At 38.1% G+C, this 138,722-nt stretch overlaps 2 protein-coding genes, 2 long non-coding RNA genes and 2 pseudogenes across 4 annotated transcripts; 5 read left to right on the top strand and 1 right to left on the bottom strand.

Annotated features, from left to right (window-relative positions):
• The first annotated feature begins 32,478 nt into the window (after positions 1–32,478).
• MOXD1 (monooxygenase DBH like 1) lies at positions 32,479–128,044 on the top strand. Its single transcript, XM_077893321.1, has 12 exons — positions 32,479–32,793; positions 51,105–51,251; positions 52,693–52,860; positions 52,997–53,080; positions 99,249–99,428; positions 99,705–99,807; positions 101,488–101,654; positions 102,288–102,479; positions 103,632–103,691; positions 108,434–108,576; positions 125,986–126,154; positions 126,564–128,044. The coding sequence occupies exons 1-12, from the start codon at positions 32,530–32,532 to the stop codon at positions 126,732–126,734; spliced, it is 1,848 nt and encodes a 615-aa protein (XP_077749447.1). The 5' UTR covers positions 32,479–32,529; the 3' UTR covers positions 126,735–128,044.
• On the top strand, positions 67,112–72,462 carry LOC144311198 (uncharacterized). Its single transcript, XR_013376773.1, has 2 exons — positions 67,112–67,171; positions 71,596–72,462. It is a non-coding gene; the product is annotated as an uncharacterized LOC144311198 (long non-coding RNA).
• Positions 89,548–89,638, top strand: LOC144289403 (U6 spliceosomal RNA; annotated as a pseudogene).
• LOC144311195 (uncharacterized) lies at positions 101,146–110,327 on the bottom strand. Its single transcript, XR_013376772.1, has 2 exons — positions 110,187–110,327; positions 101,146–102,452 (listed from the first exon to the last, which is right to left on the bottom strand). It is a non-coding gene; the product is annotated as an uncharacterized LOC144311195 (long non-coding RNA).
• Positions 128,045–131,975: 3,931 nt separating the features above from the next.
• Positions 131,976–133,416, top strand: LOC144286217 (selenide, water dikinase 1 pseudogene; annotated as a pseudogene).
• Positions 133,417–133,421: 5 nt separating this feature from the next.
• LOC144311188 (tubulin beta chain-like) lies at positions 133,422–134,352 on the top strand. The gene is given in 2 exon segments (XM_077893331.1): positions 133,422–133,950; positions 133,953–134,352. Coding segments are annotated over 2 exon segments (591 nt in total). The 5' UTR covers positions 133,422–133,592; the 3' UTR covers positions 134,186–134,352.
• Positions 134,353–138,722: the final 4,370 nt, after the last annotated feature.

Raw genomic sequence — 138,722 nt, 5'->3', positions numbered from 1 at the left:
CACTGCCTTATGCCATCATCTCCCATCACTGTTCCTTCACCTCCTCTATGATTCCTGCATTACTGGCACTCTGGAAACCTCTGCCCCCTGGCCCTGGTTTGCCTGGTTCTGCACCTCAGCTTTGCTATCTGAAGCCCATGATCCTTAGGAGACCTTGGCCTTCCTTTTTTTATACTTCTCTGCTGTGTGCTTTCTATCACCACTTGAGCTTTTGGGGGAGGAGGCATTTCTGGAGGAAGCATCCTGCCATAGCTCTACAGCTATGTGGTGCAGCTACTAGACCCCATGCCCCTTCTCCCTCTAATACTCTCACTCTTGTTCTCAGCTCACCTGCCACTGAAAGAGGCAGAAGGAAATGGAGAGGATCATTAGCATTTACCAATTCTTTCCTTGCCAAAAATCACCATTATCTATGTCATATTCCTCTCATGAAATATGTCATCTCTCTCTTTCAGGTATAGAAGATTTTATTTATTTCTTTGGGAGAGAGGGAAAGTATGAGCAGGGTGAGGGAGAAGCATATTCCCCACTAAGCAGGGAGCCCCACATGGGGGCTCTATCCCAGGATCACCTATCTGAGCTGAAGGCAGATGCTTAGCCAGCTGAGCCACCCAGGTGCCTCCCACCCTTCCAGGTATAGAAAAGCAAAAACAAACACACAAATAAGACAATAATGTTAATGTTATCTTTTTAAAATTTTAGTTTACCAAAAATGTTAGGAAGAATCATATAACCCTCAAAAAGAAAGTCTTTCCTGATTCTCTATTGAATCACCCATCCAACAATAGTATTTATTTAAAAGAGAATGCCAGTAATGTTTTACAAATTCCAAATTGGCCTTGCTTTTAAAGTCTCCCTAAAATAGAACAAAAGACAAACAAAAACCCGTCAATTATCTTTTCTATATAAAAAAGAGAGAAAACCTTCATTTTGATTTTTCTATATTTTATCTTCCACATTTTCAGAAAATAAAAATAATAGCATGAAAACCAAGATAACACTATATACTTGGGCAAGGAAATACATATTAGTTAACAGGCATCTTCTAATGCACACTACTTCCAAATCCAAGTGTAGCCTTTTATTCACTTCACCAAAAGGTAGTCCTGACCCCAAGAAATAAGTGACTAATTAAAGATTAGGTTCTCTTATCTCTATTCATACATTTAGAAAATTGACTTGATAACAAGCCTGGATGAATTGAGATTGTTCCCCCTGCATGTATTCCTGGGGTTTCTTTGTGGTCCCAGTGCCTCAGAATATGCAGCTGCTAGTCTTCTCTTGCCCCAGAAAGGGAGGTGATTCTCTCTGAGCATTCCTCCCACTACACATTTTTTTAAGTACACTCAATGCCCAACATGGGGCTCGAATTCATGATCCCAAGATCAAGCGTTGCATACCCTACCAACTAAGCCAGCCAGGGACCCCTCTCTGCTACACATTTTGTGAATGTTGAAGTCCAGATGTGTGCTGTTTTACGATGCCCTCCTTGTTGGTGCTTGATTGTGTTTGAATCTTCACGGGGTTCATGAATCCATCACCTCTCAAATAAAAATAATAATAGTGATAATAACTTAAAGAATAATAGCTTAAAGAAAATCAAACACTTTGACTTGAATGAACTGGGCTCCAAGACCTTAAAACAGGACTTTCCTTTATGGAATATGAATTGAGCAGAGTTTGCGATATATCCAGCAGAGAAAGGATCACTTTCTCTTCTCAGCTTCAACAGAGTTCTCCCAGGGATTAAACAGAATCTTGGTTCAATGAAAAGCTTCAGTGAGCAAAGTAACTCTCCTTTCCATCCAAAGACCTGCCTGATGATCTCAGTTCAATCAAGCTTGTATTTCATGTTGGCACCCTTATATATGAATCCCTTCAAGGTATGCTTTTTGGCTTCTGTAGAGGTACATGACTGTGGATACATTTGGCCATACTTACAGAGATTCATTTATAATCTTAGCATTGAAAGATCAGAAAATTTGTTTTAACTGGTTTATAGTTTTGATATTTTTGTGGTATTATAGTCCTTCAGTCTATCTATGTTTAAAGAATCAAGCTTATGCAAGATGAATGGAATAAGCCTGACACATAATTAATACATTTTTTGGGTTTCAAATAAAGAAGAGATTTCACAGAAAAAAAAAAATCAATTCAATGAACTATTCCAGGCAATAGCCTAAGTATTGAAAAGCATATTATAAACCATAAATAACAGAAATATCAAATATCTAGAATAACAGCACAAAGGATAAAATATTAGAAAATATCAAATTTGTTTTCTAAACTTTTAGTGGTTAATTTTTAAAGGGAATAAAAATAATAAGACGTTGTTTGTAGTCTCAGATTTTGTTGAAAATAATATTTCACAGTTGATTACTACATCAGTTGGCTCCATTGGAAGAAAGAACATGATTGAATGAGAAGCTTTGACATTTGAAAATCAACATTGTTTACATTTGAGAAAATTCACCCATAGGTTGTGTTTAGCGAACTTAAAGTGATTTATAAACAAGTAAAATTTATTCTCTGTTCACATTACCTCCTATCAATTATATTTTTCTTACAGTTTATTTATTTATTTTTTTTTCGGTGCTTATTTATTTATTTATTTATTTATTTTTATTTATTTATTTATTTATTTATTTATTGAATTTATTTTTTATTGGTGTTCAGTTTACCAACATACAGAATAACCCCCAGTGCCCGTCACTCATTCACTCCCACCCCATGCCCTCCTCCCCTTCTACCACCCCTAGTTCATTTCCCAGAGTTAGCAGTCTTTACGTTCTGTCTTTTCTTACAGTTTAATAACTATAAACACTCTAAATGAAGCCATATTTCCAGAGTGAGCAGCGATCACAATTCTTTTACATTATACTTGAATTCAAAACATTTCCCCATTTACAAATGATTTGAAAGGCTAACAAGAGAAGCAGTTGGGAGGTTCATAATTAGGAAACAAGTTAACAGTGGAGAAAAAGATGGTAGTGAATTTATATCCAGAAGATACAGAGAAAAGAAACACATAGAAATATTTTATTCAGTTAACCTATTGACTTTCTAATACAGAGCATGGTATTAAATCTTATGCACAACAGAATACATTGTGGATATACATGTTTTACTAGTCTGACCTTGGATCTTTAAAACTTTAAAACAGAATGAAGTTGTTCAGTTACAGAGGGAGTTTCATGTTTATATTTATACCCTTCACCCTTTATTCCTCCCCCTCATCTTAAAAAAATTATTGAGTGACTAGTATGTAGTCAGTTGATACATATTGATACATATTTTATCATTTTCAGTTTAGAGAAAGCAGCTGAGTGAGCTGGTCAATGAAGGGTCTCAAACTCTCATGTTCCCAGACTTTCAATTTAGAAGGGGAGACAGAGCCAAGAGTTAACTGACTCCTGTTGGATGCAAATATGAGTGGAGGTGAAGTATTACTATCCCATGGATGAGAAAATAAACTTCTTTCTCTTGTATTTCAGAATCTACCCTAAGAGCAAACATCTTGATCTTCTCTCAGACTTAACTTAGTGTAAGCAGGGGTCCAAAAATTTAAAAGCTAGGATGTCTTGAGGTTAAGCACTTGCCATCCTACTATACCTGTGGTGTTGTCTTACAATCTTTCTCCTCTTCAATTGCAATACTCCATCCCTTTAACAACTTTGCTATATTTACTTATATATTATGTGTATTTTTAATATATTTTATAGTTCATTTTATTACATATATATTACATATATATATTATCTGTATACAAATTCTTGCATTAGCTCATATAAAATTAATTTAGCTCAGATTTCCTGGAATACGATAGCCTGAGTACCTGCTAGAAAGCCATGTGCAGCACAGGTGCACAGGGGAACTTTTTTTCCAGGAAAATTACATACATTTCAGTTCTATATGAACTCAGTGAAAGATGTTCCATGTCCTGAAAAGACACAAGCCTGACAGCATTGTCTCAGGGTTGCAAGTAGAATGACAAATGAAAGGTGTGTTAGTCTACTCTCCCTCTTTCCATGCATGTTCACATACTTGCTTCCATTTGCCCCTGTGCGTACCTTGAGACATTTCTCTCTAGTGATTTGTTCTAAACTGATTTGATTTGATTTGATCTAAACTGTTCAGAAGGGGAAAGTTGGTCTCAGTAAAACAATACATGACTATCTCAAAGAAAGGAGAATTCAAGATGTTTTGTATGAAATTATGAATTGCAAATATGTATTAACTGTTCCATCTAAATTGACAGTAACAGTAATAGTATCCTCATCATGGAACATATGATGGGAAATTGATCCATATTTTCTTTTTAAAGTTTTTATCTTATCATGAAAAAACCTTTGAAAACTAAAAATTTATTTCATTTTGGTAGACAGATTACCAAAGTATTCCAAGTGATTTTTGATTCTCTCTTGTATCACTCCACTGCCCTGATAGCTGAATTAATATAAAGCTAACACCATTTTCTAGTATAATTAGTTTGGTTCATCTGCCATGTGGAGATCTGAGTCTAGTTAGCTAAATGACAGTTTTATGGCATATTTAAACATCCATATGTTCTAAGGACAGAAATAACCTTCTTCTTTATACTCAAGTAAATATTTCCCAGTAATATTTCTTAGGACAATATTGTTTAAGTTAAACAACCAAGTGTTCCTTTTGTATTCTTTTTATACAATAACTGGGCATGCTTTCATCAGTGTGCTGGCATAACAAATATCTGTAAGAGAGAAGCAAGGAATAAATCTAATTGGGTCACATTCTTCTTACTTAGAAACTCTAGCATTCTTTTCCACTTTAATACTTACAATAACAAACACAACTTTTCCTTTTTAGTGAAGAATAACCAAATAAACATAATCTTTTTGTGGAATTTAAACTAACATAAAAAGACCATTTTGGCTAAGTATGCAAGGAAGAATAAAATTCTTAAAAGACTTTGCATTCAGTGTTCTTTCTAGAGTTTTCCAATGCTACTTTGTATAGGAATCCGGTATTTAAAGTTTAATATTATGAGGAATGGGGTTCACAATGTCTATGTTAAAAAGTGAGGTTGGAGGAAATGCTGAAGGTGGATAAATAGATATAGTGAAATTAACACCCCTTTTCCCATTTTAGAGATCTGAAAAGGGTTAGCTTCAGTATGGAGGTTTTTGCTATTTAAATAAGATTTAAGAAGTAGATAAGAGATTACAAACTTGGGTTAAAGCAAACTCTAAGTAGAAAACTCAGGGATTTCACTAGCCAAAAATTTTCAGTGATTTCAATGAGAAAGAGCCAGGTGAGTGCTATAGACATTAAGAAGAATAGAAATTAGTGAAAGGGAGACCATGGCACACTCCACCTCCTGATCTGGAGAACTGAGATGTCATGGCTGATACTATTGGGGATTATGAATGGTTTGGGGAGGTAGCAGACTATAATAGATGAGGGTTTTATCAAGATAATGTGACTGAAGTTCAAGCTAAAATTTCATCTACTCCTTTAATAATTCTATAAATATTTATTGAACACTTACTATTTATTTGCCAAGCACTATTCTTGAATCATGGGACACAGTAAATGAATCAGAACAAAATCCTTGTTCTTAATAGAGTATATGTTCCCATTGGAATATAGGCAATTAAAAAAAAATAAAGTCATTAGTATGTTCAATGATGCTAAGTGTTAAGGAGGGGAAAAAAAGAAACAGAGAAGGAGGACAGGAAGTATAAGAGAGGGTCTGAAGTTTTAGATAAGGTGACTAGGGAAGAGACTAGCAAGTGAAAAAATCTTAAAGCAGGAGGCTACCTGTGTGCATTTATAAGTAATACTTCTGTTCCTAGAAATATAATGGACTAAAAAATTATGAACACTCCCTTTAGAAACATCTTAAAATTCTGGATATGATACAATAATGCAACTTGTATTAGATTTCTATATCTCTGTAACAAATTACCTAATGGCTAAAAATAACAGTAAGCATTCATTGTTTCTTACAGCTTTTGTAATTCAAGATTCAGGAACAGTAGCTGGCATCTACTTTCAAGTGGCTCCCTCACATAGTTGGCAAATTCATGCTCATTGTTGGTGGGAAGCCTTAGTTCATCCCCATGTGGGCCTCTCCATTGGCTGCTTGAATGTCCTTACGACATGATGCAGGTTTACCCTAGAGCAAGCCATCCCTGAGAGACGCAAAGATAGCAGCTGCAACATTTTTAGGACCTATCCTTGGAAGACATACATTGTCATTTCCACATTACCCCAATGGACACATGGTGTTAACAACCACAATTCCATGTGGGAAGGAATGACACAAGAACGTGAATATCAGAAAGATCATTGAAGGCCATCCTGGAAACATCACCCGATATATAGGTGTGCACTCAAGAAATAAGAAAAAATAGTAGAAGAAGCTAAAAACCTTAGTGCTAAACAACACTAAATTAATAGTTACTCCCAAAGGATTTGACAATCAGTCTCCATCCTCCTGGATCTGAAGCATAATCTAACCACAGTAGTTCTTAATAATTAAGGCTTACATTCAGAAAGATAAGGATTTGGAATAAGAATCTTAGAATACAACTGGAATCCTGAAAGTGTTACACACTTACTAAAAGGGGAACTAGAAAAATCTGACCACAGAGAAAGGAAAACAATAAGTACCATTTTTACTGGGCTGAGTGCAGTGGAAAAAAATTGTTCTCTAAGAATTTATAGCCACAGTCAGACCCTCACGTGGCTTCAGGTTTGGATTTACACTTTCCGCAGGCAGCAAGAATCCCAGATTAAAGAAAATTGACAAAAAGTAGTCCTAGGTTGGTAGCCATGAGGTATTGGGCAAAATCAATTATTAAATCCTCTCTAGAGATACACATTTTCAAACCATAACTTCTCTGATTCTCATGTAGTACTTAGTTAATAGATATGATTATACATTACAAAATTATAAAGCACACAAAGAGATAAGGCTTTATGGATGAGACTCAAAAGAAACAGTAAACTACATAACTGAACACTCGGGATTTCAGATTTAAAAATTATGAAGATAAAAATATAATGTAACTATTTTTAAAATGGTAAAGGAAATTTTAAAATGAAACAAACATAAAAATGATCAGTAAGCCCAGACCCGGAGAAGCGGGGACTTTAAAACTCCGCACCGGATTCTTCCCAGAGGGAAAAGCGCTCAGCACGGAAATCGGGCAGAACCGCAGGACGGGCAGGGAAGCCTCCAGATCCCTGGGGTCACTTAGAGGAGGGGCGCCCAGGTGAAAGCGCACCGCAGACCCCGCGGATCCGGGTGATGGGCTGGAGCCCACAGCCCCCGGAGCATCGGGGAGATGCCAGGGGTTGGGCGGGGGCTCCGAATGGAGATGGCTGAGCCCCAGATCCCCTCGGGAGGGCGGCCCCGGCAGCGCAGGTCCAGCAGCACAGGCCCCGATCCCAGGGCGTCAAGTGGACACAGCTGGGGATCCTGCGTTCCTCCCCCCACCCACAGGCGGAGGCGGGGAGGGCACTGGACAGTGAGGACTCTCCTGCCGCGGGCGCCCCCAAGCTGTGCAGATCAGCACCCCCAGGAAGCATCCAGGCCCCTGCGGACTGGGAGACTGTGGTAGTTACTGCCGGGAGCTGACTCCAGAGCTGACTCCAGAGTTGGAGAGCTGGCCCCCACCAGTGTTATTGTTCCTCCTGGTGTCACCCCATGCCTGGGAGGGGTGGGGCCCCAGGGGACAGAGGCCTCATGGGGTAAACAGCTCCCACTGCCCCATGGGAGCAGCTCCCCCAGGTGCACACACCTGAGAATCAGCACAACAGCCCCTCCCCCAGACCAGCTGGAAGGACAGGGGAAGAGCAAGTTCTTGACAGAGCAGCACTGGAAAGCTCCAGGACCGAGGGAAAATTGAGGGGAAATAGTATACAGAATTAGAGGGTCCTTTTTTCTTTTTTTCCTTTTTCCATTATGACTCATTTTTTATCAGACTAAAAATGCCCAATATTTTTTCTCTTTTCCCACCTTAACTACAATATTTTACCTGCTCTTCATTTTTAAGTTTTTCCCTTTTTGACTTTCATATTTGTAGAATTACATCTTAGATATTTTCTTCACTTCTGCATTCCCTTCAACGTATTCAATTTAATTTTGGGAGATATACAAGATATGGGTTTTTGTTTTGTGCTCTTTGTTTTTTCTGCCTCGTTTTGTTTTACAATGGTGGAAGTTAATACCTTCTTCTTCTTCTTCTTCTTTTTTTTTTTTTTTAAGTTAATATCTTCTGGGATCCCTGGGTGGTGCAGCGGTTTGGCGCCTGCCTTTGGCCCAGGGCGTGATCCTGGAGACCCAGGATCGAGTCCCACATCGGGCTCCCGGTGCATGGAGCCTGCTTCTCCCTCTGCCTGTGTCTCTGCCTCCCTCTCTCTCTCTCTCTGTAACTATCATAAAAAAAAAAAAAAAAAAAAAAAAAAAAAGTTAATACCTTCTAAATCATGACCAGCATGCACCCAGAACCAAGTGGAACACAGTACTGGTTCATTCTGTGAGATTATATTCTCTCTTCCTTCCCATTCTGCCCCCCTTTTTTTTTTATCTTGTTTATGTGTTGGTGGTCAATGGTGGGGCTCTCTACAAGTATTGCTGATTTATATAAATTTGGGATTGAGCATCTTCTAACATACAGAGCATAATACACTCAGGACCAGGAGGATCACCCTCTAGGACCCCTCAGGTAGAATACATTCTCCTTTCACTAAAATTTCATCAACACCACCATCCCCCAGCCACCCCTTTTCCCCATCTTTTTCCTCTTTTCTTTACTTTTTTTTTCTTTTTCCTTTTAATTTTTTTTTCTTCTTTGTGGTTTTTGGCCTTTTATTTTTACTACTTTGATTTAAAATTTGTTTTTCACTTTAGTGGTTCTTTTATTTTGTTCTGAACTTTTTCATTTTCTGGTCTCTGACCTCTTTGGAATCATCTAGGGTGTATTTTACTTAGGTTGTGCATGATATTTTTGACTCAGCACACTTATGCAGCCACTCTCTGCACTAGACAAAATGACTAGAAGGAAGAATTCACCACAAAAGAAAGAACTGGAAACAGTACTATCTGCCACAGAGTTACAGAATATGGATTACAATTCGATGTCAGAAAGTCAAATCAGAAGTACAATTATAAAGCTACTAGTGGCTCTGGGAAAAAAAAAAGCATAAAGGACTTTGTTACTGCAGAATTGAGATCTAATCAGTTGAAATTAAAAATAGATGAACTGAGATGAAATCCAAACTGGATGTCCAAACTGCTTGAGGTGGAAGAGAGAGTGAGTGACGTAGAAGACAAGTTGATGGTAAAGAAAGAAGCTGAGGAAAAAAAGTGAAAAACAAGTAAGACCCTATGAGGAAAGGCTTAGGGAAATAAATGATTGCCTGAGAAGGAAGAATTAACATATAATTGGGTTTCCAGAATAGGAAAGTGTATTTGAACAGATCATAGCTGAGAACTTCCCTAATTTGGGGAGGGAAACAGGCATTCAGATCCAAGAGATAGACAGGATGCCCCCCTAAAATCAATAAAAACTGTCCAACACCTCGACATTTAATAGTGAAACTTGCGAATTCCAAAGATAAAGAGAAAATCCTTAAAGTAACTCGAGACAAGATATTCTTAACTTATATGGGGAGAAATATCAGATTAACAGTAGACCTCTCTACAGAGACCTGGCAGGCCAGAAAGAGCTGGCAGGATATATCCATGGCACTAAATGAGAAGAACATGCAGCCAAGAATACTTTATACAGCAAGGCTCTCATTCAGAATAGAAGGAGAGATAAAGAGATTCCAAGATAGACAGAAACTGAAAGAATATGTGACCACCAAACCTGTTCTGCAAGAAATATTAAGGGGACCCTGTAAAAGAAGGAGCACAGAGAAACAATTCACAAAAACAGGTACTGTATAGGTAATACAATGACACTAAATTCATATCTTTCAATAGTTACTCTGAACATGAATGGGCTAAAGGATCCCTTCAAAAGACAGGGTACCCGACTGGATAAAAAGCAAGACCCATCTATTGCTGCCTACAAGAGACTCATTTGAGACCTAATTACACCTCTAGCCTGAAAATGATGGGGTGGAGAACCATTTACCATTCAAATGGTCCTCAAAAGAAAGCTGGGGTAGCAATCCTCATATTAAAGTTTATCCCAAAGACTGTAGTAAGAGATGAAGTAGGATACTATATCATACTTAAAGGGTTTATCCAACAAGAAGACCTAACAATCATGAATATTTATGTCCCTAATGTGGGAGCTGCTAAGTATATCAATCAATTAATAACCAAAGTAAAGATATACTTAGATAATAATACAGTAATAGTAGGAGACTTCAATACGACACTTTTTGCAAATGACAGCTCATCTAAGCACAACATCACCAAAGAAACAAGAGCCTTAAATGATACACTGGACCAGATGGATTTCACAGGTATATACAGAACTTTCCATCTGAACACAACTGAATACACATTCTTCTGAGGTGCACATAGAACTTTCTCCAGAATAGACCACGTACTGGGTCACAAATCAGGTCTCAATAACTACCAAAAGACTGGAATTGTCCCCTGCATATTTTCAGACCACAATGCTTTGAAACTAGAACTCAAGGACAGGAAGAAATTGGAAGGAACTCAAACACGTGGAGGTTAAAGAGCATCCTGCTAAAAGATGAATGGGTCAACCAGGAAATTAGAGAGGATTTAAAAAGATTCATGGAAACTAATGAAAATGAAGACACAACCATTCAAAATATTTGGGATAGAGCAAAAAGTGGTCCTAAGAGGGAAATACATCACAATACAAGCCTCCCTCAAAAAAAAAAAGGAAAAAACTTAAACACACAAGCTTACCATTCACCTAAAGGAATTGGAGAAAGAACAAGTAAAGCCTACACCAAACAGAAGAAGATATATAATAAAGATTCAAGTAGAATACAATGAAATAGAGACCACAAGAACTGTAGAACAGATAAATAAAACCAGGAGTTGTTTCTTTGAAAGAATTAATAAGATAGATAAACCCTTAGTCAACCATATTAAAAAGAAAAAAGTCTCAAATTAATAAAATCACAAATGAAAGAGGAGAGGTCACAGCCAATAACCAGGAAATACAAACAACTTTAAAAACGTATTATGAGCAGCTATATTGCCAACAAACTAGGCAATCTAGTAGAAATGGATGCATTTCTGGAAACCCACAAATACCAAAACTGGAGCAGAAAGATATAGAAAATCTGAACAAGCCAATAACCAGTGAGGAAATTGAAGCAGTCATCAAATACCTCCCAAGACACAAAAGTCCAGGGCCAGATGGCTTCCCAGGGGAATTCTATCAAACGTTTAAAGAAGAAATAATATCTATTCTACTAAAGCTGTTCCAAAGGATAGAAAGGGATGGAATACTTCCAAACTCGGTTTATGAAGTCAACGTCACCTTGATCCCAAAACCAGACAAAGACCCCACCAAAAAGGAGGATTATAAACCAATATCCCTGATAAACACAGATGAAAAACTTCTCACCAAGTACTAGCCAATAGGATACAACAGTATATTAAGAAGATTATTCACCTTGCCCAGGTAAGATTTATCCCCAGGATGCAAGGTTGGTTCAACACTCATAAAACAATCAGTGTGATAGATCACATCAACAAGAGAAAAAATAAGAACCATATGATCCTCTCAATAGATGGAGAGAAAGCATTTGACAAAATACAGCATCCATTCCTGATCAAAACTCTTCAGAGTGTAGGGATAGAGGAAACATTCTTCAGCATCTTAAAAACCATCTATGAAAAGCCCATAGCAAATATCATTCTCAATGGGGAAACACTGGGAGCCTTTCCCCTAAGATCAGGAACATGACAGGGATGTCCGCTCTCACCACTGCTATTCAACATAGTACTAGAAGTCCTAGCCTCAGCAATCAGATGACAAAAAGAAATAAAAGGCATTCAAATTGTCAAAGAAGAAGTCAAACTCTGCCTCTTCACAGATGACGTGGTAAAAAACCCAAAAGACTCCACCCCAAGATTGCTAGAACTCATACAGTAATTCGACAGTGGGCAGGATCAGTGCCCAGAAATCAGTGGCATTTCTATACACTGACAATGAGACTGAAGAAAGAGAAATTAAGAATCAGTCCCGTTTACAATTGCACCCAAAAGCATAAGATACCTAGGAATACACCTAACCAAAGAGGCAAAGGATCTGTACCCTAAAAACTACAGAATGCTTCTGAAAGAAATTGAGGAAGACACAAAAAGATGGAAAAATATTCCATGCTCATGGATTGAAGGAGTCAATACTGTGAAATGTCAATGCTACCCAGGACAATGTACACGTTCAATGCAATCCCTATTAAAATACCATGGACTTTCTTCAGAGAGTTGGAACAATAATCTTAAGATTTGTGTGGAATCAGAAAAGACCCCAAATAGCCAGGGGAATATTGAAAACGAAAACCAGAGCTGGGGGCATCACAATGCTGGATTTCAACTTGTACTACAGAGCTGTGATCATCAAGACAGTGTGGTACTGGCACAAGAACAGACCCATAGATCAATGGAACAGAAGAGAGAACCCAGAAATGGGCCCTCAACTCTATGGTCAACTAATATTCAACAAAGCAGGAAAGACTATCCACTGGAATAAGGACAATCTCTTCAATAAATGGTGCTGGGAATATTGGCCAGCCACATGCAGAAGAATGAAACTAGAGTATTCTCTTACACCAGACACAAAGATGAACTCAGAGTAGATGAAGATCTAAATGTGAGAATCCATCAAAATCCTAGAGGAGAATACAGGCAACAACCTTTTTCAACTTGGCCACAGCAACTTCTTACAAGATACCTCTATGAAGGCAAGGGAAACAAAAGCAAAAATGAACTATTGGGACTTCATCAAGATCAAATCTTCTGCACAGCAAAAGAAATAGTCAACAAAACTAAAAGATAACCTACAGAATGGGAGAAGATATTTAAAAATGACATATCAGATAAAGGGCTAGTATCCAAGATCTATAAAGAGTTTATCAGACTCAACAGCAAAGTAATAAACAATCCAATCTTGGAATGGTCAGAAGACATGAACAGAAATTTCACCAAAGAAGACATACACATGGCCAACAAGCGCATGAAAAATGCTCCGCATCACTGGCTACCAGGGAAATACAAATCAAAACCACAATGAGATACCACCTCACACCAGTGGAAATGGTGAAAATTAACAAGAGGGGAAATAACAATTGTTGGAAAGGATGTGGAGAAAGGAGAACCATCTTGCATTGTTGGTGGGAATGCGAACTGGTGCAGCTACTCTGAAAATCTGTGTGGAGGTTCCTCAAAGAGTTATAAAATACAGCTACCCTATGACCCAGCAATTGCGCTGCTGGGGATTACCCCAAAGATACAGATACAGTGAAATGCCGGACACCTGCACCCCGATATTCATAGCAGCAATGTCCACAATAGCCAAACTGTGGAAGGAGCCTTGGTGTCCATCAAAAGATGAATGGATAAAGAAGATGTGGTCTATGTATACAATGGAATATTACTCAGCCATCAGAAACGACAAATACTCACCATTTGCTTCCATGTGGATGGAACTGGAGGGTATGCTGAGTGAAGTAAGTCAATCGGAGAAGGACAATTATTATGTTTCACTCATAAGGGAATATTAGAAATAGTGAAAGGGATTATAGGGGAAAGGAGGGGAAATGAATGGCAAAATTTATAGAGGGAGACACACTATAAGAGACTCCTGACTCTGGGAAACAAACAAAGGGTTGAGGAAGGGGAGGTGGCACAGGGTTGGGGTAACTGGGTGATAGGCACTGAGGAGGACACTTGATGGGATGAGCAGTGGGTGTTATACTATAATTTGAATAATCGAACTTCAATAAAAAAATAGATCACAGACCTAAGTGTAAAAGCCAAAATTTTTAATTTTTGACTTATGGATGTTGTTTGCTTAGGGTTTTTATATTTTTAAATTTAAATTCAATTTCCCTACATATAGTAAAACTCCCAATGCTCATCATACCATGTGCCCTCCTTAACACCCATCACCCAGTTACTCCATTCCCCCCACCCACTTCACCTTCAGCGACCCTCAGTTTGTTTCCCAGATTGAAGAGTCTCTCATGGTTTGTCTTTCTCTTTGATTTCTTCCCCTTTCAGTTTTCCCTCCTTCCCCTATGATCTCTTTCACTATTTCTTACATTCCCCATATGAGGGAAACCATCTGATGATTTGTTCTTATCTGACTGACTTACTTCACTCAGCATAATACCCTACAGTTCCCTCCATGTCAAAGCAGATGGTGGGTATTCGTCATATCTGATGGCTAAGTCATATTCCATTGTCTATATAGACCACATCTTCTTTATCCATTCCTCTGTCGAGGGACATTGAGAAGCTCCTTCCACAGCTTGGTTATCGTTGACATTGCTGCTGTGAACATTGCGGGTGCAGGTGTCCGGGGTTTCATTGCATCTGTATCTTTGGGGTAAATACCTAGTGGTGCAATTGCTGAGTCGTGGGGTAGCCCTCTCTGTTTGGCATATATCTACCATTATATTCTCCCAGAAGTATAAATTCCCTCAATACCTCGAACACATCAGATACTCTGTCAATTATGGAGTTTTGGAAGTTATTCAGGAACCTTCTATTCTGTGCCAATGAGGCTTGATTTCTTTCTATGACAGAGTTGTCATCTCTGTCATCTCTCTCCATCAGATTCTTGGGGGGGCTCTCCCTCTGATTCATGGCTCCATAACCATCCCATCTCTTGCTTTCATCCATAAAAAATATTTCTGTGAAAGGATATAAAGGAGACAAATTTCTGAGATTTTGCAAGTCTGGAGATTCTTTATTGGTACCCTTGTCCTTGACTATTCATTTGCTGGGTCTCAATGTTTAGGTGGGAAATAATCTTCTGTAAGAAATTTGATGGCTTTGCATTAGAGCTCTAATGACATCAGGCTTCCAGTCAGCTAGTGGGAAGTTTAAGCTAATCTGATTCTCACTGTTTTATGTGATATTTCCCCTTTCTCTGGCAATCTTCATATTGTTTTCACCCCATGTTTAGTGGTTTCATGATGATGTTCTTTGCTGTAGTTTTATTTTCATCCTTAGCCCAGTGGATCCATGTCTATAGTCCTGGGAGAATTTTTTTCTTTTATTCTTTTCTTTTCTTTTTTTTTCTTTTCTTTTTTTTTCTTTTCCTTTCCTTTCTTTTCTTTTCTTTTTTTCTTTTCTTTTCCTTTCTTCTTTTCTTTTCTTCTTTTCCTTTCCTTTCCTTTTCATTCTTTCTTTCTCTCTTTCTTTCTCTTTCCTTTCTTTCTTTCTTTCTTTCTTTCTTTCTTTCTTTCTTTCTTTCTTTCTTTCTTTCTTTCAAATTTTATTTTTAAGTTATCTCTACACCCAATGTGAGGCTGAACTCACAACCCTGAGATAAAGAGTCCTATATTACACTGACTGAGGCAGCCCAGTGCCCCTAGGAGATTTTCTTGACTGACTTGACAACTCCTCTGCTCTCCAAATTGCTTTCTAAATCTGGAACTTCTATTCTTTGGATGAGAACTTCTTTGCTGATTTAGTGTTATTAAAAATTGTTATTTAGCATCTTATTTTCATTTCTGTTTCCCTCTCTCTCTTTTAAAATTTTTTTCTAGGTTTTTATTTTCAAGATTATCTTTCAAGTCTTTTTTTGAGATTTTATTTTGTGGTATTTTATTTTGAATCTTCCAGACTCCCTTTAGTATCTGATTGTTTCTTCTTAATGGCATCCTACTATTATTTCATAGATGCTATATTATTTCTTAGCTCTCTGAGAATATTAATGATAGATTTTTGTTGTATTTTGTTTTCTTTGGAAGAGTTTCAAATTCCTCAAGTTGCATTGTTTTGATGATTTGGGTCTTTGTTTTTCTTCCCTTAGTCTCTCTCTTTCATTTTAGAATAGTAGAGAATTTTCTCAAATACTCTGTGATCCTTTGCAGCTCATTCACACTGAAAGCTGGGGAGTTCAAGGAAAAGTTCTAGAATCTAGCAGGACTTGTATACCATGGTCTTCATGGTGGGGTGAGCTGACTGGACAGTTTTATTAGGCAGTGAATAACCTTCTGTCTAGAGGGATTAAATCCTCTCTCAGGGTTCTAGAAGCTAGCAGAGAAAGAAGGACTATAATTTGACACTCCATACTTCACTTATTCTCCTTCTTTCCTTCCAGAACTCTTTCCCTCAGCACTGCCTAATCCCCTCACCCTCTGCCCCATTTAGAGTTGCTCTGTTACACTTTCTGGAGAGTAAACCTTCATTGTGGGGCTGGAGCAGAAGAGGGGTCATGAGGCATAGCTGAGTGGAAGAGAGAGGATATGGTTGCTTCCAGCTTCCTAAATTTCCAAACATCCTTCATATTTTTTCTGTCTTCCCCATCCATCAGCTCCACTTGCAGGGGTATCTGGAGTCCTCAGGGCTGGGTCATCTGGAGATTCTAGGATTTAAGAGTAACTTTTTTTCCTGGACTTTCTCTATTGCCAGGTTAGGCTTTAGTTTTCTCAGGTTTGCTAAGTCATTTACCATTGATCTAGGTGTTTTATGGCTTTCAAATTTTGCTGCTCTTTTCTCCCTTTACATTCTCTTTTTCTTTGTGGATTTAGGGCTTTGAAAAATTGTGTTATTGGGTTTCAGGAAGGAGGGAGTCCAGGTAAATCAAGTGTTCAGTTGATCATCTTTATTTGGAAATGTGCTCTATTATTCTTTATGTCATTTTGTATACCAGAAAGTTTCCATAATTTAAATTAATTAATTGAATGGGACACCTAGGTGACTAAATTTTTGAGCATCTGCCTTTGCCTCAGATCATTATCCTGGGGTCCTGGGATCGAGTCCCACAATGGGCTCCCTGCATGGAACCTGCTTCTCCCTCTGCCTGTGTCTCTGCCTCTCTCTGTGTGTCTCTCATGAATAAATAAATAAAATCTTAAAAAAATAATTGGAAAGATTTCATGCTCAGAAATAGGGACATTTAGGGCAAGACTGGTGGTGGGTCATAGGTAAGAGGATTGATGTATCTCAAGAGCGACACAGTATTGTCAGAGCCACCATTCTCTGCCACACAGAGAAATTACATTTCTTCTGATCTCAAAGAAAATCCCTATCGTTTTCTTTCTCTCTCTTTTAAAAAAGATTTATTTATTTATTCATGAGAGACACACACAGAGAGAGGCAGAGACACAAGCAGAGGGAGAAGCAGGCTCCATGCAGGGAGCCCGATGTGGGACTCAATCCCTGGACCTGGGGATCATGCTCTGAGCCGAAGGCAGATGCTCAGCTGCTGAGCCACCCAGGCGTCCTTCCCTATCCTTTTCTTGATGAATGTATAGATAATAAATTAAAATATTTAGGGCCCTTTTTTCTTGCTATATACACTTTACTCCATTTCTTTTGAGAGTTGATATTAAATAGCCATTTAGTAAATTAGAAATCAAGAAGCATTAAAAAATTACCCATTCACATTTTAAATTTCCAGAATTAGGTGCGCCTTGATGGTTTAGTGGTTGAGCGCCTGCCTTTGGCTCAGGGCGTGATCCTGGAGTCCTCGGATTGAGTCCCACATCAGGCTCCCTGTGGGGAACCTGCTTCTCCCTCTGCCTGTGTCTCTTCCTCTCTCTGTGTGTCTCATGAATAAATAAATAAAACCTTAAAAAAATAAATTTCCAGAATTAATGATTACTTCAAAATGATTTCCTAGGTCCACAGATGTGTGTTTTAACTTTCTTGTAAATGAATGGCTATTTCAGAACTCTCTCAGGAACTAGATCTTTCCATTAGGTCAGAGGGCAACAGGAGGCAGCTCATAGGAAAGTGAGTATTTTGCAAGTGATGTCAAAAGCCTCCAGGGGAGTTTGCAAGTCTGAGAGGGGCTTTATTCATACAAGTCCAACTCAAGGATCTCAGGCAGGCACCACTCAAGAGACAAGGGAATGAAAGGTCCATCTCTAATTTCAACATGCACCTGGATCCCAGATACCACCCTAACTCCTCTCACAGGCTTCTCTGCCAGCCTTGGGGAAAATTCACACTCCGGGTCAAAGTGGCTGGTCTGGTCAGTCTGTGGGAAAAAGATGTTAAGCCCAGCTCATCCAGTGAGGTTGGGTGGGACCCCTTGCCTTTTCATTCTTTCCCTTTGATGTCCTTTTTTTCTGAAAGTCTTCACCTCTGTATTCACGGTTAAGAACATGCTGGAGTAGACCACTTCTCTTCTAACTGTGTTATTGGAGTCAGCCGAGGTCAATGGTACTCTGTGTGCTTTTAATCACAGGGTTTGTAAATGTTTTTGTCAGCTTTCCTGGATTTTATTTTCAGTCACTTCTGCTGTCCTTTTCTCCCTCTCCACACTACTTCTTCACTGACAACTAATTCCGAAGAAATCCTCCCTTTCATTTATGACTAATGGAATGGAAACAATGGATAACCTCTGGAAGTCTTATTTACACGTGTGAATTAACTGGACAAATGGAATCTATTTCGATTTCTTGAAATAGAATATATTTGCCCTGTGAGAACAGGTGCAGTGGATGGGTGCAAACGAAAAAACCTGAGTAGCTTGACTAACATTCCGTGGTTTTGTTCTAGAGTAAGCATTTCTAGGAGCAAAGAACAGTTTTGTCTTTAGGCCTATTTATTTATTTTATTTAGCGTGTACTTATATAGTACGTCCTAGTGTCAGTCTTTAAGGATTTTCTAAGTACAAACTCAACCTACGAAATAGCTAGTGATTGTACCCACATTTTATACGTGATAAAAAAATGAATCACAGAGAAGTTAACTAACTTCCCTAAGGTTGCACAGCTGGTAAGTGGCAGGGCTGGGATTCAATTCCAGGTGGTCTCCTACTCCAAAGTCCACGCTCTTCATTTTCTAAAAAATTGAACCCATAGCTTATTACCTATAGGTATATCGCTAATAGAAAGAGAAGGAAGAAAGACAGGGAAAGACAGAGAAAAAAACACATGGAAGGAGGGAAGGGGGAGGAAGAGGTGAACTGAGTGAGAAAAAGAATCATAAATGACAATGATTAGTCACTGCTATCACTGTCATCACAGCTGGGTTTATTTAATTTGATATCATACATTTAGAGAATGTACCATCTGAAGATGTGTCCAATATAATCCTATTTATGCTGGAAAGCAAACTGTACCTGTACTTGGAGTGAAATAATGGAGTGAAAGCAGTGAAATAATGCTTTAGCATCTGAATCTGATTTAAATCAAATGTTTTCATTTGCTGAGTAGTCTAAGATTGTGTGTGTGTGTGTGTGGGGGGGGATATTTTCCCGGATATGCAGAAGTTTCTCAACAACTGGCTGCATGTGTATCAAAAGAAAGGATTCAGTTTCTACTGTGTTCCTAAAACTGTAATCTGTTTTCAAGTGTAGACTGGATAACTGAGTTTTAACTTTTGCAAAAATGTGTGAAATAGATGTTAGAAAGATGCTGTATGTACGGGTGTGTTTTTTAGGCACAGGGAGCTATCCATCCCATAACACATATGTGTTCTTAAACTTGTGGTTATGAAATGCATTATGAAGTTAGAGATGCATTCTAACTGTGTGTGTGTATGTGTGCCAGAGGCAGGGGGTCTGGAGGTTGAAGTCTGGATGCAGAAGAAATCAGACTACAAAAGTGAGGCTGGAACCCAGGGACCCAAAGAATAATTGTATGTGAAGCAATTTGAGTAAATAGAAGACAGGAAGAGATGACAATATTTAGGTAACAAAGCTAATAATTCAAAATGTCGTACCCAAACATCCATTTGGTTGAGTGAATTTACTTCCTAATAAGTTTATTTGATACTTTAGACAGCTATGCTTTGGGATATCACATAACAAAATGCATTAGCATTTCAAACCTTTGTGAAAATTTTATGCTAGTCTTGCTCAGAACGGCACATCTCCATTTGTTTCTTTAGAGCTTAGATGCATTATTTCTTTATGGTGATTTAAACTTTGTGTCTTGGCTCCACTAATAGTATCTTGATGCAGTTCTGTCTTATATAAATACTCTTCCACCAATTTTTCCTTTGTTTTAGTTATAGTCTCCATGTTCCGATAATTCTTACCACATGGAGCAAAACATTTCAACACTTTATTTATTTAGGAAAAAGGAGGCCCTTAATTTGTTCTTTCTTTTCATAGAGCTCACAATAAGAAAGTGATAGTATTTCAAAAATGATTTTATATTAGGAAAAATGTGTTCCATATTCACTTCAAAAGGGGTAAAAAACATGTCAGGAATTGACATCTTCTGGACATCTATCTGGAATTTGATTCATCTTCTCATGCTTCCTGAGTTACTTAAATCACTAGAATACAAGCTCCATGAGGGGACAGATTTTTTTTAAATCAGTTTTGTTCAGTGAGGTATGCCAGTGTCTACACTTACAGGCACACGGGTTCTCAAAAGTTTATTTATTTGTAAATAAATAAACCAAGTGACAGCCTGGGATGCAATCTAAATTAAAACTCATATATTTATAGCCAAACTGTGGAAGGAGCCTCGGCGTCCATCGAAAGATGAATGGATAAAGAAGACGTGGTCTGTGTATACAATGGAATATTACTCAGCCATTAGATATGACAAATACCCACCATTTGCTTCAACGTGGGTGGAACTGGAGGGTATTATGCTGAGTGAAGTAAGTCAATCGGAGAAGGACAAACATTATATGGTCTCATTCATCTGGGGAATATAAATAATAGTGAAAGGGAATAGAAGGGAAAGGAGAAGAAATGGGTAGGAAATATCAGAGAGGGAGACAGAACATGAAGACTCCTAACTCTGGGAAATGAACTAGGGGTGGTGGAAGGGGAGGAGGGCAGGGGGGTGGGGGTGAATGGGTGACGGGCACTGAGGTGGGCACTTGACGGGATGAGCACTGGGTGTTATTCTGTATGTTGGCAAATTGAACACCAATAAAAAATAAATTTATTATTAAAAAAACTCATACATTTCAAACAAAAAAACGTTTCAAGGGATTAATCCCAATGAGTTAAGGAAGTATTCTTTTTTGGGGCTTTGATGGTTTCTTAGGCTTGGCTTCAGCAGTACACATGGGTTTTCTTTCTGTTTGCTTATTTAGAAGTTCTCACAAAAATTGGCTCATCTAATAATTTTTAAACATTGATAAAAATACAAAAGTTTCTAAATCCTGGTAGCTACTTACCAAAAGCTGAATAAACTAACTCCTTCATTATAGAATGTATACTGTGACCATTTTTTTCTATCAATTTGAGTTGTATTTCTTATCTTTTAAACTGCTTTTTCTATAAAAATCACTTTTTTTCCTTAACTTTCTGATTGTAAACATCTGGTGCTCCCCTCCCCCACCCACCAAGACTTGTCCTATACATGGAGCCCATCCTACTAAACAAACTACATCAAAGACTGCTCATAAGTCTGATCTCAGATCTAACATATACTTTCAAATTTTATTTTAATCTTTAACTTTCCTTTAGATAAGCTCTACTCCTGCTATCTTCCCTTTGCACCAACTTATTACCACACTACACCCCCCATCAATATCATAGTTAGCTAGGCAGAGCTGTCTTGGAAAATCTAGTTATGTTTTGGCTTTCTGTTAGAACATCACAAACATCTACTCTCTGGGTTTAGAAAGAGAGCTATTTCTATTGTGAAAGATCACAAACCAGCCAAATCACCGCAATGGCCATAACTGATGGGAGTTACCTTGAAATGGGCTATCAAGGGAGATGGACACAATGCCGGCTAAGGCCATGTGACTGACGTTGACAGGACTTGTACTCCTCTGTCACCCTGTCCCTTATTTCTCCCTCTCCTGACTCATTCAGTGGGATTCAACCTGCTGCTTTTTCTAGTTTTCTCTTTCCCCCTCTTGGTCACCAAAAAAACATATAGAATTCATACCACCTTAGACAAACACCTTTCGGGTAATTTCTTCATATTAAAGGGGTCATTTGCTTCATTAGGTAATTCAGAATTGACAATAAATATGCCTTAAGAAATTACTGTCATAGGATGTATCAGTTTGCTTAACTTGACTCTTAAATAATGTGCTTTTTATGATATGGTATTTGCTTTGGTTCACAGTGAATTAGAGAATTAAAATTAATGTTCTTTACGTGGTATTACTTATTATTTCCTTAGGAAATGAATTGATCCAGGAACTTCTACAAGACCAAATTAAAGCATCACTTTTAAAGGAGGAAGAGTGGAGACAGGGAGGGTCTGTTGTGGCCGATCATGTGGCTTCCTCTTTGTGGAGGCAGGTCAAAGTGATCCCATAGGTCAGCTCAATTCCCTTTCCTGGAAGACTTACACGTCTTACATATTTTTACATGGATAAACCTACCTTCAAGGATAGATATTTTGGAAATATTTTCAAATCAAAACATTGGTTATGATAGGTAAAAAAGCTTTTCAGCAGTATTAGAGATACAGAGATAATATTTTGGTTTCTCTGGTCTGTATCCCAAATCATGATGCTTTTTGACTCCCTTGGATTTTTTTTTTTCTGACTTTACAGACTTGCAATATAAGTAGCAATAATAAAACCTTGTCAGGTTTGTTTTTAAGACAAATTTTCAAAATATTTCATACCCATTAACTGGTTAAGGCTTTTAGTTACGGTCAGAATTATCTAAATGCCTTCACTCTCTAATGTCACTGGGAGTCACAAAATAAACCTACAATTTGAGAAAAATATGATCAGGGCGATTTTCTCCATGACTTTTTGCTGCTGTGATTCTAAGTGCTGATTACACACTTGAAAAAGAGAGCTATATTATTTTTTTTTCTAAGTTGTTCTTTATAAGACATCAACTCTCATTTTATTTTGCATGAAGCCTGAGTTTTTAAGACCTCTAGTTGTCTTCTTCTAACATCTGAAAAAAGGAGAAAATGGATTGATAATTACCATTCCCCCTAACAAAAATAATTGAATTATCTTAAAGTGTATGTGTGTGTGTGAACGAGTGTGTGTGTGGGGGGGAACAGAGAAATAAAATATAAACACATGACTCACTTCCTTCAATTTCACTCCAACTTACCTCACCTCTTCACATCATGTCCCTCACCGTTAAATTTTCATATGTTCCATTGCCATATGACCAAGGTCAGCATATAGCCATTCTTCTGGGAACTCAGTAACCACATAAAGTTTTAGAGATTTGTGTCAAGAAAAGCCCCAAACATCTGTAGCAAATTGGTTTTCTGTGGTATTGTTGTTTATTTTGCTTTGATTCAATAAAAATTCTACTGATAGAGTGGTTTGATAAGAGATATAAAAAATTTCCTAGGATCTGTAACAGTTTGTGGTAATAATAAGTATTTCATACTATTATAAGGGATTTCTTCCTTTCACAATTGAGAGAAGATCTTGTTGTCTTTCTCTTATATAAATCGAAAAGCAATTTTCTTCCTCAATTTCCTCTAAATAGACACTACTGACCTCATAAAGTTACTCTGAAGTTTAAATGAGACAATTCATGTAACATACTTGCAGCCCTCAGTAAATGTATTATTATCATTGTGATGATCATTATCATTATCATGGTCAACATATTATCATGTATCCCAAGAGTTACAACACCTGGCTCTGTCCATAACCTCCCCTTAATAATTATTCTTTATTCTTTAAGTGTCTCAAGTGCACTGTTGACATTGGTTTTTACCAAATAATAATTTCCATAAGCATGATGGGAAGAGAAAAAGTAGAGAAAAAGGCATTGTGAATACAGTGGTATTCTCCCCAAGTTTAGAGCTTTCTAGAAATTGCCCTTCTGGTCATGTTCCAATTTCTCATTATTATTGGTAGTTTTACTCCTAAGGCTAACTTTGTAATGGCCTGGGGTTTTGACAAACTCTGTTTTGGTAAACCCTGCTCTAAATGAAGTGACAGTAATTATCTGGCCAATTACAGCAGTGACTATCAATCTGATTATTTAGTTTAAAATGTATAGCTTTTTAAAAAATTAAGTGAGGAAAAAAGATGACTTATGAAGGTCAAATTGCATTTATGTGAGGTTAACTTAATTAATCTTTAATCTCATAGTTAATTCATCTTTAATTTCTTTAACTTCTAATATGGATCTTTAAATGTAGAAATTTCCAAAGGATTAAGACTAGAGCTTCAATTTATAAGTGAGAGGAAATAAAATCTTGCAGCATAGGAAATAAACACATTTCCTTTTTTTTACATACATATGTGTATATGTATTTTTTCCATGAAAATGATATGGTTCATAATAAATATTTTGTATTGGTTACATTTCTGTAATGATATTTATTAATCCCTTTGGGTTGTAGGCTCTTGGAGGCCAGGCACGCAGTCCCTTGCTGTTATATGGCTGTTATAGGAGCAGTAATCCATAGAGTCTCTTCCTTTGCCCCTCACCCCCAGTATGATCTCTTCAATGAGTTTAGTTTTTCAAATACTGAGGAGAGAAAAAAAAAAAAAGCTGGGAAGAGCTATGGACTTTAAGCTTTTCGTTCTTGGTCTTTGAGGACTGGGCTAAAATTTCAGTAAAAAGAAATTACAACATTTAAAGGGGGTGGGGTGGGGATCCCTGGGTGGCTCAGTGGTATAGTGCCTGCCTTCGGCCCAGGGCGTGATCCTGGAGTCACAGGATTGAGGCCCACATCAGGCTCCCTGCATGGAGCCTGCTTTTCCCTCTGCCTGTGTCTTTGCTTCTCTCTCTCTTTGTATCTCTCATGAATAAATAAATAAAAATCTTAAAAAAAAATAAAGGGTGTGGGGTGGTTGGAGGCAGAACATGTAAAGCACAAACTGGGCTATCAATTAACTTTGTCCTGCCATAAGCACCATGAAGAAAAGGTACAGGGCACTGTGAGAAGCTAGAACATAGTATCCTCAGGATAACTCCATGAAGCAGATGTTGATGCCTTACCAAAGGTGATGGAGGCAAGCAAACCTAAACTGGGCTTTGGGGGGTTAACAAATTAACAACTGCAAAGTGCAATTTTGAACATGACAAAAACAACCCCACCAACCAAACACACAAGTATATTCACCTTTACATTCTCTCAGTCCCTACGCATATTTTGACACGATTGTAATCATGGCCTATAGACCACTTTGCATGGGGCTTTTTCTTACTTAATGTATTACCACGGGCATTTCCCTGTGTTTCCATCTTTATAATTAGCATTTTCAACTGCTGCAAGAGATTCCTTGTGAAGTGGGCCATGATTTGCTTAGCTATTCTTCTGCAATTGGGCTTTGGTGCTTTCCAGCCTTTCACTATCGAATAATACTGCACAGCAGCCTTCTCCAAAGAGCTCTCGACTCACGCTAAATCCAAAAGATAAAATCTCAGGGGCCAGAAGTTTTGTGTCGAGAGGCAATATAGTAGGAAGACCATGGGGCCGTGGGTCACACAGAACTGGGCTGGAATTTGGACTCCATTTCCCTGTGGGGCAACCTCTGGTTGCAGTCCACCCTTCAAGGCAGGGTCTTTGCACTGCTGTTCCTTCTGGGAAACCTTTCCTGTGGATCTTCCTGGGCATATCCCAGTCAACATCCAGGTCTCAGCTCAGAAGTTGTCTTCTTGAAGGTGCCCTCTGGCGCTGCCCACCTCTTCCGTTCTCAACACTTTGGCCCATTACCCTTTTTTAATTTTCCTTCTCAGCCCCTATTGCTCTCTCAAATGGTGTTGGCCTATTTCTTGTGGCCTGTTCGCTGTCTCTGACAGAGCTGTGGGCCTAGAGGGGCTGGGAAGCATCCTGTCCGCTCCGCCACACCTGGGGACACTGGCACCACAATACCTTCCTACCGGGTCTCCTACCTGCCTGGCCCGCTGCTGCATCTTGCTTCTTATCCCAGCCTATGTCTTACATTTGCCAGTTTCCACATGGAAAAATAATTGCTAATTACTCCAGTTTTTTATTTAAGGAAACTTCTTTTTATTATTTATTATGCGTAGTAATGAACGTAATGACTTCAATGAGCTTTTTAAATAATTATGTTTTTATCTTTATATATCTGTTCTTTTTTTTTATTATTATAGTACAGATTTCTTTAAATTTTTCCAAAGCCACATGCAGAATTTTGGAATCAAGTGGTACTGAATCATCTCATCCTCCGTGTGGAGCCAACTTTGTATTCAGTTTGGAATTGATACTGGTTGCTCATTTCATATAAGCACACAGGCTTTCCTTTAAACTGATGGCCATAGAAGTCTAAGCACACAGTCTAAGCACAAGTACTTACATGCTAGATCTACTGCACAGCCAGGAGGATAATATCTGGGGGCCCCTAGGCTTGGAGAGACCAGCACCACATTCATGTTGTCTTCTTCCTCTCTATTTTTTCCCCAAACATGTTCACAAGAGGTTAGAACTTTGTCAAACCAAGGTTGAGCATGAGACATCTAAAAGAATTAACTGTAAAGAGAAGGATGTGGAAGGAGCCAGATACTGTTATTAATTATGCCAGGCACCCAACCATCCTGTTTGTATCTCGTAAACAAATAAATAAACAAACAAAAAAACATTGTAACTGTGAGCAATTCGCTTCTCTCTAGGACTTCTTTCTCCAGCTGCAGGATGAGAGTACTAACCAGGTTCTTTCCAAAACTGACATTCGTAGGATTAACTCAGCACATTTTATCACCCCTCATTTCTCCTCCCACAATCACTGACAGCTAATGTGGCTGCGTCCCCATAGAAGGGCAGTTTGCCAAAGTGTGAGGATATGGTTATTTTCAATAAGCTATAGATTATTCTGGCGAAGAATAATCCAGGGCCTATTGCTCTCGTCAATACCCAAACAACCCAAAGCATGGCTTTGCAGTAATATAAGCCAAATCTAATATAAATCAACTTCTTCCCTACCACATTATTGATAGACATCAAAGGGAAATGCTAACAGATGGTCATTAGTGATAAAAAGGACTATTACTTTCTTCTTTCACAGACTTTTTAAAGTTGAAACAATTTTATTTCAGAGCATAGTTTATAGATAATGCCAAAATGTAGGCTTTGCAACAAAGAAAATGGTTTGCTTGCTGTTATTTTTATTTTCATATGTAGGAGCCTAAGAGTGATTTCCAATGCCATTTGGCCCTCCATTGCAAAGTAACCTCAAGAAGTCAGTTAAGCCCATCTCAGGCTCCTGATAATAAAAGTAAATGAACTATTGCCTCGCCTTTTTCATTCACCCACACTCACCATTACTTTCTCCCATTATTACAATGAAGAGTCTATCATTGGGCTAATAATGTGTCATAGCATCTTGCTTATATGAAAAATATTAGCTCTGCTGGAAGAGAGTGTCATAATGATGACCTGATTGCTTTAAATTATTATTTTAGTGGGGCACCTGGGTGGCTCAGTTAAGTATCCAACTCTTGATTTCAGCTCAGGTCATGATCAGGGTCATGAGATGGAACGCCGCATCCAGCTCTGCTTGGGTGTGAAGTCTGCTTGAGAGTCTCTCCCTATTTGTATTTCTACAAATATTTATTAAGCACCTACTACATGCTGGTCTAGACAATGCATTTACAACCAGGGACCAGAAGGGGTTCCTGATCTAAAGAGGCTAAAGGAGGAAGGCAAAATATGGAAGTAAAAGAAAATGAGGAGGGAAGGAAGGAAGGAAGGAAGGAAGGAAGGAAGGAAGGAAGGAAGGAGAAAAAGAAAGAAGAAAGAAAGAAAAGAAAGAAGAAAGAAAGAAAGAAAGAAAGAAAGAAAGAGAAGAAGAAGAAGAAGAAGAAGAAGAAGAAGAAGAAAAGAAAGAAAAAGAAAGAAGAAAGAAAGAAAGAAAGAAAGAAAGAAAGAAAGAAAGAAAGAGAAGGAAGAAAGGGAAAGGAGGAAGGAGGGAAGGAAGAAAAGGAAGGAAGAAAGAAAGAAAAGGAAGGGGAGAAGGAAGAAAAGGAAGGAAGAAAGAAAGAAAAGGAAGGGGAGAAGGAAGAAAGGAAGGGAGGAAGGAAGGAAGAAGGAAGGAAGCAAAGTTATATTTTTGGCTTTTCTGCCCCTGACTCTTAGTATGAACTTGCACCAGTGACCAACTTTTAGTCTGTTAACTAAACCTATTCACACAAGAGAGAAAATGCTTCAGCTTCCCTGCTTGAATGCCGGACGACCACTGAGATCACTTACATAAATATTTTTCTTTGAGCTCCCTAGCAGACAGGAACTTTATAAATATTTAGTATTATTGTTGCACCTTAGGTACAAGTAGATAGGAAAATTATGATCCTTCTATATTTATGTAAGAAACAACCTATTTCAGACAATTCCTGTTCATGGCAAGCAACTTTGCATTGGTTTGTTAGTGTCTCTTGGGCTTTCCTTTTTCCTTTCTCCTGTCCCCCCTTGCAGTTGATGACCGTGGAAATATAAATAAACTTTGCAGCAGAGGGGAGGAAGGTGAGGAAGCTCAGTATGTGGTAGTCACATGGGCTGAGCTCAAGCTGTGTATCAGAATGTGTGAGGATTCAAAATAAACATGACATTGAAAATTCCTGATTGAAAAGTGTGAGAAAATGATTCATTTTAAGAATGAGTAATTTGGTTGAATGTTCTCTACTTGAGTAACCTTGCTGACTCTCTAGTTTTGTCTGTCTGTTGCTTTTTGGATACATGTGGTGAGAAGAAACCTTAAAAAAATGGGATTGTAACTGGTATGTTTAGCGCTTGTTTATTTCAAATGGAGTCTTCCAAAATTAATTCACCTGCTTCTTTGCAAATTCTTGTCCAACAGGCTGTCCTCCAAGATTTTAATGGGACAAAATTCCAGAATGATGTTCTCGGAATGCATACATGGGTTATTTTTGGATGGTGGAATTTCAGGTGATCTTTTTAGTTTACTTTCTTATTAATACTTCCCTGCATTTCCTGACTTTTTTCCTTTAAGGAGGAACTATCATTTTTACAAAAACATTAGTTTGAAAAGTAATGAGATTGAGGGGTGCCCGGGTGGCTCAGTGGCTAAATGTCTGCTTTTGGCTCAGGTCATGATCCCACGGTCCTGCATCGAATTCCCTTTTGGCAGGGAGTTTGCTTCTCCTTCTCCCCTGCTTGTTCTCTCTCTCTCTCACAAATAAATAAATAAATAAATAAATAAATAAAATCATTTAAAAATAATAATAAAATTAAAACCCCTTACCACTGGTGATTTCATTCTCCTCTCTGCCATATATGGCCCAAGTTTTTAATGGACTTATGCTTTCTTCTTGCTTTCCTTACAAATTTAAGACAAGCAGTTATACAGTAATTAATTTCCAAATTTAGAAAGTGAATCCTCTGTGCAATTGAGTAGGCAGTTGGTGTCAATTTAGGGAACTCAGGCAGCTTATCCACCACATTTATATAAAATTTTTCTTTTGTGTTCATTTACAGGAGTAATTCAGACCAAAGCACAGTGGTCTCTTGCACATGAATTATGCTAATAATGTTCTGTTTATTGACCTCATCTCAAGACAATTTTATGATTTTTAATATTTCTTGAGCATTCAGGGTGTTTTTATGTCAGTTACAAACAAAAGACAGTAACTTCACATTCAATTATTTTACTTGCTGAAATAATAAAAGCCATTTAAGACTTTCTCTTTTGTGTATCCATGTGTGGTCTTCTTTTCTAATTTTGCTTCAATACTAATGCAGAGCAGAACATTCAACATATCTGGAGACCAAGCTTTCTCCCCACTGTCCAACTTCGTAAAGAGGATGCTTCTAGGAGGATCTGCAAGGGCATCTATTCACTTTTTCTATAAATGTTTATTAAGCACTTATTGGTGCTAGTCCATACTCTAGGCAATGCATTTACAGCCAGGAATCAGAAGCGGTTCCTCATCTAGAGAGGCTAATAGAGCATATCCACAGACACATAACACAGAAGTGTTAGAGCTGCAATCATGAGGTCTGGATGGAACCCATTTCATGAACACCACCATGGAGAGGCCAATATTATCTGGCAGAAGTATACGAAGAAAGATCAGAAAATACTTCAAAGAACAGAGGGGAGAAAAGGCAAATGTGGCAGAGTGAGCAATCTGAAAAGCCACCATGATGTGAAACGCTAGGGCTCTCTTTTGAAAATTCTAGAGGTATTTTCATGTGTCTAGAGGGCATGGAGTGAGTGAAGTGAGAATGACAGGTGAAGCTAGATCATTAAATGTTTGGGGTGGGGGGGACGCCTGGGTAGCTCAGTGGTTGAGTGTCTGCCTTTGGCTCAGGTCGTGATCCTGGAGTCCTGGGATCCAGTCCCGCATTGGGCTCCTTGCGGGGAGCCTGCTTCTCCCTCTGCCTATTGTCTCTGCTTCTCTGTGTGTCTCATGAATAAATAAATAAAATCTTAAAAAAATAGAAATAAAAATAAATAGGGAGGTGGCAGGTAGGGGCAGGTTCTAGATGTGAATTTAGGACTCATAGAATCAACCTCAGGAAGCAGATGTAGCTATGTGTTCCAAACTCCTCCCTGCTAGGAATAAAAGTAGGGTCACAAAGCAAGAAGTTTGCCTTTGACTGCTCTGGAAAAATTGAGCTCCCCTAAAATCCTGCCCACTGTGGTAAATATGCCTCACATGGTGCCAAGACCCATTCCTCTTGGCCTCCATGTACATCATTTTGTTCCTCTCTCCACATTCCTGTTCTCCTCATGGTTGGAGCCAGCAGCAACAGCCAAGACCCGGTGCTTGTAGAAACTCAGCTCCACGGTTGCAGCTCTTGCATTTCTGCGTGTCAGTACAGTGCACTCTATTGCTCCTGAAAGTTCAGATTCTTGCCTCAGTTCTTTTAAGGCATTATAGCCCTCTTCTCTGATGCTGGCCTGTGGTCATTGGCTAAACCTGTAGATTTCCATCCCCTCTCTCCTCTTCTCAGTGACCTGAGAAGGTCACTCCTGGAACTCCTGTGGGAAACCCATCCACCTGAAGCTTGCCTTCCAGACATGGTGACAAATGCCCGAACCCTTGGGAGAACAGTTTTGATGCAGGCTGGTAACTCTGGAAAAGCTCTGGGGAAAGAAACAGAGAAAACAGGAGGAAGAAAAAGCAGGCTGACCCTATGACTTGAAGAGAGAACAGGATGTACAGGTGCCTTGTATGGGGCTTCCAAATCCAGAGTAAATAGTACGTATTAGTCATATTCTTCTTACCTCTAATTTTTCATCTGACATCCTCTATTATTTTTCTGTTTTGTATTGTTTGTATGTTTGTAAGTCACCTTAGAACTTTTTTTTTTGAAATAGGGCAGAATGTAAATACATGACTAAAGAAAGTAATTTAGAGTTGCCACATTGAGTAATTTGCGTTCTGAAGATAAAAGTGGTGCAGTCAAAAACACCTTTTGCTAGAACGCTTTTTTTTTAATATATATATATATTTTTTTATTTACTTATGATAGGCACACAGTGAGAGAGAGAGAGAGGCAGAGACACAGGCAGAGGGAGAAGCAGGCTCCATGCACCGGGAGCCCGACGTGGGATTCGATCTTGGATCTCCAGGATTGCGCCCTGGGCCAAAGGCAGGCACTAAACCACTGAGCCACCCAGGGATTCCATGAACGCTTTTTGCTAACCATGACTGTGGTCGGAACTTGACACAGCAGGGAAAGAGGATTTCAGACTGTAATCTAACTTCCCCATGATGCTTTCCCCCTGACCTATCCCCCGATGGCAACGTAGTTTGGCGGTACTTTTCGTCCCCTCAAAACCAAACCGAACCAAACCTAAGGAGGACGGCAAGCACCAGGGTGCGGACTCCTGGCGTCACGAACCAGGCTCTTCCAGCTGCGGGGCTCCCACTGGGTGAAAGGGTGGGAGCAACGTCCCAGGGGAGATGAACGGAGTCCCTCCGCGGGCTGGGAGGGTCGCCGGCTGCAACGGCGCAGAAGGGCCCCTGCGGGGTATAGGAGGTGTTGAACCGGAGCGCGGGCTGGGACTTAAGTCACTTTCCCTCCACCGAACCCAGGATTACCCCTTTGGATCATCCAACTCCTCCCCCTCTCGGCCTGGCTACACTTGCCGTCTCCCATCAATTCCTCCTTTGGCCGGGGTAGGGGTTCGCTACCCCCGCCCCGCCCCGCCCCGCCCGCGCCCTCCCGGAACCCGCGCGCTCGCTCCTTTCCCCGCCGCCCCAGCCCCCTCTTCCCGGCTTCGGCCTCATCCACCCCGCACCGCACTCTTCTCCCGCCCCGGAGCCCAGACCTCGGGGACCAGGGCCGGAGTGCGGAGCCGCAGGTGGACGGGCTGGAAACCCGACGGGGCGAGCGTGCCGCGGAGCGGGCAGCGGAGCGGGTGGGGCCCTCCTCCTCCTCCCCCTATCCCTCCCCCTCCCCGCGGGCCGAGGGGCGGGCCGAGGGGCGGGCCGAGGGGGCGGGGCCAGGCCTCCTGCGCGTCGCCGCCCCCCCCCGCCCCCCGCCCAGCTGCCTCCTCCTCTCCCAGTCCGCGCGACCCAGGTGCCTGCGGGCAGGAGGCGCCCGAGGATGTGCGGGTGGCCGCTGCTCCTGCTCTGGGGGCTGCTACCCGGCGCGGCGGCGGGGGGCTCGGGCCGAGCCCTCCCGCACCAGACCGTCCTCGACTCCCAGGGCAAGTACTGGCTGAGCTGGGGCCCCCGGGGCGGCCGGCTGGCCTTCCGCCTCGAGGTGCGCACCGCCGGCTACGTGGGCTTCGGCTTCTCGCCCACCGGGGCCATGGCCGCGGCCGACATCGTCGTGGGCGGGGTGGCCCAGGGGCGGCCCTACCTGCAGGTAAGCGCGTCCGCTCCGGGAGCCCGGCCCGGCCCGGCCCGCCCTCGGGCAGGCGCGTGTGCAGGCGCCCCGGGGCCGCCGGTGTCCTCTGCGGCGGAGGCTGGAAGCCGTCGTCCCCGCCGCCCCGCGGTCCAGACCCCGCGCGCTCCCCTGGGAGGTCTCCCGCACCCCTGGAGCCCAAGGCTCCCCGCTCCTCCGCCGGCCCCGGGGGTTGCTCCGGGAAGCCGAGCCCCGGGGACGTCGGGCAGCTGTCCGTCTGTCCCCAGCGCCCCACTTCACAGGTCCCCCACTTACACACTGTCGCGCATCCCCATTCATCCCTCATGGGAAAGGAGGACGACCCTTCGGGGACCTAACGGGACGGCCCTCGGGGTTGGAGGGACCTGTGACCTTTGGCACTTGGCCGCCTCGCGGTCTAGGACCGGGATCCCGGAACCTAACCAAATCCTTGCTGCCCTGGAGTCCCCGGCGGAGCTGAGGTCAGCTGCCTCATCTGAGAGATGAATGAAAGGTCCCCAAGAACCGTTTGGGAACTCTGCTGTTCTGGGAGCCCGCTAGGGTGCCCATTCCAGATCTGCAAAACTTAGAGTTCCCCAGGCAAAATCCTCTATTAAGTGGAGAAACGCTTCACGCATTTTAATAGCTTACGGTCAATTTGACAGCTGCCGATTCGCTTTAAAGAGTGGAGTAGATACCGTTGCCTGTTCATAGACATCTTTATGAATGGGGGGGGGGGAGGGGGGCGAGAATCGTGAGAAAACCAGAACGATTAGGTGGTTAGACATCTTTGTTTATTTGATCTTGACAACCTTTGGACACTTTTCCACAGTTACATAACATTGTGGTGACTATACTTTGTTATTTAAAGAATTCATCCCAAAATACTGCCCTTTGCTAAAAGTTTCTTCTTCCAAATGAAAACTCCTTGGTGTTATGGCATTGTGTTAAGGTTTTAATGATATTAATATCAATGCACCGGATGGATTTCAAAGTGCCTTTCTCAGTAATTTTATTCCTGACTTGTGAGTTTGATTTCCACAACTTTCTGGCTGAGATGCCATCAATTTTAACCCTAATTCTGGCACTAAGAAAATGACAGTAATAAAAACTTCAAAACCATCCTGTTGTCTGTTTTTTTTTTTTTTCATAAACTAATTCTTTCTTCCCAAAATAAGTATTCTACAACTCCAATAAAATTAAGTTTTATGAGGATTTTTGCTTTGTTGAAGTCATTAATGTATAAATTTCCTCCTGCGGCAGCATTTCGGACATCAAATTTGTAAATCAAGAATTTGATTCCAAATACGGGCCTCACTAGCTGAATAACTGAACTCTCTTCTGATAAGGAAGAAGAAAATGCCTTATTTAAGTACATAATGGAGCCAAGTCTTTTTGTTTGTTTTATGTTTGTTCAGGATGGGGAAGGGAATATCCCCAGTTAATTGTCCTTGCATGTTTCATTGAAAGGGACGTAGAAAATCTTACTATGATAATATCACAAAACAGGATATACTTTAAAAGATAACTTGATACCGTTTTTCCCAAAGAGTAGCATTTCTAGAAAGCCCATCCAATTTGATATCAAATGAAAGACCAGCAGTAGAGTCCTGTTTCAACATGCTATAATTGACCCACTACAAAAACAGACTGTTAAACTACAGAGTGTTTTCATATTGCTGGTGGTTCTTCATAAAAATTGCATAAAAATTAACTAAGTGCCCCTTGGATAGACTTTGAGCCATAGAACTTTTCTTAAAGTAATCAAGGAGTATCTACCAACCGTGAGATAAACCTTAGGAATGGTCATTTTCTCAATATAGTTAATGAGCAAGAAATAGGATTTTTCCTTCCATTTTTATTCCTAAGGAAATAAAATCCTTATTTTTATCCATAAATGATAATTATTTTCTTAGTGGACTGACATCCTTTACTGTTCCCTTTCCTTAATCCTACTCATTCTAGGACATATAAAATACACTAAAAATTAGGCTAGCCAGTCACATAGAAAGAAAATTGATTAAAAAACCTCTTTAACAAAATGAAAGTCACCAAAAATAAAATGTATCAGTTTAGCTGGGTCATCCAGGCTAGGTGATTTTCCAAAACTTGAAATCGAATCTTCTCTCTAGAAACTATTAATTTGAGAGTTTTCCTACAGTGGTGTGATAAGGATATCCTGAGCAACTATACCAAAAGGTGAATAGGGTTCTTAAACAGTGTATGTGATTTAATTAGTAGACTTTGGGTTTCATGTAATTTTACTCCCAGTGAGAAGAAACTTTGCAAGACAAAGCATTGGCTTCTAGGGTATCCAGGCATGGGCAGCCACTGCCTGTGGTTGGAGATGGCATCAGCCTGCATGATAATAACCTATGTTGACATCTGGGTCACCTCTCCTCCCCTCGAAGCTTTTTCTTCATATATTTTACGTCTTCCTTTCTTATTTCACTTATAAAAACTTGGCCTGCAGATATTTTTTCTATTATCCTGACTTCTATTTTTCTGATTATCTTAAACTTTTCTTTTCAATAGATATTAACTCCTGGATAACTGTGTGAGAATAAATTCAAACCAACCAGTAGAGAATTGTTGGTTAGAATAGGTGCCACAAACCCAAGTGCCTGTAGAGGTCAGATAGCAAGTATAAAAGATTGAAGGGCTTGATGCAACACAACAGATCGTAGAGAGGATTAAGGAAAAAAGAGTTTTTGTGACTGAGTTACTGTTATGTGGGAATGCAAATCAGCTATTGGCAGATCTTTTGTTTTTGCTCTTTTTTTGAGAGAAGATGGAAATTTAGATATGTGTAAGTAAAATCTGATTACGAAATACTGGCCACAATTCAAGTTTGTAGAAAGTGCCATGTAGAGCACATGTATACACAAAGTTTTAGTGTGGTAATAGCCCATGGACAGCTTAATCTGGAGCCAAGAGGGAAAAAGCTAAGGTTAGTAAAGAATCAACCCAAATTATGAAAAACAATGAAAGGCAGAGAGGCAGGTCCCATTTCTCTTCAGGCCCAGCTTATTCTGTACCAAGAAACGTCCAGTGTCCAAGGAGACCTTGCCCATTTTTTGGGTAATCTATTGTATACAGAACACCCTAAAACATGGTCACTTTATATAGTGACGCTGAGTTTGCTCACAGATGTGCAACTTGAGAAGGGGCTAGTTGAGGACAGATATCTATTTCACTTGATGTCTACTCCAATTTGAATAGTTGGAATCATCAGAAGGCTCCCTCAATCACTTGCCTGACTGGCAGCTCCTGTTGGTTCTTGGCTGGGGATCTCAGCTGGTACTGTGGTGGGAATGTGGCCACTCCATGTTGCCCCTCAGCTTCCCACAGCTGAGTGGCTGGGGCCCAATGGTGAGTCCCAGGTAGGAACTGGAGAGCAGGCTTTTATAACTTAGCCTTTGAGTCATCTTCGTGGTAGTTGCATCTCACTGGATTCAAAAGGGAACGTAGACTCCACCTCAGTGTCACATCATAAGGAGGTCACAGGGGAATGAAATATGTGAGTGTGGCCATCTTTGCAAAATACTTGCTTCCACAGCCATCCCCACTAATTTATCACAGTCTCCTTCCTAGCACCACCTTTGAGTACATACCCACATGCATCTACTCGCTCTTGACACTACTGAGGTCAGGAGGCAATATTTACTTATTCACCTTCTTTCCTTTTACACACACTCTCTCACACCACTCACAAGGAGTTAGTGAACAGTTAGTTCTCCTATTCCATACTCCTCTGTCAATAAAGACTACTGAAGCTCCTACAACCCCATATTTTTCGGTGGTGCCAGTCACTAATTCAGGGTTGGACCCAATGAGAATATCTCCAAAGGGCTGTGTGACATTTGCTTCTAGGCTTGTGGAGTGAAAAATCAAATTCTGATTTCCTTGCCCCAAGGCAATAGGCTTGGCCACCCTTAAAAGTATGAGGGTTTATGGAAATTTGCCCTGCACAATTTGTAACCCACTGACCCAGTCTGAAGGTAGTTCCTCAAATGATATATAACCAGGTCCAATCAAATGGGGAAAGAAAAAGAAAAGTGGTTGCAAAGTGAAGCCTGTCTCAGTATAATCTATCAGATATACTATTGTGGAGAGGCTCTTACTTGGGGTGATGTGACTCCTGGGATGCTGCTGAGGTCATTTCTGCACTGTCTTTCATAGGATTGCCAGGGGTGGGGGTGGGAAGCAGTCTTTCCTCTTGCATTGGCTTTTGAAAACCTCAGTATTTTGTCTCAATGAATTAACTCTCACTTCCCTGATGGATTCATGTCCTCTCCTTGTACTTTGCCCCTTTTTGACACAGTGCAAACCCACCCCCCACCCCAGCCACTTAGCAACTGTGAGTACCCATTTGAAGCAAATAATCCGGGTTGATGAATGCCTAGTTTGTGTGAATTAGAGAAGAGGGCAGCATTGTTGGATGTGCCTGTTGAATTTGCACAAAAATTGAATCACTCATCCTTTGGGGGTAGAAATTGCTAGTGAATGGAGGCTGAAACATATGTCATCATTTGTTACAGCCTTGCTCCTTGGCTGTCTCTAAAACTGAAACATTTCTGTGATGAGAAATAAGTCTTTAGCAGCAGGGCAATTGCCCATAGGCTGTTCACTGAGGAAGTACTTGGAAATTCTGTGATTTGAAATCACAGAAAACAGTGAGCATTCTTTGTGGTAAGGATGTGCTGCTTTTAAGTACACCCCAGCCAACGGCAACAAAAAAATGTTTGGAAAGCAAATTGAAAAGCTGTAAGGGAAAGATGAAGAGAGTGTACAACCCTGACACAGCTCAGCTGGGGCTTTGTTAAGAGATATTTATAAATCTTCAGATTATGCCCCCCCAACCCAATTTCCAGATGACAGAGGGACCTCTCCAAGCTTCGTGCTTTGTGCATTAGTAATAGGGACACATGAGTCAGTGTAATGCTCGGCACACGATGATACTCTTCAGCTGTGTGGTTCTTCCTGGCATGGCAGATGGATTCACAATGCCAGCCTGAGGAAGCAGGGCCGACCTAAGAGCCAAGGGAACACTGCACCTGGATTGACCAACAAAGTTCAAGACTTCATACAACCAATGACAAATTTCTGGATTCTTGGAAGGGAAGGGAGAGTCTGCTTCAAAGATCGTGAATGGTGGCTTGTTGATTCATTTTTTTGTAATAGAGCCCTATTACAGTAAAGTTGCTGGCAGAAGGAATGAATTAATTATATGAATGTTTTTGAAAATGTTTGATCCGTACAAAAAAAAAAAAAAAAGAGAGAGAGACAAAATTGTGCATGTGGATGCCTCACAACATTTAAATAGAAAGTTGTTTCTCTAGGAAACCTCTTCCTAAGCTATGTCTTTAAAACTTGTTACATTCTAGAGTAGATAAAAAAAAAAAAAGTGCTGCTCATAAGGGTAACATATAGCACATAGCAGAGAATTCTGCAAAAATGACTTAAAATGTATTTTAAGTATTTTGTTAACTGTAAAGTTGGAATTATATATCTAGTGTCATATAAATAGTGTATAAATCAGACTTAATTTGCTATTGAGGTCTTTCCTATTCACCTCATGTAGCCAAAAATTATGAGAAAAACTTTGAACAATTATTGCCTTTACAAGTTAAATATTGCTATTTTGTGTATTTACTTACTGCTCTTAAGAGCTCAGAAGTTCAGGGGTGTCCGCCTGGTTCTTCTGAAGAACATGTGACTCTAGATCTTAGGGTTATGAGTTCGAAACCCATGTTGGGTATAGGGATTGCTAAAAAATGAAAAAACTTAAAAAAAAAAGAAAAAACTCAAGAGTTCAGTTGATTCCTCTCAAGTTTCCTAAGTTTCCCCACACCCCCAATTTTACTGAGTCTTATGTACCTATTAAACAGCTGCTTGAAGCCGTACGGATCAGCAGCCTGGATTCATTTCCTCTGAGTCCCAATTTGCAGTTCTTTCTTCTCCTGCAAGGAAGCAGTAGCTAACATAAAAACATATTCCAATTTTTTCCTTCATAGTGAAAGAACATGTATAATAAAATATATCTTAAAAGAGATTGGTAAAATAAAGTCATAGTGTTTATCTTCCTACTTTTGTCCCACTATAAATGTCATTGATATACATTTCTATGATATGATTTTTCATTCCTCGAGTTCTCCGTACATGCCATACACTGTGATAAGTACTTAAAGTGTGGACTCTCACATAATTCTCACAATAGCCCTGTGAAGTCAACGTCTTATTTCTCCCATTTTATGTATATAAACTTAAGCTCCAGGTCACACAGAAAGGGGATCATTTGTGACTCATATGACAGAGTAAAACACTTACCTATGGGCCATGATTGTTGGAATGTCATTTATTCATTAAACCAATATTGATTGAACTTTTATTGAACAGTTCCAAATCTTAGGGACGTAGCATTGAGTCAGATGAAGTCAGTGGTGTCATGGAACTCACATTTTGGTGGGGGATAAACAAATAAATACATAAAGAAAAATACAAGAAAGTGCTGAGAAATAAAATAGAGTGATGTAATAAGGAGAAATCATGTGGCTATTCCAGACAGTATACTTATAATCAAGACCTGAAGGAAAACAAATGTCTCAAGTCTTAAAGGTTGTCTTTGGAGATTAATCATAGTGTTTACAACTCAAAATATTATATACTCTGAAGAAGATTATCTGGCATGTGCATCAAAGAAGTTAGTGACCTTGAACATAGGACTCTACCTACCTGGAAGAAATATAATTAATGTTTTAACAAATGTGTCTGAACCACATGAGCTCTCTTTTCTGTTTCTGTGGCATTGCTACACAGATGTTTAGTAAGCTCAACTAGAGTCTTTCAAGCTTTGATCTAGAGACTTGGTGATTTTATAGAAGTTTCTTTCTTAATTCTAGGTGTGCATGTTTTTCTCTTATACACTGTATTCTTTCTCATCAGCAGCAATATTAGGGAGCTAAAGACCTTGGAGAAGCTAGATCAGCAAAACATCTGTGCCTGCAGAAGATTTCCATCTTTTGGGCAGTTTTTAAACTAAAACTCAGAAATCTCAGTGTGTTAGATAAAACTAGATTGCTGCCCTTTTCCCCCTGCAAAGTTCATGCAATGAAACTCACTCATACAAGGAAACTCATGGTAGATGAAACCATGTAGAAGCTAGACCTCCTAATACTTTGAACATTCAAGTCCCTTTGGACGGGGCCAAGATGGTTTCATGCTATGGCAGATTGCAGTCAAGTGATGAACAGCAAGGCTAATAGAGAACTGAGAACTTGGAAAAGATACTTCCTATGCCAGAAGTTCCCAAACTTCTCCGCTCATTAGCATCAGTTGGGTGTCTTTAAAAAACTTCAGTGTCCAGGTAACCACCCTCTTGACCCCATGCCAATTAAATCTCACACAATCTCAGGGGGTGGACATAGGCACTAATACATTTTAGTTTCCCAGGTGATTCTGATCGGCAGACATGCTTGGGAACTACTGACCTTATGTGTTCAGGCTCTTTGATGGGAGTCAGGTCAACTGAAACTTGGAAGATTTCAGGCATTCGGCATGGCGATGCAAAGGACAATTCTATACAAAGCCATTCAGAGTGGTTTTGAAGTTTGGTATTTGAAGCAAGGGCTATCATATGTTTGGATACTGACAATTGTCTTATCAAATAGAAGAATAAAGTGGATTTTCCTAAAATGGAAATACTTCTGAGATGAGCTTGACAAAGTTATTGATAATTCTAAGTATTTTTTCATATTTACATGTTGAAACAAGAGTAGCAATGGAAGGACTGTGGGTAGTGGTGTATTTCAACATATGCTGAGCCAGAAATCTCTCTCCTCCTCATAGCTATCATTTCTATACATCTTTTGTCAGTTGGTTCTAGCTGCTGTATTTCTAGGCAACAGGAATATCTGCCCACACAGAGTCTAAAATTTGTAAGTTATATATGGCTACAGGGCATCAAAGGAACATTAATAAATGAAAGTTCCAGATAATTCTCAGCATGTATTTAAGCCAAGAGAAATGAGAAATGTTCTACTTTAAAATCTTTTATTAGAATTAACAGTAATACAATGGACTTCCTTTGTATTTGGAAAAATTCTCAAGTGTCTTTCTAATTATGTAAATAGATATCTTCTCCTTTCCTCCCTCCATTCCCCAAATTACTAATAAGCACTGAAATGCCCTAAAGCTATCACTGCAGAAGGGAGAAAGAGGAAAAGTAGCGGGAGTGGTAGATAATTAGTATTTTACTAGGGCATGGATGGAACATTTACAAGTTGGTGACTGTCAGCATTGCCACATCTTCCTGAGGTACCAGGAACAACAGTTTCATGTGCTTGGCAGGTCATCAAAAAATGCCTGCAATATAACTTACAAGCAAGAATTTTTGGTGTTTATCCTCGCACTTCTTGCTACCTATTGGATGTGTGGTCCCTGGAAAACTCCTTAGCCTCTCTAAGTGACCGTTAACTTTATGGAGAAGAGACTCTTGATATCTAAAGAATATCTTAATACCTTAAGCAAGGTATATGGCACATTGAAAGTGCTTGAATACAAGAGATTATTATAATCAAGCAATCAGTGAAATGTCAGAATTATCAGGAGATGACATGGAGACAAATATGGTAGCTTTTCAACTTGGAGAAAAGGTGTCAGCTAAATGTAACAATGGGGGGTATTGAAAATTTGAGGAAAAACTGTAAGCAATTGGTTTATGAATCCTTTGACATCATTAATGACTAGAGACCAACATGGTTTCAATAAACACAGTGATACTGACAAGACTGCATTTTCTTTTGCATTTGATTTGCTGGACTTGTAGTGGGAGTATTAAATAAATGGTATATCTGAATGACAGTAAAATAACTGGCAAGGCTTCTCATTTCTTGTATGAGGTGGACTACTAAAGTTGAATTAGGCATAATCATAGATATTTAAACATTCAGACCCAAAATATGTTGATAACAGACTGGCTACATTAGACTATGGGATGAGGACTCAAAGACAGTGATATATTCACATAATGAAAGGAAATTAAAAGTTAAAAGTTCACTGAGAATACAAATAGAGTAAACACTTGGTTAAAAAATTGGTTGTGTATATATGAAGTGTGGAAAGTTGAACTTAATGGGAATTCATATGGAAACGTTCTAAATATTAGGTCATTTTAAACTCAGAATATGTGCTGGCTAAACACAGATGCAACATTAGCCTATAAACTCTACTGTTTACATCAAGGGAGGTAATAACAACAGAGTACTCTGTACTAGGCTAATCATATCAGAAGATAAGTTCTAGAATAACATTTTTAAAAGATCTTAAGAGAGGATTACAAACATGACTGAAATCTCTGGAAGTTGGGGTTCCCTGGGTAATGGGAAACAGCTGTCAATGTTTTGCCTAGAGAAAGAATGATTAGAAAGATGTGATCAGGGATCCCTGGGTGGCGCAGCGGTTTGGCGCCTGCCTTTGGCCCAGGGCGCGATCCTGGAGACCCGGGATCGAATCCCATGTCGGGCTCCCGGTGCATGGAGCCTGCTTCTCCCTCTGCCTATGTCTCTGCCTCTCTCTCTCTCTCACTGTGTGCCTATCATAAATAAATAAAAATTAAAAAAAAAAAAGAAAGATGTGATCATCGTTTTTGAAATAGTGGACAGTACTCCTCAAGAGTACAGGCTCCAGAAGGAAGAAAAAAGACTCAATTAATATGTTAAAGGGTAGAAGATTTTATTTAGCTCAGTATAACAAATGCATTTCTGATAATGAGAGGTCTTAAAATCAAATGCATTGCCTTGTGAAGTTGTAAATTCATGAGCTTTTCACTAAAGTTATTAAATACTGTGTAATCATTTCTTTAAAAATATTTTTGGGAGGGGCACCTGGTTGGCACAGTTGGTTGAGTATCGGACTCTTGGTTTCTGCTCGACTTGTGATCTCAGGGTTGTGAGATCGAGCCCTGCATTGGGCTCTGTGCTCAGTGGGGAATCTGTGTGAGATTCACTCTCACCCTTTCCTTCTGCCACTCCCGAGTTCTTGCTGTCTTTCCCTCAAATAAATAAGTCAATCTTTAAAAAAAAATACTTTTGAAAGAATTCCTCCTTTGGTGGGAGCTAGGATCAGGTGTCCTTCAGGTTGTTTCAGCTTTAGTGTGATGCTGAAAATAACTTTATTCCACATTCATACTTCAGGTTATTCAAGAACTCAGTAGAAGAGAAGATATTGCAACTATACTGGAAACTGTCAATGCTGTTATGCTGTTAACCTGTAAATAAAAGTTGTCCTGTCTCTGTGGACAGGTGCACACTGTACCATTACAGGGGGTGTGAGAATATTTCATCTCCCTACCGTGTGTTTCAGTATATTCAAATTATGTATAGTGAATGTGTATTAGTGAATGTGTATCTGAAATCTGAAAAAGGAAATAAGAAAAAGAATGCTTTGTGACTCGTATATACTCAGAAGGAGAATTTGGAGGGCTTCACGAGAGAAGTGGAGTGTGAAGTTGGTGAGTTTCTGAAACTTGGTCGTGGCACAATTTTGATTTATCTCTTCCCAGTCCACATAGTCCCTGTCCCCCAACCTTCCCACTCCAGGGAAGACTGTCTAGGTATTCACCTCAACTTTAACCTCATTCACCTTCAACCTGTTTCTTTCCCAGCCTTCCCAGTCTCAGTAAATGGCACCTCCTGGTAGCTCCAGTCAAAGCTTAGGAGTCACTCTTTTTTCTGCTCCTTCCTTCACCCCCACATTTGAAACACATCTTTAGGTTCTGTTGGCTCTTCCTCCAAGCTAAATCTAAAACCTGCCCACTTCCCTTTGTTTTACTATTACTCAAGTGCAGACCACCCAGACCACTGCATGACCCCTGTCTCCTTTTTTTTTTTTTAAGATTTATTTATTTATGTGAGAGAGAGTGAGTGCTCACACATGCTTGTGCAGTTGTGATCTCGCACAGATCCATGATCTGAGCTGAAACCAAGAGTTAGACACTTAACTGACTGAACCACCTAGGTACCCCGTGACTCCTGTCTTCTGACCACCACTCTTATGCCTCTTGTCATCTTCTACATGGTAGCCACAGTAACACACACACACACACACACACACACACACACACTCTTTATTCATGTCAATCAGAATATGTCATTTGCTGCTTAAAGCTCAGATGACTTTTATATAGGCTTAGTATTAAATTTGAACTTGTACACTACCCTATAAGGTATCACAAGATCTGGGGCCTCCTTTGATCCCTGGGCACTATATAGTTCAGCCACCCTAGCTTTTATTTGCATCATTGAACTGGATACCTACCTCCGTTCAGGTCTTTTTCAATAGCTTCTCTCTTTTCCTGGAATCAGCTTCCTCTGTACCTCCTCTGGATGGCTCCTCATTGTAGTTTATTTCTCAGAATAAATATCATTGCCTTAGTGCTGGCTTTTCTGATCACTTAACTTGAAGGCTTTGTAGTCACTCTCTATAATCAGTTTTATTCTCTTATAACTATTTATTATCTAAACATTTTGGTTATATTATTATTAAAATAATTTTTAAATTGTCTGCTCTCCCCTCACTTCAGCTAAACTATAAGTTTGATCATAGTAGGGACTTTGTCTGCTATCCTGTATTGTCATGTGCCCTCAGCCCTACAAGAGTGGCTAGGGAATAATAGTCACTCAATGAAATATGTGTTGGAAGAAAGGTGAGAAGAGGAAAGGAGGGGAGGACACGGGAGGGGAGGGGAGGGGAAGGGAGGAGAGGAGAGGAGAGTAAAGGGAGAGAAAAGAGGAAGAGAAGAGAAGAGAAGAGAAGAGAAGAGAAGAGAAGAGAAGAGAAGAGAAGAGAAGAGAAGAGAAGAGAAAAGAGAAGGAAGGAAGGAAGGAAGGAAGGAAGGAAGGAAGGAAGGAAGGAAGGAAGGAAGAAAGGAAGGAAGGAAGGAGTTTTCTCAAAATTTACTTCTTGCATTCAGTGGTAGGTAGTTATCAAATTTTAAAAAATGAAGATGGTGGAATAGGATGAAGGTAATAACATCTTATTTGTATGATAAAATCTGAAATTGATTGTCTTTTTTCCATTGAAGTTTATCATTGACTTTAAGAGTCAAAAATGTTAATTTTACATTTTATCTCTGATAATTCTATAATTACAGCAAAGTATTATATTACTCTACATAAAAACTGAACTGAGATGATTGGCTGTAGGGGAAAATCCAGGATGTGTATTTTCAGAAGGTGGCACTTAAAGAACAGATTGCTTAGGTGGGTCCTGCATTGGAACGCAGACTAACAGCGTTCCTATTTTGGCATTCCAGTAGCTATTTAACAGATCCATCATTACACCTACAGAGTTTCAGTTTTATCTGAAGTGGTTTCTAGAAGGCAAGCCGCTTCTGTTTTGACATTCCACTCCGATTTCTAGGATTAGTGAAGAAATGACTTATTAAAAACAGCTTATGCTGAAATCTGAAGATCCTGTTAATATAGTTTGTTTATACATTATGATTTTGTAGGATCAAAGATTTTCTTTAACGCAAAAATATTGATTATTACACTATCAATGATACTAAACCACCATAACATTTATTATAGAAATTGATACAACAAACAGAAATGTTTGAAGTAACAAGGCTCTTGAGATTCAGAAAAAAGAAAAAAAAACTATAAGCACCTGTTGAATAAAGTGATGGCAGATGGTAACATTTTTCTCAAGGTTCCCCTGCAGCTGTGCTTACATTTTGGTTCTCCAGTCTGAACCGGGTTTATTGAGATCTTTTATTACACCCAGAAGAGTTTTCACTTCTTCCTGCTTAACACAGCACCAAAGTTCTTTTCTGTTGCAGAGATTTTATTCGAGAGAGAGAGGAAAAAAAAAGCCTGACAATGAGTAAGAACCAATTTAACTTCTGTGTAATCATGTTTTTTTAAGATGAGGTTGTAGCAATCGTACAGGTTATCAAAGCCAGCTTTTTGGATATTAGTTTGAAAGTCACAGGACTCCTGCTTATCTGCCAAGTGATAGATGCCAAATTAGGCTCATGATGACTGACTGCTGTTGCCGCATGGCATTTTGAAATCTCAGTGATCTATTTCATCATTTTTTTCAAAGTAGAGTGTTCAAAAGACAAAATATCCTGTGAGAACATGTTCCATTATTACAACACAAGTGTGGATTAACTTTATTGCTGGAGTCTAATTATCAACTCAGATTTTCAAGGGCAACGGGTAAATATTTTATCTTTAAAAGGTAAAACAGTAATACCTCAATGACAATTCATATTGAAATTGATCTTAATGTAGGTGTTTGAGGTAGAATATGATTGAAATCCACATAAAGCCACTTATATAGGGTAACATTACTTCACATTTCACTTTACAGTACATTAAAAATCAGTAAATGTAAAGAAGAATGACTTCTGCATATCAGCTTTTATATTTACATACTAAAAACATCTTCAAATTTTATTTTTAAACGTTTACAAAATCTCTACAGAATCACAATTCTCTGAATCCTCCTCAACCCTCTTGTCCTCATAAAGTCCATGTTTAATGACACTTAATTGGAGTCTACTGCTATTTCTCAGTATTTTATGTTAATTTGTAATATAGGCAATATACATCATACAATTAGATTTTTATAATGGCTGTGGCATCCAGTCATGACAATGAGAGTGTGATTGTGTTGTGATCAATATTCCTACTTTTGATTTAAAAGTTCTGGAATATCAAGCACCAAAGGGTGATGGCTAAGGAATGGTCTTTACGATGGATACACAGTAGTGCTGTATCTGGATCTATTTGCTAAATGGGACTTGGAGTGGGGGCAAGGGGTGCCACTTGGTTCTAATTGTAAAGGTGAAAATCAGAGAGTAAAAGTGGTCTAGGATATCCTAGGATATCCACCAAAAGTGGTCATAAATATCTTATAAGAATTATACAGTATGGTTTTGTGAATATAGATTTCTAGGTAATATTATTGGTATTTGGGCTCCTAATTGGTCCATGTTTTATTTTCAATTTCATTCTGCAGTTCTTTTTTATTTCCCAAGAAAATAATAGTACAAAAAACAAAAAACAAAAAACAAACAAACAAAAAAAGAAAATAATAGTACAAAATAAAGGTTTCATGTAATTATCCACTCAAATAACATTTATCCCTTTGTCAAACTGTCAGGAAACCTCTAGACTCACTGAGCATATCGTTTTAGGTTTAGCCGATTTGCATGAAGGATTTTTTAAAAATTTATTTATTCATGAAAGACAGACAGGGAGGTGGGCAGAGGCAGAAGCAGATTCCCCTCAGAGCAGGGAGCCTGATGTGGGGCTCAATCCCAGGACCCTGGGATCAGGGCCTGAGCCGAAGGCAGACACTTAACTGAGTAACCCAGGTGCCCTGCATGAAAGATTTTCAAGACTGTTCTTTGAGTGATCTGCTTTTTTTTTTTTTTTTTTTTTCATGTCTTTTTTCCTCCCTCCCTTCCTTCTTTTCTTCCTACTAGCAGGAATAGTTGAATGATAGGAAATTTGAGACCCAGATTTATTTATTTATTTTTGCCTTTTTCTCTCCTTGCCTCACTTAATTGTGCTTTTAAGGTTTGCCAATGTGACATTTTTTTAGTTGTAAAATATTGACACAATTAAGACTTTTTGATTATGGTTCATTTATTTTCTCAATACAAGTTGAAGGAAGAAAGAAGGTGCTACTGGGGAATATTTCCCTTCAAGTTAAACAGTTCCCATACCACTAAGTTGTGAATATTGGATGATGAGTTCTTATTTTTATTTCCAAAATTATCCCCTTATTTAGAATTAACAAAAGGAAAGGCAGGATCCTCCTTTTAAAACTATGCATACTTAATAAACATCTGCAATATGCAAGTCACTCAGGATATAAATTCACATTAGAAAACCTTCTGAAACATGGTTTCTCTCTCTTAGATCTGGGGGTATTTTTTGTGTTTTTTTGGGGGGGCCTATTTCTTTAAAATAGGTAGGGAATGCCCTCTTAGTATAAAAGGATTTCAAAGAGCCTGTTGCATGCATAAACCTTTTTTGAGTAAATGCTGATGTCAGTTTCATAAGATTCATGTCCATTTAGGGGCTAAAAGGTCATAACAATGTTCCTAGATTTCAGTGCCAGATGGCAGATCATGCGGACTCAAACCCATGCTAGCAACTGGTTAAACACATTCCATACTGATCTTAACCATATGTAAATATAATTGAGAACAATTGAGAAAATAATCTGTCACCCTCTTTTTGTTCCGTTTATAGTACAATTATATTAAAGGTACAAATGTATAACTGGATTGATAAGATTAGCTTTCTATTTCCAGACAATTTCCACATGGTTGAGAAGATAATTCTATGTCTAGAACATATTGCAGGCTACATGGGAATGAAAAAGAGAAATAAGGATCCTAAGAGGGAATGATCACTTCCAGTTGGAATAATCAAAGAAAGCTTCGTAGAGGAGATAGAATCATGAGTCTTGAAGAGAAGGAAGTGTTTCAATGGAGTTAAGTTTCAGTGGGTGGAGTCAGTGGAAAGGATTTCTCAGTGGGGGGGGGAAGAGAACAAGGGGGATAGAGAAGAGTGTGAACAAAAGCAAAGAGGTGGGAAAAGGCACCTGGATAACTATTTGGATCTGGAAATGGATCTGGAATGGATCCATTCCAAATGGAATCCCAATGGATCTGGAAACATATTTGCAAGACTAGGATAATTGTTCTACTCTTCAACCTGATTGCTTTTTGTGTTGTATTCCTTTTGTTTGCAAAAATTGTGATTACTTGAATTGTGTAGTGAAATGTGAACTCAGTATAAAGGCATAGTTTATCTGACCCTTGTTGTCTATAGACATTGTTATTTCATCTACATATTGAAAATCCATGTAGTGGGAAAATCACAATATGACAAGAATATTTCATTTAAATTGTTTTCACAATATGTATACAATTGAATATTACTCAGCCATTAGAAATGACAAATACCCACTATTTGCTTCGATGTGGAGGGACCTGGAGGATATTATGCTGAGTGAAATAAGTCAATCGGAAAATGACAAATATTATATGGCTCATTCATTTGGGGAATATAAAAATTAGTGAAAGGGAATAAAGGGAAAGGAGAGAAAATGAGTGAAAATATCAGTGAGGGTGACAAAACATGAGAGACTCCTAAATCTGGGAAATGAACAAGGGGTAGTAGAAGGGGAAGTGGGCAGGGGGTTGGGGTGACTAGGTGATGGGCACTGAGGGGGGCACTTGGTGGGATGAACACTGGGTGTTATGCTATATGTTGGCAAATTGAACTCCAATAAAAAAAATTTAAAAAAATAAATTGTTTTCACAGTTACAACTCATTCTCAGAATAATTTTTTTGATAGCCCCCAACTTTAGCAGTAGAAAAAGTAAGAAAAGTAAGAAAAGCAAAACAAACAAAAACTATAGATATTCTCTGTAGACAGAAAAAATATAAACTAACCCATACTTTTTCAGCAGTGACTGCTACGGTGTTTAACAGTGAAGAAGGATACAGATGTGAGTCAGACTGTCTGGCTTTGAATACTGGCTTTTCTACTTACCAGCTGTGTGATCCTGGGCAAGATGCTTAACCTTCTTATTGCTTTAGTATTTTCGTCTGTGAAATAGGAAAATAGTTTTATCTCACAGAGCTGATGTGAAGGTGGAAGTGAGTTAATGTGTGTGCATATATTAATACATGCTTAAACTGGGCCTGGTGCATGGGATGTACTCAGTGAGTTGTAATTGTCACTGGGTGAAAAAAGTTAGTTAGGCTCTGTGTATCACCAATAATGGATTTGAGCAAATATCTGGATGTCAAATTTACACACATTCTTGATAGCTACCTTAAAATGGTATTAGGAACAAAAATGCCAAATGCCATCCATTTGAGTATGACATTTACAATTTAAGGTTTTTTTCTTGTGTTCGTTTTCTCTTTCTTTCTTTTCTTTCTTTCTTTCTTTCTTTCTTTCTTTCTTTCTTTCTTTCCTTTGCTAAGCATGGCAATCCTTTCTTCAAATGTAATTTTAATGTTAGTAAAAATAATTGTAATAATGTTTCAGCATGCATTTTCTAAATCAGTCATTTGTGGCTTTTTAAAAATAAAATATCATAATGTATGGAAAGACCGGTATAATTAAGACAAATTTTGTATCTTCTATAAGTGATGAAAATTAGCACCATGAGTTTTGTAATATATTTGTAATATATTAGTAAGGGCCAAGTGGTAAATGGTAGGCAAATGGTAAAATGGTAAAAATGGTAAAATCTAAGAAAATGGTAAATGGTATAGGGAAATATTTCGGATAAAAACCAAACTACGTTGCAAGAGGGGAAAGGAAATTAACATTACATGGGCACCAACCATTGTAGGCAATTTCCCCCCAATTACTGTTTCATTTCTTTATCTTTCAAAGTTCATAAAATAGGTATATATTTTAAAATACATAAAATAGGTATTCCCATTTTACTGTTAGACAAAATAAAAGCTCACAGAGTTTGACTTCAACAATTCTCCAAGGATATTTAGGGGTAGAGCTAGGGGTCAGGTCCTAAGTCATTTGATTTCAAAGCGCATGACCTCTCCATTGCATTTGTTTGCATCCCAGAAGCGATCTGTATACCAGTGATCAAGTTTAGTACAAAAATCATGGCTGATCCATAAAAAAAATTTCTCCAGGTTTTCAATATCCTGTAATTCATCTAGTTCCATTTCTTTCCATACTTTTCCATTGCATTTCATTTTAATAAGCATTTGCTATTAAAGCACATACTGAAATGACCTATAACCTCAGGTTAACCTATAACCTCTTTGCTTTTAGGTTTGAGGAAGAGAAGCTCTACCTGGTGTAACAATGAAAAAAGTGCCTACCTTGGGGTTGGTTCTATCTTTGTTACAAAGGAGTCCATTCACTTTGGGGCAAGCTATTTCACAGTTTTGAAGTTCCTCTTTTCATTTGTATAATGAAGGAAAAGTAACAGATGATCTTGAATGTTTGTTTACTTCATTTCTTTTGATGCTCTATGATACTGTAATCCATACCACACTTTCCCGAAGGGCCAGAAATTCAAATATGAACTACTTTCATAGGGGACTGATTTCCTAGTTGGGATATTCCCCGATACTTGAAAATTCCCAGGACTTTAAAAATGACTGTAGATACAGGATTTTGTAAATAAACAGAATCAGTGGTTTTTTTTTTTAAAGGTACTATAAATATTCTTAATCTAAATTCTTTTCACTCTGAATTTGCGATATCCTAATTTTTCTTTTCCTTATTTTCCTCAGGATTATTTTACAAATGCAAACAGAGAGTTGAAAAAAGATACTCAGCAAGATTACCACCTGGAATATGCCATGGAAAATAGTACCCACACAATAATTGAATTTACCAGAGAACTGCATACATGTGACATAAATGACAAGAGTATAACGGTAAGGAGTCTACAAGAGGATGCATACGTGAACAAATTGTACATTTACAGTTGTGAAACATTTCATAGAATAAAAGGAACAAATATTTAAAAATAACCTTTGAAAACAAAGTCACACAGTGTTTTAGAATATCTTTGAAATCTTTTTAGAAGCCACAGAAAATCTAAGACTACACATTTCAATAAAGGCAATTTTTGTGTGAATCTAGAATTTTGAAAGGCCATTTAAAGTGAGTATGATTTTATCTGTAAGGTTTCTAGCTTTTTCTCTATAAAGTTTGAGTATACACAATAGATAAAGGTTGGAAAAAATGTATTTACACAAGAAGGAATTAGATACTGAATATCAGGATATAATTCATCTGATTTGTGACTGGTTCATTTTTGTAAATTTCTAAAATTGAGATGAATAGTAGATTTATTAAAATTGCGGGGATCCCTGGGTGGCGCAGTGGTTTGGCGCCTGCCTTTGGCCCAGGGCGCGATCCTGGAGACCCGGGATCGAATCCCACGTCGGGCTCCCAGTGCATGGAGCCTGCTTCTCCCTCTGCCTGTGTCTCTGTCTCTGTCTCTCTCTCTCTCTCTGTGACTATCATAAATTAAAAAAAAAAAAAAATTAAAATTGCCTACTGATATGTTATACAAGATTTCTTATTGTCAGACTTCATGCAAACATTAATATCTTTATACATATGGAAATTAAATATTTAGACAGTAGATAATTCATGTGGTATTTTGCAAGTGTCCATGAATTTCTTGGATTGATTTCATTTTTTATAGATCAATCAAATTATCTTTTTTATTTGATAAATTAAAGTTTTAAAAATGGGAATGTAAAAATCTGAAGCTGAATTGATCTGAAGCTGTTTTGATAAACATTCAGCGTAAAGATTAAAAGAGGAAGGGAAAAAACACATGCAAAGACATGGATCACTTTTTATGTAATATACAGTGCAATTATACTTTAATTGGAAAAATAATTATAGTCATTTGACTTATTAAGAAAGAATATAGCTTTTAAAATAAATAGCTTTTGCTTTATTATTTATTTTCAAAGTTCTTATTACAAAGATCTGGCAAAGACACTTTTATCTGTGGGAGGACACAACAATTTCTTTATACCTCAGTAAGCCTTCCTTCTGCCCCACCATGCCTTGAGCAATCTCTTTTGTTTGCTGAGTGAAAGCCAATTTCATCTGGCAGACAGAATCTTGTGTGCTGAGAGAGACTGTTTCTTCCAAAGAGAAACTTATCTTTTTGGATACCTACTGATCTAATCAAATTGACACAATTACTGCTGGAGACCATATTGAGGACTCCAAATGTCATTATTCTCTTTTCTTCACGTCTCTGTCCTGCTTTAAATAGAGTTCTCTAAACTCAGCTCAGTGTTAAGGGAAGTGTCCTCATGGGACATAACGCTGCCCCTGTCTGATCACTAGGAGAGCACTGTGAGAGTGATTTGGGCCTACCACCATGAAGATGTGGGAGAAGCTGGTCCTAAGTACCATGACTCCAATCGTGGCACCAAGAGTTTACGGCTGTTGAATCATGAGACAAGCAAGGTGTTGCCTACAGTTGTACCGTACTTTGACCTGGTAAATCAGGACGTAAGTTTTTTCAGGTTTTATTTTTGAAAGGGAGGGTTTATTGAAAACATGTAAGAGTTTTTACTTATGCTGTTGTGTTTAATAGCATGTCAAGAGAATGTGACTTTGTGTCCCCTTCCCCTTTTTATTAAGACAGGTCCCCATCCCAAACAAAGGTACGACCTATTGGTGTCAAATGTTTAAGATTCCTGTATTCCAGGAAAAGCATCATGTAATAAAGGTATGTGACTCACTCACAGGCTAAATTTAATTTGTATGAATGAAGGAGATACTGTTATTTTCCTAAAAAAATAGAAATGATTTTCAAGTATGGGAAAGCTATTTCAAGAACAAAGAACTGGCTTATCTGACTCCCACCCTGTCTTAGGAGTCACTAAATTTAGAGAGAAATCTTGGATTATAGCTTGATTTTGTTTTTTTTGTCTCCTAATTTTACATTGTAAGGTAAAAGTTGTGGGATGGATTTGAACATCACTAGTTATTTCTTTTTCTTTTCTCTTTTTAAAAAGATTTTATCTATCTATCTATCTATCTATCTATCTATCTATCTATCTATCTATCATCTATTTAAAAGAAAGAGAGCTCCTGCGAGCAGGGGGAAGAGCAGTGGGGGAGGGAAGAGAAAGGGAAAGAATATCAAGCCAACTCCATGCTCAGTGCGGAGCCTGACTCGGGGCTCAATCTCATGACTCTGAGATCATGAGCTGAGCTGAAATCAAGAGTCTGGCCCTTAACCCACTGAGCTACCCCAGCGCCCCACTGCTAGTTGTTTCTTATGCAACATTGTACAGTTGGAATCGCTAGGGTTTCAATTTAAATAATATATTTGCATATCAATAGATTATATACGGGAAGATTATATTCCCCACCAATATTTGAGAATGTCTGCTTCACTGTAAATATTGGATATTGTAAAAAGAACCCAATTTTTATAGTGAGTTTTTGAGAATAGGAAAACAGGAAAATTAGTAGATTGTAGAATTCAAAAATACAGAATTGGGTAATAAATAAACTCAGTTTGCCTATGGCTTTTAATTCCCTCCTGCCTCTACCAGGAAAAGTCTCCCAAAACTTTTGCATCTAATTAGTGAATGAACAAGTATTTTTAAGGAATTATATGTCCTTGGGTCTGAAATTGCTTGGTAGTTCCACAGTGGCTGAATATACAATCCATGCTCTCAAAGAAACTATTATGAGAAGGTAGGGAAAGTGTCCTAGACATAAGAAAGAATAAGATAGAATTCAATCACGCATACAAATACTCTAAACATTCAGACGGCCAGATGTCATCAGCTTTTTGTCAGCCTCAGACTATGTAGCAAAGCAGCATGGGTGTGAGAAAGACGCAAATTTGTAGGTTCTAGAATCCAGAGGGAAGTATATGGGTTCAACTTGCTGGTTGTCTCTTTCACTAACTATGTGCTCTCAGGCAAGTCGCTCTGGGGTAAGCCCTGGTTTCTTCGTCTGTAAAGGGTGGTCAGTCATAACATGTCCCTACTAACCTCAGAGTATTTTGGCAGAGATGGAAACACTGAATACATTCTATAAGTAACTTACGTTTGTTAATTTCTAATGTATTTGTCTAGTGGTGCAGAGCTGCCTTTTGTTTACACATATGATTCATAACTACTTACAGAGACAAGAGGAGCCGATTGAGAGAATGTTTACTGAATTACTAAGTAGTCCTAAATATTTGTGTAGTATTTTTGCAGTCAGATGACTTACCAATAATGAGACTTCAAATGAGCCACTTACCTCTGTGCAATGTTATTTTCTGTTTCTTGCCGGTGCCTTAATACTGTGCCTAAAGGCCTTTCCTTTTGCTGATGAAACACCTTTCCCAGAAAAGAGAATGTTATATTTATATATACTATATGTTATACAGTACTGTGTGTCATTTGCAATAGATTTAATGGGAACTCAGCCTAAAGGACAAATGTAAAACCACACGTTCAGAAATGAAAGCAAATGTTTCGCAAAATGGGTCCCTGATTCATTTTCCAGCAAATATTAATTGATAAAATTGCAGTCTGTAACCACTTACATTAATGCATTTTTATTCTTCTTCATTGTTATTAATGCTAATAATTAAGTAGAATGAAAAAATATTTGTCTGCTCTTAAAGGGGGAGTGTATGTTCTAACTCTCTATGTAGGACATTTACTTGGTATCCATTCAGGAATTCTTAGCTAGTTTTCCCATTGTGTGCTTATCATAGTAATACTCAGATATGCTTTTGGACTTCTATAAAATGATGAAAGTTCTTTACCCCTAGCAAGAGGGGATTTGAGGGAGGAGTGGTTGCTGTAAGGGCAGAGGGTTGGTGTCTAGAATTTAAAATTCTATTATTACTTAAGAATACCACTTATAGAATAGATTCCTGAGATTGTTATTAAATCTTAAAATGTTTTAAAGATCCTTAAGTATTATGAAACATTTTACTCAGAAATGAACCTAAATAGGATAATATGCAAAAAGAGAAGTGGTCCCTGGCTGGCTCAGTTGGAAAAGCATGCAACTCTTGATCTTGGGGTTGTGGGTTCAATCCCCACATTGGATGTAGAAATTACTTAAAAATAAAATCTTAAAAAAAGAAAGAGAAGAAAAAGCTTTACTTGGAAAATAAATTCAAAATATGTAGGTCGTAAAAATAGGAGTGCTGTGTGGCTCATTCGGTTAAGCTGCTGGCTCCTAATTTCAGCTCAGGTCATGATCTCAAGGGTCCTGGGATCGAGCCCTGCACCAGGCTCTGTGCTCAGCAGAGAGTCTAATTGAAATTCTCCCTCTCCCTCTGCCCCTCCCCCCACTTGTTCTCTCTCTCTCTCTCTCTTTCTCTCTCTCTCTCTCCCCCAAATAAATCTTTAAAAATAAAGATTGTAAAAATAATTCAGGTCGTATATATTTTGAGACAATCCTTAAAAAACAGTTTTAATTTGTGGCTTATGCCAGCGTCCATAAAATTTTAACATATTTCTAGAGTAGAGTTCATAGATCTAAAACTTACCTTAAGAAATTACCTGATTTCCATTCTCTTTTCCTTAGCAGAGATGATTTCTAGTAATTTAAGAGAACTATATCTTCTTTTCTTCTTTTTATAGAATCAAAGACTCATATGTTTTGAAAAGCCATCAGCTAGGTGCTTGTCCTTATTCCTTATTTTATGTTCCACAACTCACTGTATCAAAACAACTCAGTTCTTCTCTGATGCAAAAACCAAAAAATACTTTCTCAGAAAAAGAACATTGCTTTTATATTGTATTATATATCATTTGCAGTGAGTTTTAAGAACATATTGATAATAGTAATATTGTGAGAAATCAATTTTGTTGTCTGGATTCATTTCAAACAAAGAAAAGTGTGTAATTGCAGTTTAAATGTTAATAGTACTGTCCAATATACATTTCATAGTTATAATAACCATAAAATTAAGCAGATAAATAAAATATATCAGTGGCTGTTTGTGAATATATTTAATGCAAATGACTAAAATTAAAAATATTAATTACATTTTTAATTTAAAGTTTAATCATGTAATGATAAAAATTATTTACTACCAAAAATATAAAATAAGGTAAATATTTTATAAAACTATAAAATAACAAACATTAATAATTTCATCCATAGAAGTAATGGAATTATTATAAAAATTATTGGTGGTTTCAATTCTCTTGTGATTCCAATTTATTGATTTGTATTTGATTTTGTGAAAGATGTTTAAAATTGTGATTTTAAAATATTTATATTGTCAGATGACAGCATATCACACTGGAAGACAGATATGGAAATTATACAAAGAAAACTTAGTAATTTTATTAAAACTACACTTCTCATATGAGATCGCCTCTATGTGTCTCTCTCTGAGACCCACTGTCCAGCCCATATCTCCATATTTAAATATAACCCTGTTTAAGCTTTGACAAATAATACCTTTACCTTAAATTTAAAATTGTTTAGAGAAAGTGATTATTTCCACTCTCTTTAGTCAACAGTAATATCATTATCACCTGATAGTAACGATTGGATGTCCTGTATTAGAAGCTGGGGTTATATAACTAGTTTAACATACTCATTTGGCTTTTTTTTTGTTTGGTTGGTTGTTTTGTAGAGTTTTGTAGAGAACTCTCTCATAGATAAATTGAACTCCTAACTCATCCATTTAAACATAACATAATATGTTAAAGAGGAGAAAAAAGAAAAACAGCTAGGCTGTCTCACCATTTGGTAGCCATCTTGCCTTATAGGCTCACCTTTCCAGTAGGGAGGCAATAAGCCTCCTGGTATCATAGGTAGGTTCTGTGCTCTGATGGAGATGCTTTCTTTCCATTACCAGTCATTTAATCATAGGAAGGTTATTTGTCAGCTGTAGCTCCATTTTATCATTTAAATTCTAATGGTAACTTCCTCATGGGATTATTTGGACTGAAAGTTATGTAGTGGTTAAAAAAAAACTGTATTACCACTTAGCATAATATCTGACACATAGAAAACTTTTAATGAACCCAACTATTATTAGGCCTTCCCCCCGCTCAATGTTGCTGTCTGAGTGACTTTTTATTGGTAAGGAGACCCAGAAAATGAAAGAGCATCATGCTAAAAGGTTGACCGTTGCTGAGTTTTAAGAAAGGATGGCCTTTATTTGTTGTATGACCTCTGGCAAATTATTTACTTCCTTGTGCCTCAGTTTTCTCATCTGGAAAATCGGCATACTAGTTCTTACCTAATAGGGTTATTGTAATTATTAACTGAATCAAAGAAGTTTAACATGTATTTAGAACAATTCCTGGCAGGCACATAGTGTTTGTTAAATAAAGTAATTAAATAAAATTATGTAGATCTCTAGCAATGAACAATTGCTAATCTGTTGATCATCTGGTTCACTTTCTGGGTTGCTGATGGATCCCAAACCAGCCAACCCTTTCTGGACAGTCAGAATTCCAATTAGCTATAACTGTGCCTCAGATAAACTTAATTGGCTCTGATACTGCCACTTGCCAAAGTTAGACAAGTCAGAATTCCAAATAAAACTTAGATTGTCCCTCATTTCATTTAGACAATGAAATTTGAAAGCTTTCTGCTGTGGAGAAATGTGAAGTTGAGATAAACAAAACACTATCATCATTCTTTTCATTAATAGATGCATGAAGAGGGATGCTCTGCTGTATACTTGCTACTGAACAGAACATCTTTCTTGACATGATATAGATGCTGCTGTTCTTTTCTATTGGTGTTATTCATAAATCTGACCTATTTAATTTGAAGAAATGTTTCCTAGGACAAGAAAATCTAAAAATAAATGACACTGAGTGACCGTGAAATGTTCTTGAAGCCAGAGTACTGTATAGCCATGGAATAGTCATTCAAAAATTGATTTTCCTTTCCTAAGCACATGGCATGAACATTTGGGTTTATTTACATACCATGTTAAATAAACATTGCTGAACATTTTCCCTGTTATATTTCTTCTCCTTCTTCTTCCTCCACTTCTCCTTCCTCTCCCTCCTCCTCCTCCTTCTACTTCCTCTCCTCTTCCTCCTCCTTCTTCTAAATAAAAGGACACCGTCACGTTTGAGACTTTAGCATTAACATATTCTGAAATGTCAAGTGTGATAAAGGATTTCTATTTCTGAAAATGTGTAAGACTTCTACGTTAAATTTAGTAGATTGTAAGAATTTTCAGTGTTAAAATACATGACGTGACAACTATTAGAATGATCTCTTCTTTGTCACTATATCTTCTTCCTTTTTTCCCCTGAAATGATATTTCAAAGTATATTTTCATTGATGTGATTTTTCTTCCCTGATGGAAATGGCATTTTGGTTTGTCATCAGGATGCATTTCCATAGACTCTATGCTTTAGTTCTCATTCTTTTTTCATGTGTTCACCTTCAGTTTCATTTTATTAGGTGGCAGACTAGCAAGTGTTTTCTATTGACTGTTGACCAAATGGTTGTATTTTCACCTATTTATATCCAACTCTGTGGAACTTATTTGGCTTATCAATGTTTCCCTTTGTCTTTTTACCAATTTAACCATATTTCCTAAAGACAAATCTTTGGGTATTTAGTTAGATCTATTTAAGATGTTGAAAGAAATTAAGTTTCAAAGTATGCCTTCTGTGAAAATATTTTCCATTCCTTTTAAATACTCGATAACACTATATTTGGTTGTTAAATTCTTAATACCAAGGCACTTCCCCTGGCACATGTGGATTTTGTCACCCATTGACAAAATAGAAAATTCTTTATCTTCTGGAAAAATTATGCTGTAAAATCATGAGAATCCTCTTCTTCAGGAATTTATCATCCAAGGTTTATAAATACCAAAATGCTTTTACATATATGTATATTTCAGTGTATCTGAAATTTTATATATCTTTTATCCACTGGAAGAGATGAAAATACTTGGCCATTTACCATGACTGAAATTATAACTTTGTACAGAAAGAAGTGGGTAGAAAAAGTGGGTCAACAATGCGTTGACTCAAATGAGCACATTTTAAAGATTGCTGACTTAGATTGTTCAGTGCTAAATTCTTTCTTGATTTTCTTGGGTTACATCTACTTAACAGAAACACTGGAGATTATCTAGCTACTTGGGTGTTCTTAATAGCCACTTGAGAGTACAAGGTAATTTAATTCACTTTGAATGCATGTCTTTTCATGGAAGTGATTTATTGCTAACTCTGTCACTAATTAGCTCTCTGACCCTAGAGAAAGTACTTAACCTCACCATGGTCCTCAAATTCTTTGTAAGATAAAAGGTTTAGATCCGATGATTTCACATGACTCTTTTTACTTCTAAATATCTATGACTTCCTAAAGCTAAAAGTGAAATAAGTGCTGGGGTTTGGATGCACTGTGGTCTGAATTCCTGATACTCTTGCTTCTCAGTCTCCCGAGGTTTGCTGAGGTAAAAAGTGCTTAGGGAAAATGCTGTTTCCCTGGAAGTTTAAAGGCCCCTCTTTTTAATTCCTTGGGCCTAGGCTCTCCTAACATGTATTTTAACATGTATTTTGAAACCTAGGTTCCCATCTGTGAAATGAGGATAATAGTAGTACTTGTCTCAAATCAAATGAAATAATATCCATAGAGTTCTTTTTATCTCTGTCATATATTAGATAGCTCATAAATACTAGATATATTTCTAATTTATTTATGAAATAAATCTAAGTAAATAAATAAGCAAGCAAATAAATAAGTCTTAATCTTGGACATGATGTCAGTTTCAAATAGGGATAGAAACTAAGAGTGCCAGGGTGAGCAAGGCTTTCAGGTCGGTACAGGGCATAGCAGAGTTGCTGGAGGTAGGTAGGAGTTGTATTCTTACTCTGCGTTTCATTAACTTGACGACCTTGAGCAAACTTAACTCTGAGTTTACGTCTTCATTTGTAAAGTAGGAAAAATAATTGCCAGTGAAGATGAAATAAATACAAGTGAAAACACCTGTTACATAAAAGTCTCATAATTGCTTGTTTTCTTTTTCTTTTTTTTCTTTTTAAGATTTTATTTGTTTATTCATGAGAGACACACACACAGAGAGGCAGAGACACAGACAGAGGGAGAAGCAGGCTCCATGCAAGGAGCCTGACATAGGACTCAATCCGGGTCTCAAGGATCACACCCTGGGCTGAAGGCAGCGCTGAACCGCTGAGCCACCCGGTCTGCCCTGTTTTCTTCTCTTGATGGGGATTATGGAGATGGACTCAAACTTCTAGTACTTTCTCATACTTATCAGGGCTGCACTGAAACCATGGTAGGAAGTCAGCTTCTATTTTATTTTGAAGAAAAGATTCCCTGGGAATTAGATTTCATAGCTTGCTTCCATTATTCTAACTCAAATGAAATTTAAGCTAATTTCCTCCTGTTCTTGTCTAACTAAGGATAAAAGCCAGCTGGTGACGATACTCTGGGAAATATTCTTTCACATTCTTAGGTCACCCATTAGCCTTCCATTCTGTGGCCTTAAATAATACCATTTCCAACAGACAGAAAAAATATTTATTTTTCTTTGTTGCTCTTCTACCACCCAACTCTACTCCCAATCTAGTACATTTTTAAAAGTAGTCTAAGAGGTTGGACAACAAAACTGCAAAGCATTAGCACATTTATTGATAATTACTGGCTATAAAACTTGGCAAATAATTTAATGAACAGCACTTTTATCAAGAGCACTAAATCTGTACTAAGATATTTATGTTGGATTCTGCATGTTGATGGTAATATGGGTGTAAGTAGAAGTATGGTAATATTAAGATAGGAATGATTTTTACTTAAATTCAGGGAGGTATGCAGGTATGACTTGCTAAAACTAAAAGTGAAATATGTACTGCAGTTTGGATACCCTGTGGTTTGAATTCCTGTTACTCTTGCTTCTCAAGCAAGAGATACTTAAAGATAACTATATGCTTCTCTGTTTTTTACTATTTTAAATACATTTTCATGTTAGATTTTCACAGCCTCCCACAAGGCAAGTTGAATTAGCACCACTTTCCAGATGAACACACTGAAGCATAGGTGCATAAGTGACTTGCTTAACACTATTACCCAAATTCTGTGATGCAGAGCCAAGACCCAGCACAGATCTTCCTAGCAAAATTGGACTTTTCTCTCTACAGTTCTACTAACCCAAGCCTTCTAGCTGATCTTTGCTGCAATGAAAAATAATTTGGGTGAGAGATGTCTGATAGCTTATATTCAGTTATAGGCCCTTTGAGTTAGTTTTTCAGAGTCAAGGCTGCTACTTTTGAATCCTACAGGATGAGTGTATAGACTGAGGGCTACATGAGCAAATTCCACCAGAACCTTTCAGAGATACCAGTTCAAAGGGACTAGAAACTGACTTAGACCTCGTTGGGTAGCATTTCAGTACATAGAACTCTACCATTTTCCAACTTGGGGTTTGGAAATGCTTATTAACAGGAAATGACACATATCAAGTATAATTTGTGATTTAGGAAGTCATTTAAATAAGACTGGCGTTAAGATGATTAGGTGAGAGATTATGTATATGGCTATAAAAAGGCATGGAATGTTAAATCTCAGCTGATGTTAGGGAGAAAGGAATTAGAAATAATTTCATTGAAAAGAAAATTGCCTGCTAATCTTACAGGACACATCCTGTAGCATAAGGATCATTGGGAACAAGACCTTAGAGGTCTTCTAGAGAAGAACAAGCCTTCTGTTTAAACTGAAGTACAGTCCTCTTTGGAGTTAAGTAAAAATAATGGTGATGACCTATTTTATCCTCCTTCACTGTAACAGTCCATGAAAAGGGACATGTGGGGAGAAACAATAACATTTTAATTTGGAAGTTCAGTTTATGGCAAAACACCCAGAGAAAAGTTCCCTAAAACCAAGAAGAGCTATGTTGTTGGAGAAAGAAGTACTGACATCTCAGCGTGGCCTAAGAACCAGACCAAGAGCATGGGTTCTAATCCCGCACTAACCATTGGTCAGTTGCAAGTTAATGTGACTGCACTACAGTGCTTCTCAAGAGATTAACTTATATTAATAACACAATTCAAAGACTATAAGTCTGTGTAACTGAGAGGTTGTTCTAATTGACCTTCAACTTAAAATTCTTTGACTTTAGTTAAATATTGGAATTAACAAAACTGGAAATTTATAAAATAAATTCATAAACTTGATTTATGTGTATACATAACATTTATAAAATGATCTGCAATGAAAAGTTGTCCTAAAAAGTTGTAAAGAAATGAAGAGAATTTTTGCATGTGTTCCCATAGGATATAATATGCCAGTTTTACTTTGGTGTCTGTTTTCAATGTAAAAAAAATTATAGACTTATCAAAACAGGATAACATCCATTGTTTCCTTTTTGATACAACAATTAATTTTTTTTTTCTAGTTTTTATGAATAGTGCTTTTAGTAATTAGCAGGAAAAATTTACATATATAGTAGAATTTCACTTTAAATAAATTAGTTATCTACTATTTGAGTTTATAAAACTTATAAATCAGAGATCAGTTTTTAGATAATCCTAACCGAGTTATAAAAGACTGCACTGTTCTTTAAAGTATCAAGCCTCTTTTGGCGTGTTTAAAATAAATGTGTTTCTACATCAAAAATTTAGATAATATATAAAAGTTTAATAGTATATTTATTTTATAAAGAAAAATATTACACTCGCATATCAGAAACATTGTGGTTGAATCTGGCTTCATCGAGTCATTGTATTTTTCTTGATTCACAATCTAAGATGAATAGTCTGAATAGAATCTTCAGGAATGGAGTCCAGGCCCTTATGTTTGTGGGTGGTTGTTGCTATCATTTGGAAAAATTGCCCAAGTGATCTTGATAAAAACTCACTGATTAAGAATCCTTGCTTCATATTTATTAAAACTTCCCAGCAGACTGGGAAAGACTATATTTAGGTTATATTCTTCATGTTAAGTAGCATCAATACACATTTTTATAGTAATTACACTGTTTTATTCAACAAATATTCTAAAAACTGAGCATATAGTGAGCATCTATCAAAATACACTGCTAGTTGTCTGCACATGAAAAAGATTTAAGCAGTTTATGGTTTTGAGATAGGTCATTCCTTGATGCATTGCATATTTCTTCGTGGATGCAGAGACGCAAAAACACCAGCTGTTTCCTGGAACCACAGCTGACTTTCATTATAAAATTTCAACATGAACTAATTCGGATATAAGGAATACTTTATTCTATGAAGGCAAAAGATTTATGGCCTAGTGAAATGTATCGAAGTTAACTCTATACATTAATGTTTATAAGGTAATGGCCCCATTCTAGAAACTGTATACTGAAGGTGATCTTGCTGGCTCTAATGCATTCCATTATCAATAAAAGATCTTTTATCACTGAAATCTCACTGAATTGTTGTATGTAGAACTTTAAATATTAAGTAAAGGCAAGACCAAGTAAATAGCATTAGCGATCCTGTAAATACTACCCCTAGCCTTTCAGCTTTTACCCTGGCTTGAGGAACTCCTGAGAGTATAGGAGAGTCACTTGGTGGTTTGTTTCAGAAATCAGTGTATTTGATACACTATATGTCTTAATTGGCTGGATACATAGCTTTGCACTACCCTCCCAATTGTGAAGAAGAATCAATGAGTATCTAATGAGCACCTGCTTGAACAGTATTCAGTAATATGTCTTTTGTCAGATATAAGGCAATACAAGATTAGTCTTTTACCCCAAGGACCCCCCAGTCCAGATGGGGAGACATATGCACATCTGAATAACAGAGAAACCCTAAAACTGGTGAGCGAACATTGCTCTCAAAGTACGTAGTATAGGTGAAAGAAAGAAAGGAGTGAAGGTCTGGGCACCATCTTGTGACGTTTGGAAGGAATAATTTGGGGAAAGTACAACTAAATTGATCTTAGGGAGGTAGGCAGGTATGGTGAGGATGACTAGGACACAACCTCTCTGTTCATGTGTTTAAGCACCAAAATAATATAAAACACTTATTGAGACCACTGTACATTTTATGGCTCAACCATCACCAGAAAAACCCTAGGAAGTAGGTACTATTATTATCCTCATTTTATAGAGGAGGAAACCTGAGCCTAGAGAGGTTAAGTAACTTGCCCATTGTTGATAAGTTTCCTGTTTGTATATTCCCCCTGCCCCTGCCCTCACCCCAGGAAGACTGAATATTTTTAAAATAAACATGTATGAGCCCTTTGGCTAGTTTGGCCCCAAAACATGACTTCCAAGTTTGTAGAAAGCAGCAGTCATTGACTAAAAAGTAAGACTCTTGCTTCAGCATTATACTTCCCCAGTATTACACAGTTGTCTGTGCGGAAGCTCCATCTGGTCCCACATGTGGCAAAGAATACTTGATGCTACAACCAACATCTGCGTGTGCGGGGGCCAACTCACAGCTGCTGCCTAAAGTTTAAATCCATCGTATAGTTATGTCAGATTAGAATGCAGAAACTCTGCAATTACTTGTTGTCAGGGTAACTGCATTTTCTGATCAGAGAATGCCTTAATCATACCAAAGCCCCTAGTGTGAAATGCTGAAAGGGACCCCAGACTGTGGCCTTTAGTACCTAAATGGGGTCACTGATTTTTATCTTGAATGGTACCATTGTGTTACTTTATCCCCAGACATGAACTTACCAGTTTTACTTAATGTTAAAACTCTGGCAAGTTGCATCATATTCTCCAAAATAGAAACCAAGGCTACCTCTTAATTGCACGATATGCATATAGCCTTTTAGCTCTTTAAAGAAAAGCTGTAAGCAGTTCCTCAGAAGAGAGTGATGGCCTTTCAATTCTTGTGGAAATGAAGAGGTCTTCCTTAGAGTTAGAGTCACTAGAGAGTGATTGGACTGTTGAGTTTGTCGGAAGTAGTTACATGTTCTGGATAGTTTAAATGTATATCTTGTATGTATGCTTCTTTTTTTTTTTAAGTATTTTTTTTCAATTTTTATTTATTTATGATAGTCACAGAGAGAGAGAGAGAGAGAGAGGCAGAGACACAGGCCGAGGGAGAAGCAGGCTCCATGCACCAGGAGCCCGATGTGGGATTTGATCCCGGGTCTCCAGGATCGCGCCCTGGGCCAAAGGCAGGCGCCAAACCGCTGCGCCACCCAGGGATCCCTGTATGCTTCTTCATAGAAGTTTGGATCATTTAGTTTTTCATTTTATTGAACCATGAGCCTAATAAAGATCTCCAGAGATAATTTACTTATGGCTCAAGAGTTGAAAAAAATACAGCTTTAAAAGTGCCATGAAAGAATTTTATGGAATAATTTATTTCTTCTTCAGCTTGAATTAATGTGAAATTCATGTGTGAGGTGATAGGCCCTGAAAAGAGATCACAACCGTTAAATTTCATCTCTTATCTTTGGAAAACATTTTATTTTGCAGAAAATGAAGTCTAGTGAAAAAAAGCTGTTTTTCTCATCCAGTTAGTTAATTGAAACCAGGATTCAAATTTAGGTCATAATTGTAATTATTAAAATTTTCCACTTTCTAAAATCATCTTTGTAAATGGAATTGGGTATTTTATCCATAATAGCTGACTTTAACTTCATGACTTCAAGGCAAGATGAGTCCTTTTGGATGGAAACTGAACATCAGTGTTTCGTTACCATTGGTAGCATGGCCTATTATTAAATATGCCCCTTGGTTTTTCTCTTACCTTTTTTGATCTTGGTAACATTATATAGCTATATGTTGAATGGAAATAAGAGTTCCTATCTTCTCAAGATTACTCTGAAAGTGCTTTAAAAACATTGAATTATAGGGGCCACTGGGTGGCTTAGTCAGTTATGCAAGCTGACTTGTGATTTCAGCTTAGGTCATGATTCAGGGTGGCAAGATCCAGTCCCACCTCAGGCTCCATGCTCAGCAGGGTGTTGGCTTGAGATTCTCTTTCCCTCTCCCTCTGCCCTTCCTGCTCCTGCGTGCTCTCGGTCTCTCTAAAATACACAAATGAAATCTTCAAAAAATATTGAATTTTAGAAAACAAATATTTGTTGAGTACTCATTATGTAACAGACCTTGTGCTTTACTTATTACTTATGCCATTTTGCAGATTAGGAAACTGAGGCTCAAAAAACATAGATATCCTACCTGAGGTCACCGAGTATTTAGTATTATAAAACATCATTTGCTTAGTCTTGCAATGGGATTTTATTTTATATGAGCCTAAGTTTGGAGGTCCCTTTCTTCCTGGTCACTTAGAGTTGGTTTGAAATCCTGCCTCACTTACCACTTATAAGACCTTGGGTAATTTAAGTAGAACTCTGAATCTCAGTTTCTTCACTGGCAAAGTGGAGATCCTACCTGCTCCCAAAATTGCTGGGAAAATCACCTGAAGATGTTTCTAAAAGCACAGGAAGCAGCACAGTGATTACAAAATACTGTCTTTCTACTGTTACTTTTTTACTCTGATACTCTAAACATTCTGTTTGCTTTGGGCAGCATTTTATTTCATGATTGCAGAAAATGAAGTCTAGCAAGAAAAACTCTGCTTTTTTCATCATAATTGAAAGTGGAATTCAAATTGAAGTCTAAAATCCCAAATTGCTATATTTCTTTTTCAACATATGACCTATAGAACAATTTCAAGGTAAAAAAAATATACCCAAGATTTGTATCGTTTTCTGCTGTCATTTTTTAATAATCAATAATGAAATAATTTTTAGAGCTTCGGGAAAGCTTTAAATTACTTAGATGTAATTATCCATTAAATTAGAGTAGCCCTGGAACTCATTTTGATATCATTGATTTTTTTTTAGGCATTAAAAAATGAAAACCTTGAAATACATTTGTTTATATCCAACTGGATTTTATATAGTATGTTAGGTTTTTATAACTTGGCTTTCTCCATTTCTACTATCTTTGTTTTTTATTTCTATATTCACTTTCAAGATAAATCTTAGTTCTCTTAATAAGCCTGCCAAATATAATTTATTTGTTATGTAAGGCAAGCTCTTATTGCAATAGGTTGTAAGATTTACAACTGAATGAAATTTGCAAGGTTTAAGAACGAAGTTCTTTTCTTTAATGATAAACAGGAAATGTTAGGACTGAGTAATATTTTCCACTCATATAGCAAATAAAATTTTCCAACAGATTGTTGGTTCCATCACATTATTTCAAAGTATATTTATTCCAAGTTGCTAGAAAATATTTGTTCTTCAGCTTGAATTAATAATTATATGAAATTCATTTGTGATAGGAGATGTTCCATTAATAATCCTGAAAAGAGATCACAAATGTTAAATTTTTATCCCTCATTGTTTGAAAGCTTAGGGAGTTTGTACCGTACACTGTTTCTTAAGAGAATGCTTAGATTTTTCCTCCTTTTTAAATCAATTTTGTGTAAAGTCTGTGTCTCTCTGACCTGACTTGACCTAAGATTTGAAAATTGCATTTAATTAAGTGACTTGATGTTCTTCTTCTTTTTTAAATTTAAATGCTGGGAATTAAACAAAAAGTATTATCTAATGTGTATTTGTTTCATTTTTTTATGTAATATATACTTGTTACAAGAAGAAAAAAAGTGAAGTGTATAATAGTGTCCTGCTTTCCCCAGATTCCAGTTTGGAGTTAACCAATGTTAACACATTTATTTGTGTCCTTCTAAACTTCATGTTCAAGAAAGCACAAAATTATATCGGATTTTATTGAGTTTATCGCCTTTCTTTTTTTAAACAAAAGGAGGATCACTGTACATATGATTTAAGATTTGCTTTTTCAAGTTACCACCCATATAATTGCAGGTCAAAAATATAAGAACACTTTTATTTTAATATTTGCATGACGAAATCCCCTAATATGTATAAACCACAATTTTTGTAGCCATTTACAGTTGATTCACATTCAAGGTGACTTAAATTTTTTCTACTGTAAATAATATTTTAATAAATATTCTCATAGTGGTTTCATTTCTGTAGGATAGATTCCTAAATGCATTGAGTTAAGGTTATAGGCATTCCAAATTTTAATATATTTGTCAGATAACTTTCTAAAATTCACACACTAGCAATGTGTGCAGATTTCCTCATTCCCCCTCAAGACTGAGTATTGCAGTTTTTAAATTTATTGGCTACTGATACGTGAAAGCTGACATTTATGATTCTTTCGACTTGCTTTTCTCAGACTACCAGTGAGACTGATGCTCTTTTTATTTATATTTCTTCAGTGAATTTGCTGTTCAACCAATTCATTTTTAAAAAATCCTTTTATTGAATTACATACATAAAAATTCACACACACTAGTACACAACTCATTGGATTTTCAGAAGATGAACTAATCATGGAATCAGAATTAAGATCAAGAAATAAAACATTACGGGTCCACCAAAAGTGGCCTCTCACTTCCTCTTCCAGGTCCTGCCTCTCTCCAGATATAACCACTATTCTGTTCTGACTTCAATCATTTTGCCTCTTTTGAACTTTATGAATTTTGGACTCTTTGGTGTCTGGCTTCTTTTACTCAATATGATGTGTGAGTCAGCCATGCTTTTGAGTAGAAAATAGTGTGTTCATTTTCATTTTTTATAAAGTTTAATTATTGAATATACTAGAATTTTATATTCATTTTGTATCAGTTAGCTACTACTGTGCACCAAACTGCCCCAGAATTCAAAGGCTTTAAGCAAATACACATTTATTGCAGTTTACAGATCAATAAGGGAGTTCTTCTGTTTATTGCATTGCTTTCTCATAAGTCTGCAAGCTGCTTGGGTTGTGTAGGCAGTACATGAATGGTGACTGGGCTTTTTCATATAATGGGAAGTCACCTCTTTGTAGGCTGGTCTAGGAGGTTTCAGATATGAAACAAGATCTATTTTATAGTATGTATCATATTCTCCAGAAGTCTAGACTGAGCTTGTTCAGATGGTGGTGGCAAGATTCCAAGTGAGAAAATAGAAACTCTAAGACCATGTGAGGCGTGGTCTTGGGACTGGCACACCATTACTCTTGGCCCAAGATACAGTTCTAACCAAGTTACAGGACGGTTTTTCATAATAGTTCATCTTTTTTACTATTAGATAATATTCCTTTGTATGGATATAGTACAATAGGTTTATCCATATTCACTCGATGGATATTTGTGCTTGTTTCATTTTGGGACTATGACTGATAAAGCTGTTATGAACATTTGTGTATAAGTCTTTGTATGAACATATGCTTTCTTTTCTCTGGATGTATACCTAAGAGTGGAAGGCCTGGGTCATATGGTATACAGTGTGTTTACAATTTTTAGAAGCTGTCAAACTGTTTTCCAAAGTGTTGCACTATTTTACATTCCCAGAAACAATGTATGAATGTTTCAGGTGCTCACATCCTCACCATCACTTGGAATAGTCAGTCTTAAAATTTTAGCCATTCTAATCATTGTATCTCATTGTGATTTAAATTTGCATTTCCCTAATAACTAAGGATGTTGAGCACCTTTTCATGTGCTTATTTACCATTCATATATTTTCTTTGGTGAAGTGCATCTTCAAATCTTTGTCCATTTTTAAAAATTGGATATTTGTTTTCTTATTATTGAGCCTTGAATAGCTTTAATAGCCTGGATAACTAACTGTTTACCACATATTTGATTTGCAAATATTTTGTCTTAATCTGTGGTTTGTCTTTTCTCATGTAACAGTGTTTCTCAGAACAGAAGTTCTTAATTTTGGTAAAACCTCATCTTTTTTTATGATTATGCTGTTGGTGCTGTAACTAAGAAATTTTACCTAACTCTAGATCATGAATATTTTCTTATTTGATTTCTCTAAGCAGTGTTTTTAATTTTAAGCATAGAGATCTTATACAATTTTGCCAAACTTATTACTAAGTATCTAATATTTTTGATGCTATTTTAAATAATATTTATCTCCATTTCATTTCCTGATTATTTGTTACCAATGTGTACAAATGATTTTTGTATATGGATCTTGTGTCTCTTGCTAAACTCACCTACTGGTTATAGCCTTATTGTTGGAATTTGGATTTTCTACATGAATCATCATATCATTTCAGAATAAAGGCAGTTTTACTTCTTCCTTACTGATCTGATGGCCCTTTTTCTTTCTTTTTAAAAATTTCATCCTTATTACATTGCATAGAACCTCCAGTATAATGATGGATAGAAATGGTGAGAGTGGATTCTTTGCTTGTTCCTTCCCTTAGGGTAAAAGTACTCAGTCTGTTATCATTAGGTGTGTTGTTAGTTATATAGGCTTTTCTGTCACTACCCTCTTATGGTGACTCCAATTGTAAGTATATCAGGCTGCTGCTAGTTGCCCAAAACTCACTTAAAATACATTTCTTTAGTCTTTAGTCTTTTATTTTTTTATTACTCTATCTTCAAATTTGCCAGTCTTCTCTTTTTTATTATCTACTCTGTTCTTAATACTATACACTAGTATACAGTGTATTTCTAACCTCAGTCATTGTAGTTTTAATCTCTAAACGTTAAATTTGAATATTTTAAAAATATCTTCTCTAGCATGTCTCTAACATATTCATTTTTGATCTATCTTCTGGGACATATGAAACACAGTTATAATCTCTGTTGCAATGTCCCTGTCTACTATTTCTATCATTTGCATGAGTTCTGGTTAGTTTGGTTTGAATCTTGTCATTATGGGCTTTATTTTTCTGATTCTTTGTGTGATGCCAGACATTTTTAACTTACTTTACTGGATGCTGGATATGTCCATATTTTTATAAAAATTTTTGAGCTTTGTTCTGGGATGTTGTTAAGTTACATGAAATCAGACCTTTTGGGACTTATTTTTAAGCTTTGTTAGAAACTCACTTTACCCACTGCAAGGCAAACCCTTCTGAGTACTTTACCTAAAACTGTGTGAATTATAAGATCTTCCCCTCTGCTGGGGAAAGGCTCTATTTTCTGCACTGTGATATTTCTGTCATTATTTCTTCTAATTCTTTAGAGTAATTTTCACCTGATCTTGGGTAGGATTTTTAAGGATGATTTTTACCTGTGTGAGAGGATCCATGCTCAGTAATACTTGAAGCAAACCTAATGTAGATGTCTTGAGTTGTCTCTCTGTGCATGTCTTTTCTGCCCCCATTGTTATATTCTGTGGGCTGTAAGCTACTTTGCCTCCTTGGGCTCCCAATTTGATCTCAACTCAAGGAGAATGCCAGGCCCTGCCTGAGTTTCACTTTTCTGTGCAATAGCCTAGAAACTCACCTTGGACAATTAACTGAAGAAATCGTTAAGACTTACCTCATTGTTTCTCATTTCCCAGAGATCACTCTCCATCTCTGCCCAAAGTCCACTGCCTTGAGACAATGCTCAACATCATTACTTATTCAGAAACTGCAAAATAAAAGCACACTGGGATACCACCTGCATGAATTGCCATGTGAAAATTAAAGAGTTGGCAAGATGTCGAGAAATTGGAACTCTAATATACTGCTGAAGGGAATAGAAAGTGGCACAAACACTTTGAAAAATCATTGGGCAGTTTCTTAAATAATTAAATATACATCGTTATGTATTCTGACAATTTTGCCATTAGCTATGTAGCCAAGGGTCATGAAAGCATATGGCCAAAGATTCATAAAAGAGTATTCATAGCAGCTTTCTTTATAATTGCCAAGAAGTAGAAACAATCTAAATGTGTATTAATATGTGAATGGATAATGTGTATTAATAATGTGTACTAATCTAAATGTGTATTAATAGGTGAAGGTGGTATATACAAACAATGGAACACTACTACTCTGCAATTAAAGAGAATTAACTATTAGGACATAAAACCAACATAGATTAATCTGAAAATAATTATGCTGAATGAAAGACACCACAGGAAAAGAGTACATATAACATGATTCCATTTTTCATAAAATTCTAAAAAAATGAAAGTAATCTATAGTGACATGAAGCCATTTAGCAGTTTCTTGGGATAAGAATGAAGCATGGAGGGAAGACAGTGAGGGATTGCCAAGGAGCATGTGGAAACTTTTGGGGATAATGTGTATATTAGTTATCTTTATTGTGGTGATGGTTTTATGAGTATATATGTATGTCAAAACTTAAGAAATTTTATACTTTGAATATATGCACCTTAGTGTATGTTCAATTATATCTTAATAAAAGTGAAAGAAATGTTGTTTTGGCGGTCATAATGATATTTTCATTTTCAGTAATTCTTCCTTATTGTTCTATCACATACTATTTAACTCATCTGTAGAGTTTCAAAGTTCAATTATGTGTTTATTCTAGAAATTCTATTGGTTTCTTTTTCAAATATGCTAACTCAATCTTTATCTTGCTCATCTTTGCTTTTTTATTTTTGGATATATTTTTATTGGAGTTCGATTTGCCAACATATAGTATAACACGCAGTGTTCATCCTGTCAAGTGCCCCCCCACAGTGCCCATCACCCAGTCACCCCAACCCCCCACCCACCTCCACTTCCACTACCCCTTGTTCATTTTCCAGAGTTAGGAGTCTCTCATGTTCCGTCACCCTCTCTGATATTTCCCACTCTATTCCTCTCCTTTCTCCTTTAATCCCTTTCACTATTTTTTATATTCCCCGTATGAATAAAACCATATGTTTGTCCTTCTCTGATTGACTTACTTCACTCAGTGTAATACCCTCTAGTTCTATTCATGTCGAAACAAATGGTGAGTATTCGTCATTTCTAATGACTAATATTCCATTGTATATATAGACCATGTCTTCTTTATCCATTCATCTGTTGATGGACACCGAGGCTCCTTCCACAGTTTGGTTATTGTGGACATTGCTGCTATAAACATCGGGGTGCAGGTGTCTCGGATTTTCACTGCATCTATATCTTTGGGGTAAATCCCCAGCAGTGCAATTGCTGGATCATAGGGTAGCTCTATTTTTAACTCTTTGAGGAACCTCCACACAGTTTTCCAGAGTGGCTGCACCAGTTCACATTCCTACCAACAGTGCAAGAGGGTTCCCCTTTCTCCACATCCTCTCCACCATTTATTTTTTCCTGTCTTGTTAATTTTCACCATTCTCACTGGTGTGAGGTGGTATCTCATTGTGGTTTTGATTTGTATTTCCCTGATGGCAAGTGATGTGGAGCATTTTCTCATGTGCTTGTTGGCCATCTGTGTGTCTTCTTGGTGAAATTTCTGTTCATGTCTTTTGCCTATTTCATGATTAGATTATTTGTTTCTTTGCTGTTGAGTTTGATAAATTCTTTATAGATTTTGGATACTAGCCCTTTATCTGATATGTCATTTACAAATATCTTCTCCCATTCTGTAGGTTGTCTTTTAGTTTTGTTGATTGTTTCTTTTGCTGTGCAGAAGCTTTTGATCTTGATGAAGTCCCAATAGTTCATTTTTGCTTTTGTTTCTCTTGCCTTCATAGCTGTATCTTGCAAGAAGTTGCTGTGGCCAAGTTCAAGAAGGGTGTTGCCTGTATTCTTCTCTAGGATTTTGATGGATTCTTGTCTCACATTTAGATCTTTCATCCATTTTGAGTTTATCTTTGTGTCTGGTGTAAGAGAATAGTCTAGTTTCATTCTTCTGCCCGTGGCTGTTCAATTTTCCCAGCACCATTTATTGAAGAGACAGTCCTTTTTCCAGTGGATATTCTTTCCTGCTTTGTCGAAGATTAGTTAATCATAGAGTTGAGGGCCCATTTCTGGGTTCTCTCTTCTGTTCCGTTGATCTGGGTGTCTGTTTTTGTGCCATAACCATACTGTCTTGATGATCATCTATTGAGAGGATCATAAGGTTCTTGTTTTTTCTCTTGTTGATATGATCTATCATGTTGATTGTTTACTAGTGTTGAACCAACCTTGCATCCCAGGGATAAATCCCACTTCGTTGGTGAATAATCACCTTAGTGTACTGTTGGATCCTCTAGCTGGTATCTTGTTGAGAATTTTTGCATCTGTGTTCATCAGGGATATTGGTCTATAATTCTCCTTTTTGGTGGAGTCTTTGTCTGGTTTTGGAATCAAGGCGATGCTGGCCTCATAAAATGAGTTTGGAAGTAGTCCGTCTGTTTCTATCTTTCAGAACAGCTTTAGTAAAATAAGTATTGTTCTTCTTTAAACGTTTGATAGAATTCCCCTGGGAAGCCATCTGGCTTTAGACTTTTGTGTCTTGGGAAGTTTTGAAGACTGCTTCCATTTCCTGCCTGATTATCAGCCTTCTCAGGTTTTCTATTTCTTCCTGTTCCAGTTTTGGTAGTTTGTGGGTTTCCAGAAGTGCATCCATTGCTTCTAGATTGCCTAATTTATTAGTGTATAGCTGCTTATAATATATTTTTAAAATCGTTTGTATTTCATTGGCATTGGTTGTGATCTCTCCTCTTTCATTCATAATTTTATTAATTTGAGTCTTTTTTCTTTTTAATAAGGCTGGCTAATGGTTTATCTATCTCATGAATTCTTTTAAGAACCAACTCCTGGTTTTGTTGATCTGTTCCACGTTCTTCTGGTCTCTATTTCATTAAATTCTGCTCGAATCTTTATTAACTCTCTTCTTCTGTTTGGTGTAGGTTTTATTTGCTGTTCTTTCTCCAGTTCCTTTAGATGTGAAGTTAGCTTGTGTATTTGAGGTTTTTTCCAATTTTTTTAGGGATGCTTGCGATGTATTTCCCTCTTAGGACTGTTTTTGCTGTACCCCAAAGATTTTGAATGATTGTATCTTCCTTTTCATTATTTTCCATGAATCTTTTCAATTTGTCTCTAATTACCTGGTTGACCCATTCATCTTTTAGCATGATGCTCTTTAACCTCCATGTGTTTGAGTTTCTTCCAAATTTCTTCTTGTGCTTAAGTTCTAGTTTCAAAGCATTGAGGTCTGAAACTGTGCAGAGGACAATCCCATTCTTTTGTTATCGATTGAGACCTGATTTGTGACCCAGTATGTGGTCTATTCTGGAGAAAGTTCCATGTGCACTTGAGAAGAATGTGTATTCAGTTGTGTTCGGATGTAAAGTTCTGTAAATATCCGTGAAATCCATCTGGTCCAGTGTATCATTTAAAGCTTTTTTTAAAATTATTTATTTATTAATGAGAGACACAGAGAGAGAGAGAGTGGCAGAGAAACAGGCAGTGGAAGAAGCAGGCTCCATGCAGGGAGCCCAATGCGGAACTCGATATCAGGTCTCCAGGATCACATCCTGGGGTTAAGGTGGCGCTAAACTGCTGAGCGACCCGGGCTGCCCTCAAGCTCTTGTTTCATTGGTGATGTTGTGCTTAGCAGATCTGCCATTTGCTGAAAGTGCTGTGTTGAAGTCTCCTACTATTAGAGTATTATTATCTAAGTATCTCTTCACTTTGGTTATTAATTGATTGATATACTTGGCAGCTCCCACATAGGGGCATAAATATTCATGGTTCTTAGGTCTTCTTGTTGGTAGACTCTGTAAGTATGATATAGTGTCCCTCTTCACCTCTTACTACAGTCTTTGGGATAAACTTTAATTTATCTGATATGAGGATTGCCACCCCAGCTTTCTTTTGAGGACCATTTGAATGGTAAATGGTTCTTCACCCTTTCATTTTCAGGCTAGAGGTGTCCTTAGGCCTAAAATGATCTCTTGTAGACAGCAAATAGATGGGTCTTGCTTTTGTATCCAGTTTGAAACTCTGCGTCTTTTATGGGATCATTTAGCCCATTCATGTTCAGAGTTACTATTGAAATATATGAATTTAGTGTCATCCTAATACCTATTCAGTCCCTGTTTTTGTGGATTATTTCTTTGGGCTTTCTCTTCTTTTACAGGGTCCCCCTTAATATTTCTTGCAGAGCTGGTTTGGTGGTCACATATTAACTTTTCTGCCTACCTTGGAAGCTCTTTATCTCTCCTTCTATTCTGAATGAAAGCCTTGCTGGATAGAGTATTCTTGGCTGCATGTTCTTCTCATTTAGGACCCTGAATATATCCTGCCAGGCCTTTCTGGCCTGCCAGGTCTCTGTGGAGAGGTCTGCTGTTAATCTAATATTTCTCCCCATATAAGTTAAGGATCTCTTGTCTCTTGCTGGTTTAAGGATTTTGTTTTATCTTTGGAATTTGCAAGTTTCACTATTAAATGTCAAGGTGTTGAACAGTTTTTATTGATTTGGGGGGGACCTCTCTATCCTGGATTTGAATGCCTCTTTCCCTCCCCAAATTAAGGAAGTTCTTAGCTATGATTTGCTCCAATATGCTTTCAGACCCTCTGTCCCTCTCGGTGTTCTCTGGAACCCCAGTTATATGTAGATTTTTCCTTCTGAGGCTATCATTTATTTCTCTTAACCTTTCCTCATGGTCTTTTAATTGTCTTTCTCTTTTTTCCTCAGCTTCCTTCCTTGCCATCAATTTGTCTTCTATGTCATTCACTCTTTCTTCTACCTCATTAACCCTTGCCATTAGGACCTCCAGTTTGGATTGCATCTCATTTAATTGATTTTTAATTTTGGCCTGATTAGATCTAAATTCTGCAGTCATGAAGTCTCATGAATCCTTTGTGCTCTTTTCTAGAGCCACCAGTAGCTTTATAATTGTGTTTCTGAATTGGCTTTCTGCATAGAATTATAATCCAAATTCTGTAACTCTGGCAGAGAGTACTGTTTCTGATTCTTTCTTTGTGGTGAGTTCTTCTTTCTAGTCATTTTGCTCAGTGCAGAGTGGCTGTATGAATGGGCTGAGTCAAGAATATCAAACACAACCTAAGTAAATTTCACCTTAGATGATTCTGCCGAGGTCAGAGACCAGAAATTGAAAACAAAGATCAGAACGAAATAAAATAAAAGGATCACTAAATCTATAAACAAATTTTAAAATAAAGTAGTAAAAAATAAAAGGCCAAGAACCCCAAAGAAGAGGAGAAAAAAAAAAGAAAAAAAATAGGAGAAGAGAAAAGAGGGGGGTTCTGGGCGATGGTGGTGGTGATGAAGTTGTAGTGGAGGGAGAATGTAGTGTACCTAAGGGGTCCTAGAGGGTGGTCCTCTTGATCTGAGTATATTAAGTTTTGTATGTTAGAAGATGCTCAGTCCCATATTGATATAAACCAGAAATACTTGTAGAGAGCCCCACCATTGACCACCAAAACATAAATGAGATAAAAGGGGGGCAGAATGGGAATGAGGAATCTCACAGAATGAATTAGTATGGTATACCACTTGGTTCTGGGTGCATGCTGGTCATGTTTTAGAAGGTATTAACTTCCGCTATTTTAGAACAAAATGAGGCAGAGAAAACAAAATACACAAATAAAAAAAAAGTATTTTGTGTATCTCCCAAAATTAAGTTGAGTAGGTAGAAGGGAATCTAGAAGTGGAAAATATATCTAGGATCTGTAATTGTAGAAGTATGAAAGTCAAAAAGGAAGAATAATAAAAATGAAGAGGTGGTAAAATATTGTAGTTAAGGTGGGAAAAGAGAAAATAAATTGGAAATTTACAGTCTGATATAAAAACGAGTTGTACTGGAAAAAGGAAGAAAAAAAATAGGATGGGTACCCTCTGGTTCTATATACTGTAAATCCTTAGACTTCCCCTGGAGCTTCCAGCGCTTCTTGGTTCATAACTTGCTCTTCCCCTGTCCTTCCAGCTGGTCTTCTGGGGGAGGGGCTGCTGTGCTGACTCTCAGGTGTGTGCACCTGGGGGAGCTGCCCCGTCCTCTGCCAGGTGCCGGGCTCAGTGGGAGCTGGTTACCTCGTGAGGCCCCTGTTCCCTGCCTCCCCCCCCTCCCCAGGCACAGTGACACCAGGAGGAACAACAACACTGGCGGGGGCCAGCTCTCCAGCCCTGGAGTCTGCTCCCGCAGTAACTACCGCAATCTCCAGGACGGCACTGGCCTGGATGTTCCAGGGGCTGGAGGGAGGCCCTGATCTGCTCAGCCTGGGGGGTCCCGGCAGCAGGAGCATCCTGGCCGTTCTGTGCCTTCCCCGCCTCCGCCTGTCCCGGGGGAACTCGGGATCCTGGGCTGTGTCCCCCGGCACCCTGGGATCCAGGGTCTGTGGTGCCGGAATCACGCTCCTAGGCGGGGCTCCTGAAGGCAGCAGGTGCAGCCCCCTCTGCGTGGAGCCCCCCCCGACCCCCGGCTTCTCCCCGAGGCCCGCCGGACGCTCCAGCCCTTTACCGAGCTCAGCCCGTGGTGTGGGGCGCTCTCCCCCGGGGCCCCCCTCTGTTAGTGAGGAGACTGGAGGCCCCACTGCCCCTCCTGCAGTTCTGCCTGAGTTCCCTGCTGAGCGCTTTTCCTTCAGGGAATAATCTGGTGCAGATTTTTTAAAGTTCCTGCTTCTCCCAGGCCGGGCTCTCCTGTCCTGGAGGCTCCCGCCGCCCCCACTTAGCCCAGCTCCTCACGGGGCCCCTCCCCCACTGGATTCTTTTTTTTTTTTTTCCTCCCGCCTTCCTACCTTGTTAGAAGTGAAAACCCTTCTCTCTGTAGCATTCCAGCTGTTCTCTCTTTAAATCTCAGGTCTCATTCATAGGTTTTCAGGATGGTTTGAAAGTTATCTAGGTAAATTGGTGGGGCCAGGTGAATTGAGGACCCCTACTCCTCCGCCATCTTTCCCTGCCCCCCCTTGCTCTTCTTTCCAAGCCCATCTTTTATTTCTTTAAAACATTTAAATATACTAAATAACATTTTAAAAAATGAAATATAAATAGTTATTTTCTATTTTATGTTTAATAATTCCAATGACTCAAGTCCTTGGAAATCTAAATATGTTGTGGATAGTTTCTTGTTTCCCCAAGTGTCTGTTAAGTTTTTCCAAGTTAATGTAATCCATGGAAATCACAAGGTACTGGACTAGAGGATGCTCCTTCCAGGAAGTATTATATTTGTATTTGGTTTTGCCAGATGCCAGGGGATGGCAACTCATGAAGTATCCTTTCTTTTCTTGGCTTGGAAATTCCCCAACCATGCAGGACTATAAATTTGCATCCTGCTGCCCCATGAGGGTGGACCTCTGTTTACACATCTCCAGAGGAGAATATGTTATTATTTTCTTCTACCCATGTCTTAGTCAGTTCAGGCTTCCATAACAAAGTACCATAGACAGGTAACAACAGAAGCTTAATTCTCACAGCTGTGAAGGCCAAGATCAAGGTGCTGGCCGGTGGGTTTCATTTGCAAATCTCTTCTCTTGGCATGTAGGCAGCTGCCATTTCACTCTGTGCCCGTATGACCTCTTCTTTGTGTAAGGACGGGGTGAGGAGGGGGAGGACAGCAATTTCTCTGGTGACTCTTATGAGGGCATTAATCCCATCATGAGGACTCTACCGTCATGACCTCATCCAACCCTAACTACCTCCCAAAGAACTCATCTTCAAATACCATCTCATTCAAAGTTAGGGCTTCAACATATACATTTGAGAAAGGGAAGACAAAGGCATTTGATTCATAATAACCCAGAACTATGGCAGAGACAGACAGGTTTTTTCATCTGCTGCCTTTGTTAAAGGTTAGATTTTCTTTTTCTAGTCCACCATTTTACTGGATTAGTATGAGCTTGGAGGAGGGTTCAGGTTCTATGTTTAACTGAAGTTGAGGGAGAGGTATGTCATGTTCAGTCCTGCATCATTGACTATCCTGTTCTGCGGCCATTATTCCTGGAGACTCTAGGATCATAGTATGACATATATTCCCACAGGAGCCTTAGTTTCTGTTTTTATCACTCTGATTTCAACTTTATATTCTTTTTCTTTTACCTTTGGGAAATCTTCCTTAACTTCTCACTGAGCTTATCAATACATTTCAAGACACATTTGTTTTAAGTCTTGAGAATCCAGATGTCTTTCAACTGAGAGATGTTCTGAACATTTAGTTCTACTAGAAGTTTAAGTTCCAAAGGATACAATTCAGTTTTGCCAGATTCAGGATGAGAATGCTGGAATGCCATGACCAAAGGGACAGAGAACAGGTATTCCTGGTAATGTTTGGGGATCTCATGATAGGACCACAGAGAGCATGAATTACAAGTCAAGAAAAGAGTCTCTCTTGAGGCACAGAGGGACTATTGGGTTTTGATTGGAGAAATGATATTATTTGTTGTAGAGATTTTAGAATACAGAGGATGAGAGCCAGGAGTTTAGCCTGGACATGTTGGGACAATGTATGTGAGAGGGAAAAGCAGCCTCAGTTGGGAAAGTGGCCTTGAATATAAGGAAATGCTCACAAGGTTTGTTGTTGAGGGAGAAATTGTAACCCTCCCAACTCACTTGATGTTGGGGATTAAGACTTTTAAACAAATCTGAAAGAAGTGATGGTTCATGGAGAAGGAAAAATGAAGAATTCTCTTTTGAAACTATTATTATAACTTGATTTATCAGTTCCTTTTTCAGTTTCTTCTTTTAACTGCCAAGAAAGGAGGTTGGCCACATTTCTGAAACTGCAAAATTCTCTTTGAATATCTGCGCTGGTTGTAAATTATGACATTTAAATTGAGTGTAGCTTTTATCTGATTGAGAAAAATGTGGAATAAATCAACCATACTTTTTATGTTACCTTAATAGATCCATTTTTTAATGTAATTCTAGAACTACAGACCTGACCTGAGAATATTTAAACTCTGCTAAAAAGTATTAATTGCAAGAGGTATTTTGGGTTTGATTTAAAGAAGCTGACCAGCATATTTAGGAAAAAAGGTAGATCAGACCTGTTAAGGCTAACAACCTGAGTTTGTACTTGACACCCACCTTAATGGTTGGTTTGGCAATTCAGGTCACCATGAGCATCTGGTGAGAACAGAGATATGTGCTGGTTCAAGTAGGGCAAAGATGAATAGCAAAGTTGAAATGACAAGATGTGAACTAATTCTGGATGGTTTTTATACAAATAATATTATACTATTTTCCCTATATTTAAACTTTTCAAAGGTAAGCAAGCAAGCAAATAACCTCAAAGATGAATAAAACATCTGCTTTGCTTTCCAGAAACCTGCATCTAGAAGAGACATATTTATTTAAATAGCTGGAAGGCAGCGGGACACTTAAGGGCTTTGAAAAGGTGAATTCAGTGTGAACCTGTTTACTAAGCTAAGCGAAGGCTTCGTGGAATAGGGGTTATCCACCTACGGTGGGGATTCACCCACAGAAGTCCAGTTTAACTCAACTCACAGTCTGACAACTCACACTTCAGTTTGCTGTCTTTTTTTCATGGAATTGCCCTAAAAATGAGCACTCCTTTTTATGGAGGCCTCATGTTAAAACACATAAAAAATGAGAAAGGAGCCAGAATTACAAAAGCCATCCACTGGTATTCATTTTTTTGCTTAACTTTCTTGAAGTATAAAAGATTATACATATATATGTATATGTATATATATGTGTATATATATATATATATATATATATTTAACGATTTTATTTATTTATTCATGAGAGAGAGAGAGGCAGAGGGAGAAGCAGGCTCCATGCAGGGAGCCCAACGTGGGACTCAATCCTGGGTCTCCACAGATGATCTTTTTCACTTTTTAAATCATCCCTTTTCATAACCAGAGGGCAAAACTTCATTTCAAAGATCAAATGGCTATTTGGGTGCCTCAGTTAAGCACCCAACTCTTGATTTCAGTGAGGGTCATGATCTCAGGGTCCTGGGATCCAGCTCCCCTCCTTGGGCTCTGTGCCTCTGTGCTCAGTGGGGAGTCTGCTTCTGCTTGAGGATTCTCTTTCCCTCTCTCTCTGTACCACCCCCTAACCCATGTGCTCTTTCTAAAATAAGTAAGTAAATTGTTAAAAAACAATCAAATGGCTCTTTGAAACATACCGTAACATTAAAGTACAAAATTATTTTGAGCCTATTTCAATTCCTTTTCTTTCTTTCTTTCTTTTTTTTTTAGATTTTTAATTTATTTATTTATAATAGACATAGAGAGAGAGAGGCAGAGACACAGGCAGAGGGAGAAGCAGGCTCCATGCCAGGAGCCCAACACGGGGCTCGATCCTGGGATTCCAGGATCATGCCCTGGGCCAAAGGCAGGCGTTAAACTGCTGAGCCACCCAGGGGTCCCTTCAATTCCTTTTCTAACCCTAACTTCCCTTTCACACCCCATTGCAGCCTGTTCAGAAAAGAAAGGAGATGGTCAGCCCTGGTGCCAGTCCAAGCCTGCTACATAGCAGCTATTTAAGTTTGTTCATTTTACTTTACTGTACCTCAATATCCTTGCCTGTAAAACGAAGACAGTAGCACCTATCTCCAGGTTGGGTAAAGACTGAATGAAGTGAAATGTGATAATATGTGTAATGTGCCTGGTACCTATAAATATTCACAAGTGGTAGCTATTGTTGATGCCATAGAGCTTACATATTTTCTATGGGACTCATCTTTTTGCCTGACCATAAAGCATTAGCCCCCTCACAGCTGTGCCATGCTTATCCTTGGATTTTCAGCCCTAGGCACAGTTCCTGGTAGTGGTACGTAGTGAGCATTTGTTGAATTAATGACTTGAATCTAGATTTAAGTCAATGATGGTGAGTTGCAAACAATGTTCAGAAAATCTCTTATCCCCTAGACAAATAAACTTTGAATGTGTGATACTGTGGATTATGTATCTAACTTCAGAGCCTAACTGAACAGTTTTGCTGTGCTACTTCTGGACACTTCATAGAGCCAAAACTCAGTAAAATAATGATTTGAAGACCTACATTTGTATCAGTTCTAAAGCAACATTATTTTATATCTTAGAGAATAACAGCATCAGTTTCTCCTTTCTTATAAGATAAAACAGAATATACTTACATTTACATTTAATTTAAAGTTAAAGAGCAATGAATTCTAGACCTCTCAATAAAAGCCAACATAGAACTTTACAAAGGGCAATGTTATTAATTTGTATTGCCTATAGTTAGATCTAATCTTTAAACTATGCCTGATAAAATAAAAAATAACATTCAATGATTATTTTCCTAGTCTTAGAAGAAAAAAAAGGTAGTTCATTTATTAAATTTCTTCAGGAAATATAATCCTTAAATTGTAATAAATAAATGCTAAAATGATATACTTTATTTAAAGCTGCTTAAATTATTGTGATAAATCATATTTAAACACAAGTACTAGAAATTTCAGGATGTGAAAATAAGTTTTTAAAAATTAGTTTTAAAATACACACAATTAAATTGGTTATTTTGGTTTGTAAGTTGTATTTGAGGAAAGAGAAGTTGAGTGGTTTCTCTTTCCTCTAATTTGGGGTTGTGGCATTTTATCATTAGGATCATCTGTTAGTAATTGAATTTTGTCCTTACATGGATGAAATTATTAGGCCTTTAAACTATAAAAGAAAAAAATAACCATGCACAACAACAAACAACAAAAACAAAAAGCAGACTAGCAACTATTACTTCAAAAGAGACCAAAAAAACCAAACAAACCAAAAAAACAGAAACCCCCCAAACAACCCCGAGAAATAGAAAAGTTTTGATGCAGAACCAAGGAAGGTCACAAGGTCTTTGCAGTGAACCACATATGCTGACATCTGCCATTGGGCTTGAAGTTGACAACAGGTTTGGGGTAGAAAATTCTTTCAGTTTTTCTAAGAACCTAAAGACTCAGAAGATTCAATTGGGTTCAGAGGATCAACATGTCGTCCTAGAAATCGAGCCCCAAATACATCCTGGTCAATTATTTCTCTAAATAACAAATTTTCATTTAAAACATTATGAGAGGAAACAGATTATTTTGCCCTGTGTAGGGAAATAAACAATTTTGAAGGTTTTTGGAGACTGTATTATATGATTAAGTATAATAGCATAGCATATATATAATACATATATAATATTGCAGATAGATTATGCATGGGAAATACTAAAACTAACATTTGATGAATGCTTTGCAGATACCATGACCTATGAGGAGTTTTCCAATGTCTTCTGTAATTCTCATGATCTCCTTGTGAGGTAGGAGATAGAGACTCACATATTAATTAGCTTCTCAGGGACATTCAGCTAGTAAGTGATAGAACCAGAATAAAAAAAAATATTATAAAATTAATATTTGTTCACTGTAAAAATTCAAATACCAAGGGATATGAAATCAAAAGCAAAAAGCTCTAACTTCTACCATTCAAGTTCTACTTCCTATAAGCCAAATTAATATTTTCTTGTATTTTTCTGAAATTTTCTATACGTATGCAATCATATCCTTTTAGGTCTACTTCTGTGTATATTCTCATCACTCTCTCTTTATATATATATAAAGTACATATATATATATAAAGTAGTTTATTTTGCTTTTATTTTTAAATATCAATGGGATTACCTTATTTTTTTGACACTTGCTTTTTTACATTTAATGGTATGTCCTGGAAATGCTCTATTACACAACGTATAGAACTATTTAATTCTTTTGTGATTGTGTGGTATGGTCCATTGTCTAGATGTAATATAATTTAATAAAGAGCAACATTAAATTTTTTCAGCTTTATATCATTTACGAACTTTCCGTATTAGTCTACTTAGGTGGCCATAACAAAATACCATAGACTAGGTGGCTTAAACCACCAAAGTTTGTATCTCATAGTTCTGGAGGTGAGAAGTCTAGGATCAATGTGCCAGGAAGGTATGTTTTATTCTGACGTCTTATCTCTTGACTCAGTAGTCATGGCTGCCTTATCACTACATTAAAGGATCTAGACCTTACTTGACCTAAATGTTGCAATGATTTTCTTTATTGTTTTGGTAATTTAATGTTTACTTATCTTTGCTCAGGTGAGGGCTGCTTCCGATTCTTTCCTCTATTAACCTTTAATTTACTTCTCCAGGATAAGAGATGGGTCACATAAAATAAAGTTGTAGTGTCTATGCATTTTATTGCATAAGTCTGTCCCCCCTGTTGTTCTGGGATGTCAAACTATGTTCCTATGAGGAGTTCCCCCTTCCTGCATTCTTATTCTCCACAAAACATGTTGATCCCTGTGTGTTTCTCCACTCTACATTTGGATTGGCAGAAATCCATATACACTCACACTTTTTTTGCTGCATTGAAATGCATGTATTGACTAATAAAACTGTGGGGAAAGTTCTCTGAACCATTTTCTGCAGTATGAAACAGTAAAATCCTATCTACTTTATATGAACATTGAATCCCATGAATTGCCATGGTTTGAAATGCAAATTAACCTGAAAAAGAATTCAACTTATTATTTAAAAATAGCTCATACATGTAAGCAATAGCATACTAAAAAATAACTAGCAAGATTTAGTCTTGATGTTATCTTTTAATTACAACAGATAATTACAACAAATAATAAAGGCCTTGAAGAAGTCTCCTCCACATAATGAATTGTTAACAAGTGGCAAAACAGTGAGTTGCTATTCCAACGAAGGAGAAAAACCCATATGTAATAATTACATTCAATAAAAAAAGATATATATTCTGGGTTGTACAGAACTGAATATAGTTTTCAACTGCTTGATACAATTATAATGTGTTAAGCACATTTTCTCCTTTACGTTTTACAATGAATTAAAAAAATGATTTGTATATTCATTTCATAAATAAGAAAACTGAGTTTCAGTAAAGGTAAACAATCTGTACCCGGTCACACAGCTAGTAAGTACCAGATGTTGAATTCCAAACCAAGTCTTTGGCTTATGCTACCACATAGCACTGCCTCCTGAAAGAAGCTTAGAGAAACAAGGCAAATATGTGCCAAAATAATCAGAGAAGGCATCCAGGAGAAACAAAACCAGGACTTTCAAGAGTGACTAGGAGGACATATTGGATGGAATAAACACTGAACAAAAGTATAGAGGCAAGAAAAATATGGTGCATATGTAGTAGGAAGAGATTCCGGTATCTGGGCATTCATGCATATGGGACTGTGTAGGTCACATGCAGCAAACCACATAAGATCTTGAATGTCAGGAAAAGAAATGTAGACTTGATTGGCTATAGGATGGGTGGTGTGAAGCCATTGAATATTAGTTAGATTAACGAGATGAAAAGTGATTTGGGAAGATTGGTTGGGATGGGGAGTGTTGTCCAGAAAGCAACCTCCTAAGCATCTAAGAAGACAAGTAGGTGGCTGGCTACTTGTGTAATTCAGGTGGGATATCTGGAACTGTGGACTAGAATGGATGCTGTGCCTAGAGAATAACTTAAAAAACATTTTGAAGATGGGAAATATAAATTAGGATGATTCATACTGCTTTGGCATGTCCTAAATATTCAGTGTTCTCATGTGAAAAAGTGTAATTTTCAAACACATTATAGAACTCAACTAGTTATTTTGGGAACTTCCTTTTGTGTTTTTTTCAGAGTCTGAATTAACATAGCTTCTGACTTAATCCAGATTTGGGTAGTCATCTCAGTTTTCATGGTCTAAAGAAAGGTGACTGAAGAAAACAATTGTCCTTGATAATAACTATCAGCATAGAACTCTTTTATTTCAACTGAATGTTGCTTGCATTTATTTCAAATAGATTCCTTAGTCTAGAGATTTATGATGTTTCATGAGCTACAGCTTCATTTTGAACTTTGCCCTTAACATTGTGTGGTCCTCACTGTTAGGCTATTTTCCCTTGTGGTAGAAAAATAGCAGCTCCAACTATTGAAATAGCACATTCTCTTTTGTGTTTTGGGAGGACAGCTCTTCTGTCAGTCACCATCTAAAAGTCCCTGTGATTTGACCAATATAAATTCATTTCAAGGATGGGATCACATAGATGGGTTTAGGCTACTCAAGGGAAGTGGGAATCATTCTTAGCCAAATGGTGTGGCTAAAAATTTCAGGACCCTGCTAAAAAGTCTTCTGCAGGAATTGATGCTGGAGTGCAACCAAAAGTTATAATTCTTTGCCCTTAACTTCTTTACCTTTCTAGAATATAAACTAGGACTGTCAGATTCACGTGTGATGCAATGCATCTTTGTTTACTTCTTGGTATCTGACAAAGAGCCAAATACATGGGGTACTTTTTATCTTCAGTTAATTAGTTGAGTGAATGAATGAAATGGATGGATGGAAGCCATCTTTTCGAGAGACAGATTTTCAGGAAAGGAAAATTTATATTCAAAACTGTGCATAAATATACATAAGAAACGTCAATGTAGTTGTTTCTTTTGGAGAAAGGAGGGAGATCACATTTCAGAAAAAGATCTCTGTAGAGAAAATACTGTCATACATGTACAAATCTGAAAATCAAGTCCTAAATAAATTGACATGGCACACATAAATATGTATTTCATATGATTACATTATTTTGCAACAAAATGTGACCATGGCAATATTTTTTTTTTGCCTGAATATTTGTAACACACAATCTTAAAATTAGATTTCAAAAAACTGGAGTTTGTGAATGGGCTACCTGTATAGATTTGTTATCTATTTGAGTGCCAAGTTAAAAATGTATTTAAAACCCAGAATCCAGCTTACAAAACAATACATCCTTCTCTGTGCATCTGTTAGGTGTCTTTTGCTTCAGATGTGCCAGCTATTTGATTCTCAAGTAATCTTATAAGTAAACCAGATTAACATTGACATACTTATAAGGAAACTGAGTCTGAGAGAAGTTGATTCTTTTTTAAGGTGGGAATAAGTAATACTTGGTCTTTTAGCATGTTCATAATAATGGTATTACGATATATAAATCGTATTGCAATATAAAAATGTGTCAAATCCATTGTTGTACACCTGGAATTTACACATTGTTATATGTCAAATATACTTCAAAATAAATAAATAAATAAATAAATAAATAAATAAATAAATAAATAAATAAGAAGGTAATGGAACAAGATTTAAACCCCCAGGATTGGATTCAAACCCCCAGAAATGTGGTCCAAAAAATGTTCTTCCATTATGCTCTGTGTATTACATTGGGTTCTCAGATGCAGTCTCTTGAGACAAGGATTTATGTGCAAATGACTGATTAAGGAAGTGCCAGAAGAGAACACGAGGTGGAGGAGTAAGGCGAGGAAAGGGAAAAGCCAAGGGTGATATTGCATTGTATTTCCAGCTTTAACCTAATCCCATTGTCTTAGTCCACATGAGTGCTCTAAAAGAATACTGTACACTGGGTGGCTTACAAATAACAGAAATTTATTTCTCACAGCTTTGGAGTCCAAGATCAAAGTGCCCACAGATTTGGTGTCTGTGAGTTCCAGTTCCACATAGATGACCATCTTGTCACTGGGTCCTTATGTGGCAAGGGGGGCAAAGGAACTCTACAGGGTCTCTTTTATAAGGACATTGATTGCATTCATGAGAGATCTGCTCTCATGACTTCATTGTCCCCCAAAGGCCCCACCTTCCAATACCATCACCTTGGGGGCTAGAATATCTGTATATGGACTTGAGGGGGATACAGATATTCAGCCCATAGCACCCACAGAAAGCATATATTTTGTTTAGAGTTTGTCCCATCTGGCCCAAAGGTGCTGGACATTCATACTGCCTTCCTCTCATTTTCCTCAGAGTAATGTATATTTCCTGGCATTTCTTGCTCCCTGCAAAGTGAGCCCAAGATCAGGCCTTTGAGGAAAGTCACAGATGCGAGTGATTAGAAATAAGGCCCCAGAACCTGGGTGATAGGTACACAGAAAAGGTTAAGGGAACCTGAAGTGACCTTGGTAGAGCACTGACACTGTCTCATCTACTCCCCTACTATTAAAGATACGAATATATAGTGTGGTAGTTAGGAGTACCAATTCCTGATCTAGTAGTCAAATCTGGGCTCTGACACTTGGGCAGGTTTCTTAACTTACATGTATGTTATTTTCTACATTCATAAAATGTATGCTAATTCAGTTACCTGAGCTCATGAGGTTGTTACTGTATTCATCTAGTCTATATATAGTCTAGAGCATGAGAGTCTGATTGAAAGGAAACTAGTGTGCTGTGACTTGCTCACAGTCATGTCACACAGCTGTTTAATGGCACAGCCAAGAGAACTCAGTCTCCGGACCTCCAGGTCTTTCACTACTCCTTGCTGGCCATTTAGGTATTAATGTAACATTTCTCAGAGGAACTAGGTGACCTCTAGTTTATTGAATATCTCAGTTAACTGAACGTTAATATTTGTTAATATAGGTCTAAAAGCTACTTTAGAGCTCATGAATAATTTATTAAAAATTCAAAGAACAGTAGACACACTGAGAATGCTGTTACAAACTTTCTTAAACATAATTTTCTGCCTTGTTTGTTTTTATATTCTTGAGTTGTTTGGCAACAGAACCTAATTAATTCACATTCATAAATAAATGACTAATAATATTTTAAGTTTCTCAAGGGTAGTTGCATATCCATTGAGTAAAATAGCCTTAATAATGCTTGCTTCGGCAGCACATATACTAAAATTGGAACAATACAGAGAAGATTGGCGATGGCACACAAATTTGTGAAACATTCCATACTTTTCAACAATTTACTTTGAGCATAGAGATTAGTAGGAATGTAATTCATAAATCTATGGCCCCATTCCGGTATTTTGTCATGACATTTAAAGAAATACAAAAATAATAATGTCCTGGCCAATCAAAACTCACATGGCCCTATACTGAATGCCTCTTCTTGAACAATACATTTTGTCTCCAAGATCAAGAATTGACAAAACTCCCAGTGTTGATACAATACCAACATCAAATTTTGATACTGCATTTTCTTTAGAATTAATAGTTGCTGTGACTAGATGAAAAAAAATGCTTTAGTGCTTTTAAAAAACATTATAATAAAGAAGATGTGACCTCTCCATACAATGGAATATTACTCAGCTATCAGAAAAAACAAATTCCCACCATCTGCTTCGATGTGGATGGAACTGGAGGGTATCCTGCTGAGTGAAGTAAGTCAATCGGAAAAGGACAATCATCATATGCTTTCACTCATATGGGGAATATAACAAATAGTGAAAGGGATTATAAGGGACAGGAGAGAAAATGAGTGGGAAAAATTAGAGAGGGAGACAAACCATGAGAGACTCCTAACTCTGGGAAACAAAGTGTTGTGGAAGGGGAGGTGGGTGAGGGGACAGGATAGCTGGGTAATGGGCACTGAAGAGGGCACTTGATGGGATGAGCACTGGGTGTTATGTCGGCAAATTGAATTTAAATTTAAAAATTAAAAAAAAATGTATAATAAGCCAAAACTCCGAATGTGTACGTAAGAATGCTGAATAGAGGAAGAGGGAGTCTAAGCATAGAAAGTTGCTGCCCAGCCTGCTTTGTGTCTAGTGACTCTTGGGCTCTAGCTTCTGTCAGTTGATCCAACACTTTCTCTACTATCCTCCCCCTTTGCTCTGGGGCACAAGCCCAGCATTTAAAAGTGTTTGGAATGCTGGACTTGGATTGTCTACCACAACTTCAGAGGCAGCACAATTTAGGGAAAATTTTTTTTTTCTTATCAGTCCTCTTGAGAATTCATACTGTAACAATAGTTCTGGGCAATACAGCTGTAATCTTGCAACCAGATCCAATCTGAATAAATGGTTCTCACTGAAATTTCTCCTTTCAAATAAATTGGGAATCGAAACTACTTTGTTTTTAGAGCATCAAGAGCCTTTGAGACATTACAGTTGATTTCAGAACATACATTATGGTAATAAAACTATGCAGTAGAAACCTTAAAATCTGCTGTTCTGATAAATGTAGTCACTAGCTTTTATGTTGAATTGCACTTTGAATAAGTTAAAAAGAAAATGTTAAGGTTCTGAATTCATGGTTTCACGGCCATTATATTTTAAACAAATGCAAATAAATGAAAAGCAATGACACTCTGAGACCACACATGTGATTGTATATCATACCATTTGAAAACACCTTATTGCACAAATGAATGAAAACCAAAGTTAACCATTTGGCTTAAAAATCATGTAGACTGATGCTGCCTAATTCTATTCTCTAATGAGGGATCAGGAGTTGAAGGAATGACACATCTTCAAACCATGTTAAAGTACAATTCCCTGGTGGGACACTTCACTTATTCACAGTCATTATTCAGCCTAATTAAGTTGGAAACTCATATTCTACAGGAACAAGGATACTAAGATTCATACCACTAATTTTTTAAAGATTTTATTTATTTATTCATGAGAGACACAGAAAGAGAGGCAGAAACACAGGCAGAAGAAGGAGGCTCCGTTCAGGGAACCTAATGTGGGACTTGATCCCCGGTCTCCAGGATCATGCCCTGGGAGGAAGGCAGCCGCTAAACCACTGAGCCAACCAGGCTGCCCCCATACCACTAATTTATTTAACATGATATCATTGTCTACATTTCACAACTATTTTCAGCATAAAAACATGGGTCAGTTTTTTTTTTAAGGTTTTATTTATTTATTCATGAGAAACACAAAGAGAAGGTAGAGACAGGCAGAGGGAGAAGCAGGCTCTCCATGGGGAGCCCAATATGGGACTCGATCCCTGGACCCAGGATCACGCCCTGAGCAGAAGGCAGATGCTCAACCTCTGAGCCACCCAGGCATCCCAATGGGTCAGTTTTGATACATGTTTGTTACTGATGAAGAAGCAGATTCACTGAACTATTGTGGGTTGTGGTCATCGTCAGTGGCATCTGGGGTATGTTTTGTGAAACTGAAGTCATGGAAGTTCTTTTTGTTGAGACCCTGGTGTGGTTATTTTAGATGTTTCAATGGGTATCAGAATGGTGACTGTCCCAGTCTTGAAGACTGATGAAAACAGAGTTGTAGACTGCTTCACTGTGCTGGTAGCATACTCATCTATATGGCTGGAAGTCACAGAGGTGATATTCCATGAAAGAATATTAAAAAAAAACATTAAAACTGGAGCTATGACTTAGGGAATTAATATTCCCCTTCACTAGGTTCCTAGTCACACATAAGTCTTTTAAAAAGCCCCTCAAAATAAGCCAGCCGTAATACTAAATACCTAGGTGGACTATATCAGGAATCAGTAAGCAAGGGAGAGAGACTTTTGTGTGTCTTAGAGGGGTGGTTATGTTTCCATATTGCTTTTCAGTGGCATTTATGGAAGTAATTTTGTTATTAATGGACCCAGATCCAATTAAGAATTATAAATAAAACGAAAGAGTAAAATGAAAACAGACAAAATAGTTTTATGTGGCAAAGTTCCTGGGGGGAAAAAAAAGACAATTTCAGATACCATGTGTATAGAGCACACACAGAACTGATGAATTGATGATATATATTTACTTGTGTTTGATTATTAATTAGGACTTTTGATTGCAAATAACAAAAACCCAACTTGAACTAATTTTTGAAATAGGAATTGACCAATGAAATAAGAGGAAAGATTGAACAAGTAAGCCACAGAATGACAGAGATGCAGTTGATTTTAGTAACAACAGAAGTATTCAAACTCTGCTGAGGCTACCTCGTCTTTGGAACTTTTCTGTGCATCAGCTTTATTGGATCTCACTACACAGGACTTCTTTCACAATGCCCAGCTTCCAAAAGGTGACAGGTGCTTTTTCATAGTTTTAAAATCTCAAGAAAAGATTGATTAGTTGGACATTCATTCCTGAACTGGTCAATTATGGTGGACAGAGCTTGGCCACACATGAACATGGTAGTTTCCGTAAGAATTCAGAATTGCAGTAGTGGGTAAATTATTTCCCAGAGATCTCCTGTCCCTCGGTTCCTTCCTTCATTCCTTCTCTTCATCTCTGTTCCACTGAACTATCACTTCCTGAGCTATAGCTGCCAAGTCCATTCAAGCTGTGGCCCCTTGACACCACTTCAGCAAGTCAGGTTGTGCTTTGAACACTGACCTTTCTCAGAGTGGATTACTTGTGATATACTGATACCATTTTCTTGCTCAATTTGGTTGTCTCTTATAAGTTGAAAATATTGTTATGCTAAAAGAGATCTCCCCATTTAAGATGAGGATGAGGGGGATGAGATGGGTAGATACTACCTAGTATCTTATCATAGTCCCATGAGCATATCGGCATAATTTTATAACCATTTGTCTACACTGCTAGTTCTGGCTGAAATGTTTTCATAGGCAGCATTGCATTATGAGTCAGATGCCCTTTGGATAACCTGTGTCAGAGATGGTTTACTGGCTTTTACATGGACATCACCATCTGCTGCCTGTGCCTGGGGTAGGTATGTAAAAGAGGGTGCCAGGAACAAGAATGGGCAGGAAGAAAAGTGATAGAGATTTATCAGATTTCCAGCTCATTACACATTCCACCCATCACCTGTCTTCTTTTGTTTTAATTTTTAATTTGTTGAATTGCAAGTTGCTTTTATAGAGCTATGTTCTACTCATGTTTCAACAAGCAATGTCTTAAATGGGTAGCCTTAGTATTGGAAAATTGCTCATAAGAGCTCTAATAACCTCCTGTTTTTTTCACATTGAGCTCAGTATACTTGAACAAGTCCAGAAGGGCACTCTCTCCCTTTTTTATGCTCCAAAATTAAAAACAAAAGGAAGATATATATATGTGAATACATATATGTTTATCTATAGGTAATGAAATTTATTTAACTCTCTCAAGAACACTTGCATATTCGTCAAGTAAAATAGGCTTAAGACTAAGTAACTATATGGAATCATTTAGCAACAAGCATGTAAGGAGGGGAAACAATGTATGTTTATAATAAGTTTATGTCCCAAATAAATGCAGGGACAATCATGACCTAGGTATAAATGTACGGATCCATGATTTGTTAGTGGAGTGGAGGATGTATTAGTTTCCTAGGAATGCTATGATAAGTGACCACAAGCCAAGTATCTTGAAATAGCAGAAATTGATTTTCTCACAGCTCCAGAGGCATCTGGAAAAATCAAGGCATCAGCAGGGCCATCTGTGCTCCAGCCAAAGGCTCTGGGGGATAATCGTTCCTTGGCTGTTCTAGCTTCTGATGGTCTCTGGTTTTCCCTGACTTGTGGCAGCTTGAGTCTAATCTCTGTGTCCATCTTCACAAGGTCTTCTTTCTGTGTGTGTCTGAATCTGAATCCCCTTCTCCTATCTCTTTTATAAAGACACTAGTCATTGGGTTTAGGACCCTCCTAAGCCATTGTAACTTCAGTGGCTTTTTGGAGAAGTCTTTTTGAAACAGAAACTGTTTCCCAGTAGGTGTTGGTGAAAGACCATCGGGTAAGCATGGCTTTGTCAAGGACCTCACACCTCGAATGACAGACAGATAATATGCATTTCCACTAAGAGTTTCTTACCTCCTACTCTGATATAACACTTTGGTTCTAAGTTATCAGGAGTTCTGACACACTTAGAAGCTTTTTGTCTTATCCTTATCTCATTCTATTCTGTAGAACAAGTTCACATCAAGTAAGATGCTTTGGATCATTTCATTATTTGATATAATTAGAAAAATTTTTCCCAGTCATATTGTGTCCAACTCTGCTCTCATGTGCTACAGAATGAATAGAAATTCTTTCCTCTCTTACTGAAATAATTGAGTCATTTACTGAGAGCTGATTAGGAGGTATACATAGATTTTAAAAAGGTTTGCAATGAGAGCAAATTGCTTTCATTTTCTGAAATTTGTACCCTGCCCTGAACAGGTTATGCTCGTCCATAGCCAAGGAACAGAACACAGAGCAAAATAAAGAAAGATTGATGCATGGAAGTACAAACTTGAATCATGACTTTTGAGTTCTTATATGAATGATTGTGAAAATATCTTTGGTATCCTAAGTGGAGGATCAGAAAGGGAAGATTACAGGATTGATCCACATTTGTCAGTGTCTGGGTCAATTGTGAGTGGCCAGTGCACACGTAATTTCAGTAGCCTCGTGGGGAAAAGTGGTAGGTTGAGGGACTGGAGAGGGATGAAAGAACCAACCGAGCAGGAAAGAGGGACAGAGAGTTTCAGAAGGAGCACAGTCCTGGGTGGTTATAAGTGCAGGGTGGGACACTGAGATTGGGCTGCTGATGTGGGATGCAGGCTTCATTTCCATTCAATAAGTAGTTATTAAGCAGTCTCTGTGTTGCAGGGATTATGCAAGACATTGACCTGGAGGAAGAGGTAAGAGCAGATGATGGGATCATGAGAACAGTGCAATATTCAGGGCTTTTCAATTCCCAGATTTGGTTTTGTAGTCAATGTTAATTTCCACCTTGGTCTTGGTTATGCCTAGCAGCTCTCTTTTTCTCTGGTTTTCCTTTTTACTGCCTAATTCTCTCAAGAGTACCCTCAAAGTTTCAGCTACTTGAACGAACTGGAGACTGTTTTACTCTTAAAATTCCTTCACGTTGAAGGCTTCTCCCTTATCCCCATTCCATCTGTGATTTCTCTTCTAGGCTGTCCCTTTGCTATGCACTGGGGCTAACAGATAACCCACAGGTGCCAGCCGTCCTTGCCTGGCCTCTGTTGCATATGAAAGCGGGTGTACAGAACTGTCACCTGTTCTGGTCTGCAAATGCCACCTGTGTGCAAGAACACAGGCATCAATAACACAGTTTAGTATCATCGGGTATCGGTATCATTTCGACCCACTTCAATATGCACTACTTCCTTTTTATTTATTTCTTCTGTAGTCATCTAGCCAGCCTAAAAGAAAACTGAAATTAAATGTTTGTTCCCGTCTCAGAAATTACAATTTATCCACATTTGTATACTTATGTTGCCTTGACCTTCTTTGACACTTTCTATAAGCTTAATTTTTTATTTTTTTGGCATTCCCATTTTGATTGTGATCACGATGTGACATCCCTGAAGTAACCGAAATAAGTCTTTCTGTTTAAATGCTGCCCCTTATAGCAGAGATTCATCACAGCTTTATTTGTTTCAGAAATATTTTTAATATAAAAGTGTATCAGTCCACCATTATTTCAAACGATGCAGTGAAGGAGGAGTCTTTCCCCAGTGCACGGTTCCTGCACGCACAGGAGCGGCTGGTGTTCGATGCTTGTGCCCCCTGCGGGAGGTGGTGTCGGGGCACCTCCCTGCGCCCTCACGTGGGCCCGCGTCTCTGCCTCCGCCTTATTTAGGCTAAGGAAGGAATGTCACAGCAGGTCTTGCAACCTCTTCAGAGTAGCCCTGGGTAAGGACGACGAGACACAGTGTTTTGGGTTTGGTACCGGGCCCTGGTATCCCTGGGGGTCGTGCGGGGGGTCCCCGAGATCCAGGCTCCTCATGGCAGGGGTGCTGCGTTCCCTGGGACTGAGTTCCACCTCGGTGCCACAGGAGTGTCCTAGGGTCTCAGGTGCCTCGCGTGGTTGCCTTCAGATTCCTTCCCCAGAAGTTCTCTGTCCTTCAGGAGTTTGAAAGCTGTGTTCTCTCTGGTATCAGCGCGCCTCTGTCCAGGGGCTGCCCTCACACGACCTTCTCAAGCGCTTCTCTCTCTCTGTGGGCTTTCATCTCTCAGGTCCTTTCCATTCTGCCAAGAGCTCTGCTTCTTCCGAGCCTTCATATTCCCTCCTCTGATCAGCGTTCAGGTTTGCATGCAGAATGTTTCCTTGTTATTTCACGCGTGTATTTTTTTCCTTGGGAAAAACTTCTTTCTTGGGAAAATCCCCTCGGTTTGTAGTCTGGGGGTCAGATTACAGTTTGGTTCTCTTTGAAGACCTCACCATGTTTCGAGGGGAGGCCTTGTTATCTGCTCTCCTTAGGAAAGAACGTGTCAAAAGGCTGTCCTCTGTCTCATCTCCCTAAGGGCGAAGGGACACTTGGACTGGGGTGGTTAGGGCAGGACCCCCCTCCTCAGGACATGAGGCTTCCCATCCTCACCCTCTCTCTCACTGGCAGCAGTTTCCAGGGCCTGACACATCTTCCGCAACGGCGTGTTGCGGCTAGGAGAGTACTGATTTTGGGGTCAGACCGGCCAATTCTCAAATCCCCTTCCACTGTTTCCTGCCTGTGGTACTTGGGGCTTATTTCCTCATCCTTTGAGTCTCAGTTTTCTCATCTGTAAAGTGGAATCAATAACAGTAACCTGCTAGATTTGTTGTAAATATTAAATGAAATATAGCAAATGATGAACCCAGTGGCTGGCAGATAGTACTAAATAAAATGCGTCTGTTACTCTTATTATTTCTAAAATGCACTGGTAGCTTGGAAGCTTGGTGTTGGTTTCAGCATTGACCTTGCACGGCACCTCGATGGGGGCCACTTGTTTCTGCAGCTGCCCCCGCAGCAGCCGACTCTCCTTTGCCCTTATGACTCCTTCCTGGGACCTACCTTGTGGAGCTCAGCAGGACGTACAGGTTCTGCCCTAACTGGTAAGGTACTTAGCAAAAAATGTCCATGTCCCTCTCTTCCTGTGGGCACGCTAGCAGTGCCCTGCCTCCCTCGGAGTGCTGAGGGGCCCACCTAAGTCTCACAAGAAAGCTCAAACTAGATGTGGAAGCTACAGTCTAACAGAAAGTCTAGCTTACCTTTCTGTGTGATGTATCACGCAACCATGCTTGAACAATAACAGCCATGATCAAGCAAAAGAGAAAATAGGTTCTGCCTTCAGGGTGCGCAGTCCTTTAGAGATGAGGCAAGTGCAAACACAGCCACGTGCCATGTCGTTTCTGTGAATGTGATGTCAGAAATGTACGTGTGGGTCAGCCACGGCAAGACTCACATGCAACACAAAGGCAAGCTGGATTTAAAAAGCGGAAGCCCTGGCTGACTATTCAGACCTCTGCCTACTACATACCGTTTCCCTGTTTGGCTGCCTCGGTTTCTGATTAAAAAAAGAAAGAAAAACTATGTAGAAAATCAAAATGGGAAGCTTTAGGAGAGAATAGCTAAAAACACTTTATCTTTATATGCTTGTCTAAAGCAGAGAACAAGCAAAGTTTTCAAAATGCATTTGTTTGCATTCTAGTAATTAGGCCTAAAAGCAGATGTGTTGAACGCTAAAGCAGGTAAAGTCCTGGAAATTTATGGATACACCAGGGCTTCTTTAGCAGATGTATGGAGGGTTCGAAGTACCCTGTAGCTGACTGACGACAATACCTGTACAGGTACAGGGCTCCTGCTCTTCTGTGCAGGGAAGGGGACCCTTGGATGACTTAGCTCAGTCTCAGTTCCGGGCAAAGGTGGACAGGAGTTATGAAGGGAACTTACAGGAGGGGCAGTGGATAGAACATGCTCACATGCATTGTGTTGTCAGGATTCGAACCATCTTGAACCCCTATTCTCTGTTCGCTGGTTTTTGTTTTCCCTCTTCTGATTTGAGCGGTGTCATATGAGTGCATCGCTACAGTGTTGTTTTCTCACCCAAATTCTAACAGGAAGATTCTTAGAATTCAGTTTTAATCACTAAAATAAAAATAGCCATTACTGAGCCGTACTTTGTGTCCAGCACTATGCTTAGCACCAGATGGACAAATAGATGATAGAGAGATGATAGACGAATGAGTCATCATCTATCACTTTCAGTAAAGATGAATAAAGATGATATTTTGAAGTGGAAGAGAGGGACACTGAGAGAGCTTATGTCTACTATAGCCCTGATTTTTTTTTTCCTGCGTGGGGAAAAAAAGAAAAGAAAAGATAAAAGAGGGAAGGGGACCAACGGCAAAGGAGCCTGGAAGAAATCAGGTTTTGAAACACCTGCCATACAGAATGTTAAGGAAAACAAAAATGAGTTCAAAACCCAAACAGATTAGTAAATCCTATGATTCCTGGAGGAAAGCATTATCCTGTGTTTTTTTTTTCATTATTAAAGATTTGCTTATTTATTTGAGAAAGAGAGAGAGGAGAGAGAGAATGAGTTAGGGAAGGGTCAGAGGCAAAGAACCTCTGCTCAACGTGGAGCCCAACGTGACCTGGAGCTGGACATGCAGCCCACTGAATCCACACCTTATGGATTGTCTCCTCTTCACTGTTGCCATCATTGCTATCATTATCATTGTTATCTTTACCAGAGCAAATTACATCTGAATCACATCATAACTTTTACATAGTTGAGAACACGATTCGTTTGACAATCTGACCATCCTTTTTTTTTTTTTTTTTTTTTTTTTTTTTTAATCTGACCATCCTTGATGCTAGTTTCATGCTTACCGCAGGGATCATAGGCTGGTTTGATTCACTGGACTCTCCCTGTCATTTGTGCTTGTTCAGGTGGAGCCAGTGATACAGAGAGGCCACGAGAGTCTGGTCCACCACATCCTGCTCTATCAGTGCAGCAGCAGCTTTAACGACAGCATTCTGGACTATGGCCACGAGTGCTACCACCCTAACATGCCCGATGCGTTCCTCACCTGCGAGACCGTTATTTTTGCCTGGGCCATTGGTGGAGAGGTGGGACAAATAATTACTATTTATTCGTGGGTCATGTTTTTTTTTTCCTCCTACAGTTTTAATAAATACAGTTCTAGTAAAACTCTGTATATTATTTCTGATATGAGGGTGGCTTGTTTTTCTTCCCATTGAAAGTGATTTTTTTCTGTAAGCCATTTTGTTGAATACTCTCTAGATTACGGAGTTCAAGAATGTTGAAATATCTTTGAGAATGATTGGTTATAGAACTTTTAGAAACTTTCATAGGGCTCATCTCATGGAGTTTCCCTTATTTAGGGCTTTTCCTATCCACCTCATGTCGGATTATCCCTTGGTACTCCATTAGATCCTCGTTATGTGCTCCTGGAAGTCCATTATGACAATCCAACATATAAGGAGGGTGAGTCTGTTCTTCATATATTTTATCTATGATTTTTAGAAGTTTTATAACTCCTATCTTAACAGGATTGGAACAAACTAGCATCCAATGTTAGAATTAACCTATACATTTGTCATCAACCTATACATTAACCTTTTAAGAGCAAAAGAAGGTACTATTAAAAATTACTCTGGGACAACATTGATTAACCAGCACTGATCCATGCAAAATGGACACATGTGGTCACTGATTTTAAAAAAACAACTTGCATGCTACTTTCCAGGAAGTAGGATGATAGATTTTTCTCTTCATGATGTAAATTAGTTCCCAATACATAGTACTTGTGAAACATTTTCTAACTGTGCATATGAAGAATTACCATCCATCATACTAGCAAATATTAATATTTTATTGTGTGGTGGGAAAATCATAAATATGTTGGAGAAGTATTTATACAGTGACATGGTGTAATATGATATTGAACTGAAGAGGTTTGTGTAACCACATTTGATTTCTAAGTCTACTTTTCCATATCTACTTATGTAATATTCCGAAGCCAAAAAGTTGAAAGATTCAATATGAAGTTATCAACAGAGGCAGCTCAAAGTTATTTTACATTGATTTGTGCAATTATTCAGCAAATACTGAGCATTGACTGTGTCTGTAGTCTGTGCTTAATGATATAACATGAGTGAAAACCAGACACCAAGCCACCCTCATGGAAATTATAGTGTAGTGAAAAAGAGAAACAATAAAATAATCATACCAATTAATATAAAATTATTCATATACCAATGGTTCCAAAGCATCAATTTGATAATCACAGGTAAGTCAGCCCTGCAGAAAGGAGCCAATTAGTTTCAAAGTCAGTGAAACAAATTTATGAAGGGCTTGGGACTCATTCTCTCCCTTCTTATGATAACTATTACAGCAAGGAATGTGTCTTACTCATCTCTCATCTCCACATGCCTATTGTCGGGCTTTCTATTCACATAATAGATTCTTAATATTTTTGTTGATTGAATAACTGTTCTTTGAGTGATTAAAAGAATGGTGGCAAACTATAAAGAAAATTAATCATCAGTAGTTTATTCTGTCAGCAGATGGTTTCTAGACCAAGGGGTTTCTACCTCTATGGGAATATTACTGAACTTTACCTGAAAACAGTATTAAACTTTTGTTGAGTTATTCTATAGTTTAATGAATGACTTTAGAATTTTCTTTCTTCTGTCTTTATGTTAGGTAATTGTGGAATATATCAGCCAGACAACACAAACATTTCTCCCATTGTATACTGTATAAGTAAAAAATGGTTGCAGACAATATATCTTATCTTTTAATTGCTGTTTGTGAAACTGATTGTTGTCTTTTTTTTTTTAAGGTTTTATTTATTTATTCATGAGAGACACACAGGGAGAGAGAGAGGCTGAGATACAGGCAGAGGGAGAAGCAGGCTCCATGCAGACAGCCTGATGTGGGACTTGATCCCAGGTCTCCAGCATCCGGCCCCAGGCTGAAGGTGGCGCTAAACCGCTGAGCCACCCGGGGTGCCCTGATTGTTGTCTTCCACTAGTTTTTATTTGTAATTCTTTCCTTTGTGAGATTGTAAAGAAAATTTGTAAATCTATTTCACCTGAATGTAGAGAACTTTTTTTTTTTTAAGAACTCAAACTCACTTTTAATTATATGTTCTTATTCCAGGTTTAATAGATAATTCTGGGCTGAGGTTATTTCATACGACAGATATAAGGAAGTATGATGCTGGAGTGATTGAGGCTGGCCTCTGGGTAAGCCTCTTCCATACCATCCCTCCAGGGATGCCTGAATTCCGGTCTGAGGGTCACTGCACTCTGGAATGCCTAGAAGAGGTATGTGGAGCTTCTGAGTCTGTGAGCTGCTATTTATAGATTAATCAGTGCTCTTAGAAAACTATGTTTGGAAAATCTCATACTTGTTATTAATCTTTTTCTCATTATCATGATGTAAAGTCATTACTTATCATTGTGGCAAGACCTTTGCTTGCTTTTTTTAAATCCTGAAGGCTGTAGGAGTAGAATTCTGGACAATAATAACTCCCAGGATGTTTTGCTTCCTGACCTCCTCTTCTACTTGGTTTTCTTATCTCAGAAAGTGGGAATAATTTCCCCTTTGAAGAGTTTCTATTTACAGGTTACTAACATAACTGGAATCATTTTTGCCAGGAGCTTTGATTGCCTCTTTACCTCCTAAAAGAAAGATAACATTTAGGAGTGGTCCAGTAGGTTCTCAGTAAGCATTAGTTCCCCTTCTTTTCTGCCCACAAAATGTTATTTCACAAAGATAACACTACTAGGAATAAGTCATGAAAGATCCAAATTCAAAATGTGTGGCGGCTCAAGCATTCATTTAAATTGCTTTAGATTGTCTTCTCAGTTGTCGATCCAAGGCTCTTTTATGGTGAACTGTCTGAACATGTGCTTGTTTGGGCTAATTGTGTCTTCCTCTGTGTGCCCTGCCTGTAGGCTCTGGAAGCTGAAAAGCCAAGTGGAATCCATGTGTTTGCTGTTCTTCTCCATGCTCACCTGGCTGGCAGGGGCATCAGGCTCCGTCATTTTCGAAAGGGGGAGGAAATGAGATTACTGGCTTATGATGATGATTTTGACTTCAATTTCCAGGAGTTTCAGTATCTAAAGGAAGAACAAACAATCTTACCAGTATGAATGTTTTGTTCTCTTTTACTGAATCTTAGAGTCAAGGCATCTATCTATTGCGATTTAGCAAGGTTTCTACCAGTAAAGAGAATTGCTCATCGTATTCACATTCTTGAAGCCACCCACTGTGGGTGTTGCACAACTCAGATGGAATGTGTTTGATCTGATTTCCAAATTCAAAACTCATTTTTCTTACCATTCCCAGGGGGTAATCAAGCTGTTGATTTAAAAAGAAAAAACCTTGGGTTCTGAGTACCAAACATTACTCTTTACTTACTTGACTTTTCAGTAAACCTTTGGGTTGCAATTCTTGTAATGGAAAAATCAGAGATACTTCTTTATACCATAGGAGACGTTTGGGAAGTTTCATTTCAGTAAAAATGAAGACAAGGATAATTACTTCATTTGACAAAGGTTTCAAACAGAGTTAATTATCCAACTTGCAACAATACTTGAGGTTATGGTGGAAGGACAGTGTGTTAAGATACTAATCCCTGGGCCTTCCGAGTAGTGGGCCAGGAAGACCAAATCTGGGGACCAGCACCCAGCACAAGCTGCCTCTGGTCCATGAATAGTCTGTCCATTTACCTGAGTGGTGAGCAATAAAAAAATGATTCTCTATGTGTAATGAATTGTTCAAAAGGTTAGAAAACACTGGAACAATAAATAACCATCACTTCGCTTCATGATTCTGTTGTAAGGAAATAAAGATGTGACTAAAGACTTTTAAAGACAATAATATAAATGAAGAGGTAATCACAATAACTAGTAGCTATGGCTAACATTTATGAAGTGTTTACTCTGCACTAAGAACTAATTGCATGTTATGTCATTTAATCTCCTCACAAAGCTGTGCAAAATAACAGCTATTTTATATAATTATGTTTTAAATAAATAAACTGTGCCCAGATAGTTCTTTTCCTTACTTAGGGTCATACATTTTGAACATAGTGGAGTTTGGCCTGAGGGGGCCCTATTTGTTTGTTTGCTTATTTATTATATTAGCATTCTTAGAACTTAGTAGATCAGAGTTCCCTTGGATCAAATTCCTTAATGAATCTACTCACATAGCAAGTAAAACTATTGGCCTACAAATGTATTAGATAAATAAAACAGCCTAAAACCCCAATCTGAAAGCTTTTATTTTTGTTTTAGGGAGATAATCTAATTACTGAGTGTCGTTACAACACAAAAGATAGAGCCCGGATGACTTGGGTAAGAAAATTTTTATTACTATTAAAATTGATTGTTGGAGAAGGAGGAATAAACTTTTATTTTAGAGGATAAAAAGTAAAAAGCATTTCCATTTGAAGGCAAAATTCCTGCATGTCCTGAGCATGAAACATCATAAAAGTGAAATCAGAGCTATTTTAGCATCTTACCAGATTAACTAATGATACTATAGCAATATTTGCAGTATAATTTATTGACCCTTTCATGAAAAGCTATCCTTAGTCCTTTAGTTTTTTCTCACCAAATCATATTAATTAAAGACCTGTGGTTACAAATGACCATCTGCTTGACTCTGGAGTTACATGAATCAAGACTTCAAAAGGAAGAATGATTTGTATGACCTTAGGGTTTTTGAGCCAAAGAGAAATTTTGTTCCAACAGATTAGTGGGGAGTCCTGACCAACATTCAAGAAATAGACCATTCATGCCTTATACAGTCTATTCCAAGGAACACTTCTCACCAACTCATTTTATAAAGTTAGCATAATCTTAATACTGAAACCTGATAATGACAGTATGAGAGAGGTCAACAACATGAACCTGATGGAAATCTCTTTGATGAAGTATTGGCAAATCAAATTCTGCATTATATAAAAATGTAATGTGAGGATCAATTTGGGCTTAGCTAAGGGATGTAAAATTGGTTTAAAATAGAAAATATATTAATAGCATCCTCCAAGAAGAGATTAAAGGAAAAAGACATGCTCACCTCAACAGGGGCAGAAAAAAGCCTTCATAAGATTTAAATCAATCATAAAAAGAACGTTTTACAAACCAGGAATAGGAGAGATAAATCCTAGCTATGAAAAATCTGTAGCAAATATCAAACTACTTGAAATATTAGAAGTATTGCTTTAATATCAGGAGAAGGAAAAAGATATTTATTATCACCATTTCCATTCAACATTGTACTGGAAAAGGAAAAAAATGAGATAAGTGGATCATAAAGGAAGAAGCAAAGAAGCAAAACATTATTCACAGATATTATAATTTTCTACATCAAAAACCTCTTCAAAATTGATATCTAAAACTATTTGTGTTTTAGTATATAAGAAACTATCTCAAGAAAGTGCATTTTAAAACTCTAAGTTTTATAGCAATAAAATCTAACATTAGATGTATTTGATCTCCATGGAAAATAATTATAAATCTTTATTTGCAAAACATTACAGTATGCCCAAAGAAATGAAGAGATCCTGTGTTCATAGAAAGTTTCCATAAAATAAAGATAATCCTTCTATTCAAATTGCCCTATAAATTTGATATTGATTTAGTAGAAAAAATTCAGAGAGATTTTATGATTTGAGATTCTGGTATCCCAACTAAGAAATTTTCACCTAACCATAGGTGCAAAGATTTTCTCTTATTTTTTTCATATTTCTAAAAGTTATACAGTTTTAGCTTTTACATGGAGCAAATGGATTCTGAAGTTTACATAGAAGAGCAAAGCATTAACAATTGACAAGACACTATTAAAAAATAAAAGATAGAGATAAGCTACTGGGTGTGAAGGCTTATTTTAAAGATACAGTGATCGATAGTGTGTTTGGGTCCAGAGTAAGAATAGTGGTACATATTAGGAATCCTGGAAACTGATATACAGCCCCCTATTAAGAAACTTGGTTTAAAATAGACATGGTATCCATTTAAGTGGGAAAGAATGGATTTTTCTTTAAAGAATACTAGCACAACTGGGTATGGACATGACAAAAATAAAATTATGTCTTTATCTCATACAATACATAAGAAAGTCAATTCTAGATAGATTAAGTATTTAAACGTGAAAAGCAAAGTCTTAAAACTATTTGGGGGAAAATACATGAATATATTTTTATGATGTTGGGTAGTAAGAACTTAAAACATAAAAAAGCACGGACTATAAAAGATTGATGAATACCTGAAATCTTTTGGTTAACAAAAAACACTATTAAGTAAGTGAAAAGACAAGTTTTAACTGAAAAAAAAAAGCAATATACGTAGATTAATAAAGCATTAGTATCCAGCATATAAAAGAAATTTCATAAGTCAGTAATGTAAGACAAACAGACCATAGAAAAAGAGCAATAGACACAAACATTTCACAGAAATAAAAGCCCAAATAGATAATAAACATATGAAAGATGCCTGATTTCATTTGAAATTAAGATGATGCAGATATAAACCAGAGTGAGATATGTTATACCCATCAGTTTGGCAATATTTAAAATCGCAATTCCAATGCAATTGGAAACTGGAGTCTTCACACACAGCTAAATGTTAATTCATAAAACCACTTTGGGGAAAAGCATGATACCATCTAATAAAGTTGGAGATTCATATATGCTCTATCCAGTTCCATTCCTATGTGGATTTAATCTTAAATCTTTAAAGTTCCTTTTGCCGAAAGTGTTCTAGGAGAGAAATATGTAGAATATTCATAGTAACATGTAGCAACACAGGAACAAAAAGCTGGGAACAGCTCAATTATTTACAAAAAAGAATAAATTTAATGTAATATGTCCATATAATATATTAATAGTATGTATCTGTGAATGAAAGCCACATATATTAACACAAATGTGTCTGAGAAACAAAATCTTGATTGAAAAGGGCAAGTTTGCAGCAGACCATAGGTGTTATAATGTCATGTATCTAAAGTTGTAGAACATACAAAATTAAAATGTTGTTTAGGGATGCATCCATACATCAATAAACTGAATGTAAGGGTTTGAAAAGCTTTAGAATGTTAAATCAAATAGATAATTGTCATCTTCAGTTAGGATGGGGAAGAGGAAAATTAAAAATGAGCACAGAGGGTGAGGTTACTCCACCAGTGTTGGCTTTATTTATCTCATACCTTAGATATGATTTTGTTTGCATGAAATATTGTACTGAGACATAATGAGTTATTATTTTAGTGTCTATTTTGGTGATCTACCTGGATACTACCCATCTTCTGGGCCAACACAGCAAAGCCTCAAACCCTGAAAATATCAGATGATAACCAACAGCTGTGTCATTCACTGGGCGTCGCCCTTGGTGTCAGGAAATGCCCCACTTGAAGTTATGCTCTCTGCAGTGGGGCAGCCAGTGGCCCATGACTGGTTCATGGGAGGATACAAATGCCCAGCTCCCTTCCTACAGTTTAGTACCTCTCCAAAGAGCCACCCCAGCTGAATGATAAATTAAATATGATATTTACTGAGGCATCACTTGCAAACTCATTTGTAGATCAGCTTCTCCCTTTGCCCAATCCTGCTTTGTTCATCAAGTACAAAACATTGCATTTTGCAATTTGTAAAATCTTTGCACTTTAGGCACTGCATTAGTTTATAACTATGAATAATACTGCCAACTTTTTCACCTTCATTTTTTAGTAATAGATGATTTTCTGGTTACAAAATTCTTGGCTAATTTATTTTTCCCTACAGCCCTTGAATACGTAATCCCAATATCTTTTTGTTACTTCCATCACTTATGATGAAATGCCAGCTGTCATTTGTATCATCGCTCCCCTGTGTGTGATGTGCCATTTCTCTCTTGCTGCTTTTGAGGTTTCCTCTTTGTCTTTGGATTTCAGCTATTTGACTATGATGTGTTTAGGTATGGCTCTCTTCATACTTATCTTTGGCATTTGTTGAGCTTCTTGAGTCTGTAAGTTAATGTTTTTCACTAAATTCAGGAAGATTACAGCCATTATTTTTAAAAATATTTTCCTACCCTTTATTCTCTTCCTTCTCGCTCTGGAACTCTAATTGCATGTATGTTGTAATACTTAATGTAGTTTGAGGTATTTTCTGGGATATTTTCACTTTCTTTAGGTTTTTTTTTTTTTTTTCTTTCTCTGTTCTTCGGATTGGAATACTTCTATTGACCTATATTTGAGGTCACTGATTCTTCTGCTACCTCAGATCTGCTATTAAGCTCATCCTGAGCATTTTTTATTCAATGATGGTAACTTTTACCTCTAGAATTTCTATTTTGTTCTTTTTTATGTTTTCCTTTCTCTGGTGTCATTCTCTATTTGTTTACTCATTTTTGACATATTTGTCTTTAATTTCTTGAACATCTTTCTTTAACTTTTTAAACATATTTATATCCATAAGTTTTTGCTAAATTCAGCATCTGTAGCTTCTCACAATCAGTTTCTGCTGGTAACTTTTTCATTTTCTGGACGCAGACTGTAGTTTCTGATTTCTTTTTAGGTTTGATAACTTTTCCTTGAAAATTCGACACTGTCAATAATATGCTGCAGCAGTTCTAGATTCTGTTCTCCTGAGAACTTTCATCTTTTTAATTTCAGTAAATACGTTATTACCTATATTCAAAAGGTGAGATCTGTTTTCTCTGTGGGATGCATCTGCTTATGTTTATACACATAACAATAAGAATATAGAAAATTCAGTGCAGTCAGGCAAAGATTCCATCAAACTGACTGGTATCATGTTGACCAAGCATCCCTATAATCCTCTGAAATGTTCTCAGTGCTGAGAAGTTTACATCATATGAACGGAATTTGAAAGAGATTGACAGATGGTTTAAGAAAGGCAACTTTTAAATAGATGGAAACAATTATATTAATTTTTCAATGTGACTAAATTGTCACTCAGATTATTATTTTTCAGCTTTAGTATGTCTTACATGTCAGTGCTGCAAGAGATTGTAGAACACAGGCGGCTTGTGTGCTCTAAATGTCAGCATTGGTGGAACACATACTTTTCTAAACAAAAGATCTCCATTTTCAGGGAGGATTGAGCACCAGGAATGAAATGTGTCTCTCATACCTTCTTTATTATCCAAGAATTAACCTTACTCGATGTGCAAGTATTCCAGACATTATGGAGCAACTTCAGTTCATTGGTGTGAAGGAGATATATAGGCCAGTCACGTAAGTAGTAAATGGATTTCATAGTGGGGTAGTGTACTTCACAGAAGAATGGGATTTATTTGCATATTGGATTTATCACCATATTATGGAATTCTTTTAAGTCTTGGTCTGTTTACTTATTTTTAGCTGTGATGACAAAATGAGCTTCTTGTTTGATATGTCCAAGGTCCCCAAGACTCCTACCAGGTTCAGAGATTTTCTAGGAGGACCTGAAGAATTCAGCCTATTATTGTATCCATGGCTAATATTTTTTACAGAGGAAGAGTACAAAACAAACTTAACAAAAGGAAATGGCACGTGGGCCAAATCCAGAGAAAACCCAGGACAAGGGTCCAAGAAGCCTCTAAAGTGGAATCACACAGAATGTACTTAATTCCACTAGCATCAAAGTATGACAACATGCATGAGATGTTGTCAACTAGAGATACCCATTAAAGATTCAGTGCCCAGAGGTTTTCTTTTAAGCTTTTTAAAAGATTTTTAAGATTTTATTTTATTTTTTTTGAGAGAGAGAGAGAGAGAAAAAGAAAGCATATGTGCATGCACACAAGTTGTGGGGAGGGGTAGAGAGAGAGGGAGAAGCAGGCTCCCTGCTCAGAGGGGCTTAACCCCAGGACCCTGGGATCATGACCTGAGAGGAAGGCAGATGTTTAACTGACTGAGGCACCCAGGCACTCCATACCAGAGTTTTTTATTGAGAACTGGTTACATAGGTGTCCTCTGTCTAGTAAGTACTCAAATTGAGACTTCCAGAAGGAAGGCAGAGTGATAGTGTTCAAAGAGCCAGCTCAGCCTGTAACATGTTTGAAAAGATGTATCTGCACTTTGAGGTCCCTTTAGAATGCCATTTGCTAGACCTCTCAAGTGTTTTAATTGCTACATTCAAGTGGCTCACAAGTCCAAGATGCCGGATGCCCTATGGCATCAAAAACTCAAGACTTTGGGCAAAGCTTGTGGCCTTGCATTGGGGGACAGAAGGAAACAGAATGTGTGTATTCATTCAATTTAGAAATAAGGCATCTGAGAGATGCCATCATTTTCTGTGTTTAAGTTAAACTGCATTTTTGTCTTTTGGTTGAAATGTGAAATGTACTGTCCCAATATAAAACAGTAAATATTTGAAAAAAAAACACCTAATTTGCATTGTTTGTACAAATAGTTGAGGCACAATGAGTCACTCTTCATTTGGGGAAAGTTTTATATCAGGATAGGAAATTGTTTACTGCTTAGGTTAGCTGATGCCAGCCAAAGGCCAGTCTTCCACACAGGCATTTCCAAGGATGAAAGTCTCAGGATGCTATGTTCACTCTCTCTGCACAATTGTACAACATAGAAATTATTTAAGATAAAATAATAGACAAGATATATATTATTTCTGTCCTCTTGCGGCTATATTCTAGGATGGGGGAGAGGTAATAAACATTATAAATATAAAATTTCGGATGTCAGTAAATGTTAGGAAAGTAATTGAGACAGTGAAGGAAGAGTGTGTAGCTGTAGTCATTAGGATGGTAAAAGCCTCTCTGGGATGGTGTCTTAGTCTGTCCAGGCTGCCATAATGTAGTACCATAGACCGAGTAGCTTATGAACAACAGAAATTTGTTGCTCACAGTTCTGGAGGCTGGGAAGTCCAAGATCAAAGTGCCAGCAGATCCAGTGTCTGGTGAGGATTCACTTCTTCCTAGATGGTCATCTTCTCACTGTAACCTCACGTGGCAGAGGGTGGCAGGGACCTTTCTCAAGCTGCTTTTATGAGGGCACTAATCCCATGAGGGTTTTGCCCTCATGAGCTAATAATCACTTTCCTAAGACCCCAGCTTCTGATACCTTAAGATTTCAACATATGAATTTGGAGGGGAACACAAACATTCAATCCATGGCCAGAGGTGATGTTTGAGTAGAGACCTTAGTGATGAGGAGCCAGCCATGGAAAGATATAAAGAATACTCTTTGCAGAGAGAAGAGCCAATGTCATGACCTTATGGTGGGTATGAAAGTAGCATGTTTGAAGAACAGCAAGAAGGCGAATTTGGCTGGAATGGAGTGAAATATGGTAGAGAGGAAGTGAGCAAAAGTGGGACCTTAGAGTGACATAAAGACACCAGGTTTGGAGTGCAAAGAGAAGCCATTGTAGGATAGAAACAATGTTGATTTGGCTACTGAATTGAGAAAGGAGTCTAGGAGGAACAGACTGGGAAAAATAATACCACTCAGGAGACTGTTGTGATCACCCAGTTGAGATGAATGTGTCTGGGACCAACATGGTGGCCATAGAGCTGATGAGAAATGGTAGCAAGCAGGTTACCTTCTCACGGTAGCACACACCGGACCTGTTGGTTGATGGTATCTCAGAGAGGTGATGAGAGAAAAAGAGAGTACTGTAGGGAGACGCATTTGAGGCAGAAATGGAAAGTTCTGCTTTGGATATATTAGTTGACATAGAAAAAAGAATTTTATTCATTCTTAGCCACACGACAAAGAATTAGGGTGGCTGGTGGAAATTTTGGAGCATAGATTTGGTTTTACTATAAGGAAGAATTTTCCAATGATTAAGGCTTTTCAATATGAAAGACTGATATAATTAGGTAAAAGATACACATAGATTTTTGAGATGATATGTTTAAGGAGAGGATTAAAAAACAGGTGATGAGAATGTGGTCAAATGCATTCACTGAAGTTGTATATAATTATGATTTACTTTTTATTGTAAATTGTAAATTATGAACTAAGAGCTCTCTTCTTTTTCAATTATACTTACTAGTGGGTTCCTACCCAGACAACCCAATGACCACCAGAACAGAAGCCTGTATCTACTAAAATACAAATAACAAACACTTGTGTAAATTCATTTGTGGTTCATAAAGTGTTTCCATATGTATAATTTCGATTAATTTGTTTTCACACAATTCTGATAGGTATTGAAGGACTTGCAATCCCAATTTTGTAGAAGAGGAAATGGAAACTGAGGGATTCAGAGACTATTCCACATCAGATCATGCATAATCAAAGGAGGGCCTAATGTTTGTTGTGTCTCTGATAGAAATAGGTAGATATTTGCCTTTTTATTTGAAATAAATAATTACATATGCAAAAAATAAAATGGTAATGAATATCAAAACAGTATATTAAATGTCATTCCAAAAACACTAGGGTATAGTCTTGTTTTTATTTTTTATTAAAATATTTCATTTATTTATTTGAGAAAGAAGGAGACAGAGAGCAGCAGCAGGGAGGAGGGGCAGAGGGAGAAGGAGAAGCAGACTCCTTGCTGAGCAGGAAGCCTGATGTGGGGAGCCTATGCGGGGGTCCTGGGATCATGACCTGAGTGAGCTGAAGGCAGTTGCTTTAACCCACTGAGCCACCCAAGTGCCCCTATGGTCTTGTTTTTTAAATATCAATATTGTTCCTCAGACTTCATAGCCTTTTTTTCCCTTTAGAATATTTTTTTTACATACTGACTAGAAATTTTTTTCCCATTCAAGAGTTAATATGAAAGAATGTTGAAAACAAATGGACATTGAAAGCTGTTTGTTTTATAAGGTGATGATTCAAAATGTATTCTATGGCCTAATTATTTTCTTTTGTGTTCAACCTGTGTAAATCTTCCTTTGAACACTCCACTCCCAAGTTCCAATGAGCTCTGTTAGAGTCCACACCTTTGGTCTCTCTCAGGAAAATTTAAAGTTGGGTTTTTTTATGACTTAAAAAGACAGGGAGAATTGTTTCGCAGAACAAGGCCAGTTTTGTAATGTCATTGCCCATGTAAAACCACTTAACTACATGATTAAATTTATTTATTCTTCAAAAATACGAGTGAAAAGGAGCATCTGTTGTAAAATTCATGTTTAGGCTTTAAATCAGACCTTTGAGTTAGGTCATCACCCCGACGTAAATGTTATTGAAAGCCAAACCAACAAGGTATGGGCTAAAAGATCAGAAAGAGAAATGGTTTGGGTGATTTTTTTCTGTTTTACTTAAAAGAATATTGCGAATTTGGTTTCAGGATACAATACTAAAGAGGAATATCATGTAACATATAAGCCCTAATCTTCTATTCTATGCTTTACATAGAATGGTTAGTTAGGTGCACAGTCTTATTTTAAACATTCTGTAACAATCCTAGGATAAGAGGAGCTTGTAGAAAAGTAGAGACAACTACGTCCTGTCTGTTGGAGGGGTTGCAATTTTCCTCTGCCTCCTACAGAGCTTGGAGTTTAAGGAAAAACAAAAGGCTCATAAAGCTCAGATAACAGAATAGATCTCACGTTTAGATAAATGCTTTATTTTCTGCTGTTCCATACATCGACACTGTCTGTGTAGGTCCAGTGAGTCTTGTGTGATGGAAAGTTTGATGTAATTTGTTCAATTTCTGAAAAAGAATCAAGGGATGTGTTTGTATTTTTCTTTGTTAGAAAAATCACTTAATGTTTACAGTGTGTAAGAGTCCCCCATGCTTGTTTATGAGGGCTTTAAGGAATGCAGGAAAAAAAAGATTTCAAAAAGAAGGCACAATCAGCTCAAATTCTGTTAGAAATAAATGATGCTAACATTAATTGAATGCTATTATAGATGTCTTTTTGTGGAGGTGTTGCTATAAATATGGGTAGATTGCTGTTAAGAAAGACGATTTGTGCAGTATTTCAAATAACACATGACATCTTAATTTTGCTTAATTTATATAAAAACACTAAGCTGAAACTGAACAGTTGTTGAACTATAGATAAATGTGGTGCTGCTGTTCTTTTTAGCCAGGAGAGGTAATGTTTCATAAAAGGGTCTCCAGTGTTTAAGAACATAAATTGTAAAAGACATTAAAATGTTGCACACTCCTTTTTCACTACATGTTTCAACTCTAGATCATAAAAGATGAGAACATTTATACTTTCAGTTTCTCTCATGTCCCTTTTCTGTATTTCCAAATATTTATTACTGAGGTTATAATTTTGGTATTTTCCAGATTGTACATTTTCCCATGTATTCCTCAAACCAAATCCCCACAATATTTAATGCAGCTTTTAATCTTATAGGATTTCTACATTTCTGAGGTCTTTCATTTGATTCATCAGAATGTTATTTGCAAGCTGGTTAATCAAGAAGTGTTTCTAGATGCTTTATGCCCTGTGGGTTTTTTTTTAATATTTGAGAATTTCTGCATTTATATCTGGACACTATTTGACTGGATATAACATTTTAGGGCCGTATCTTTTTTTTCCTCTTGGGAGGTCTCTTTGGATGAATGGTAATATTCTTCGTCTACCTGTAGAAATCATAAGTTAAACTGAACATAGTTCGGTGTTGAATATCTGCATTAAATTTTCCTGAAACATAGTGTGTTCTTTCATTACATTTATTCACTTACTTTTTCTTCATTTCAGGGAAATTTTCTTATATCTACAAAGTTTTTTCTAATCTATTTGGGGTTTTTCACAAATGCTTTCTCTTGTAATTTTTTGATAGGGTTTTCTGCTTCTTGCTTTTTCTAATTTATTTGGTGCTAAATTTGTTTCATCCTAAGTTTATTTCCATTGGTCTGCTATCTTCCTTTTCATCTCATTCTGTTGTTTTAAATTCTTGTAGGTGAGCTCTTGCTTAATTAAATTCATGCTCTTATTAAATAAACTTACTACATGAAACACTTGTGGGAATTCTCTCTGGTATAATTGGTTTATATTTTCTTCTAGAGTCAACTTTTTCTGTCTCTTTTCATGAAATGTGATATAATTTCTTCTTTACCCTATGTTTGCAGGATTGTTGTGTCATTTCTTGCTTACACCAAGCTAATTCTGTCTGAAAATGTCTCTTTGCTTTGATAAAATGTGGATGAATTCTTGTCTGCCTTCTAATAAGCAAATCTGACAGTAGCTCTCTTTCTCTGCACACCACAGTTTGAGGTTTGGTTGACATATTTTATGTACACACTTTTCCATAGTTTGAGGGTAAAGGGCTGTGAGGATAGAGGTACAGAAATGGGACTGGTATGCTCTGGGTTCTGTGCATAGGTTATTCCTTCCTCAGACGTTCTTAAGAAAATCTCCCGAAAAGTATTCTTTCTTTATTTCTTTTTTTTTTTTTTTTTAAGGATTTGTTTTAAAGAGGCAAGGAGGGGCGTGAGAGAGGGAGAGAAGGTCTTAAGCAAACAACTCCTCACTGGGCCCAGAGCCCTATGTGGGGCTCAGTTTCATGACCCTGAGATCATGACCTGAGCCAAAAACAAGAGTCAGGCACTCAGCTGACTGTGCCACACAGGTGCCCCTTTAAAGGTTTTATTTTTAAATAATCTCTGCACGCAACATGGGCCTCAAATTCACAACCCAGAGGTCAGGAATCACATGCTCCACCGACTGAGCCAGCCAGGCACCCTCCTGAGGAAGTTTCCTAACTGATTGGGATGTAATCCCTTTCCATAGAAGAATGTCCGAGGCCTTTACATCATGCAGTCAAATCTTCTGTGGCCCTGAAGCTTCTCTTCCACCTGGGAGACAACTTTACTGTGGGCTTCCCAACATTCCTTTACTCTGAGAGTGTCAAAAGGATCAGGAGTTATACTTGGTTAGGTCAGATTGCCTGACTTTCTTCTTTAACAATTAGATTATAAAGTGTATGACGTGATGTTTATCTTCTTTTTCATTGGCTTGTTGGTATGTTTTTATTTCTGTTTTACTATTGGCTTTTCAAGTCAAATTGCTTGAGGTAGAATTACACGTGACAAATTGCACCTGTTCTCAGATGTGTATACCTATTTAACCCCATCACAGACAAGGTATGGAACATTCTCCTCACCCCCAAAAGTTCCCTTCTGCAATTTAGAGACAAACCCACCTCCCACACTGAGCCCCAGGAAACTGCAAATCTGCTCTACATCATCACATTAGTTTGATCTTTTCTAGGTTTTATAAAAATGGAATCCTATAGTATGTACTCTTTTGTGCCTGGCTTCTTCGATTCAGAATGTTTCTGAGATTCATCTATGCTCTTGTATATATCAGCACTCCACTCCTTTTTATTGTTGGGTGGAATTCCCTTGTGTGGATACACCAACATTCGTCTATTGATTAACCAGTGCAAAGACATTTGGATTGTGCCCAGTCTCTGGCTGCTATGAAGAAAGATGCCATGAACAGTATTGTATTAGTCTCTGTATGGACATATATTTTCCATTTTCTGGGCTAGCATGTGTTTGTGGAATCATTGGATTGTATACCAAGTTTGTTTATCTCATAAGACTCTCAAAATACTCTCCAAAATTACTTGTCAATAATGTATAAGAGCTCCTAAATTGCATTCATTTTAAAGCGTATGTAGTGGTATCTTATAGTGGTTTTATTTTCCATTGCTCTTATGACTAACAATATTGAGCCTCTTTTCACGTGCTTATTGGTTATCTATATGTTCCTTTTTAATTCAAATTTTTGTCCATTGTTTTGTTTCATTGGGTACTTGTTTTCTTATTATAGAGTTGTAAGAGTTCTTTATATTTTTAAAGTGTTCTTTACACTTAAGATATAAGCTCTTGGTCAGATATATTTTTACCACTAGGAGAAGCTAGTCTGTGAAGATTTTCATTTTTAATGGTATTTTTTAAAAAGATTTTATTTATTCATTCATGGGGGTGGGGAGAAGCAGGCTCCATGCTGGGAGCCTGACGCGGGACTCGATCCCAGGACCTGGGCCAAAGGCAGGCGCTAACCGCTGAGCCACCCAGGGATCCCCTTTAACGGTATTTTTTTGAAGCCATTTTATCATTTTTTGTTTATTTTGTGCTTTGGATATCCTGTGTAGGAAATATTTGCCTACCCAAGGTTATGAAGATTTTTTCCTGATCCCACCCCTCTATAAAGTTTACATTTTTCAGCTTTTGTGTTTATACTGATGACCCACGTTAAGTAAATTTATGTGTGTGTTATGAGGCAAATACTGTAGTTCACCATTTTTCATATGGCTATCAAGTTATTCAAGGGCCATTTGATGAAAAAAAAAAACCCACCTTTTTCCTAGTGAATTATCCTCAAATGTTTGTTGAAAATCATTGGATCATACATTGACTATATCTTGGCTGTGAATTTTGTTTCACTGGTGTTCATGTTTAGCCTAACTCTAATATTAGACTCTGTTATCATAGTTTTATAGTAAGTCTTAAATAAGAACATATATGTCACCAAACTTTGTCATTTGTTTCTCTTTCCAGAGTTACTTTGGGTAGTCTTAAGTTCATTTCATGTGTATATATATTTTTTTAAATCAACTTGTAATTTGATTAAATTTGCAAAGGAAAATTGCTCACCAATATTAAATCATAATGTAATTTGTTTTTATCAACTACAGTGATACATAAATAATACCCTCTTATTTATATATGCATCTGGATAGACATTTACACCCTGCTCAGATGTACAAAAATGAAACTCTTTTAATTTCTAAACCATTCCCAATATTCCTAACCAACTCTCAGTTCCAGTGAGAGCAGAGCTTGCTACCTCAAGGTCACATGTTTCTGGTCTAAAGCTTAGTCTTTTAAGGAAAAATACTTAGGATAAAGATTTATTTTTTTCAAGATTTCTCCTCTTTCCATCTCTTCATTTCTTTCTCTCCTGGGGTAATCAAGAAGTGTGGTATAGGATATGCTGGAAGGAGTAGGTTTGTTGGTGTGACGTCATTATAGATAGAGGCCTGAACAAAGTCATCAGGAATGCAGAGGAGATAATAAATACAAATCAAGCTGCCATCTCAGAGGGGCTCGGGACCACATCCCCAGGTCATCAGCCTGGGTCATGCGGTCACTGGACATGTGAAGTTTCTTTACATCCTTTTACCTATATTTATAGTAAATTAATAAGTGTTTTTCTACCATTTATGTTACTTTATGCTGTGAAATCTCAAAAAAATTTACTAGTTTACTGATTTATTCTAGCAGCAAAACTTTTAAAGATTTCATGTATGTACCACTGTTCACTCTCACCAGCAAGGCTTGGAAAACGCAGCCATGAGGTCCCTTGGCTCTTCCCCCACTCCCCCCTTGGCTCTTTAATAGGGATTCCAGTGCCACCTGGTGGTGTTACGGGGATTACAGGTTATGATTTTGTTCCAGCATTTCTCACTGGTTAGGAAATGGATTTTCTTCTTATCAAGAAGGACACCTTATCTCATTAAAAAGCAAATTTTATTTTTAATATGTGATTTTAAAAGATTTTATTTTTAATAAAATCTAGCTTTTGCCTTCCGTGTATTTAAAAGGACATAGTAGGGGTGCTTGGGTGGCTCAGTCAGTTGAGCCTGTGGACTCTTGGTTTTGGCCCAGGTCACAGACTCACTGTTGTGGGATTGACCCCACCCCCACCCCCACCCGACACCTTTGGGCTCTGCACTCATTGTGGAGTCTGGTTCAGATTCTCTCTCTCTCTCTTCCTCCCCACCCCACCTCTCACAAATAAATGGATAAATAGACACTATGTGTAAATGTATTAGGCTCCTATCAAGTTTTTATTTTATACTAATTCTGGATTGCATCTCTACAAGGTTTCATTGAATGTTTAATTTTATTTAAATTTTTTAAAAAAGATGTTATTTATTTATTAAAGAGAGAGAGAAACACGAGTGGGGTGTGAGGGGCAAGGGGAGAAGCAGGTCCCCCACTGAGCAGGGAGCCGGTTGTGAGGTTGGATCCCAGGACCCCGGGATCATGACCTGAGCCAAAGGCAGTTGCCCAACTGACTGAGCCACTCACACAGCTCAGAATGTTTAATTTTAGAATTTTATAGATTTTTAGGTCATTGCTAGATATGTTTAGGGTTGTATGATGCTGACTGCTCTTTCTTTAGAACTTTTAACTTTACGATCTTTGTGCAAAATAATGCATTTAAAATGCAGCAAAGGTATGTTGTCTTTAATTCAAGGAAAAGGGAAGTTAGAAATGAGGAATCTAGAGATCCTCGTATATTATCCATTGTTGTACTCATCGTTTCACTTATTGGAGTAAGGGGGCAATAATTTTAGTTTATGCATTAAAAATTTATTTTCATAATCCTAAAAGATCAATGAAGAAGGGCTAATTTACTTTAAAAGCTAATATTCAATGTGCCTAACTAGCTTGTGTGTGTAAGAGAGCAATTAAAGGCATAAATAAATGAAGAACTTGTGGGGGTGCCTCTGTGGCTCAATTGGTTGAGCATCCGACTCTTGGTTTTGACTCAGGTCATGATCTCAGGGTCGTGGGATCATGCCCTGTGTTTGGGTCTCTGCTCAGTGAGGAGTCTGCATCTTCCTCTGCCTCCACTTTTCTGCCACTACCCCCGCTTGTGCACACACTTTCTCTCTTCCTCAAATAAATGAATAAATATTTTTTCTTTTTTTTAATAAAAAATTTATTTTTATTGGTGTTCAATTTGCCAACATACAGAATAACATCCAGTGCTCATCCCGTCAAGTGCCCCCCTCAGTGCCCGTCACCCATTCACCCCCACCCCCCGCCCTCCTCCCCTTCCACCACCCCTAGTTCTTTTCCGAGAGTTAGGAGTCTTTATGTTCTGTCTCCCTTTCTGATATTTCCTACCCATTTCTTCTCCCTTCCCTTCTATTCCTTTCACTATTATTTATATTCCCCAAATAAATGAGAACATATAATGTTTGTCCTTCTCCGATTGACTTACTTCACTCAGCATAATACCCTCCAGTTTCATCCACATCGGAGCAAATGGTGGGTATTTTTCGTTTCTTATGGCTGAGTAATATTCCCTTGTATACATAAGCCACGTCTTCTTTATCCATTCATCTTTCGATGGACACCGAGGCTCCTTCCACAGTTTGGCTATCGTGGCCATTGCTGCTATAAACATCGGGGTGCAGGTGTCCTGGCGTTTCATTGCATCTGTATCTTTGGGGTAAATCCCCAACAGTGCAATTGCTGGGTTGTAGGGCAGATCTATTTTTAACTCTTTGAGGAACCTCCACACAGTTTTCCAGAGTGGCTGCACCAGTTCACATTCCCACCAACAGTGTAGGAGGGTTCCCTTTTCTCCACATCCTCTCCAATATTTGTGGTTTCCTGCCTTGTTAAATTTCCCCATTCTCACTGGTGTGAGGTGGTATCTCATTGTGGTTTTGATTTGTATTTCCCTGATGGCAAGTGATGCAGAGCATTTTCTCATGTGCATGTTGGCCATGTCTATGTCTTCCTCTGTGAGATTTCTCTTCATGTCTTTTGCCCATTTCATGATTGGATTGTTTGTTTCTTTGGTGTTGAGTTTAATAAGTTCTTTATAGATCTTGGAAACTAGCCCTTTATCTGACTCGTCATTTGCAAATATCTTCTCCCATTCTGTAGGTTGTCTTTTAGTTTTGTTGACTGTATCCTTTGCTGTGCAAAAACTTCTTATCTTGATGAAATCCCAATAGTTCATTTTTGCTTTTGTTTCTTTTGCCTTCGAGGATGTATCTTGCAAGAAGTTACTGTGGCCAAGTTCAAAAAGGGTGTTGCCTGTGTTCTCCTCTAGGATTTTGATGGAATCATGTCTCACATTTAGATCTTTCATCCATTTTGAGTTTATCTTTGTGTCTGGTGTAAGACTATGGTCTAGTTTCAATCTTCTGCACGTGGCTGTCCAATTTTCCCAGCACCATTTATTGAAGAGACTGTCTTTCTTCCAATGGATAGTCTTTCCTCCTTTATCGAATATTAGTTGAACATAAAGTTCAGGGTCCACTTCTGGGTTCTCTATTCTGTTCCATTGATCTATGTGTCTGTTTTTGTGCCAGTACCACACTGACTTGACCACAGCTTTGTAGTACAACCTGAAATCTGGCATTGTGATGCCCCCAGATATGGTTTTCTTTTTTAAAATTCCCTTGGCTATTCGAGGTCTTTTCTGATTCCACACAATCTTAAAATAATTTGTTCTAACTCTCTGAAGAAAGTCCATGGTATTTTGATAGGGATTGCATTAAACGTGTAAATTGTCCTGGGTAACATTGACATTTTCACAATATTAATTCTGCCAATCCATGAGCATGGAATATTTTTCCATCTCTTTGTGTCTTCCTCAATTTCTCTCAGAAGTGTTCTATAGTTTTTAGGGTATAGATCGTTTACCTCTTTGGTTAGATTTATTCCTAGTTATCTTATGCTTTTGGGTGCAATTATAAATGGGATTGACTCCTTAATTTCTCTTTTTTCAGTCTCATTGTTAGTGTATAGAAATGCCACTGATTTCTGGGATTGATTTTGTATCCTGCCACACTGCTGAATTGCTGTATGAGTTCTAGCAATCTTGGGGTGGAGGCTTTTGGGTTTTCTATGTAGAGTATCATGTCATCGGCAAAGAGGGAGAGTTTGACTTCTTGTTTTCTAATTTGAATGCTTTTTATTTCTTTTTGTTGTCTGATTGCTGAGGCTAGGACTTCCAGTACTATGCTGAGTAGCAGTGGTGAGAGTGGACATCCCTGTCTTGTTCCTGATCTTAGGGGAAAGGCTCCCAGTGCTTCCCCATTGAGAATGATATTTGCTGTGGGCTTTTCATAGATGGCTTTTAAGATGTTGATGAATGTTCCGTCTATCCCTACACTCTGAAGAGTTTTGATCAGGAATGGATGCTGTATTTTGTCAAATGCTTTCTCTGCATCTAATGAGAGGATCATATGGTTCTTGGTTTTTCTCTTGCTGATATGGTGAATCACATTTATTGTTTTATGAGTATTGAACCAGCCTTGTGTCCCATGAATAAATCCTGCTTGATCATGGTAAATAATTTTCTTAATGTACTATTGGATCCTATTGGCTAGTATCTTGAGAATTTTTGCATCCATGTTCATCAGGGATATTGGTCTGTAATTCTCCTTTTTGGTGGGGTCTTTGTCTGGTTTTGGAATTAAGGTGATGCTGGCCTCATAGAACAAGTTTGGAAGTACTCCATCTCTTTCTATCTTTCCAAACAGCTTTAGGAGAATAGGTATGGTTTCTTGTTTAAATTTTTGATAGAATTCCCCTGGGAAGCCATCTGGCCCTGGACTTTTGTGTCTTGGGAGGTTTTTGATGACTGCTTCAATTTCTTCCCTGGTTATTGGCCTGTTCAGGTTTTCTATTTCTTCCTGTTCCAGTTTTGGTAGTTTGTGGCTCTCCAGAAATGTGTCCATTTCTTCTAGATTGCCTAATTTATTGGCGTATAGCTGCTCATAATATGTTTTTAAAATCATTTGTATTTCCTTGGTGTTCGTAGTGATCTCTCCTTTCTCATTCATGATTTTATTAATTTGAGTCATCTCTCTCTTCTTTTAATAAGGGTGGCTAATGGTTTATCTATCTTATTAATTCTTTCGAAGAACCAACTCCTGGTTTTGTTGATCTCTTCCACAGTTCTGGTCTCGATTTCGTTGAGTTCTGATCGAATCTTTATTAACTCTCTTCTTCCGCTGGGTGTAGGATCTATTTGCTGTTTTTTCTCTAGCTCCTTTATGTGTAAGGTTAGTTTTTGTATTTGAGTTCTTTCCAGTTTTTGAATGGATGCTTGTATTGCGATGTATTTCCCCCTCAGGACTGCTTTTGCTGCATCCCAAAGATTCTGAACGGTTGTATCTTCATTCTCATTAGTTTCCATGAATCTTTTTAATTCTTCCTTAATTTCCTAGTTGACCCTTTCATCTTTTAGCAGGATGGTCCTTAACCTCCATGTGTTTGAGGTCCTTCCAAACTTCTTGTTGTGATGTAGTTCTCATTTCAAGGCATTATGGTCTGAGAATATGCAGGGGACGATCCCAATCTTTTGGTATCGATTCAGACCCGATTTGTGACCCAGTATGTGGTCTATTCTGGAGAAAGTTCCATGTGCACTTGAGAAGAATGTGTATTCAGTTGAATTTGGATGTAAAGTTCTGTAGATATCTGTGAAATCCATCTGGTCCAGTGTATCATTTAAAGCTCTCGTTTCTTTGGAGATGTTGTGCTTAGAAGACCTATCGAGTGTAGAAAGCACTAGATTGAAGTCACCAAGTATAAGTGTATTATTATCTAAGTATGTCTTAACTTTGATTATTAAATAATTGATATATTTGGCAGCTCCCATATTCGGGGCATATATATTGAGGATTGTTAAGTCCTCTTGTTGGATAGATCCTTTAAGTATGATATAGTGTCCCTCTTCATCTCTCACTACAGTCTTCGGGGTAAATTTTAGTTTATCTGATATAAGGATGGCTACCCCTGCTTTCTTTTGAGGACCATTTGAATGGTAAATGGTTCTCCAACCTTTAATTTTCAGGCTGTAGGTGTCCTTCTGTCTAAAATGAGTCCCTTGTAGACAGCAAATAGATGGGTCCTGCTTTTTTATCCAGTCTGAAACCCTGCGCCTTTTGATGGGGTCATTAAGCCCGTTCACATTCAGAGTTACTATTGAAAGATATGAGTTTAGTGTCATCATGACATCTATTCAGTCTCTGTTTTTGTGGATTGTTCCATTGGACTTCTTCTTAAAGGGGAATTTTAAGAGTCGCCCTTAAAATTTCTTGCAGAGCTGGTTTGGAGGTCACATATTCTTTCAGTTCCTGCCTGTCTTGGAAGCTCTTTATCTCTCCTTCCATTTTGAATGAGAGCCTTGCTGGATAAAGTATTCTTGGTTGCATGTTTTTCTCATTTAGGACCCTGAATATATCCTGCCAGCTCTGCCAGGTCTCTGTGGAGAGGTCTGCTGTTACCCTAATACTCCTCCCCATAAAGATCAGGGATTTCTTGTCTCTTGCTGCTTTAAGGATTTTCTCTTTATCTTTGGAATTTGCTAGCTTAACTATTAAATGTCGAGGTGTTGAACAGTTTTTATTGATTTTGGGGGGGGGACCTCTCTATTTCCTGGATTTGAATGCCTGTTTCCTTTCCCAGATTAGGAAAGTTTTCAGCTATGATTTGTTCAAATACATATTCTGGCCCTCTGTCCCTTTCAGCGCACTTGGGAACCCCAATTAAACGTAGGTTTTTCTTCCTCAGGCTGTCGTTTATTTCCCTTAATCTATCTTCAGGGTCTTTTAATTGTTTGTCTTTTTCCTCAGTTTCCCTCTTTGCCATCAACTTGTCTTCTATGTCACTCACTCGTTCTTCCACCTCGTTAACCCTTGTCTTTAGGACTTCTAGTTTGGATTGCATCTCATTCAATTGATTTTTAATTTCTGCCTGATTGGATCTAAATTTTGCAGTCATGAAGTCTCTTGAGTCCTTCATGCTTTTTTCTAGAGCCACCAGTAGCTTTATAATAGTGCTTCTGAATTGGCTTTCTGACATTGAATTGTAATCCAAATTTTGTAACTTTGTGGGAGAGAGGACTGTTTCTGATTCTTTCTTTTGAGGTGAGGTTTTCCTTCTAGTCATTTTGCTCAGTGCAGAGTGGCCAAAAACAAGTTGTATTGGGAAAAGGAGAAAAAGAGAGGAGAGAAAGAAGGAAAGAAAAGAGAAAAAGAAAAAAAAAAAAAAAGAAAAAAGAGAAGAAAGAAAGAAAAAAGGGTGGGGGAAGCAAACAAATCAAAAAGCAAAAAAAAAAAAAAAAAAAAAAAAAACAAACCACCCACGGGGGAGTATCTTCTGATTCTTTATACTTTAAGTCCCTTGACTTCCTTGACTTCCCTGGAACTTGTCCGTCTAGTTGGTCTTCTGGGGGAGGGGCCTGTTTTGCTGATTTTCAGGTGTTAGCACTTGGGGGAGCTGCTCTCCCCCTGCCTGGTGCAGGGCTCAGTGGGGTTGTTTACCCCGTGAGGCTCCAGGAGGAACAACCCCAGCGGCGGGGCCAGCTCTGGAGCCCTGGAGTCAGCCCAGGCAGTAACTCTGGAGCTCTCCGTCTGCAGGGCCTGGAGGCTCTGGGGTGGGGCCGCTGATCTGCTCAGCTCGGGGCAGGAGCGTCCTTGCTGTCCTGGGCCCTCCCGGCCTCTGCCTGTCCCGGGGGTAGGCCGGATCCCGGGCTGTGTCCCCCGCGCCCTGTACTCCCGGTCTGCGCTGTTGGATTCATGCTCCCGGCAGTGCAGCCCCCTCGGCGGAGCCGCCGCCTGAGCCCCTCCGAGCTGCTCCCCGGTCCAGCCGTGCATGCCTGTAGCCCTTAGGGAGCTCGGCGCACTCTCCCGGGGCGCAGGTGTCTGTTAGTGTTCCAGGGAGCCTGAGGGCACCCCCAACCTGAACTCCCTGCGAGCCCCTTTCCGCCCGGGAAGGTTGGTGCAGCTCCTGCTTCTCTGGGACGGGGGTCTCCTGTCCTGGGGACACTCGCCCCGGCCTTAGCCCAGCTCCTCGCTGGACCCCTCCCCCTTGGAGGCCTTTTGTTAGTTTAATTCTCCTCCCCCCCTCCAGTCTTCCTACCTTGATAGAAGCGCAAACCCTCTTCACTGTAGCATTCCAGCTGTTCTCTCTTTAAATCTCAGGCCGAATTCGTAGATTTTCAGGATAATTTGAAGGTTATCTAGGTAATTTGGTGGGGACAGGTGATTTGGGGACCCTACTCTTTCGCCATCCTGCCCCTCCCTGAATAATATTTTTTAAAAAGAAATTGTGAAGATCAAATATTAAAAGTATAAATTCTTAAACTGGAGATTAATTAGTTGCTCATTACTGAAACCACTGGAACATCTTGGGATGTTATAGGAGCCAAATGCCTGCTGGTTACCCATGATAATCTCCAAGACACCATGGATTAGTTCAAGTAAATCTTTGTGGTGTGCCAACACTTACTTACACTTTTCCTTTTTTTTCAGCAATCAATAACATAAAACTTATGTTTAATGACACATCACCCAGAGTATCTTTTCAAGCAGATTGTGTCATTCTTCTATGATTTCTACTTTCTTTCTTTCTTGGACATTAATGTGTTTTTTAGAGCAGCAAGTGGAAGCAAGAGTATACCTTTTGCGGAGTATTTTTTTTCTCAGTAAAATTTGAAAAATACTGGTTCAGTTTCAGATTTTTAAAATTTATTATCACCTTAGGCAAGTCAAAACAGGGCAGCCAGCATGGGTCTGGGTTTTCAACTCTACGGAACTGAAATTTCCATGTCTTACCCTGCTTTTAAAAACCTACACATTTCTTTAATACACCATTAGCATTACATTCTGCAGAACTGAATGCGTGCCAGCTCCATTGTTAACAAGAGCCAAAACAAACAAACAAACAAACAAGGAATCATGAAGCTGGAGCAAGCTTTCTGAGTCAAAATTAAATGTCTAGAGTAGTACCCATCTGCTACTAAAATAAGGAATTTCCTTTTTTTTCTCCAAAGGCACCTTATTTGGTATATGTATTTCTTCTGGCATTTGCTGATGAGTCGATCAGTCCTTTGCATTGGTTTTTCTATGTGTGTAAAAATGGACAAATATGAGGTCTATTTTAGAATGTTGAAAAGTAGTGGAAGCATGTCATGCTTTTGTTCTGAATATGACTGATTGTAGTTATTCTAAATTCAGGACCTGGCCCTTCATTATCAAGAGCCCCAAGCAGTATAAAAACCTTTCTTTCATGGATGCAATGAACAAGTTTAAATGGGCTAAAAAGGAAGGTCTTTCCTTCAACAAGCTCGTCCTTAGCTTGCCTGTGAACGTGAGATGTTCCAAGACAGACAATGCAGAGTGGTCGGTAAGCCCTATTTTGTTTTAATCTTTGGAGAAACCAGATGTCACATTTTGCCCAATCCCTAATGGGTAAAATCTAAGGAACAAACACACATCCATAAATCTAGTGTTTCGGTTGTCTTTGATATGTCTGGTAATTTAGTTGTTCAATACTGCTTGGGTTGAATGTAAACTCCTGATTCCACCCCCTACGAAGAGGGAGATGGACTGCCCAACTGAGGCCAGAATGAAGCAGGGATATGGCGGGGTTGGAACTTCAAAGAGCAACAGACCCAAGTTTGTATCTCTTGTTCCCAAAGATGCCTGTGGTTCTCTCCTCCACCTCCCTCTGAATCTCTAAGGCTCCCACCCACCAATCCCTGGCTGGCTGACTGTTCTTCAATCACTGGCATTGTCTAACCTTTTGTTTTCAGATTCAGGGGATGACAGCATTACCTCCACATGTGGAAAGACCATATAAAACAGAGCCTTTGGTGTGTGGAGCCTCTTCTTCCTCTTCTCTACACAGAAATCGCGCTCTTGAGCTACCCGTGGGCTTTGTGGTGTTGGGCAGCATGCTGCACAGCACAGGCTTATGGTCATGATTCTGTGCTTGGGGACGATGTTTCCTGTGATCCAAACGTGTCCAGTGCCAGACACTTTGAGCATGAAGAGTGAGCGTGAGGAGCATGGAGACCTTTCCTGTCACATACTCCCTTCCTCCCCACTACCTGAGAGATGTCCATCCTTCCCCATCTACCTGAGAAATGTTGATTGGGTTCTCTTCTTTTGCTCAGATATGTCTGATCAAATGTTTCCATTGCCAATAATGCAAAGCTGGACTGACTTAACACAACCTCTTTTTAAAATTTGGATTAAGTTAAGTGGAGGTGAGAGTTCTTTATTTCTTTCCATATTTCATTTTATTTAAAGACTCATTGTTATTTCACTTTTTAGTTTGTGATTTGGCTTCTAGCTTCCTTTCTTAAAATGCTTTCATCTGAAAAATGTACAAGAAACACTCTCTGTTCCACATTTCTTCTTCTTTATTGTTCTTTGAGTGTGACTTCCCAAGTGTGACAATAGTCCTTATGTCCTTCAGCGGTAATCCAGCTCTGCCCTTGTCTGCGAAAAACTGATGAGCCCCTTACCTCAGTACTTTTCAGTGATGCCCATTCTAGCTTCTTGGTCCGTCTGAGCCTAATGATACTCCCAAACAACCCCAGACCTATCTATCTCAGAGCATTTTCCTTTTCCTTCCCTGCTCAGCGCTGACCAGGTGAGTTTTTCTTGAGCTCTGTCACTCTCTAAAAGGAAAGGAGCTAAAGGAAACCCAGAAATGGGACATAATGGATTGTAGGCTGAGGGGAAAATGTAGCTGGCTGCAAACCCAGGCTGTGGGGGGTGGGGGGTGGGGGGGGGGGCGGTCCTTTGCAAGGTTCCAGGTCACAGGCCCGAGTATGAGCCAGGCTGGGAGGGTGTGAGGTCTCTGCAGTACTTCACTGACCCCACTAGGTGTCACATGTGCCGCATCCTGGCTCAATTTGAGTCAGTTGCTATTGTAGATTTATTTTTATATTAGTTAATAAACTAATTTTCCTTAGTAAAATTGTCACCGATGGAAAATCTTGTCACTTCTTAGGTTCCCTTTCAGTAGCTCAGCCAAATATCATTGTGTGTCCTGTCCTCATTTCTTAAGCTAAGTCTGTTTGGATCATATTAATAAACTAAATAAAATTAAATATTTGTGTGATATCTTGTATACTCCTTGAGAGAAGCAAGGAATTCAGTACTGATGTGTCCAGTCAAATGGATTGAGAATGTTGCATTTTTGTATTCCATTTTGAAGCCCGCAAATAATGTCTTCAACACAAACTATATCATCTTTTAAATAAATACTGTATTTTGGAGTGTTTCCTGGTTGGTTCTTAGAATTTATCCCCTTAATGAAATGTTTGTAATATTTATGCAGCATATTTCATAGTTAACTTTACTTGTTTTTATTTCATAAGTGCTATATCGAATTCTGTGTTTTCCATTCAGATATTTGTATAAGCAACACAATAATCCCAAACACTCCCTATTTGAAATTTTGTGTTTATTTTTACTTTAGAATGTTTGGATTTGAGATGTCAAAGTAAAGTTATTTCCTTTGGAAATTATGTCATAATATATTTGTTTTCATTGTTCTTAGTAAGGAAGGTGAATATACAGACTAGAAAGGGATACACAGCTTTTGGAAGCTTGCATTGGTGGATGGGGGAAATCTACATTTTCAGTTGATGTTAGTAAGAGTAAAGCTGACATTTTTCTCTTAAGAATTCTCATGAATGTATAATTTTGGGGCGTTGACTCTTTATTTGAAATTAGGATAGGTTATCTGTTGATAATTCGGTAAGATTCTGATTATTTTATAAGTTAGTTTCTCTTACAGTGAGCAGATCTTCCTGAATAGCCCAGGCTTTTTACTACTGCCCTTGGTTACATTGTATGACTTGTTTCCGAGGCTAGCAGGATTGCCTGAGACCCAAAGGAGGACAGAGTCGCCATGTCAGATGGCCCCTGCTTTGATTCTTAATGCAAGAAGGGTGGGAAAAACATATGTGATGAAGCCAATTTTCATCAAAGCCAGATGAAGGTGAGGGTATCTTGGATGATCACTTTCTCTGAAGGAGTCTCAGGCAGCATCAAGAGAGTCCTAGTAGTGAAAAGAGAGATGCAATCCACAGAAGCAAACCTATTAAGACCTTTGAACTTCCAAATCTATTCTTTTTAAGTTTGAAATTATTTCAGGATAGCAAGTTACAAATGTGAATGAAATAATGAAGGATCTACCTGCAGTACAATGATCCAAGTGGTCTTTCTCCTCTAGGCAGTAGCCCACCATTTTGGAGAGGCAAAAAGAGAAGTTGGGTTGTAATTATTCCATCCATTAATGGGTTTTGCTATTTGTTTTTTCAAAGTTGCCATATTTTTTAGATTTACTTCAGTAAATAGGCATTACTACACATTAGGTTTATAATCAAGGGAAAAACACAAATAATATATAAGTTATATTAAAAAATAAATATATATAATTGAATTATTCCTAACTCCAAGACCTCTTTTGATTTTGTTTTTGGGATCCTTCTTCACTCCTTGGATTCTTCAAGTCCTTTATTTGTTCTGGACCTCCAAATTGGGCATATGCCAATCTTTAGTCAGAAGTGGCAAATTGAGGAATAATCTCCTGGGGCATCTGAAGAATAATCATACTAGCTTCTGCAACAAATACCAAAAATATTACTTCTTAATACAAAAAGGTTTATTTCATGTTTATTTAATAGTTCAATATGTGTGATTCATTTGGTAACTGACTATCCTTCTTAAAGTGTTTCAGGTACCCAAGATCCTGTGATTCCATCATCCCTAGATCCTGTGCATTCATCTTGTTGATAGAGAGAAGCCTGATCTAGAAGTGATATATGTCACTTCTAGATTCACTGTCAATTAAAATTAGCCACATGGCCTCACTGAATGCAAAAGGGGCTAGAAGTATAATGCTTAATTGGGTAGTTGCCTCCCCTTACAACACTATAGAAGAGTTATTTCTGCTGCAATGTATATATTTTTGCAAAACTGACTTTTATCTAGTTCAGTGATTCCAAGATTTTTGAGTTAGAAACAATCAAACAAATGTAGGGGTGCCAACCATACATTTTGTCAAATAGAGCACTAATCAGAATACTATTTATTTCCCAAATTTTATTGAAAGTTTCCTTGGAGTGTTGGCCTTAGAATTGTGAACAAAAGCAGGTATTATCTCTGCCATGATGGAGATTTAGCCTTGTGATGATGAAGCTCATAGTTGAGTCAACTAAAATCTATTGCCAACATCTCACTTAAAAAAGTAGAAGGATTCAGAATAAATGTCAATCCTTCAAATTGAATAAATTGAACTTTGTGAAAAACTTATTCATTCACTTTTCCATAAACTTGGGCCTGAATCTAGTTTGTATCTTTGATCATCTTAGGCTTGCAAAATCTTGATTGACAGCTGTATCCAAATCCAGCATAGTCAAACAGATACTTCATAAGCAGGAAACAGATAATTTAATAAATTGATGGCAACACCCCATACTCCCCTGGCCAGAGCTGTGTTCCATGGAAAATATAAAAAGTCATAGAAAATTGTTTCAAGAGTTAAGCAGGCTTACTACAGAACTTCTCAGAGTCTTTAAAATATAAATATGCATTTGAAAGTCCAAAAGAAGTTATGTCCTATGAAACATTTCCCAATGTACCATTTTGTGGTGGAGCAGCATACCGCAAGAAACAAGCTTTGGGACATCTATTTATCTTGCAGAGCATGGCCAGGTTTCTGTAACAAGTTTTTGGAAGATTCCAAACTGTTTCTGGGCAACTATAAAACAGCCCAACAGACATAGGCCTTCCACCTGTGTTCGCTGGTCTCTGCCTTCCTGTTCTATTTTGCCAACAAACAGAAACTATTTTTTTTTAATTAATCTGGAGGTAGTACAATATACAGAGAGAATTTTAAAAAGGAATATGGGAATATTAAAATATATATACTAAAATGAATTACATGGCATGAATGAGGTATTTGAGAAATGTTGACAAATAAGGCTGTATGTCTTTGGAAAGTTTATGACCTATAGGCATAGACGAATTGTGTGAAATTGATGTAATACAAAAATAAATTTGGAAACTATGGGAATAATCTAAAAATGTAGGACACAGGCCAGCATTGTACCAATTTCCTTCTTAATATTTTTAAGTAGCTCCAGTTTTTTTTTTATCTTTAACATTTAATGAAAACAGAGCATTTTAACAGGTTCTATGCAAACATGGTTCTAATATTGATTTGCTGTTACTTTATTTTTAAAAGGGGGTAGCGGTGGGGAGATACAGAGGCTAGGTTAACCTGGCCCCAACGCTCAGGATCATAACTTATGAGTTACAGGACTCAGATGTCCTTGACTGTACAAGCATCAATTAAAGCCAATAAAGCCTGTTTCTACCAACATATCAAACTTTCTTTATGCCTTTTAAGACTATAAAATGGGCACATACCTGAGGCATAAGCTTCAGGCCAATGGGTTTTTAAGGGCTGCTTAAGAACCAGAATGAAGGATACATTCTCCAGTTTAAGGATACATTTTACAGTTCAAAGTATGTTCTTCCTTCTAAAAATGTGACACAAAGAATAATTTATACCAACTGCTTTTTATTATCGAGTTTCAGAAACCTTTCACAAGATGGTAAAAAAAAGTGGGGGGGGACTTTACAACCACAGCTAATGTTATTTTTTTTTCCATTGTTCCCAGTCAGCTCCAAACCCATTGTGTGCAAAGCCCATTTTTCCATGCATCTAAATGATAGATACAGGCTATGAAATTCTTTATTCTATTTGTAGCAGCTTACGCAGGTGCAGCCAAACACAAAGCTTCAGGACAAATTGTACACAAACTTTACAATGTGGGATTTGGATTTAAAATATGAAACATAAAATCTACACAAAACAGATAAAAATCAAGCACAGATACCAGGACTGAAACCCATGTGGGAAAGGGAGTCTTGTTTCCTTTCAAGTGCTTTATTCTGCTACAGAACAGTCAAAATGAAGATGTAAAGCTTTGTGGTTAGTTTAAATTACACACTCTGTAGATACTATACCAATTTTAAAAGTTACACATAGACCAACAAATGTCCATCAGTTCTTCTGGATTGACCAGACACTCCAGCTGGATCGCTGAAAGCAAACCGGGCAAATGTGGAAAAGAAAATCCACCTGTGCAATTTGTTTGCAGAGTTTACTGATGGGCACATTGCACTCCTGGTCCATGATGGCTGCTGCTTTCTTCATCAGAGCTATCATTATAGGCTTCACGCTTCTGACCAACTCCCAAGCCCCGAGTGCTATCAAATTCTTGAAGCTCTACCTCTTCTGTGTCTCCAATTATGTTTGGAACTTCTGGTCTAGATGGCAGAAGATCTTCTAGTTCAGAAAGCTTGTCTGGGTTGATCCAGTTGTTTTCAGGAAACTGCACATCAAACTTTATGTAAAGATCACCTTTTTCAAAGGGATTACGATACTGTGGCATTCCTTCACCTCTAACTACACGAACATATCCTGCTTCAATTACTTTTCTGGGGGGGTGGGGTATTTCACCACAATCTGACGTCCATCAAGGTGCTTAAATGTGAACTGAAATCCACATAGAGCTTCAACAAGTCCTATCTTATATGTCATGGGCAAATCATTCCCATCTCTCTGGAACACCTCATGTTCCTTCTCTTGTAGCAAAAGAACAATGTCTCCTGGTTCCACTCCTGGGGTGGTCTTTCTTTGGTTCAAACCACGGATTACATTTACCCCATTGTTGATGACCCTTACATGATGGGCAGGATAGCATGTGCCAACGTCCTCAGTGACCTCTACGCCATGGGGGTCACGGAATGTGACAATATGCTGATGCTCCTTGGGATCAGTAATAAAATGACTGACAGGGAGAAGGGATAAAGTGATGCCCCTAATTATACAGGGTTTTAAAGATGCAGCAGAGGAGGTGGGAACGTCTGTGACTGGTGGCCAAATGGTGTTAAACCCCTGGATTGTTCTAGGAGGAGTGGCTACTACTGTCTGCCAGCCCAATGAATTCATCATGCCAGATAACACAATCCCGGGGGATGTGCTGGTGATGACGAAGCCCCTGGGGATGCAGGTGGCTGTGGCTGTGCACCAGTGGCTGGACATTCCTGAAAAATGGAATAAGATCAAGCTAGTGGTCACCCAAGAAGATGTAGAGTTGGCGTACCAGGAGGCGATGATGAACATGGCCAGGCTCAACAGAACAGCTGCGGGACTCATGCACACGTTCAATGCCCACACCGCCACTGACATCACGGGCTTTGGGATTTTTGGGGCACGCGCAGAACCTAGCCAAGCAGCAGAGGAACGAGGTGTCCTTCATGATTCACAACCTCCCTGTCCTGGCCAAGATGGCTGTTGTGAGCAAGGCCTGTGGAAACATGTTTGGCCTCATGCATGGGACCTGCCCAGAGACATCAGGAGGCCTCCTCATCTGTTTACCGTGAGAGCAAGCCTCCCGGTTCTGTGCAGAGATCAAGTCTCCCAAATATGGGGAGGGCCACCAGGCATGGATTATTGGGATCGTGGAGAAAGGCAACCGCACCGCCAGAATCATAGACAAGCCCCGGATCATCGAAGTTGCACCACAGGTGGCCACTCAGAAAGTGAACCCCACCCTGGGTGCCACCTCTTAATCTAGACCTAAGTAGCTATCTGGTTTTGTTTTTAAATAGAGCTATTTCTTTTTTCATCATTTCAATTAAAGACGATACACGACAACAAAAATCTCATTGTGTCTACACATCTGGTGACCTTAGGTCGATTTGTGAGTGGATGCAATTAATAAAATAAAATAAAATCCATTAAAAAAATGTTCAATGCTGACCTGTGCAAGCGGGCTGTCAATATGGTCCCCTTCCCCCGCCTGCACTTCTTCATGCCCGGCTTCGCCCCACTGACCAGCCGAGGTAGCCAGCAGTCCCGGACCCTGACGGTGCCCGAGCTCACCCAGCAGATGTTTGATGCTAAGAACATGATGGCTGCCTGTGACCCCCGCCATGGCCGCTACCTGACTGTGGCCGCAGTATTCAGGGGCCGCATGTCCATGAAGGAGGTGGACGAGCAGATGCTGAACGTCCAAAACAAGAACAGCAGCTACTTCGTCGAGTGGATCCCCAACAACGTGAAAACAGCTGTCTGTGACATCCCACCCCGGGGGCTAAAGATGTCGCCACCTTCATCGGCAACAGCACAGCCATCCAGGAGCTGTTCAAGCGCATCTCAGAGCAGGTCACGGCCATGTTCCGGCGCAAGGCCTTCCTACACTGGTACACGGGTGAGGGCGTGGACGAGATGGAGTTCACAGAGGCCGAGAGCAACATGAATGACCTGGTGTCTGAGTACCAGCAGTACCAGGATGCCACGGCCGAGGAGGAGGGGGAGTTTGAGGAGGAGGTGGCCTAGAGCTGATACCTGGTAAAGCGGGTGGAAGCTGTGTGAACTCTTTATTCGCTCACAACCTGTTCTCTGATAGCCGTGTCTCTGTGTGCACTCGCTCTTTTTCCTGTCTGGACGTCACATGCTGTACAGATGCCACCATTAAAGCATTTTCATAGTGAAAAAAAAAAAAACTTTCAAACTTGTGAATACACAAGCAAAATGATGCCATACATTTTACCTAATGCTTTGGAATTTGCCAAGCGTTTTCACAATATTTTTCATTTAATGCTTAAAATTGCTCTTATAAGAGAATAATTATGTTCAGAAAAGCTAAGGAGATAGCTTTTTATGCCTCAGTAATCACGGAAGACGTGTTTCAATCACTTTACAAACTGCATGTGAATGAACAAGATCCAAATTACTTGGACTTGATAAGCTTCCGTTTTCCCACCGGTAAAGTGGTGACAGTATTTTCTGATCTTATAAAGTGGCTTGTGGACCAAAAGTGGTGATGAAGAAATGGCACTGGCCACACTATGCTGGTCAATGTTGGTTTTTGCCCTCTCCAAAAGATCTGGCATTGGAGTGTGCGGCTACCTGACAATAAATGCAGATTTTTTTGCCTACCCTTCAGACACACTCAACTAAAATTTGACTTTAACCAAACACTTTTGCTAGGCGAATGATATTTAATCAAATGAATATTAGATCTTGGTGAATTTGACAATCACTCCCTTAAAAAGATTCTCTAACGACTGATTACCTATTACCTCTTATGTTTCTGAAGAAGAAAAACATCGTATTTTGCTTTTTTCCCCCCTCTTGGAAATAATGAGTTCTCACAGACATGAATGCCTAGGGTTAATGAGGTAGAAGAGAGAGTGAGTGACATAGAAGACAAGTTGATGGTAAGGAAGGAAGCTGAGGAAAAAAGAGAAAAACAATTATGATCCTATGAGGAAAGGCTTAGGGAAATAAATGATTGCCTGAGAAGGAAGAATTTATGTCTTATTGGGGTTCCAGAAGAGACCAAGAGGGAGAGAGGCCAACAAAGTATATTTGAACAGATCATAGCTGAGAACTTCCCTAATTTGGGAAGGGAAGCAGGCATTCAGATCCAGGAGATAGAGAGGACCCACCCCCAAAAAATCAATAAAAACTGTCAACACCTTGACATTTAATAGTGAAAATCTGAAAAAACAAGGCCTATATAGGTAATCTGATGACACTAAATTCATGTCTTTCAATAGTTACTCTGAACGTGAATGGGCTGAATCAAGAGACACAAGGTATCAAACTGGATAAAAAAACAAGACCCATCTATTTGCTGTCTACAAGAGACTCATTTGAGATCTGAGGACACCTACAGCCTGAAAATGAAAGGGTGAAGAACCATTTACCATTCAAATGGCCCTCAAAAGAAAGCTGGGGTAGCAATCCTCAAATCTGATAAAGTTTATCCCAAAGACTGTAGTAAGAGATGAAGTGGGACACTATATCATACTTAAAGGGTCTATCGATCAACAAGAAGACCTAAGAACCATGAATATTTATGTCCCTAATGTGGGAGCTGCCAAGTATATCAATCAATTAATAACCAAAGTAAAGACATACTTAGATAATAATACACTACTAGTAGGAGACTTCAACGCAGCACTTTCTGCAAATGACAGATTGGCTAAGCACAACAGCACCAAAGAAACAAGGACCTTAAATGATACACCTTAAAAAATGAAATCCATCTGAATCAGATGGATTTCACAGATATATACAGAACTTTCCATCTGAACACAACTGAATACACATTCTTCTCAAGTGCACATGGAACTTTCTCCAGAATAGACCACATACTGGGTCACAAATCAGGTCTCAGCTGATACCAAAGATTGAGATTGTCCCCCATATTTTCAGACCACAATGCTTGGAAACCTGAACTCAATCAAAAAAAGAGATTTGAAGGAAACTCAAACACGTGGAGGTTAAAGAGCATCCTACTAAAAGATGAATAGGTCAACCAGGAAATTAGAGAAGAATTGAAAAAATTCATGGAAACTAATGAAAATGAAGATACAACTGGTCAAAATCTTTGGGATACAGCAAAATGGCCCTAAGAGGATAATACATCACTATACTAGCCTCCCTCAAAAAACTGAAAAAAACCTCAAATGCACAAGCTAACCTCACACCTAAAGGAACTGGAGGAAGAACAGCAAATAAAACCTACACCAAGCAGAAGAAAAGAGAATAAAGATTTGGGCAGAACTAAATGAAATAGAGACCAGAAGAACTGTAGAACAGATAAAAAAAAAACATTCTTTGAGAGAATGAATAAAATAGATAAACCATTAGCCAGCCTTATTAAAAATAAAAGAGAAAAGACTCTAATAAAACCATGAATGAAAAAGGAGAAATCACAACCAATTCCAAGGAAATACAAACAACTTTAAAAACATATTATGAGTAGGTATACACCAACAAATTAGGCAATCTAGAAGAAATGGATGCATTTCTGGAAAACCACAAACTACCAAAACTGGAACAAGAAGAAATAGAAAACCTGAACAGGCCAATAACCAGGGAGGAAATTGAAGCAGTCATCAAAAACCTCCCAAGACACCAAAGTCCAGGGCCATCAAACTTTTAAAGAAGAAACAATATCTATTCTACTAAAGCTGTTCCAAAAGATAGAAAGGGATAGAATACTTCCAAACTCGTTTTATGAGGCCAGTATCACCTTAATTCCAAAACCAAAGACCTCACCAAAAAAGAGAATTATAGATCAGTATCCTTGATGAACACAGATGCAAAAATTCTCAACAAGATCCTAGCCAATAGGATCCAACAGTACATTAAAAAGATTATTCACCATGACCAAGTGGGATTCATCCTCCAGATGCAAGGCTGGTTCAACACTGGTAAAACAATTAACGTAATAGATCATATGAACAAGAGAATAAACAAGAACCATATGATCCTCTCAATACAGAGAAAGGATTTGACAAAATACAGCATCCATTCCTGATCAAAACTCTTCAGAGTGTAGGGATAGAGGGAACATTCCTCAGCATCTTAAAAGCCATCTAGAAAAAGCCCACAGCAAATATCATTCTCAATGCAGAAACACTGAGAGCCATTCACATAAGATCAGGACATGACAGGAATGTCCACTCTCACCACTGCTATTCAACATAGTACTAGAAGTCCTAGCCTCAGCAATCAGGTGAAAAAAAGAAATAAAAGGCATTCAAATTGGCAAATAAGAAGTCAAACTCTCCCTCTTTGCAGATGACCTGATACTATATATAGAAAACCCAAAAGACTCCAACCCAAGATGGCTGGAACTCATACAGCAATTCAGCAGTGTGGCAGGATACAAAATCAATCCCAGAAATCAGTGGCATATCTATACACTAACAATGAGACTGAAGAAAGAGAAATTAAGGAGTCATTCCCATTTATATTTGCACTGAAAAGCATAAGATACCTAGGAATAAACCTAACCAAAGAGGTAAAGGACCTATGCCCTAAAAACTACAGAACACTTCTGAAAGAAATTGAGGAAGACACAAAGAGATGGAAAAATATTCCATGCTCATGGATTGGAAGAATTAATATTGTGAAAATGGCAATGCTACCCAGGGCAATGTACACATTCAATGCAATCCCTATCAAAATACCATGGACTTTCTTCAGAGAGTTGGAACAAATTATCTTAAGCTGATTTCTGTGTAATCACAGAGCCTGAATAGCCAGCAGAATACTGAAAAAGAAGATCAGAGCTGGGGGAATCACAATGCCGGATTTCAAGTTGTACTACAAAGCTGTGATCATCAAGACAGTGTGGTGCTGGCACAAAAACAGACCCATCGATCAATGGAACAGAAGAGAGAACCCAGAAATCAGCCCTCAACTCTATGGTCAATTAATATTTGACAAAGCAGTAAAGACTATCCCCTGGGGAAAAGACAGTCTCTTCAAAAAATGGTGCTGGGAAAATTGGACATCCACATACAGAAGAATGAAACTAGACCACTCTCTTACACCAGACACAAAGATAAACTCAAAATGGATGAAAGATCGAAACGTGAGACAAGATTCCATCAAAATCCTAGAGAAGAACACAGGCAACCCCCTTCTTGAACTTGGCCACAGCAACTTCTTGCAAGATACAGCTATGAAGGCAAGGGAAACAAAAGCAAAACTGAACTATTGGGACTTCATCAAGATCAAAAGCTTCTGCACAGCAAAAGAAACAGTCAACAAAAAAAAAAAAAAAAAAAAAAAAAAAAAGAAACAGTCAACAAAACTCAAAGACAACCTACAGAATGGGAGAAGATATTTGCAAATGACATATCAGATAAAGGGCTAGTATCAAAGGTTTATAAATAACTTATTAAACTCAACAGCAAAGAAACAAACAATCCAATCATGAAATGAGCAAAAGACATGAACAGAAATTTCACCAAAGAAGACATACACATGGCCAACGAGCACATGAGAAAATGCTTCTCATCACTTGCCATCAGGGAGATACAAATAAATCGAAACCACAATGAGATAC

Source organism: Canis aureus, chromosome 1 (genome assembly GCF_053574225.1).
Source record: "Canis aureus isolate CA01 chromosome 1, VMU_Caureus_v.1.0, whole genome shotgun sequence".
In the NCBI taxonomy this organism is placed as follows: Eukaryota; Metazoa; Chordata; class Mammalia; order Carnivora; family Canidae; genus Canis; species Canis aureus.
Note: the sequence above shows the minus strand (reverse complement) of the source record. Positions and strands in the feature narration are given on the sequence as shown.

Bases quoted from the DNA above. Each gene is read 5' to 3' on its own strand.
- MOXD1 (XM_077893321.1), top strand. From the start codon at position 32,530: ATGTGCGGGTGGCCGCTGCTCCTGCTCTGGGGGCTGCTACCCGGCGCG. The intron at 32,794-51,104 runs GTAAGCGCGTCC...TATTTTCCTCAG, and splicing joins AGGGGCGGCCCTACCTGCAG to GATTATTTTACAAATGCAAA. The intron at 51,252-52,692 runs GTAAGGAGTCTA...TCTGATCACTAG, and splicing joins TAAATGACAAGAGTATAACG to GAGAGCACTGTGAGAGTGAT.